This window comes from Perca flavescens, chromosome 19, assembly GCF_004354835.1.
Source record: "Perca flavescens isolate YP-PL-M2 chromosome 19, PFLA_1.0, whole genome shotgun sequence".
NCBI classification, from domain to species: domain Eukaryota; kingdom Metazoa; phylum Chordata; class Actinopteri; order Perciformes; family Percidae; genus Perca; species Perca flavescens.
In genome coordinates, this window is record NC_041349.1 from 19,844,999 (window position 1) to 19,989,177 (window position 144,179).

The 144,179-nt window shown below is 39.9% G+C and overlaps 6 protein-coding genes across 11 annotated transcripts in view; 4 read left to right on the top strand and 2 right to left on the bottom strand.

Moving 5' to 3' along the window:
• mfsd8 (major facilitator superfamily domain containing 8) overlaps positions 1–7,241 on the top strand; it is a 9,925-nt gene extending 2,684 nt beyond the window's left edge. Inside the window, exons 5-12 of the mRNA XM_028564037.1 lie at positions 56–169; positions 320–464; positions 4,470–4,528; positions 4,815–4,923; positions 5,051–5,185; positions 5,278–5,381; positions 5,630–5,856; positions 6,052–7,241. Coding sequence (XP_028419838.1) covers positions 56–169; positions 320–464; positions 4,470–4,528; positions 4,815–4,923; positions 5,051–5,185; positions 5,278–5,381; positions 5,630–5,856; positions 6,052–6,258 — 1,100 coding nt within the window. The 3' untranslated portion in view covers positions 6,259–7,241. The remainder of the gene's footprint in view (positions 1–55; positions 170–319; positions 465–4,469; positions 4,529–4,814; positions 4,924–5,050; positions 5,186–5,277; positions 5,382–5,629; positions 5,857–6,051) is intronic.
• A 684-nt stretch (positions 7,242–7,925) lies between these two features.
• On the top strand, positions 7,926–17,557 carry LOC114545587 (uncharacterized). Of its 2 annotated transcripts, none has more exons than XM_028563969.1 (18): positions 7,926–8,097; positions 8,268–8,290; positions 9,286–9,352; positions 9,468–9,703; positions 9,818–9,898; positions 9,990–10,058; positions 10,163–10,339; positions 10,625–10,792; positions 10,955–11,018; positions 11,190–11,280; positions 11,386–11,527; positions 13,130–13,234; positions 13,525–13,624; positions 13,877–14,114; positions 15,066–15,140; positions 15,249–15,351; positions 15,763–15,878; positions 16,565–17,557. In XM_028563969.1, the coding sequence occupies exons 1-18, from the start codon at positions 8,073–8,075 to the stop codon at positions 16,662–16,664; spliced, it is 1,980 nt and encodes a 659-aa protein (XP_028419770.1). In that variant the 5' UTR covers positions 7,926–8,072; the 3' UTR covers positions 16,665–17,557. The 2 variants fall into 2 exon arrangements, with proteins under 2 accessions (XP_028419770.1, XP_028419771.1); XM_028563970.1 differs by having other exon boundaries at positions 9,990–10,043.
• Positions 17,558–24,308: 6,751 nt separating this feature from the next.
• On the bottom strand, positions 24,309–66,856 carry LOC114545916 (zeta-sarcoglycan). Its single transcript, XM_028564518.1, has 8 exons — positions 66,456–66,856; positions 56,703–56,897; positions 46,816–46,917; positions 36,266–36,353; positions 34,833–34,955; positions 34,170–34,242; positions 25,799–25,922; positions 24,309–25,091 (listed from the first exon to the last, which is right to left on the bottom strand). The coding sequence occupies exons 1-8, from the start codon at positions 66,492–66,494 to the stop codon at positions 24,900–24,902; spliced, it is 936 nt and encodes a 311-aa protein (XP_028420319.1). The 5' UTR covers positions 66,495–66,856; the 3' UTR covers positions 24,309–24,899.
• Positions 66,857–68,114: 1,258 nt separating this feature from the next.
• LOC114545917 (dynactin subunit 6) lies at positions 68,115–72,420 on the top strand. 2 transcript variants are annotated; one of them, XM_028564520.1, is made up of 7 exons: positions 68,115–68,217; positions 69,752–69,816; positions 69,932–70,037; positions 70,127–70,215; positions 70,588–70,635; positions 71,687–71,829; positions 71,946–72,420. In XM_028564520.1, exons 1-7 carry the CDS (start codon positions 68,144–68,146, stop codon positions 72,042–72,044), a joined length of 624 nt encoding a protein of 207 aa, XP_028420321.1. In that variant the 5' UTR covers positions 68,115–68,143; the 3' UTR covers positions 72,045–72,420. The 2 variants fall into 2 exon arrangements, with proteins under 2 accessions (XP_028420321.1, XP_028420322.1); XM_028564521.1 differs by lacking the exon at positions 68,115–68,217 and adding an exon at positions 69,423–69,506.
• An 8,204-nt stretch (positions 72,421–80,624) lies between these two features.
• Positions 80,625–112,996, top strand: LOC114574024 (RNA-binding protein with multiple splicing). Of its 4 annotated transcripts, none has more exons than XR_003695014.1 (8): positions 80,625–81,087; positions 93,837–93,914; positions 94,693–94,731; positions 96,597–96,659; positions 99,408–99,558; positions 104,203–104,272; positions 112,008–112,120; positions 112,543–112,996. XR_003695014.1 is itself a non-coding variant. In XM_028606306.1 (8 exons), the coding sequence occupies exons 1-7, from the start codon at positions 81,025–81,027 to the stop codon at positions 104,263–104,265; spliced, it is 585 nt and encodes a 194-aa protein (XP_028462107.1). In that variant the 5' UTR covers positions 80,625–81,024; the 3' UTR covers positions 104,266–104,272; positions 112,008–112,096. The 4 variants fall into 4 exon arrangements, 2 of the variants coding, with proteins under 2 accessions (XP_028462107.1, XP_028462108.1); XR_003695015.1 differs by having other exon boundaries at positions 104,203–104,266; XM_028606306.1 differs by lacking the exon at positions 112,543–112,996 and adding an exon at positions 101,576–101,703 and having other exon boundaries at positions 112,008–112,096.
• Positions 112,997–120,631: 7,635 nt separating this feature from the next.
• On the bottom strand, positions 120,632–121,937 carry LOC114545899 (fatty acid-binding protein, intestinal). Its single transcript, XM_028564477.1, has 4 exons — positions 121,844–121,937; positions 121,290–121,462; positions 120,820–120,927; positions 120,632–120,701 (listed from the first exon to the last, which is right to left on the bottom strand). Exons 1-4 carry the CDS (start codon positions 121,908–121,910, stop codon positions 120,651–120,653), a joined length of 399 nt encoding a protein of 132 aa, XP_028420278.1. The 5' UTR covers positions 121,911–121,937; the 3' UTR covers positions 120,632–120,650.
• Positions 121,938–144,179: the final 22,242 nt, after the last annotated feature.

Sequence of the window (144,179 nt, forward strand, 5' to 3'; positions counted from 1 at the left end):
TGGATCCATGTCACACAGCTAACTCCTAACATAAGCGTTGGTCATTTTATGGCAGGTAATGTTGCTGTGGTGAGGTCATATGTGGCTGGAGCTACATCTCTGAAGGAGAGGACCAGTGCCATGGCAAACATGAGTGCATGTCAGGCTCTGGGTTTTATCCTAGGACCAGGTAAAGATGGCTGTATTTTTTTCATATTATGTAAACCAGGCCAGAATAGAGAGCGGATATTACCAGGGTAGTGTATGATGGGGAAAAAACAACAAGTAAAAAGTTGTTTGCTTGTTTGTTTTAACATTTGCATATCTTTGTTTATGTTAGCTCTGCAGGCATGCCTATCATTCATTGGTGAGCATGGTGTCACGGTAAAGGTCATAGACCTGCAGCTCAACATGTACACTGCCCCTGCTTTACTGGCTGCAGCTTTTGGTCTCATCAACATCCTGCTGGTTGTTTTGGTGCTGAGGTGAGGCCTTCCCTGCATGTATATTGTTGAAGGAGATAAACAAATTGTGAAAATTCAGAGTTGTAATAAACAGAGTGGGATAGAGCATTCACACAAAAAGAAGCTTTAGAGACAACGTCCCCAACCAAGCCTATTGAAAAATAAAAGAGCTTACTGAAAACAAAAGAAAAGACAAAAAAATAATAAAATGAAAACATAAGCGAGCCGACAACGTCGTGTGTAATATGACTCCATCCATCCATCCATCCATCCATCTTCGTCCGCTTATCCGGTGTCGGGTCGCGGGGGGAGCAGCTCCAGCAGGGGACCCCAAACTTCCCTTTCCCGAGCAACATTAACCAGCTCCGACTGGGGGATCCCGAGGCGTTCCCAGGCCAGGTTGGAGATATAATCCCTCCACCTAGTCCTGGGTCTTCCCCGAGGCCTCCTCCCAGCTGGACGTGCCTGGAACACCTCCCTAGGGAGGCGCCCAGGGGGCATCCTTACCAGATGCCCGAACCACCTCAACTGGCTCCTTTCGACGCAAAGGAGCAGAGCTCCTCACGGATGACTGAGCTTCTCACCCCATCTCTAAGGGAGACTCCACCCTCCTGAGGAAACCCATTTCGCCGCTTGTACCCTGGATCTCGTTCTTTCGGTCATGACCCAGCCTTCATGACCATAGGTGAGGGTAGGAACGAAAACCTGACCGGTAGATCGAGAGCTTTGCCTTCTGGCTCAGCTCTCTTTTAAATCACAACGGTGCGATAGATTGAATGCAATACCGCACCTGCTGCGCCGATTCTCCGACCAATCTCCCGCTCCATTGTCCCCTCACTCGCGAACAAAACCCCAAGGTACTTGAACTCCTTCACTTGGGGTAAGGACTCATTCCCTACCTGGAGAAGGCATTCCATCGGTTTCCTGCTGAGAACCATGGCCTCCGATTTAGAGGTGCTGATCCTCATCCCAACCGCTTCACACTCGGTTGCGAACCGATCCAGTGAGTGCTGAAGGTCGCAGGGCCGATGATGCCATCAGGACCACATCATCTGCAAAGAGCAGCGATGAGATCCCCAGCCCACCAAACTGCAACCCCTCCCCACCCCGACTACGCCTCGATATCCTGTCCATAAATATTACAAACAGGATTGGTGACAAAGCGCAGCCCTGGCGGAGGCCAACCCTCACCTGAAACGAGTCCGACTTACTACCGAGAACCCGGACACAGCTCTCACTTTGGTCATACAGAGATTGGATGGCCCTGGTAGAGACCCCCTCACCCCATACTCCCGCAGCACCTCCCACAGTATCTCCCGGGGACCCGGTCATACGCCTTCTCCAAATCCACAAAACACATGTAGACCGGTTGGGCATACTCCCAGGCTCCCTCCAGGATCCTTGCGAGAGAAGAGCTGGTCCGTTGTTCCACGACCAGGACGGAATCCGCATTGTTCCTCCTCAACCCGAGGTTCGACTATCGGCCGAACCCTCCTTTCCAGCACCTTGGAGTAGACTTTACCAGGGAGGCTGAGAAGTGTGATACCCCTATAATTGGCACACACCCTCTGGTCCCCCTTTTTAAAAAGAGGAACCACCACCCCAGTCTGCGACTCCTTTGGCACCGTCCCAGACTTCCACGCAATGTTGAAGAGGCGTGTCAACCAGGACAACCCCTCCACACCCAGAGCCTTGAGCATTTCTGGACGGATCTCATCAATCCCCGGGGCTTTGCCACTGTGTAGTTGTTTGACTACATCAGTGACTTCCGCCTGTGAAATCGACGACAATCCCCCGTTATCCTCCAGCTCTGCCTCTAACATAGAGGGCGTATTAGTCGGATTCAGGAGTTCCTCAAAGTGCTCCCTCCACCGCCCTATTACCTCCTCAGTGGAGGTCAACAGTGTCCCATCCTTACTGTACACAGCTTGGATGGTTCCCCGCTTCCCCCTCCTGAGGTGGCGAACAGTTTTCCAGAAACACTTTGGTGCCGACCGAAAGTCCTTCTCCATGTCTTCTCCAAACTTCTCCCACACCCGCTGCTTTGCCTCTTTCACGGCAGAGGCTGCAGCCCTTCGGGCCCTTCGGTACCCTGCAACTGCCTCCGGGTCCTCCGAGATAACATATCCCGGAAGGACTCCTTCTTCAGTCGGACGGCTTCCCTGACCACTGGTGTCCACCACGGTGTTCGTGGGTTACCGCCCCTTGAGGCACCTAAGATCCTAAGACCACAGCTCCTCGCCGCAGCTTCAGCAATGGAAACTTTGAACATTGTCCACTCGGGTTCAATGCCCCCAGCCTCCACAGGGATGCACGAAAAAGCTCCGCCCGGAGGTGTGAGTTGAAAGTCTGTCGGACAGGGGCCTCCTCCAGACGCGTTCCCAATTTACCCGCACTACACGTTTGGGCTTACCAGGTCTGTCCAGAGTCTTCCCCACCCCCCTGACCCAACTCACCACCAGATGGTGATCGGTTGACAGCTCTGCCCCTCTCTTCACCCGAGTGTCCAAAACATACGGCCTCAGATCAGATGAAACGATTATGAAATCGATCATTGACCTTCGGCCTAGGGTGCTCTGGTACCAGGTACACTTATGAGCATCCCTATGTTCGAACATGGTGTTCGTTATAGACAATCCATGACTAGCACAGAAGTCCAACAACAAACAACCACTCTGGTTTAGATCAGGGAGGCCGTTCCTCCCAATCACGCCTCCAGGTGTCTCCATCATTGCCCACGTGTGCGTTGAAGTCCCCCAGCAGAACAATGGAGTCCCCACTGGAGCCCCATGCAGGACTCCAGTCAAGGTCTCCAAGACGGCCGAATACTCCGAACTCCTGTTTGGTGCATATGCACAAACAACAGTCAGAGTTTTCCCCCACAACCCGCAGGGCGTGGGGAGGCGACCCTCTCGTCCACCGGGTAAACTCCAACACAGCGGCGCCAGCCGGGGCTTGTGAGTATCCCCACACCCGCCCGGCGCCTCACACCCTGGCAACTCCGGAGAAGAAAAGAGTCCAACCCCTATCCAGGAGTATGGTTCCAGAACCGAGACTGTGCGTAGAGGTAAGCCCCACCAGATCTAACCGGTAGCGCTCCACCTCCCGCACCAGTTCCGGCTCCTTCCCCACAGAGAGGTGACGTTCACGTCCCCAGAGCCAGCGTCTGCCGCCCGGGTCTGGTCCGTCGAGGCCCCTGACCTTCACTGCCACCCATGTGGCATCGCACCCGACCCCAACGGTTCCTCCCACAGGTGGTGGGCCCATGGGCTGGAGAGATGGGAGCCACGTAGCTTGTTCGGGCTGTGCCCGGCCGGGCTCCGTGGCAAACCCGCCACCAGGCGCTCGCCCGGCGAGCCCCGCCGTCTGGGCCTGGCTCCAGGCGGGGGCCCGGGCTCCTCCGGGCAGGGTCACTCCATCTCTACCTTGCTTCTTCATTGGGGTTTTTGAACCATTCTTTGTCTGGCCCCTCACCTGAGACCACTTTGCCTTGGGAGACCCTACCAGGAGCACAAAGCTCCAGACAACACAGCCCTCAGGTTCACAGAGACACACAAACCTCTCCACCACGATAAGGTGATGGTTCACGGAGAAGGTGTAATATGACTGTGTACACTATTGTCACGTTACCCACACTGCGCCGTCGGCTCGCTTATCTTTTCATATTATTTTTCTTTTTTTGGCCTCTCTTGGAAATTCAAGTTGTCTATGATTATATCGTATATATGTTTATGTTTGCATCCTACATAGCCCGACAAATCTATGTCAGACCTGTCATACCTCCCGTTCTTTCTTGTTTAACGACCTGTGTCAGAACCATTGCATTTCATTGAATCCATTTTATCACTGGATTCATCAATATATAGTCTCCTTGTTTTTCTGTAGATTTTGGAATTTGAGCACATCAAATGAAGATCCTCATACTCTTTACTCCGTTTTGCTATGCTTCAGTTTGTGTACAGTATTATGTTTCTTAATGCTAATTTGCTGATTGGCTAAGATGTCTGTTGGGATTCTTGTCGACAGAGAGCACTGTGTTGATGACCACGGAAGACAAATTCGAGCCATTAACTACACATCGGAAGGTATTTCTTGTCCTACATCCTTTTTTTTTTTTTTTTTTTAACCAAATTTTAATTAATGTTGTGATATAGGGTACAAACAAAGAAGAGTTTGTCAGCTGAGGCCTAGTTAAGTGATCTACAGAAGTGATAATAAGGGTAGTGGACAGTTTGTGACATTACCAGGAAAGAGATCATGACACAAGGCAGCCCTAGTCCAGGCCTATGCTATTAATACCTCTTAACAAATATAGAGTCAAGATAAGAAAGTCAATTTTAAGCCTTTATTATCATCTTCCCTTTCCTGTAGAAAGAGATGACATTAGTGAAGAAACTGAGGAGACCATTGATCAGGTAGCAGTCCTGATTTCCAACGTCCTTTTCTTCATCGTCATGTTCATCTTTGCTGTCTTTGAGACGTATGTGTTTCATTTCAGTCAAATTAGAATATAACAAAGACACATATTGCTACTTTACGCCTGCCTCTTTATTCTCTGTTGTATAAGGTTTTCAAACTCTGACTGTATATTTTTGTAAATTTTTCAGAATTGCTACCCCTTTGTCTATGGACATGTTTGCTTGGACAAGGAAAGAAGCTGTGTTATACAATGGCATCATCATCTGCTCTATTGGATTTGAATCCATATTGGTGTTTCTAGTTGTAAAAGTGGCCTCTCAAAGGTACCCTCCCTCATCAATGTATGGATTAGATAAAACTAAATTTCAGCATCAAACATTCTTCTTGATTAACCAAATTAATTATTTCCTTTCAGGGTCGGGGATCGTCCTGTGCTGCTAGCAGGCTTGGTTATTATATTCTGTGGCTTCTTTATTCTGCTTCCATGGGGAAATCATTACCCTAAAATCCAGTGGGCAGGTATGCACTGCTTTAATGGCACAGATTCGTTCTGTTTCCTCTGTTGAGTAATTTATTATGCAGATCAAATGATTTTGGCTCTGTCTGCTTTGTTTTAAATTTAAATAATACTCTTTTGGCCTCTTGGCTTAACAACATTTGAAATGTCCTAGTGTGGGGGCATTAGTATATTGGTGTGCAAGGGTGCTAATTATTGGGGCTGCAAAAATACATTGTTCAGGTCCTGCTTTTGTTTTTTTTAATTACAGACCTCAAAAACAACTCTTTAGTCAGTTGGACATCTAAAGCCACAATTGCCTCCAACAACTCATTGGAGCCAACAGGCTGTCCGTATGAACAGACCTGGTGCCAGTATACTCCTGCCATCCATCTGGCCCAGTACATCTCGTCCGACATTCTCATCGGGGTGGGATACCCAGCCTGCAACGTGATGTCCTACACGCTGTATTCCAAAATCCTCGGACCCAAACCTCAGGTAAGACCACTGGGTAATGGAAGTGTTGGTTTAACTGAAACATTTGAAATGATTAGAGTGCTTTAAACCACTTTCAATGTGCCGACACATTTCTCAAAATGTTGTTTTACTTTGTAACTTAATAAAAATGACTATATTAAAATCATGCATCTTTTGAGAACCCAAAGTGTGGATGTTTACTGTTACTTTCTGCAGGGTGTGTACATGGGCTGGTTGACAGCCTCCGGGAGTGGGGCGCGGACATTGGGCCCAATCTTTGTCTCCCAGGCCTATACCATCCTGGGACCCCGCTGGGCTTTCAGCTTCATCTGTGGTATAGTGGTAGGGGCCATCATCCTCCTCAGCTCCGTTTACCACAGACTCATTGCTTTTTCTGTACGCCACGGAAGGACTATAGAATAACAAGTGAAGAGTCCCACAGGAGAGACTGATGGCAGTTTCCTGCTTTTATTCTCAAAAACTACAATCCTGATTATAATGAAGGCTTTTTGTTGTTGTTACTTACTTTAAAATGTGGTAACTAATGAGCCTTTGGGAGTTTGTGACTCAGGCTTGACATTTAAACTCTAGGACGAAGAGATAAGGCCAGGTTATTTCTTATGACTTGACTAAAGATAGCTGCTTCGCAAGTTACAGTGAAAGGAAGCTAGCACTTTAGCTGGATCAAAGCCTTGTAATGTGACGCATTTTTATTATTTTGTATGACGTTGCCTTGTATGAGGTGGCCGTGGGCCCGTGATATCAAAGTGATTATAGTTTTTAATTACTGAATGCACAAGTTTTATGTAATTGCATTGTTTGTCTCAGAGATGAAATAATTATAACATTTGTAATACTTGCAATGCCTTTGTAAGACTTGAAAAGCTCCTCAGAATGTTTCTTTTACATTAAAGTTATCATTAAATTGAGAAATCTACACGTACTTGGACTGTGCTTACGAGCAACCATGACCTAATCAAGGGTACTTGCTATCAAATTGTTTGATATTTAGTTTGTATCAACAAAAAATTTTCTGACTAGTGAATTATGTTTGATTCACTAGATGTGGCATTCCCTGTACTTCATGTACTGATTGACATATTTTGAAATGGTTATTTTGCTGTTTAAGTGGAGAAAATTAGAGACATCCGTTTTACTGTGCAAGGATTGTTGTCGTGCAAGAAATATAGAAAGAAACCAATATAAGGGGGTACAAATGAAAAGGTTTCCAGTGACATTCCACACTCAACTGTTTCCCTCTAAATGAAGATATTGATCATATTTTCATATTTCTGTTAATGGTTTCACTGGCGGTTGTTTAAAATAACTGGTTGTTGTTTACCAAAAAGTGATGTGGGTACTAACAATTTACTGAGTGATGCATTAAAGAATAATATAATCGTAAATTGTCAGTGTCACTTTATGTTAAATTTGATCAGATATAGTAAAGCAGTTGAGTGAGAAAAGGTGTTTCCACCCCATGTGTGCAGGATGCAACATGATATACCATATAAGACTTTATTGATCCCTATAAAGGAAATTTAAATATTACACCAGCATGAGAGACATGCAAAAAGGTAAGAAACCAGTAAAGCGCTATTCACATGAAATAAAATTATAACAAACAAAACACCTTTTACTTTATATAAAAAACTATCCTTTATGTACTGATACATCATTATCCAATGAGGCATGCAGTAGGAGGTAGTTTTATTTTACCTGAAGTGAAAACCAAATCAATTCAACGTTCAGTTAGGTCCAGAGCAATGTGTGAATGGATGGTTTTAAAAAATCACTTAAGAAATATTACCTTCAAAGAAATTTGAAATATCTAATACCAATTTAGAGAGAGTCTGCTATAGTGATTTTTTTTATATCTTATCTCTTAAAATAGATTTATTCGGAGAGTAATGTCTTTTTTTTTTATTAATTGCGTTAACTGTAAAATTTCAATATGACTTGTATTTGTAGGACCCCAGCTTTTGGGTTATGCTGAAGCTAATTGGGTTCCAAATAAAACAAAATGTTTTACAGCGCGCATGCGTACAAAAAAAAAAAAGAGTTACTTCCGTTCACGTGATACATAAGCAGTTCCCCGCTTGCCGTGCAAACAAAATGCACGCTGCAAAAGTTAGAGGCTGCTAACTTAGCGTTTAATTAATACAACTTTGTGTGTAACGTTAATTAACTCGAATTTACGAGTACATGATGCTGTGGGAGTGCATGTGTTACTAAACATGGACGTATTTAGAGAGGAGACGGGTAAGAAAATGCCTATTTGCCTCTTAACGTTATAAGAAGTTTGCGGCTAACTAACGAGCTAGCTCGCTCGTCCTAGTAACGTTATAAGATACTGATAATCCACTGAATACGGTTGGGTTTATTTAATGCTGGTTCTACGTGATATTACATTGTTTGCTTGTCTCTTTCAGAGTTTACTGACATCCGAGTTGTCGTAAGTATACATTTTAAACTGTCCGTAGCTTTCGGGTAGCGTCCACATGTTAGTTATTATTAGCGATAATATAGCTAACATGAATATGATACTTCTCTCGGCGTGGGGATATGTCCACAATGTAGCAACAGCCGAAGTACATCCTGTAGTTGGAAAGCTAGCTAGTAATGTATGCATCAGACTAAACTTTGATCAGTCTTTCTGACTAATGTCGGGTTGGAGACTCTGAACAGTGCACGTACTCACTTCCTGTGTAGGCACCTATTTATTTATTTTTTACCGTCACTGGTATGCACTCAACGTTACAAATGAGTCTGACGCTCATATTGATCAGTAAACCCTGGGTATTTGCAGTGTGTCCTTGTACATTGGATTTCCATGTCAAACTGCTTGGTTTACCATCATATTTCACCAGAACCCAAAGCTATGGATAGTTCACAGCATCTCACATATGATTACATTCAAAAATCCAATTGTTTAGCTGGGAAAACAATCTTGTACCACTGTGATTGCTTTCTTTCTTGGTCTTGTTATAAACAAAAATATTAGCCTGACTTGTTTACATTCTTTATTGTTTCACTTATTAAGGCTTATAGTGTCTATAGTGTAGCAGTGCAACACCTAACGTTGCTGCTGGTGACCTACTGCGTAGTTAATGACTCCTCTACAGCAACTACTTTAAAGGTTTATTCTTGACTTTTGGAACACAGATTGTGTCACCATGTGTTTACTCTTGTGGCAGTGCAAGGATATGAGCTGGCTGATGTTGACCTAGTGACTCGTCAGCTACCCTTGGGCCAAGGAAAGTGAAACTTAAGGATGCAGTGCTTGAGTCATGTTCAATACTGGCTTTGGGGACTGCCTTGGGAACACACCAACTTTACCGGGATTTAAATGCAGGACAATTCATGTTTTAAGGCTGAATGTCTTCAGCTGATCTGATGTTTGTGAGAAAGTTCATAGAACTGACATTCACATCTATTTCTCCTGTCTAGCAAAGGGTTGTGGATTTGTTTGAGAATCGATCTGGTTTTCAAAGGATAGTAAGACTTGGCCTTGTTGGTAAGAAGATATCACATTACACATCTACTGCACACACAAATCTGTTTCCAGTGTTTTTATTTGTGGAATTGCATTAAACCAGTAATTTAAATGTATGCAACTTTCTATTTCCTAGCGAATATGGAATACGATGATGAGCGAGATGTTACAGACGAGGATGATTATGGAATTGAAAGTTGGGCACATGATCACAACAATTTCCAGGGATTCCCAATGCTCTCTGACTGGATTAGTGAAAGGCTGAACCATACAAGGTCATCCAGCTCTGTTTATCAACCTCCACTGCATTACTACACTTCAACTTGTGACATTCCTCGCCCATCCTCTGTGGAAGTTCAGGCAAAGGAGAGTGTAAGTTCACTTATTTGTCTGTTTTGTCAAATAGATGATTATCTTACGATGTGAAGTGATTCTGCGGAAGTTCAAATGGTTGAAATCAATGCAATGCTTTTGCTACTCCTTCAGGACTCTGAAAGAACAGCCAGATTATTAGAAGAAGTGAAAAAAAGCAAAGAAAAAGCTGAGAAGAAGCGACTTAAGAAACAGGTAAATTCTGCAATCTCCAATAAGTTTCATACTGAGTTAATATCAAATTGTGTAAATTGAACTGCATTATATCATTATTCTTGTTTTGCAGAAACGGAAAGAAAGAAAACGTCTTGAGAAGTTGGAGAAGGAAAAACAGAACCCCGTAAGAAATGAAGAGGTAATGATTAACATGTGCAACATGTTTAAATAGCAAATAGGAGCATCCAACAAATATATAAAGTTGCAAGCTTTAACCGTTGTTTTTTCCCTTCTATTTTACAGGGAAAAGATGATGTACAGCAATCTAAAGCGGGGGAGAGCCAACCAGCTAATGATGAATCCAAAAACAATACAATTTCCCGTGTTAAACAGTTGGCTACAGCAAAAGATACAGACAGCAGTAACAGTAGTGAAGACGAAACCAGTGATGAAGATAGCGACACCAAGAATGACTCTGAGGTACCAAATGCTCATTTTATTGTAATTCACTACAATACGAGTGTTAACACTAAAGCTCCCAGGTATTTTAGGGGTACAATAACCGCCAAGTCTGATGGCCAAGAGTGTCTGTATGCTTTTGTTTGCGCGGATGGGCCATTAACATGTCACAATCTGCACCTCTATAGCGCAGCAAGGACACACATACGCAGCCCCCACACGCCATACACAGCCAGACGGCTTATCTAACAGCTTGAAACCCCGTAATTAATTAATCCTAATTTTTTATTTTATTTTTTTTTAAAGGAACTGGACATGACTAGTACTTTTGTGAATAAAGCTGCTCTAATAGCCAGGCGTAAATTGGAGCAGAAGCCTAGGCCTGAGAGGAGGGAGAAAAAGAAGATCCTGGTCAAAGAAGACCCGAAAACTGTCCCTGACAAACCTAATAAAGACCTGGAGTTTGAAAAGAAGGTGAGTTTTTTTTTTTTTGGCATACAAGTCAGATTCTCAACAGAGATGACGGATGATGTTTGCTATTCCAATGACTACAGATTGAACATATTACTTGGATGTTGCCTTTTTTGTTTTTGGGATACGGTTGCTTATCTCATTTCTCTCTTGCGGTCTGAACAGGATTCTGTCGCCCCTAGCAGCCCCACTAATGTAGATAACTTAAAAATAAGTACTGATCTTGCAGGTAAGTTGTATCAATCTCATGTACAAACTCAGCCGGATGGACTGATCATGATTTGTAGATACATGTTTTTATATGTAAATCAAGTCGTCATGAGATTTTAAATTTAACTGAAGTTCCCCTCTCTCTCTCTCTCTCTTTTTTTTTTTTTTTTTTTTTTTTCTTTCCCTATAGTTATTGGAAATAGGTTTGCAAGTGCTGGAGACTTTAATATGGCTGTGAAGTATTTCACGGATGCAATTAAGTACAACCCTACGGAGTTTAAGTAAGAAAATGTCCCTTTACTCCTTTGAATGTAAATTAGATGATGTTATTTTGCTTACACCATCACTGTTTTTATTCAAAGTTTTAACTGTTATTTTGGTTGCAGGTTGTTTGGAAATCGCTCCTTCTGTTTTGAAAAGATGCAAGAATATGAGAAGGCGCTAACTGATGCGGAGTTGTCTCTCAGCATGTGGCCAGGTTGGGTTAAAGGCCTGTTTAGGAAGGGCAGAGCTTTGGCAGGTCTAAAGGTAAATGGCCTCTAATGAAATCTGCACCACCATTATGTGCCCCATTATAAATGCAGTTAAGTCACTGTTGTTGTCCAGGCCATGGACTTGTCGGGGGAAGACAAATAATATAAATGTATGCAGCATGCAGACCCTTTTACAACAGCAGCACCTAATTTCAAGCAGCATTTAGCGCAGTTATACTCACATTGAACATATACAAAAGTACACTTTTGTAGTAATTATAGCTTAGAAGCTTTTTTTTTTTTTTTTTTTTTTTTCCTCTATAGTGAAACCATGGTATGTATGAAAGTGTTTGTACCCCATACATATGATCCCACTAATACCAATGTTTGTAGCTGTGACTTACATCTAAGTTAAAGTAGGGCTGGGCGATATGGCAAAAAGTATGATCATGATAATTTTTTCCATATTGATCAATATCGATCTTTATCACGACCTATAATCCTAGTATCCTGATAACTGAAGCCTGAAGAAACCAGAGGGTTCATTAGTTAAACTTTGTTTTATTGACATAAAAAATATAAAAATAAAAAAAGAATAACAATGTAACATTTAACTGCAAACATGGCTTGGTTTAGAATATATTTTGTGATAAAAGAATATATTGAATAACATCTAAATGTAAACATTTAACTGTGCAAGCTTGTGCAATGGTCGCAGAAGACGGCACGATTTGATTGTTTTTCAGCCCCGCTAGCGCTGCTAACAGCAGACAGAAGAACCAGTAGGACGTTGGACAAAACTTGTGGGCAGACTAATGTTAACATGGGCCCGCATTTTCAAACTCTTAAGTGGTTGCTAGAATGGTACCTTTTCAAGTGACAGAAAATATTGGTTGTTTCCCGTCTTGGTCAACACCGACCGACGGCATATTTTGCAGACCATGTTAATCTGCGCTTCGTCACTTTTGAGATATCCAAACCACTTCCATTTAATTGACGTCGTGTTACCTTTTTTGGCAACAATTTCCTCAGCTTTGGAGGAAAACGCAAGTTCACTTTCACCGTTGCTTTAGTGCCCATGCCCCCTCAGGCCCTCTCATTTCTTCCATTTTCTTCAACGCCGGTAGCTCAAACAATGCTCTGCGTAGGAAATGGCCGTGTACTTTGACGGGCAAGCCAAAAACTTCTACTATTGATGTTTTTTGGCGGTTGGCAAATAACTTTTGGTGTGCATAACTGCCACCTTCTGAAATGAAATGGAGTTTATTTCTGCTGTGTGATAGGCTGTTAGATCTATCCATAGAGTAAAATATGTCCAAAGTTAATCATCGTTATTGACCTGAATTTTATCGCCCAGCCCTAAGTTAGTCATTTTTTATTAGTGTTTACATTGTTTTGTTTTCCCCCAGTATTTAAGGTTGGATTGACTTTGTGATGATTGTAGCGCTGTTGCAACACCATTGAATTATTTCCAAGTCATTGAGCTGCACAGGGTCATGTTATCTACTCAGGCTTGTTTTGACTAGTGGTTGCTGTAAACCTTAATAACTGGGCTGATTAGTCCAGCAGCATGACGTTCAATGAGCCTGATGCTTGATTCAGTCCTAAGGTAGCGAGTGGTGCAAGCTCATCCTTTTTTTTCCTCTTCTTCCTTCAGAGGTATGAGGAGGCTGCCCAAGCCTTCAGGGAGGTTCTCAAACTGGACAGTTCCTGTGCAGACGCTGCCCAGGAGCTGATGCGGGTGCAGATAACACAACTAATGGTGTGTAGCCGTTAACACCTGTGTTGGTGTATAGTCAGCAGTGGGGAGGTAGCTGGGAAATGGTGTCTAAATATTTCTGTACTCTATGTAATCACATTGATGTTGCTTTTTGAAGAAAAACACCTTATTTTTCAGATCAGTTTTATTAAAATGTATTTAAGACTTACAGTAATTGCATAAAAAAGCAATTTGAGAAAATAACTGAAACCAATAAGTATTGAAGAGTATTGCAGGCAAACTGATAATCATTCATTGAAGGGGTTTTAACCTGGAATTCTGTTTTGTTTCAGGGGTATGGTTTCACTCGGGAGCAGAGCTCAAATGCTTTAATTATTCACGGGACAGTAAATAAGGCACTAGAGGTGCTGTCCAAATTAAACCATCAACCAGGTATCTGTCTGATTTTACTAACCAGGATTAGATTTAATTGCTTCCATGCATCAGAGGAAATGAAGGTCTCCTTGTTTTATTCTAGTTTACCTGTGTGGAGTACACTTCTAAACTCATACTGTAGTTGAGAACACATTACCAGGGTTTATAAGCTTATCGGCAATATGATATTCCCAAATTGTATTGCTTACTTAAAAGTATGTGTGTCTGTTTGTACAATATGCCATTTTAAACACTTATCTTTGTTTTCAGGAGCTATTCAAAATGGCACTCTGCAGCCAGCTCAACTAGCAAATGTGACTGGAGTGTCTCCAGTCCTTTCAGCCAATACTATCCCTGCTCATCCTCCTCACTCCAATGATGCACCAAAAAAGTCATTTCAGAACAAACCTTTAGGCCCAGTCCAGAATATGATGAATGTCCAGAGTCAACCAAAGCCCATTCCAAATCAGGCTACGAAGATCAACAATGAAGCCAATCGCCCACCACAGTGAGTACCGATTCAGTCACACTGCAGTGTTTGAAATGTCGAGGGGTTTCATTATGAATCGCTTAAAACAAAGGCTTAACACACTTGCTACTAATTGCTGTAGAGTTTGATAATTCGGTGGTGTTCTGTTTCATTGATGATTTTTTTTTTTTTAAGTATGGTCCCATCTCAAACTTTGATTTGTTTCCTTAGAATTGAATATACACTGTCCAGTGCACAGCTGTGTGGGATAACCTGTGTGTTGAACATGCTTGGCAAAGACAGACCTACACAATGCAAATCTGTTAATTAATGCTAACTTTCTTGCTCATGGAGTCTTATATTTCAGTCATGAGCTTTGATTTAATGCTGTATAATACTTGTATTATTAATCGTCTGCTGTTTTTATGTGGGGGACGATTACTCATGTGGAGCAGCAACGAGCTGTCTCCTCTTCTCCACTCAACACTGAAACAGAATTGACCCTTTAAGGGGGCCAATTCTCCCTTTTTAAATACAACTATTTAAAGCAAAAGTAGAGAACTTTTCCCGCTTCGGTCCCCCTACAGGTTGGAAGCGGAATTGTCCATTACATTGTCCAGTTCATTCGAACTACAGATCCACTACCCGATCTGGCAAACTTGCATAATGTAATGTAATGGACAATTCCTCTTCCAACCTGTAGGGGGACCAAAGCGGGAAAAGTTCTCTAGTGTTGCTTTAAAACCCCTCCACCCAGGTATTGATTAAGGTTAATTGGATGATCAGTTTTAAGTATTTTACAGACAGTATATTTATGCTATTAGTAAGGCTTTTCCTTAAATTAGACAACATATTCTAAGAGCAGAAAATAATTGAATGCTTTCACACAGCAAACTGTGTTATGAAGATGGTTTGTTAAAATATGACAAATCAGGATCTCTGCTGAGGTTGTCAAGCTCATCATCTTTCACCTTCATTTTCTTTCAACAGAGAGCTATTTCCAGTTTGGGTGGGAAACCTGGTTTACCCAGTAACTGAGTCTGTGATAACCAACACATTTAACAAGTGAGAGAGCTTTGGTTTAATTTTAGTGAGAAACTTAAGATGAAAAATCTGATTATTTCTACAGTTCAAACTTAGTAGTCAGATAGTAAGTGTTGTCTTCTCTTGCAGGGCTGGGGTTGTCCATAGTGTGAAGGTTCTGGTTTACAAACGATGTGCCTTCGTAAACTTTACAAAACAAGAGTATTGTGATGAAGCTATCAGACGCTTCCATGTAAGTACACCCTGAACTCTTAAATTACAACAGGACTACAGACTGACCTACTTAACTTGCACTTCATGGATATTGCAGCAGAATTGGAATGAAAACCTGAATTCATTTTCATTTGGCTGCTTTTTGCAACAAAAATTTCAACTAGGTGTATCCAGATGTTTTCTTGTCAGAAAGTCCAAATCACTTGTTCTGCAAGACTGATGAAACTAGCATTTCTTTTTTTTTAACCAAGCTACAAGCGACTACATTAGTCTTAATTAGCCCTGCTCTTATGAATTTGGTCCCCAAGACAAACAAATTATTGCTGCCTCTCCTACAACGAGGAGAAGGTTTCCGCCAGGACAATCTTCAGCTTTCCTCTAACCTGCTGATATTCATGCTTTTGAAATAATTTTTTGTGATCATCTTCAGGGCCTTGAGCTGAACGGCATGAAGATTGCTGTGAGGTATCCAGACAGGATCCCTCAGGGCATGGGCATTTCCAGATCTGCCCTCAAAGCTGATGACCTGCAAGATGACAATATGCGGTGAGTGCTTTTATATCCCACATTGATTTTAAAGGAATAGTTTGACATTTTGGTATATATGCCATTTGCTTGCTTCTCTGAAGTTAAATGAGATGGCTGGCAACACGTACAACTGTTAGCCTGGCCGTTGGTTACTAATTACCTCCCAATAGCACTCAGAAATTGTTTTTTTCATTTCAAGATTCCCACAGTCAGAAATCTTTGGCTCAGGTTAGCGGCTTCCCTTTGACTCCAGTCTTTATGCTAAGCTAATCACACAAAGGGGGTGTCAATGTTTATTTAACCTCCAGCAAGAAAGTGAATAAGCAATTCTTCCCAAACGATCTATTCCTGTAAATTAACCTCCACTAGTTTTCATTGTGTTCAGAGTAATGATTAACTCTTTATAACAGTTTGTTGCTGCTTATTTCATACTGAACTCAGACCAAGACTGCTTCAAAAAGAGGGTCTCAGTGCAGTGTGAATCTGATCACAGTATTTGTTTAAAATCGCATCAAAATATTCACACCACGAAAACACCGGAGTCTATCCTTTTCAAGCATTTTGGTCCACGCCAGGATTTGACAGACTGCTTTCACATCAGCCCAAACAAGCCTCACTAACAAACAAGACTGCATTCATTTCAGTTGGTTGTTTTTTTTGTACACCTGAGTGTAAATGAGTCCCGTCTCATCATTTGGTTTCAGGCAAAACGAGCACATTGATGGGAGGAATGCAGTTGGAAGCCGAAGACCATTTCGTCCTTACAGACACGTCCCAGACTACAGAGGCAGCAACAACTACTGAAAGGAAACCAGATGCTTATGAACAGGTCTGACTGTCCGGTACAGATTAATCACTGGTATCAACAAATACAGAAACAAATGCTTATTTGGTAGTTGTTTTTTTTTTTTTTTTAAAGTAGGGATTTAAGTATTGGTAAGTGAAAATGATTTGACCTACTGATGAACTTTGACCAAAGGTAAAAACTGTTTATATGAGCTGATGTTTATAGGTAATTACAAAAGCTTCCTGATGCCAAGATTATTAAAACCTGACAAATACATTGGATGTTGACATTCATATTATATTTTAAATGTCAGTATACAGGAAAATCTGTTCATAATTTACATATTTCATTTAAGGTTTAATTTTTAAATAGAAACTGTTTATACAGCAGCCTCCTCCTATATTTACGAGTGCCAAAATAATTATAGGTTAAATTAATGGGAGACTTAATTCCTAAATTATGGTATTAGCATTAGGACCCAGAATCCAGTATGACAGGCTTTAAAAGGAAAGTTAATCTTTTATTTTTAAGGTTCATATAGATGCAGGACTCATGTACTCATTGTGAACTTTACAATGCAGTCTTTAAAACTTATCTAAATGATCTGTAATCAGTATTAAACATCTAAATGACCTGTATTCAGTGTATATATTTTCAGAATTATCTTCATTATTCTCGAATCTATTAATACAAGTTGCACCTTTTATCATGTCTTGCCATATAAAACGTCCTTGTAAATCCTATATAATACAACAGGAATTATTTTGTTGCATACTTAGTTTATGGTTTTATGGTTAATTTAGCTATTCATCAGTGGTTGATCATGGAGTGTCATCTTATTTTATTCAGATGCCTTCATTAATTACAAAGTTTGTTCTTAATTCAAGAATTAAAGATTCTTTCATACAGATTTTCTGTCTCATTATTTAAACATGGTCTTTAACCACTAGGGGGCTCAGACTATAGATACGATGTTGACTCTTGCAGGGTTGCCGCAGGGCTTTAAAAAGTCTCACATTTGCTGAATTGTGTTCTAGGTAATCATGTAACCTACCTCTGCTTATTGAAAAGCTCCCCCAGAGCTTTAGAACGTTTTCCTGTGTTTGATTCCATGGTGTTGTAGTTCTTTCCAACACACAACTTAATCAGCTTTTGTGTTATTAGTGCAAGTCTATTTTGGCTTGTACCACGGACCTAAAACTGATTTTATTCTTCAGCTATGGGGAGCACAAGTTTAGCGATACTTGGTTAAGTCCAGCTGCTAACGTATTTAAAGCCTTTTGGATCAGAGCCAACACTAAAAGAGGTGCTCTGGGTCCTCCGCACGGTGACTAGACACCAGTCCTATATTGCGAATGAGGAAATCAAGGAATTGCTTTAGACATTTCTGGTCTTGACATCTGGCTGTTTTTTTTTGGTGTTGTGATATAGGTCTTAAATTTGACTTTGTGAAACCTGCAGAAACCCAGCTAGATATTGTGTAGTCAATGTTCTTCTTTTAAGTAGTAGGGAGCTTGTGAGGTTACATCGGGGTGGGGAAAGTGAAAAGCAGAGCTTGCCCCTCCCACTGAGTTGCCCTTGAGCAAGGCCCTTAACCACAACTGCTCCCGTTAACATTTTAGTATACAAAATATAGCTGGGGCATGTTGCAGTGGGAATGGACAACTTCTAATTACACATAAGCTATCAGCGTATTGAAGGGAAGATAGTGGGAAATGTTTGGCAAATAAAGCATGACTAATTTAATTGGTCCTATGTGGTAATATACCACATGTCCATTCAAACTGAATTAATAAAAAGGTCTTAATTCTAGATTTTGACACTGGGCTCCTCTACAAAATGATGCTTGGTATTTGAGTGGTGCATGTTTCTAAACAATGAATTATTATGGTCATACATACATACATACATACATACATACAGTGGGTCTGGAGGCTTTTAAGGTCCCTGGGAAGTAAACATTTACACTCTATGTCCATGCAGTAATAAAATTAATTTGAGGTCTACAAGCCAATAGATGGCAGCACAAGCAAAGTATTGGATCTGGAGTGAATGGGCAACTTAGAGTGTCCTCCAAATATGTTTTGCTGTATGAAAAATTATTTTTTACAGCACAACTTTCTGATAGATCAATTAGATAAACATACCATTATGGCACATCAAGATGAAGTTCTGCGCTGCATACAGTGCACTTCTGCAGCACCTGGAACAAAAAGCACAAGCAGTTTGAATACAACTAATCACTATAATTTGATGTACAAGGTTTCTTCAGCTTAATGTGAAACTTAACTAATGAACAGTAGCGCTGGTAAATACTCTGCACGATAGGTTTGTGTACTAATGACATTTTCCTGCAGCTTCAATTTTGATGTTTACTTCATTATGTGGGCGACTATACATAGCCTGCCTCATCTAACAGCACTAAGGCTACCAATGAATGTTTTGCATGAAGGCACATAAGCAGAACATTCCTTGCTTAGATAAATCTAGATAAGCTGCATTCGAAATGGCAGAAATGTTTTGAATGCAGCTGAAAGTTGACTTGTTTGTGCAGCTTTTGATGACGCAACATCAACCATGAGGCAATCTGATGAAAAATAGGACACTGGCATCCAACAACATGGCTACACCTTAAAATGACAAGTCTTCAATAGGGTAAATTCCTCACTAATTAATTAGAGCTCTTCACATGCTAAACATGAAATCAAAGAAGGCTGTATCTTAAGATCATTCTTTCTTTCATAAATGAAACTGTGAATGAAACTGCATGTCAGTTATGAGATGTGAACCTGACCGCATCATGTCAAACGTGTGCCCCAAATCTTAAAACAATTTAAATACATATTTGAGCCCAGGCTTACAATCATCCAGATTGTTTTTAAAAGGATATGCATCTAACTGTATAAATCCAAAATAGCTACAATCTCTGAGGTTTTAAGCATCTGGTGCCTGTTGGACCCAAATTAATGTTTCAACACTCAGAAGTTCAAAAATGGAAGTATTTAGCCAGCAGCTAAAACATTCAACTCCTTAATGTGAACTGATTATGAATATTTCCAAGTTTACTCCACCTTTAACGTGTCATCCTACTGACTTAATATGGGGCTTGTGTATAACTGCTGGTGGAGGGGAGATTTGATGCTACTTTCTACATGCAACTACAGTGTCTTGCATAAGTTTACACACCCATGCTAAAGTTGACTAAAAAGCGGAATAAAAAAACATCTTTTAGAAATTGATCTTAATGCCTTAATTAAAAAAATGAGGAAAAATCCAACCTTTAAGGACACCAATTTTCTTTGTGAATGAATAATGTATCGTAAATAAATAAATGTTCTTCCTTAAAATACAGGGGGCATAACTACACACCCCTATAAATTAAATTCCCATAGAGGCAGGCAGATTTTTATTTTTAAAGGCCTGCAGTTATTTCATGGATCCAGGATACTATGCATCCTGATGAAGTTCCCTTCCCTTAAAATAGCCCCACATCATCACATACCCTTCACCATACCTACAGATTGGTATGGTTTTATTTCAGTTAGCCTAATAGCTGGTTTGATTTGCACTGAGAGATGATCTTATGGAAAGTACCCCATGCCAATTGTGAGATATGGTGAAGGGTATGTGATGATGTGGGGCTATTTTAATTTACTTTTTCGATATTATACTATGACTTTTGGTATAACATACTATATACTATGACATTTCTTTTGATTTTTTTTCCAGAAAAAAATACTGTTATATTTTTACATAATATTAGGACTGAGATTTTTATTGACATATTAAACTGACGTTTTTTTTGTTTTTATGACATACTAATGACTTTTTTCCGATATACTATATTATGAAAATGACACCGCTGGCTAAACTATTTAAAAATGCCGTCTGTCGCTAGCATTGCAGTGATCAGTGATGATTCTTTCCGACCAATCTGTAGCCTGCAGGGTTTCACGTCACCTTCTCGGCTTGCCTCAGCTCGCTTGGAACCTCGACTGAGGAGGTACTAAAAAAAGTACCTGTTAGCAGGTACCAGGTACTTTTTTTTCGTAATGGAAAACCAAAAAAGGCGAGTAGAGTTGAGGCGAGGCTAGTAGGTACCATGTAATGGAAAAGCGCCATTAGTCCCTTTCACCTTGCTGAACTCTGCACTTCTGTGACAGCAATCATACACACGTTCATACTGTAAATATTGAGTGTATTCATACCCCTTACTGTTTATTCAATATTTTATCTGTACCAGTGTTCTGTGAAATGACAATAACATTTTAACAAGATGTATATGTCTAATTTTTTTAAAAATACTGTAGTATGACTTTTATTGACATAAGTATGACTTTAAAAAAAACAAACTTTTCTGACATACTATGACTTTATTTTGACATACTATAATGACGTTTTTCTGACTTTTTTCGTCATATTACACTGACTTTTTTACGACCTATTATACTAGGACTTTTTTTCAACATACTATTATTTGACTTTTTAATGAGTTTTCCCCCATACTATAATATGACTTTTTTCAACATACTATAGTATGGCTTTTTATCACTTTTTCGACATACTATACTATGACTTTTTTCAACATACTATACTCCTCCTAGGCTGTGGAATCTATTAAAAAGCAATTGAAGACTGCTATTTAAGCAGGCTTTTAGTTAGTCGAGGTTTTTTTTTATGGTTGTTATGTTTTCTATTTGTATTTAAATGTTCTTGTATTTAAATTTTTTGTATTGTATTACATTTTATTGTGAAGCACTGTGATTTTTGTCTGTGAAATGTGCTATACAAATAAACTTTACTTACTATGACGTTGACTTTTTTCCACATACTATACTCTGACTTTTTATCTCTGTTTTTGTGACTTCTTTCAAGATAACACCTTTTTTTCCTTTTTTCGACATCCTACACTATGTAGGATGTCTTATTGAAACATACTATAACATGACTTTTTCCGACATACTATACTACCATTTTTTTTCGACATACTATGGCTTTTTTATGACATACTATACTATGACTTTTATCGACATGCTATACTATGGCTTTTTATCACTTTTTTCGACATACTATACTATGGCTTTTTATCACTTTTTTCGACATACTATACTATGACTTTTATCACTTTTTTCAACATACTATACTATGGCTTTTTATCACTTTTTTCGACACTATAGTACGACTTCTTTTCGACACGCTACACTGACTTTTTTCAACATACTATGACTTTTTTCGACATATTATACTAGGACTTTTTTGTTACTTTTTCCGACATTCTATACAGTTTTTATTTTTTCCGACATACTTATACCATATATATGGTATAAAAAAAAACCATCTTTCATAGTGCATCTTTGAAGCATAAAAAATTAAAATAAAAATCACAATGATGCTTAAGAAAAACTCAGTGAGCGGGTAGCGGGAAGGGCAACTAAGCTCTTGTTAGAATGCCATCATGGCTCTTACCAAACTAGCCTGTCTCTGCCACAAGGCGATGACGGAGGATGAGGATGAGGAAGTGGAGTGGAGCGAGGCATTTCACCCCAGCAGGCCTGTTGACACATGGCTGCCTGCCTCACTCTCAGCTGCAGTGCCAAGGTCAGCCAGCCAGTCAGTCAAACTCCACAGTGGAGCGCTGCCTCGGAGGGAAGTGAGAGTTACTAGCAGGTAACAAAATTACATTTTCTTTCAAATTTAGCAAGTGGAGACCAAAACCTTAGAATTGAAACGTTTTTTAATTATAATGTAATAAAAAAAAAAAAAGGTCAATTTAGTAGCTGTTCTAGAGCTTTCGATCATAACACATGATCCTCATCAATATTTATAGTAACTTCTTAGCCATGGTAATGATCATATGAACATTTTTTTAAAGCTCTAGAACAGTTACAAAATAGAACATGTGGTAAGACTCTCAACTGTGGTTTCTAAATTCAAGAATTTAGAATTCATTCAAAATGGAAGTGGTTTAAAATGCTCAGACTACTGGGCAAACTATCTGCTGATGAAGATATTTGATATGCTCGAAAGCCTCAGAACAGCTTCGAAATCGACCTTATTGTGAGATTGTTTTCTCACCTACAGAACTCTCATTTTGTAGTATCAACATCAAGAAAAGGTAGAATAATTACCTATGACGTGAGGAATCCTGTGAACCTTTACCTGAACATTCAAAACAGCGTGTGTATCGGTTTTAACTGGTCTTAATCACAGTTAAACTTTAAGTACAATAGGTGCCACATAAAAACACATGTTTAATTTCAAATAACACAGCTGCTAACATTGTGAAAAAAAACTAAAATATATATTGAGATTATTTAAGACAATGGGCCTCATTCACCAATATCTTCCTAAGTTTTCTCTTAAATATGTTCTTAAGAAGGTTTCTAAGAAAAGTTTACGCCGGATTCATGACGTGTTCTTAAACAGCAGATTTGTTCGCACCTGTGTTCTTAGGATTGATGAATCCCACGTCTTCGTAACTGAAAGCGCGTGCCAGTTGTTTCCAATTAGCATAAGAAAACGCCCCGCAAATTCCCATATAAGGACATGACGCTTCCTGTGCACCTCCTGGGAGACAAGTTGTCGGAGCTTGTCGGAGCCGCGGTGGAGGAACTGAATCTCAGTACTTAAATAAAAATACAAATAACCAGAGACATATTTACTTTAGTAAAAGTAGAAGGTGTCCACAACCACAAACAAGGCCTGGCTTTTAAGAAAAGTTCCTATCCTAACCATGAAACGGAAATATGTTGTTAGAATCGGAATGCGGTTGGTTTTATTCATGGATGTATTTTATTTTCTTTAACCATGCAAGCAAGCAAATAAAGTGTGTGAAGCAGCGCAAATGGGGAGATGTGAAGAGGTCCAGCCAAATAAATAAGATATGAACGCGTCTTACACAGCCCGGAGGAGTAAACGACGCTGTGGAGAGAAATAGATATAGCAACTTTGATTTAAAAACGGGAATAATAAAAAAACAAACGTTTTCACTTTTACCGGGGCTGTATTACCGAGGGTCATTGTCGCTGCGCCCGGGCTCTGCAGCACCAGAGCCGGCTTGGATCAGCGGTGCCCCATATATACAGTATCTACGGCCACCAAACTTTACTGGTGAGACAAACGTGTGGCGGTCAGGAAGACGTTTTGGCAGGGGGAAACTGATCAGAAAATGTAACGGAGTAGAAAGTATAGACAATTGCTGCAAAATGTAACAAAGTCAAATTAAAAGTAGGCTATGCACTATTGAGTCTACTTAAGTAAAGTACAGATACGTGAAAAATGTACTTAAGTACAGTTACGAAGAATTTGTACTTTGTTACATTCTACCACTGTATTTCGGCCCTATAAATAGCGATCAATCACCAAATAACGCAGGATTTAATCAGTTTAATTGCCGATATAAATTGCAGTGTTAGTGTCTTTTTTGAATAATATGATTTTTTATCAACAAATGATCAGAAATACATTACAGTACAATACTATCATTGTAAACGACTGTTGAATTAAATAAAATGCAGTAAGCAATCATTTGGAGCAAATTGTCATCACTCAAATGTGCGTAAGAGTGCTTTTCAGTGTTCGTAGATTTTGTTCTTAGCTAAGAACAAATCCAAGTTAAGAAAACATTAGTGAATGCCAGACTCTGCGTAAGAAGGGTTTAAGAACACATTTCTTCGTAAGAACGGTTGGTGAATGAGGCCGAATATCTGGATTTTTGGGGGGGGAAAACATAACAGAGTTGTGCTTACTTGTCTTTCTAACATCACAACTTTAAAAACCTTTAGCTAGCTCTCTATGATTGCAAAGCCATGTTCCTTATTAGTTGCAATACGAGTTCTTTCAAAGCTAAAGGCACCTGTGTTTTATCTTTTCTCATCTATTCTTTCTGATTCTTGAAAACAGTCAATGCATGTCTGCAACAAACCTAAAGTAGAAAAATAAAGGGTGTGTCCTCTGACTAATATAAGGTAGTGGAAATGTTCCTGTTCGTATGTGATATTCCTAATTTCAGAGAGCTGCTCTGACTGCCATTCCTCAAACACTGTCAGGGGTCCTGACGTCCAACAGACCATCACGGGGACACAGCGGACTCGGATGCTTCTGTACTGATCTGAACTCAGATCAGAGTTCAAGCTCCATCTCCGCTGAGGTGAGTTTCACCATCCGTCAAATGTACCAACAGAGGATTCTCAAACTCAACAGCTCCGGAGCAGATGTTAAAGGGGGCCTCCATCACCAACACTGCTACCAGGTCAGCTCCAGAGGCAGATGTTGCTCATGGCCTGGCAGGTGGAGCTGGTCTCTGCAGGAGAGAGGTAGATCTTGCCACTGGGGCAGACACACACCTCGTACACAGCCTGCTCCTGGGAGGCCTGATTGGGTGACGCTGTGTAGACGCCCAGCGGGAGACTACCCAGCTGAATGGTGTTGGCATCTAAAAGTATCTGGGAGAAAAACATCAGAGACATGCTGGAAGTCATTCAAATAGCCAGAGGTGCCCTGAAGTGATGCATTACCAACTCAAACTGATAAGATCTGGTGAGTTAGGATAAGAAGTGAATAAAAATCTCAATCTCTCTATTAAATATTTTTTATTTGGAACACACAATTGCCAATTTTTTAGCCATGCTTGGGACGTTAGTCGGTCCAGTTTGGTGCAGACTTGAATGTCTTAACAACTACGGAATGGATTCTTGTTCAGACATGAAATCTCGTTCAGACATGCATGTCGCCTTTAGGATGAATTGTAATAACTTTAAGCGCTTGACCTTTTACCTAGCACAGGTTAAATTTGATAATGCGTATTCTCATCAGCCTCAATTGAACTATTTACTTACTGCTAATTAGCAAATGTTAGCATGCTAACACTAAACTAAGATGGTGAACATGGTAAATATTATACCTGCTAAACATCAGCCTGTTAGCATGCTGAAATTAGGATTTAATTGAAAGCAGCACTGTGTCCAAGAACAGCCTCACAGAGCTAGCATGGTTGTAAAGCCTTATTTGAATTACAGAATTTGTAAATTGTCCATTATTCCACAATTGCACACTTATTCCACATAGAACAGAACATATGTCCCATCTCACATCGACATAAAATAAAAAAAAGGAACTTTTCACTCCGAGCATAACTTCTAATCTTCCTCACCTCTCCTTCTGTGGACTCCAGCTGTAGATCCTTTCGACCACTGACCTTTAGCGGCCCCTTGGGAGCGCTGACTTCCACCCCTCTGGGAGCCTCCATGGTCAGGGTCCGTGTTGGAGACTCAAGCCTGAAAAGAAAAAAAATTGCTTGGAAATTTAGTGTATGAACCAACAATTATTTCTGTTTATACATAGGATGTTTGCAGTACTAAAACTTTGCCTTTCAGTGTGATTTAATAGCGGAGGATACAAGATGTTTTCAAGGTTAAATTTAATGTTATTCAGCTCCTAGTTTAGGAATATCCCTGTGGAATTACTTGTTTGGGGAAGGATGATGGAATTCAAATTGTAGCATTTGTTTCATAACAGACCCAAGGCAGCGAGGCATTTAGAAATGTCTCATTTGAAAAAACAAACCAGCTTATTGATATTTCTAGTTTGACTCTTGCTGCACAAATATATTTTAGTTGGTAGTAATACCAACCACTTCTCCACCTGTGGAAAATTAAAGCTGCTGTTAATGTTTAAGTAGCTTTTCTCATTCTAATCCAGTATGGCTCCTAAACCGCCCATAACTGTATGAGCTGATTTTGACCTTAGGCAACACTGAGGGTAATGCAATTTGCATTTACTTCCTGTGGACTATTTGTTTAAACAGTGAAAGTGCAAGAGTCAATCAATGTGGAATTTGTTTTCATAACTCATAACCGTTTTAAATTGATTTTCTTGCTCCATCCTCCCCAAATCTGTTTTCAATGAATTTTAAATGGAAGACTTTAAGGAGCCGCCTTGAAATCGTTTAAATCTCCATACCCTCTGAAAGTGACACACATTTTGGATTATGCGCTATTGGAATTTTGGGGGGAAGCAGCAAATTAATTTCATCTGCATTTGAAAAGCCTCTTTGACTTTAAATCAGCTTTCAGTAGATACAGTTTGGAGAGGATCATTGAAATGTGCCTTTGACCTGGGACTGTTTGTGCCATAGACCTGTAGAAATAAAGATAGATGTCTGCTTTGTGATTGTTTTACTATTCCACTGCTCATTTTTTTTCTCTCTGTCCAACCTAAAAGCAGATATTTTTTGTATCAACTTATTCTGTTTTCACAATGCATTTGATCATTTATTGGGGATAAGTGAGAAGAAATGAATTGTAAAAAATAAACCGTCAATATATATATAACTTTACAATTATTTAAAAAAAATCCTCAGTCCATCTCCCGTAGCAACATAACATACCATTTCTTCTCCCGAACCCCAGCCGTTCATTAGCGAATCACAAGAATCCGAGTCCGAGTGCTCCATAAGCTGGTATGTTTCAATAATTATTTCTCAAGCATCCACTGATTATCCATGGCTTGGATAGACGAGTCATTTAAAAACCCATTTAAAAACACTTTGCACTGAGCTGTGCAGTAAGAACTTCGTGATATGTGATGCGTGTGTGATATTTTCACTCCATTCAAAGCAATTCTGTCATCACACGCACGTAGATGCACACAGAGCTCGGGCAATCCTGCCAGAAGACAAAGTGCTCAATTTTCAAGAGTGCTTGTTTCAGACACTGTCCATAATAAAACATTAAATTAAATTAAAAATGTCTCTTGGGTTTTATAACCATCTCAGACTACTTCCATTTTCATGTTTTTCAGAAAGATTATGGTCTAGTTTCTGAGGCTCCAATAGCAGTATGAGGTCTAATTTCATATTACTGCTGACTTGTAAACATTACTATTAAAGATAATGTTAAATGTACACTACCGGTCAAAAGTTTTAGAACACCCCAATTTTTCCAAGTTTTTATTGAAATTCATGCAGTTCAATGTCTTACTGTACTCTGAAATGAAAGAATAGAACAAATGAACAATTTAAGGTAAAAAAAAGAAATCATGGAATTAATTTATAAACCAAAATGTATTCTACATTTTTGACTCATCAAAGTAGCCCCCTTTGGCAGATATAACAGCTGAACACACTCGTGGCATTCTTTCTACAGTGGAAATCAAATATTCTTCGGAAAGTTCTTCCCAACTCTGTTGCAGAAGTTCCCGTAAATGTGTGGCACTTGTAGGTTGCTTTGCTTTCACTTTTTTGTCCAGTTCATCCCAAACCAGCTAAATGGGGTTAAAGTCTGGTGACTGTGCTGGCCACTCCATGTTTTTAAGCTTACCATCTTGTTCTTCAAAATGTGGTAGCTGTTAAGTGTTATCCATTAAGACATTGAAATTAACTAAGAGGCTTTAAGATTAATAAATTAAGCTATATTCAGTTTGTGTGCAGACACTTTCAGATCATTAGACTGACTGGTCAGGCTATCAGTTAAAGAAAGCTCCATCCTCATCAGTAACAAGGAGCTCTTTGTACTCAGAATATATCAGGGCTTCTGGCTCTATCCAGAAAACTCTAAAAGCCCTTACTACAGATAACCTATACCTATTTCAGTCATAACGGCTGTTTACGACAGAACAGCTTTTCTTACTGCGATTAGGATGACCTTTACATCCACAAAAAGATCACTGGGTCGTGGAGCTATGGAAGAAAGAGCTGCACAGGACCAAATGTGCTGATGGCCATAGCTGAAGTCATAGTGGTTTAAATACTGCATTATCTACTCTGTTAGCTGGGAGATTCCAAAGGTGAAAGTCAAGTGTATTGACTCAAACCTTTGAAATTGTGATACAGATCAGGTAGTTTACCACCAATGATCTTACAGGCCACTTTACATAGGTTAATTGCATCACATAGTTAGAGATTTGACATAGCTCGAACAGTGTATAGCAAGGACAGATGTAGTTTATTTATACTGACAGATGGAGTAGGACTATAAATAAGCCTTCCTCCCAAACCAAATTATTTCCACTGTATCTGTATGTAATGTTCTGCTGTCCAAACATTTCTCACATGGCCAAATAAAAAAGTCAAAACTAGCAGAAAAAGAATACACTCCTGCTGCACTACATCTCAATCCAAACAAATTGGAGGTAGAAAAGTCTGACCAAGAAGAGTGATTCTGTTCTGCCTTTATCTTCCCAATGAACCTGTCACTCCTGTGTGGTGGACACAGCTACTGCAGACACTGTCCTGAAAGCTGCTCGCATCATCTAGAGAGGGGTTCGCGGCTGGCCGCACTGCAAACACACTTTAAACCTGGAGTGGGGGAGAGCTCTAGTAGGAGAGACTTGTGGAGAAAATGAAATGTTAAAATGTTTTCCTATACATTCTATTCCCTAATACACTTTATAAAATACTATAAACACTCAAATTCAAATAGTATTTTGATAGTACCTTTGTTAGTGTATATAGTGTTATTATAGAACCTTTTATTTTTGTTTTTCATGCTTAATTTTTAGGGCTGTCCTCAACTAAAGAAAATCTTAGTCGACTAACACTCATCTATTAGTTGATTTTATAATAATAATGTTCTCTGATGCTGGGCCTAAAATGTACCATGGGATGTCTGCACTGTAAGGAAGCAGAGAGCCTTCAAATCCTAACTGGTCTGCCTTTGCTTCATAATGTCAGACTTGTCCCAGTACCGATTGTCATGTACTTTTTAAGCAGCAACTTGCAGAAAACGTTGTTTTTGACACGACTGAAACCTGAAGGCTTTTCGTGGCATTGATCAGATGTCCATCTACCAACTGTCCTCCATACACGTCAATAGAAAAGACAAAAGTCTCTCTGAATGGGATAAACTAGATGACAGAAGTATCACAGGGAAATGTTCAGTGACACAAGAAAAATATCCCAGCATTTATCACACAGCTTCCCTGCCTATTCAGATGTATTTGGGACAGAAGTGCATCAGGAATCAGAGCATCATCCTCCAGACAGAGAGACAAAATGATCTCATTATGTAATTGACAGAAATATTTTCATATTTAAGCCTATAATTTCTGGTTGGAAGCTGCTACTATTATCAGACTGAGTGGGAAGCTAGGTGGGGAGTCAAAACATGAATCATCAGAGCCAAATTTCCTGCAATTGACCATCTTAATTTCTGTCCTCGTACTCAGCACCAGAGGGTATTTTGAGAGTAAAACCGAACTACAGAGGTCACTGTCAGGTGAAGGAGCTGATCAGAGCCTGACAAGAGCTATGACTAAAAGGTAATGAAGCTGTGAGCTGAGAGTAGGACATGACAAACTGACAGATCTTTTTTGCAGGACTATATCCATTTTATAACTGCACTGCCCTTGCAGTTAACATCAAGGCCTCAAGACTTGATAGCTCCTCAGCAAAAGTGCAATTATTCACAAGTCACTATACACAAACGGGTCTCCTACTTTTTTGGGAGTACAGTCAACAAAGAGGATGAACTTCGTAGTAAAGAAAACAAAGTGAATCGCATCAAATCAATCAAACTAATCAACTGTTAAGCTTCTGCACTGCTGCCTCTGCATTATAATAATACATTTATTTATTTTAAATAGCGCTTTAAAAAAAGGTACTCAAAGGCACTTTACAAGGTCAACGAAAAAACACACAAAAAAAACTAACTGATCGGTAACAGGATCAGTTTATTAAAATATTTTATAACAATTACAAGATTCACACTGCACTAAAGCCAGTGGCGGATCTATACAATTTTACATGGGGTGGCAAAGGGGTAGCGAGAGATCTTGGCAGGGTGGCAGGGGAAGACGGTACATGGGAACCCCCATATGTAAACGCACTGCTGTGCCCCGCAACACCCTGCTACGCCCTGAACTGCTACAACTATTATTTCTAGTCATAGTTCCATTATCTTTATTGTTACTACCGTTCATCATACCAACTGTTATAATAATTATGAATCATAATTCTCTGTGTCCCAACCGGCAACAGCAGATGGCTGCCCACCAAGAGCCAAGAGAATAATGCAAAAGCATCACTTTACATCTTGTGTTTACCAGAGATGTGCTTATAAGTTACTTGGAAATAAGTAATTTGACATTAAGAAATCTTAGTTGACTAAGACCAAATCAACTGATTAGTCGAATAATCAACTAAGAGGGGACAGCCCTATTAATTTGGTGTATAGTTAATGTCATAATGTATATGATATTGTAGTTTTTTTAAAGTTACTAATCTATACTATGCATCTATTCTTGTGCATATACTACTGTGACATCTGCATACATTTCCCCGCGCAGGATCAATTAAGTTTATCTTTTCTTATGTAGTGCATAAGTTTTTACTAATTGTAAATAAAAACTCAGACGACAGTTAACAGCACAGTAAGAACAAGAAAGTTTTACAATAATTTACATAACAGTACCTCAATAGTAATACTGTATGCTTATTGAACATCATGTATGCATCTACTAGAAGAAAACAAGCAGAAATGACAAAATACATTACAAAGTCCAAAAACGAGAAAAGATTTTGCCATACACCAAAACTCTGCTTTAGACCCACTTTAAGAATTATTCTGAAATGAATGTGAACACAAATACAGAAGGCTAATGTCATTTTGTAACTCAAATTTATTTTTAGACCTTAATGCGTGTTTGACCAGCACCTGACTGAATTATATTGCTGTGCAGAGGACTTCTGGTTTTCCCAATGTGTCTGTGAGTCCCTCTATCATTCAGTTGTTTAGTGCAAAAGGATCTAGTGGCAATATAAACCTGTACATCACCTTCAATACACCATAATCGATTGCAACTACAAGAAAAGACAGGATAAAATCCTGTACACTTTTTGACAATGAAGTGGACAAGGATACTTTAAAACATTTTGTAAATAAATGCCAATGGAATTATAATACACAGTATATTCAGTTATTCAGAAGCAGCATGATGATGACAAATGAAGACAAACTTGAGTGTCAGCGCACACAGATAAAGCGCTCAGGGAGAAGAACAGGTGCTTCAAAGAAAAGGAAGATCTCAGGTGGATTTCTTTGATTTTGTCTCTGCTTTGTTTTTCTCCCAGATTACTGTTGGCTTGCAAAGAAATAAAACCCTTCACAAAGAGAAATATTTCTTTAAAGAAGAAAAGAAGGGCAACGTGGATGTGAGCCAAGTAGCATCTTTATCAGGTGAGTGGGTTTGTGGTGGTAAGATGGGTAAAATATGGCTGGAAAATCCCAGAGCCACTTACATAAACAACACAATAAAAGATGCACATTCCATTTTTAGCACAGATGTTGGAGTTTTAGAAGAAACCTCCAGGTTTGCTTCACAATAAGCATAATCAGAGTCTTGAATCAGCTGTGCTGAGTGCAATATAGCAATGTGGAATAGAGAAAAAATGCCAAAGAGTGTGGTAACATGGTGTGACAATGTCTAAGAATTTTTATTTTAGTAAAAGTAAGTCTTTTCAGTTACTGCCACCCTAATTATACAGCATGATGTCATCATATCAGGTGATGAATTAGATTTACACGTGTAATCAATCAACAGGCTATTCTGGCTCATAATTTAATGTCTGGCTTCATAATGAAAAAGTGCCTGCTTTGGTGACATTAAAAAGGACCAAGTGCAGGGAGAATAGGTTGTCACAGATGGTGCTAATTTTCTGGTCCAAGATGGTGACTGGATCTTTATGTCAAATCATATTAAATAGGAACATAGATTAATTTGCTGGCAGAGTTACGGTTTTGTGCTCTCCATATGGAAGTGAAAGCACTGGTCTAACTGGCAGTGAAAGCATGACCGTTCAACTGTCATTGGTTTTCTTAATTGGTTTCTTACTATAAGTGATATTTATTTTTTAAAGTTTAACTTTGATTATTGCTTATTTAGTCAAGAATATTGAATCTCATAGAGAAATACTTTGAACCAAGTTTTCAGGGACTTTAAACTGTAGCCTGCTTTACATTTTTAAAATGAGAAACTAAATTCTGAAAGTGAAAGTCTGAAAAGCCAGGAAACATAACTATGCAGTGTGGTTTTGGTGACTGATTAAACTGAACAAGATTGGGGTGGTTACATATTTTAGCTTTTGGTAAAAATTGTGTGCATTTTTTTGCATGTAATCTAGATTTATTTTTAGAAATCTAGATTACATATAACCTTTGTTTCAACAACATTTTAATGAGTGTTTATCAATATGTGGCAGGTTCTTTCTGTAAACACTGCACAAAAGCAGTTAAAAGGTAAACTCCTTTACAATAACAATAGTGAACAGGTTTACTGATGTGCCAGTGTAGTAACGTCTGCTTGTTTACTTTGCTCACAGGCCAATTAGTCTTTAAACAGACGCTAAGAATAAGAAGAAATAACATCACAAAAATGTTGTTAGGCTTGAATTCATGTAAATAATAACCCACATGATTCTGTTTTCTACATTTGGCGTTTAATACGACTGTATGACTAAATATAAAAGGTTCTTTGACATTGTGTTTAAAAAACAAATTAAGTTTAGATAAAAGAACATTTATTTAAAGCCCTGACAGAACAGTTTGTAAATCTGCTTGTTTGGAAATATTTCAGTAATTTGCTAGTGAAGGAAGCCAGTCATATTGAAATAGCCCGAAGAAAGATTTTTAAAAATGCAGTATGTATTAAATTAAACCACACAAACAGAATCAAACTTTGGCAATGCATAAATAACATATCTTTTGAGCAAATGTGGATTTAAATAAAAGAAAATCGGAATCCTATTGAAGCAAACATCATGTTGACGCTTTTGTGTGTTAACTGTCTCCTGTACGGTTTCCTCTCGTTAAGACTTTATTGCAGATGGTCACCCCTGAGCGGAGCCTGTGTGCGTGCGTGCGCGCGTGTGTGTGTGTGTGTGTGTGTGTGTGTGTGTGTGTGTGTGTGTGTGTGTGTGTGTGTGTGTGTGTGTGTGTTTAAAGTGAACCTCATCAGTATTCCTCTCACTCTGGAGGAATTAGATGCCAGAACACTGCTTTTTCTGCCAACTTTGATCCCAGCCCTCCGTTCAGGACCAGTAAGGTGGACAACAAACCACACTCGTTATAGCTCGTTAATGGACCGACACAGGGCTCAGAGCCTCAGGCGGAGTGCAGTGGGGATCACATGCTCGGGAGTGTACGAGTCTAATATGCATCTCAACCTTACCAACTTTCTCTCCATGCTCTCCCGATGCTTTAATCAATTCCTGACTGCGATAGAGAATAACTAACAAATTAGCTCACCCCTCGGCTGTGAAATTTAAATAATGGTCAAATCTAGTTTTAAATTTGTGTGATAATGAGCAGACCAATAAATGCTTGAGTTTACAAGATTGTGCTTGAAAATAATGATCCTGGTGAATAATGGTTCCTGCCACATTTTCCTTCTTTTTTTGGCAAAGGCACTGACTTTGAAATGCCATGGAACATTTATCATCATTATTTAAATATTTTATTTAAACAGGATGTGAACATGTGACATTAAAGTTTAATGACTTTTTGTTAAGTCAATGAATATGAACTTACTTCAGTTCTTCAGAAGCTCTCGCCTGGATCAGGGGAGTTTCTACTGAATGTCCAAACACGGCGCCTTCCGAGCCTAGAAAAACACATACTTTCATAATTCATAAAATGACAGCCAAGGATGTGTTTACTTAGGCTTGGTATCAAAACTCAATGCTTGGCACGGACTGAAATGTGTCTATAGCACAGTATCAGAAATTGTCTTAGGGTGCTTTCACACCTAATTTGTTTGGTTCAAACAAACTGGAACATTTGGTTTGGTTTGTTTAATCTGGTGTAAAAGCTGTCAATCAAACCCTGGTACGGACCAAAATACAGAGATTGAGACCCTTTTCCCACTTCCAAGCGGGCTCTGGTTTCCTTTGTAGTGTGAAAGCAAAAAGGACCAGCCACAGGATTTTGTGATAGTAGATATTTGACCAATTTTAGACTGGTTTTAATTTCTGCAAAGTTCTTGTACAGCTACGCATTTGACTTATGTTAAGTACAAATACATTTTGTATAAACTGATGGCTATAGAGCTCAAAGTTAAATACCAAAAACCAAAACTCAGGTATGGTAGAGGTACTAGTATGGAAAAACCCAGCCCTAATGTTTGTTCATTTCGGACAGATTTACATTTCTCAGACATCAGAAAATTATATATTGAGAGTAAAGCACAATTACCTGTGACCGTGAACTTTTCTGTTGTCATTATGACCTCCTCCTCATTTGCAGTGAACAGCAGTCTGCCTCCATCTTTACTTCGAACCTCTAGCCTCTGGCACTGGGCCTCCACGGCATCAGGTCCTGCAGAGAGAGACACATCCATCAACACAAAACCAATACTTTAAAAACACTGTTGATTATACTTAAGTAAGGTGCTGGAAATAAAACCGTATGACTCGGACTTCAAACTATTGGTATTTGTTCAGCCCTACTGCATTGTTCAATATTTTATAAACACTTCCAGGACAAAACATATATTTTATAACGGAAATGCATTAAAGAACAGATTTCCACCTAAAAAGTTTTATAATCTGCAATGCTAACAATAATGTTCTTTTTGTAAATGGCTCTGTCGAATAAAGGTTGTCTCATGGCTTTGCAAATCAGCTTTGGGAAACTATGTTTGGGCATGTAACACTATTAGCAAACTGAAATACTGTGTAGAGTGCTTGCTCTGCAAATGAAAGGCGCCTAACAAAGCTGGATCAGCCATGCTTTTACAATGGATGGAGACAAATCAGTAATCTGTTCCGCTGGTGAGGAATATCAAATCCTGTACTCCAGACTTTGGTGTTTTTCCAGATGTGCATACAGAATCTTTTAATGTTTGCCTTTCTCACTCTCTCCTCTTCTCTTCCATTAATCCATGGGCTGCGACGGCTGGGGAATTTAATTATTCTCGCCAAGTTTCATCTCATTTCAGACAAAATGCACTTTCTACAAAAGCCGGCACTAATTTTCTGAGGAAGGTCAAGCGTGACCAAAAAGTGTCATATCACCAGTCTTGTCAAATCAGCATCAACTCTAAACTTATGTTGGCTAAGTCAATAGCTATTAATGTTAATAAGCAGGTCATTTGCTTTCCAGTGGTCATTAATCATGTTAATGACTTTGGTAATTTGGACTGACTGATGGTTGAACTTGATAATAAGAAGAATCCATTGCCCTTTCAATAAGTGCATCAAAGATTAGTGTCTGGAAGAATACTACAGAGGATCTTTCTAAAGGCACAGAGACGATTAAAGAAAATTTAAAGATGAATTGTTTCACTAATCTTGATCAAAGTCATTAATAAAATAAGAGTGATCAGGCAATTTACAGTGAGGGCTGCATTAATCTAAGATCACTTTTTAATAAGTTGTACATCGAGAGATAAATAAAGGCTGAACCTAAGTGTAAATGAACACCTAACCAAGACAATTACGTGATTCTTTCAACATTGGAGAGCACAAAGGCAAAAAAAAAAAAAAACATATTACAACTACCGTCAGGCCACACCCCAGACAGTGATGTCACAGCAGGCGTTTCCAATCAGCTGCCAAAGGAAAGTGCCGATCTTAAAAAAAAGGCTTCCAAATGAAGTGCTACAGTAGTCAGAACTGAACACTCACCCAGTGTGAGCTGACCAGTCAGCTGGCCTTGGTTGTTTCTGGCATTCAGCGTTACATTTTTTTCTGACCCCAAGACCAACAAGCTGTCCTAGGGGAAGCGTGAATGGGGAAGGAGAGAGAGACCGAGAGAGGGAATAAGAGAAAAGAGAAAAGTAATATGTTATATTAGGATCTTAAATATTACATTGGGATCCCTTTAGCAGGAGGGACAAGTCCAACAGACAAGCCAACAGTTAAACCAGATATCTAACGAGGTAGTTTTTTAAGTAGTTGCATTCATACAACGACATACAAGAATTATCCTTTAAATCCCCATTCGCAGTAGCTATTAGAGAAAGTCACTGCTGTGTGAGTGTAACTGCATCAATACAAAGCAGGTTGTAATGTACTTTTTTTTCACTGCAGACATAGTGGCCCAATCCTAATGTCCCCCCCTAAGGCCTTAAGCCCTGAACCCTCACAGACTTGAAGCGTAACTCTCGCCAAAATGCAACCTAGGGTCTTTTTGTCAATGTACCCGAGTCAAACTTTCGTTTAAAAGCATAACTAGGACGGAAGCGCAACTTTTAAGATTGACCGTATATAATGGCCTTCTGAATGGGAGTGCTAGGGGTACTACTATGATTGCATAAAAATCGCTATTTTTAAAACAATAAGAAGGCTAGACACAACATGAAACTTTTGCTCCAAGTATCACCAGCTCTACACATGAACTTGAGCATTAAGAACATTGTTTGTGTACCCAGACACTTTTTGACTGGTAAGATGGTGGCGAGCGGAAAAAACAACTGCTAAAGTGAGTTGTTCAAAACCTCTTTTTAGTAAACTGTGTACACAATGTTCTCAATGCTCAAGTTGCTCAGTAACTGTGAAAATGAAGCTACTGAAAGTATTGCTTCTTGATCTTGATCTTAGGTTGCACTTGAGAGGTACATCTGCTTGACCTAACATTACATTGTGTTCTTGCTTTCTTGTAGATTGTGCGATTGAGTATAAAGGCCATTTTATGGTCGTGCATCGAATCGACGGCATACCCCCGCAGATCCCTCTGCGTCTACGCCAGACCCTACGCCATAGCCTGACGTGTAACTACACGTCACAGTGACGCAAGTCGCTCGGCGGTGGCTTGGTAGCTTTGCATTCCACCCCCCGACTCATTTTCTGGTTCTCCTTCTCCATAAACATGAAATCAAGGAGAGGGTTAACTTTTCCTGCTACAGATTTGGTCAGAAAACACAGGGGAGACTATTTGTTTCTCACTATGGGCGTTTCCCAATCTGTGTTCTTCTATTGACTTGTGTTCGTGTGTCCCTGTGAAACGTCATCTCGTGTTGCCAAAGTACTGTCCCAATACACAAGTTCGCATTTCGCCAAGAACGGTTAAAATTCCCGGATGTATTCTTGACACGCCCATTTACCGAGGATACATCGGTTGGTAACTTGTACGAACTTCGCAGCACCTGTATCCCTACATTCATTTCGGCATTCAGTGATGGTTGGATTTCCAGTACATAGACAGCCCAAAAACGTCACTAAATTCACTTCTGAGAACATTTTAGGTTAACTGTCTTTTCGGAGTTAAACTCAACACGCGCACGCGCACGCGCACACACACACACACACACACACACACACACACACACACACACACACACACTCTAATTTACATCTCCCTGGGCATATACAGTGCACTACAATAATATAGAAATGATAATTCCACATAACGCTAATAGGAACACAGAGAACACACCAGTGCATATGCCTATTTATTTGTTTAATTTAAACTTACTTAAACTTATATGCTAATAATAGTAGGGATCGCGTTCCACTCTTTTGAATAAATAAGGGGTGTTTGAGCTAAACCATAAACAATAAAATTAAAGCTCAATTGGCTTAATTTTTCAATATTATTGCAATAGTTGTAGCATTATGAGGTTGTCTTGTCCGGAGATTGTTTTAATACAAAGTGGTTATATTGTTGTGGTTTTTATTTCTAGCTGGTATTTTGGAGCCTTGCAGGTAGCCTTGCTGGGGGTGTTGAGCAATAACAGGAAGAACGCATCGTCTCAAACTGTTAATAGCGTTTTCTGTGCTAGTGAACTTGCGAGTTAATTCTTCCAAGAACAACCAGCAAGAACGTTCTCCCCAAGAACACAAGTCCGTAGTTTGCATTCTTGGTATTGAGAAACGCCCTATGACTCTAGAGTCAATACTCGCTTGCCGTCACTCTCTCACTTCTCCCTCGCTCTATGACCCATTCCCCACACACACACACCGGCTCGATGCACACACCAGCGCACAAGTATAAACATCAGGCCACTTGCGTAGGCTATGGCAAAAGCTCTGCGTGGAGCCTCTGCAGAACCATAAAACAAGGAGAGCAACAGGAATATGGTTATAGCTCCATGGTATGAGCAGGTTCTTGGGAACAAAATCTGAATCACGGATGTGATGGCGATCTAACTTAATTGTGTTAATTATTATTATTTATTAATAATTATTACGATGATTTTCACACCAGAAAGTGAAAATTCAGTGGAAACTCATTTGCACATTCTTGTGACATAGTAACAATTCACACTCTTGGCTTCAAAACCCGACAGTATGTTACGGTTTTTCTCAGTAGCTTTGGCGCATTTCTCGAATGAATTTGCAAACCAGTAAGTCCATTTCTCAAAACAATTATTAAAAGTTACCCTGTATATTCAAAATATTAGTCCATTCCTCAAAAGTAAATCTTTATGTCAATGAACATCAGAATATAGAGTCATTGTGTCATTGTTCACAATGAAGAGCCTTAGTTTTGTCATAAAGCTTAGTCGTGTTGTCAATATAAAATTGTACTCTTTAGGTATTTTCTGATGTACACTATGGCTACATTTCTTATGACAATGATTGAAAATACACAACGCTGCACTTTTTCTGTATGGAATTCATACATTTCAAAAGTACAAAGTCACACATTCCATTTATGCTTTTATTTTAGGTTTTTCAACAAATTAAAGTGTCAGAAAGAAAAACACAAAACCATTTTATTGCAAAAAGAAAAAAATTACTAGGTCAACAAAGAAAAGATTACCACAGGAAACGCTTCTTTCTGTACAATCACAATGGTATGGGGTCCTGGCGTTCCAGTCTGTCGGGCTAACACAATCCCCTTCATTAGTGGAAGTCAAGATTTACCTGAGAGCAATTACTGTAATCAATTCTGAACAAATTCACAACAACAATCTGTAAGAACAATTGGAATGTACTGGATGGAAAACTTGCTTTACCAATTTTGACAATGAGTTCAACCATTTTGCTTTTGAAGACATAGTTAATGAACTTATGCCTATAGATGTTTTGGGGGGGATAAGACAATTCAACAGACATCCAGTATATTCTATTATGAGCAACATGACATAAGCAATTGATCATGTAAAAAACAGCAGACAATTTTACATTATCAATTGCATGCATGTACAAAAGCAATTGCAATTTGACCAAAACAATGATAAATTGCTTTTATCTTGTGCACAAGTGACTAGATAATGTGAAGGTTAAACAAGCAGTTTTAAGCATGTCAATTGTGATCTGAGAAATGTACCAAAGCAACTGAGAAAAACTGTAAAGCAACAATTGTGGGCAGCCATAACAAGCTGTTAACACTACATTGACTAACTCTTACTTTTTAAAGTTAATATGAAAAACGTATAAATAATTGCCTATTAACACATCCAGCAGATACAGTGCAACATTAGCATTCATTTGGAGTTGTGTCTCTGCTTTTTGCTTGGTTTTGGGTCATAGAACTTCATAGCTGGTAATTGCTCATCTATGTTCACCACATTGTCTGTCTGGTATTTTGTGCTGGAATGGTAGCGTACACAGTATCAGAGTGTTTTTTTACTGAAAACAGCTGCCAGCTGCATACAAAAGAGACACTGACAAAAGCAGTAAGAGTGAAACGAACAGTTACGTTCTGAGGGGCACAGCAGAGTCATTTGACCCATTGTTAATGTACATTTTTATATTATGAAAGCTAATTATGAATTATAAGTGCAGCTTTAACACAGTTCATTGAAGAGAATGTACTGCAAACCATGCTGCATCTCATTTGTGGCAATAGCTTCCTCCATTTTGGGCTCTTTTTTTCCCTCCATGGCCAGCACTGTCAAGACAATTTGCATTTGTCAGAGTGCAGTAACGTTGACCTCTGCAGGAAAGCAACAAACTATTTTGCTTTGCCTCCACAAGCAAATCCACTGATGGCTCAAAGCGTGGATGATTTGAACTCCCAACCCCATTATATCTCCTAATGTTCAGTTATTACCAAATAGGTTTGATTAACTTCATGCTCTCCCAAAAGACTCGTCAAATTGTTGCAGATTATTTGAAGTTTGTGTGGTGTGTAACTTTGGAAAGGGCATTCAGTTCATTTTCATTCCCTGCTTGCTCCTTCCCAATATAAATGCACATCATGAACAGAAGTTCTCCAGGAAGCACAGCATCATGAAGAAATTTGAGTTCTTGATTTGAAGCATCCTTTTAAAGAGTTTCTACTGGAGGTCTTAAACGGTTTCCTGAGGGGCCATGGCTGAGAAGCTCTTGCTCTGAACACTTTGGGATCACATAAAAGGCTTTTTAGTTACTGCGCTTGTTGAGGAAGGTCAAGTGCAAATCAGAGTGAATGCACATAAATGGAGCCTATTGTTGCAGGTGCAGTGGGCCCCGTCAGACTGAAAAATTACCATGGCTGCTGTACGGCAAAGGATGCTTGCCTGCATACAATGAATAACATCACAGCTAAAAGCAAGAGCATGGCTTCGTTGAAATGGTTTCAAACAAGGCAACCTCATATGTTGGTACTACCTTCCTGTAAGCGAGTGAGTGTAAAATAAAATACAAACCTTTAAAGCATAGATGAAGAGCACTGCTCAGGATTTAAATGTAATCCTAACCAAATATTTGCATAAATATGTTAGAATTTTAATTATTTTTGATTGTTGTGCTAGAAGCTAATTTGCATTCTGAGCTGAAGTAAATATAATGAAAACGAATTTGTCACAAGTTGAAAAGACACGCTTATTATGTCTTCATTTTCCTCATCCAAATAACAAATATTGCAGGCAAGCTCTTCCATGCAGGGTAGAGGCTGTTTTGGAACATGTTTGCAGGCATACTTAATATTTTACATATTAAAAAGGCCCTTGTATAATTCAATGTAATACTGTTAGCCAAACTAAATTGGTTCTAGCAAGCTTGGTTTGAAGGATGTTCAAATCTCTGAGGCACTGCTGCTGTTGCAGTTTGCTCCAAAAAGCTATTGATTTTAAACTGGGAGTTAAACATGAGGATGACTTTAGCCCTCATCTGCAGACTTGAATTCAGAACTGGTGCTTACAATCATCTTTGTCACGCATCTCCAATGTAAGTAGGGAAGACTCTGTGAGGGAAAAGTTTCACTCCAATAATGATACACCTGCATCTGATGCTATTTATAGATCAGTCAGCGTCCCCAGAGACGATAAGGAGAGCCAACACAGACTCTCCTCAACAGTAGAGATTTGATTTGCTGTATCTGGGCACTGTGTTGCCTCGTACCATAATGTTTCTCAGACTGTGGAGGAGAGTTTAATTCAAAGCAAAGATGCAATTTCAGAGTTTATCTTGATTTTAATTTGAAATAATAGTGCAAAACTTGAGAATAAGATGAATACAATTGTTGGCTCCATTAAGATTTGCATTAATTTTATACTAAAAGGGCATGTATTTATTTATTTTTTATATAGCAACAGATTATAACTGCTCATATGTCAGACATTTGTCAAATTTGACCTCTGCAGTGCAGTCACTAATGGGGAAAAAGTCAGCAACGTTACAAGAAGCCCTAGCTGGAGAGAGTCACAGAATTATCAAGACCCAGATGTGCAGAAGTTGTATCTACTGCATTTCCTTGGCCTTCTGCCTGCCTTCATGTCTACCTGCTGTTTGCATCAGTGACCTTTAACCATGTGCAAAAGCCAAGACTGCAGGCTAAACACCGCAGCAGCTTATTTTCTTTCTCTACATTCAAGCAGAGAGGAGGAACGAGTGAAATCAGCACCTGTAGTTCTTAACATAAATAAAATACTTAATAATTTCTTTCATTTAACTATTAACTAAAACAGAGGCATAGTCTGTGTGGATTCACAATTGATACACTTGTCGATCTGTTAAAAAAATACTATACTATAAAAAGTTTGTAGTAACATATCCAGTTGGATAAAGACCCAAGATGTACATTTCCTAGTGTCTAAAGCTAATAATTTTACTGTAAACAGAAATAATCATGTTTTTTTTGGCTGCAACAGCCACAGTAAAGGTTCAGACAACATATTTGTCTTTGAACAAGCATTACTTGATCCACCATGTTTGAGCAGGCATTTCTTAACCGTTTCACTTTCTTCACACAGAAACTTCAAACAATTGCTTTCATAAACACTTGAAATCATGAATGTATGGCAACAGTGACATCGATTTCAAAAAGTATGAAATTACAGCCGCTTTCTTGATTTCAGACGGGTGAAATGTCAAGCGTCGGACTGATTTCACATGCCTGAAATCATAGTAGTATTGTGGCTTTCACGTGCAGTTGGAGCCGTTGTGTGGCCACTTTACGCTTGAAATTTCAGGTGTAAACTGGATTTCAAACATTTTATATTATGGTCGTCCTGTCAAATCTTTTTTATGGCTCATATTGGCTTCTTTTTGCCATAAGAATTAATGTGCCATCTGTAAAAGCTGAGAGATTAATTAATTAATTAATTGATAGATAGATAAGAGACATGCATAGGGGAAGCCCTCAGGGTGAGAAAAATAATATACAAATTATTCCATCCACCCATCTGCCCGTCGGATTTGACAGACAGCACAGGTATAACTGAAAGCTGCTGCAAAAAGGTTGCACATATTAAAACAATTGCCTGGGTTCACAAACTGTGGCGCACAGCAGGCATGAAATGTGAAGCGTCAACACTAAAGGCTGATTTATATACACAATGCCATAGTGAGGATTTATACTTGTGAACTGGTGTGTGCGCGTCGTTCTAGCATATCTCTTTTCTAGCAGAGCTGGTATGTAGTGTGTGTGCGTGTGTGCATGGGGAGAGTGTGGTAAAGCGAGTGAAAGAGGGATCGGGATCAGCTCCGGAGCAAGTGTCGACTCCAGTGGTGGAGACATAGCAAGTATCAAAAACTGTCCAGTACTGAAAACTGACAGTGGATTCTTGGTTACATATGTAATCAAGTTACTTATTCTTTGATGAGAATAATAAAATCTTAATTTTGCTCATTAAAGCAAAATTTACATATCCAGAAGATATGGAGTAACATTAGCATTCAGTTGTGTTTCTGGTCGCTTGACAATTGATATGTCTAATATTCACTATGGTTTTAAGTCTGTTTTAGTCGCCTCCAACTCCAAGGGAAACATCTGGCTCTTTACTATAGCTGCTAAATGCTCAATTATGTTCACCAGCTAGTCGAACTTTGTCTGTCTGCTGTTCAGTGCTGGGTATGTAGCATACCGGGGGTTTTGTAGAGATTTTTTGCCTGAAAACAGCTGCCTGCTGCTAAAAACAAAGCTGATGAGGACGGTGACATTAATGAAAGCAGTAAAGTTATGGGTCGTAAAACCAAAACAATGAGCTGAAAGATGCTAAAACTCTGTAGAGTTTAGAACTGCAGAGTTGGGTGATAATCCTTTGTGGGTTTGTCACAACAAGCGACCACTTTCACATACAAGTAGTTGTTTGAGCCATTGTTAATGTAACATTTTTGATTAGGGCAGCTTGATGCATCAATATCAAGTACTGTTTTGTTATCAGTAACAAAACTCAACTGTTTTATTGCCACTGATATAGAAAAATATCAAGCAATACTTAGTCATAAATACAATAAAAATTTGCTAAGAATCACACATTTGGAAACAGAAAAAGATAACATGTTTAAATTACACTTTCATGGCTTGACTTGCTTTGTTGTTGTTTACATTTTTAGATATTAATAGTCTGTGTATTTGTTGACATGGGTGGCAAACTGCTGCATAATTGTAGCCATATTATAAAGTTGTACTGAATTGAAGTATTGCCAAATATCAGTGCAAAATTGGTATGTAATACAGAATATGACTGCAAATGGCGTGTAAAAGTATCTGCAAAACATATTTGTTGTACTATAGGCATTGCTTTTTTTTTTTTTTTTTTTTTTTGGCAGGGAGTGCAAACAACATCAATTGTTTGTGCAAAGTTACCAGCTCTCATTTCACAACATGCTACCAAGAGCGCTGATTCAAGGGGCTACTTAGCCTGTGATTTACTGCCAGCATCAGAGTTCCTGCCAAAACACAGAGGGAGCCATTTCCACTTGGTATTCACAGATTATTAGGGATGCACCGGAATGAAAATTTTTGGCCAAAGTCGAATAAAATTAAAAACTTGGCTGAAGCCAAATAATCGAATGAGGTTTTTCCATTTTTTCATCACAGCATAAATTGTCTAAATGTGCTTTTTACTATTTTGTCTTGCTTTACAAAGAAAATTAAATTACAAAACTACATTTAAAATATTTATTTAACATTGAAAATGTTTTAACATTCCAGCAGATATAACAACAAAGCACAATATAACTTAAAATAAATAAATTAGTAACAAAAATGTTTGGCCATCTTTGAGGCCCTCTTCTTGAATAGACTATATTAGGCATAATACTGTCTGCAGAAACGGAATGCTAGTCTGTATGCTTACAACAAAAAATGCATTAAAAAGTGGATGGACCCACCACAACAAATGAATAACCGTCCTAGACATAAGCCTAATTCTTCAGGAAAAGTGGCAGATCCTTCTTTACGAAAAGTAGCTTCTCTGCTTTCTTATATGAAAGTTGGTTCCTCGTTACAAGAGTAGCATAAGTTAGAGCAAGAATGGCTTTAACTGTTGTTAATACTGCTGCTTCCCGACCACGGTCTGGGCGATGACATGACCACTGTCGGAGCAGGCAAGTACCTAGGATCGGAATCGTTGCCTTTTTTGAAAGTTTTGACAGTGCTTCCACACTGCCAACATGTTTGCTGCATTTATAAAGCATGCACGCCTCTCTACGCTGGTTGCTATTTGATCACGTTAATAAAAACTCAGTTGTTCGGCCGATTTCTTTTGCTATTTTCGGCCGAATAATTTTGGTGGCCGAACATTTGGTGGATCCCTACAGATTATGGCTTCAGTCATTGCTGAAGATTCAAAGCACTGATTGATCGAGGAGAAGTAAAAGCTACTTTGAGCTCAGCCTGTAAACATATAATAAAAAAAATACAACTATATTTAACTTCTGTGGTGCACTACTACAGCGTTCACTGCTGTCTGTGGTAATGGGTTATTGATCAGTGGTGGTTATCTGACTGAAGAACAGCACTGCGCACTGTGGTGTAAATTCATTGGATAACCATAATCCTCGCTCTCTAGCAGTGCTTGACATATTTCCTCAGGTAAGAAATATCGAGTAACCCACAGAGATTTTTGTCCTGCAAATATCTCTGGTGCCAGTAGATAAGGGGGCCACTGCACAGCCTGTCTGTAAAACAAGACCGTAAAAATGTCTGCAGGTGGTAGTGCACCGGGGAATGAAATATTGGCTTTGTCCAATGTTCAGTTGGGCGTCTGCTATGGCCTTGAGGTGTTTGCTTTTGCTAAGTGCGCAACTATTATATTTAAATCAGCATTTAGCTCCAACCAGAAGATCAAAGAGCAAGAGTGGGCAATTCCAAGTTGTTTCTCAATCTGCTGTAGCAAATTGTACCCACTATCGAGCGACTTCCTCTAACGATGTCCCTCAAAAATCAAATTTACATGGAACCCCAGCTTCCAGTGCTTGAAATTGCTTTCTGTACCATGCCTAATCACTGAAAAAGGGGATGATCCAACGGAGCGTTTGTGATTTGTGTGGGAGAAGGAAATTTGGATCAACTTTGCACTAGAGCTATGTTGGTTAATCTACTAAACATCAAAGAGGAGAAAAGGGGAGGGAGAAAGTGGAAGAGGGGAATTTATCGCGTGGGCTTGATTGGAAATCCAGCGGGGTGGGACTCTGGTCTCTCTGTAATAGTTTGTAATCTCCTGTAGGGTTGTATCTGGCCTGAGAGGAGCTGAGAGGCAGCCTATTACCCATCTCCTGCCGATGGGAGGCCCAGATAGTGCACTGTTGGAGGGTGACAGGAAATCAGGAGAGGAGCACAGGACAAATAGAGAAAGAGTGTAATCTCTCTTATCCAGGCACAAATAGAAGGTAACATCAAAGTATCATCAAGTCAGAGCTCAGAAGGAAGCTGGCCTTTGTTGCTAATGATTAAATTGATCATAACTTCTTCAACATTGTGAGATCAATACCAGCTCGTCTGCAGCTTTGGAGAGATCTTTCCATGCAAGAGATTTTCACATGCCTTTCAGTCGAGTTAGTTATTCCTAGTTTATCAGTGCTACTAAGTAGTATTGATGAAGTTGAAGTTGTTGAGAAGAGCTAAGGGAGCAACTTACCCTTCTGGACTGGATCTCATTCACATAGAGAGGCAGGAGAAACTCAGATATTCCGTCCAGACGAATCCCGTCTTGCTTCAGCTGAAGGTTTCCCATTCCATCCTGAAACATGATCATGATCGTCAGTGATGTAGTAATGAGCAGTGCCGATTTTCTTGATTTGATTTAAACGATTATAGCTCCTCAAATGCATGAAATATTGAATCCCGCTGTCACGGAACTGCATTAGGAAGAGCAGGAGCGGCTGCGTGCCAGACGGGCAAGTGGAAAGGCAGCAGTGTTGAGTGACAGGTAAGAAGTAGGACATGACATCGAGGTGACAATGCCAGGGACGCTCGGTGGTGTCAGGGTGACAGGCTGCATGCAGTGGGAGGCTGACTGAGGAGAACCAGGCTAATGTGGCAGCTGTGGATGTGAATGTTGAGAAGATTCATGAGAATCAGATTTATGCTCATGCATATTTACATTAGTTGGCTTAGCACTGATGTTTACATTATTATATATATTTATTTATATAAGTTTATTTCATCCATTAAAACAAATAAACATCTTAATGCAAACGCCAAATTTCAAGTCCTTTTAATGATTATCATTATTAGCGCTGGTGGTTGTAGTTTTAGTTGTATTTCTTAAGTATGTTTTTCCGAGTGAAAGCACTCTAAAAGCAGTGAGCATATAAAGAAAGTACTAAATGTAGAAATGCACTGATTTGATCTACCAGGTAGATATCAGGGCCGATGCTAACCTTATAAAGCTGAACAGGTATCAGCCAGACATGATCAATCCATGGTAAATACAGTTTTCTCGTCAATGTCATTATAAAACTCAGTGTTTTCACAATCCGTTGCAGTAATTCAGTCACAGCAGGCTGCAGACTACATTTTGTGCTACTACATCAACCCCCGGGCCTCGTGATCCCAGTGAGATTTTAATTTTGGGAAAAGAGAGCAAGGATTTCAGATCAGTACTTGGTATTAGCAAATACCTTGAGTTGAAAAGTTAAAAAGAAAAGGTGGATTGGTACATCCTGAACATTATGCATCAAAAACCTGACTAAATTACCCCACAGAAGCCAGCCTTAAAAGATAGGTTTTAGTTCCTTAACAACACATTTCTGAATGCAGGCTGTAGTTTTAGATTTTCTGACTCACGTATATTTGCTATAGGCTATTGGTTTGCATTAATTTCTTTGCATGTGAAAATTAGTTAGCTGGCTGTGAAAGTTGTGTATCCATCAAGTCTGTGTTGATTTTTGTATTAAGGATTTCTTGCAGCCTGTTAATTGCAGTTAAAGTGTGTATTGATTTTAAAAGTCTGCAGTGAATTACCTCAAATAATTACAAAGTAAATTTTGCAAAAGATTAATGCTGGCTTCATGTTCACTGTGATGAATTCCACAACTCAAGCAAGTTGTAGGAGTCTGCTACTTTATTTTCATATTGCAAAGAATAATAGAAGGCAATGGATGCCTGGACAGCAAAAATAAATCCACATTTGTAAAACACAGCAGCATGGTATGAAAAAATGGTTAGTTGGGATTAGGGGTGCACCGATCCAATATTAGGATCGGACATCGCCCCGATATTGGAAAAAAATAGCTGGATCGGGATCGGAAAAATTAACAGATCAGATTAGTTTTTTGTTTTTTTTCCTCCGTCGCAGTACCGGGACCCATGTTAACTGTGTACCCTTCTCACTCATGGTAGTAACTTTTAAAAACCCACAATTAATAACTAGAGAAGAAAGTTAGCTAGAGGATGAAGAAAGACCGGAGATACACAAGAACAACGTATGCTCAAGAGAGGAGCCATCTGTTTTTTCCCGAAGTTTTTTGTTTCTAAAAGATCAGACATAATTTAGCCATGTTGTTGCCCGTCGCTCTAACGTTACCTTGCTAACGTTAAAGACATGTCACTTCAAGCATGCAGCGGAGCAACATTGTGAACGCAATCCACCTACGGTCCCGCTATAGACCGTTGAGAAAGACGGGTTCAGAGCAATGATTAAAACACTGGATTTAAGATGTCTTGCCTCGCAGAAATACGTCCGCCAACCTGCTAACATTATTCAAACAGCAAAGGAGGCTGACAGTGGAGCTATGTTCAGTCGCCCACTTTTTTACAACAACCTAACTTACCTGTGGCCAAGGTAGTGTTTATATAACTATCTAGCTTACAACTATTTTGTTTTGAAAGGGAAACAATGTTAAAGTTGTTTGTATGTGTAGGCTATTCATTTGATTTGAGTTTATTTTACTACTTTGCAGTTTGCACAATAAAAATAGTTTAGCTTCTAAACTGTTTCATGGATTCTCCTTCATATAAAGTTATTGTAAAAATGTCGGGGAGCCAAACCCTTAGTAATCAAAGCTTTTAGTAATCATGATGACATTAACATGTTTTTGTGATATTCTATGTACTCCTGACAGTAGAATAAGCCATTATAAACCTATATAAAAGGTGGCCCATTATTTAAATTTATTTTAAGAAGTTTGATTACATTATATTTTTATATTTGAATTGTTTTTTAAATAACAAATAAGAATTCAATACATTACATTATGTTATTTTGTCTTAGTTAGGAAAGTAATGTTTAGTTAGGAAAGTCTGGTGCCTTTAGTCTCTTCCACATGGTGGAAGAAAGTATAAGGTATACAGTTTATTATTAATTCAACAACGGTATTGGGTATCAACAGATACACAAAGCCCTGGCATCGGTATCGGGACTGAAAAAGTCGGATCGGTGCATCCCTAGTTGGGATAAGCGAAATGAGGTAAATTGGCCAAGACCACAGTAATAAACAGTAATAAAGTTTTCTCTAAATTATTTTAGTCCGGAAACCTGGTCACTCAGGTAGGTGTTTTTGGCTCTCTAATTCGTGAACCATGTCAATAGATTTCTTTTTTCACAGCAGACTTTTTGCCTCGTCATAGCAAAAAAAGCACAGGTTCAATTGATAACATTAAAAACAAGTGCCTTACATTTAGGTAAGCAACATAATCCAGCATTACATCACTTCCAGCTAATATCGCATTGCCACTTGCCAGACCTATCTCCACAGTGCTGTGGAGTAAGGTCTGGCTACACCACAAGCTATGTTTCCATCGCCCCGTTTTTATCCGAATTAAGCGATATCGAATGAAAAATGCCTTATGGAAACAGTAAAATCCAATAGAATTTCATGAATATCGACTCAAAGAAAATACGCTCTGTCTCATCGGATTTTCTCTTGATCGATATACGGCTTATGCGATAAACGCTGATGGAAACGTTATTTGCCGAATAAATAATGAATTGCGATTAAGTTTTAGGTCATTTTATGGTTGCAACCCGCAATAAAACGAAGAAGATTCAGTTCATTTCATCCCAGTATTTCCGCTCTGTTTGCAAAACAAAAACAGATGTAAGTGGACAAACGAGGAGACAAGATACTTTTTTAATTTACCAGAAAAATATAACAACTATTTTAGACAGCAAAAATCTAAGAAACGCCATCATTTATCAGGAGCTCGTGAAGGAAATGACCAACAAAGGTTACGACAGGGACATTCTAAAACGCTAACGTGAAAAAGCTTAACGTGGAACTCCACAGTGGCAAAGCCCCGGGGATTGATGAGATCCGCCCAGAAATGCTCAAGGCTCTGGGTGTGGAGGGGCTGTCCTGGTTGACACGCCTCTTCAACATTGCGTGGAAGTCTGGGACGGTGCCAAAGGAGTGGCAGACTGGGGTGGTGGTTCCCCTTTTTAAAAAGGGGGACCAGAGGGTGTGTGCCAATTATAGGGGTATCACACTTCTCAGCCTCCCTGGTAAAGTCTACTCCAAGGTGCTGGAAAGGAGGGTTCGGCCGATAGTCGAACCTCGGGTTGAGGAGGAACAATGCGGATTCCGTCCTGGTCGTGGAACAACGGACCAGCTCTTCACTCTCGCAAGGATGCTGGAGGGAGCCTGGGAGTATGCCCAACCAGGTGAGGGTTGGCCTCCGCCAGGGCTGCGCTTTGTCACCAATCCTGTTTGTAATATTTATGGACAGGATATCGAGGCGTAATCGGGGTGGGGAGGGGTTGCAGTTTGGTGGGCTGGGGATCTCATCGCTGCTCTTTGCAGATGATGTGGTCCTGATGGCATCATCGGCCTGCGACCTTCAGCACTCACTGGATCGGTTCGCAACAGAGTGTGAAGCGGTTGGGATGAGGATCAGCACCTCTAAATCTGAGGCTATGGTTCTCAGCAGGAAACCGATGGAATGCCTTCTCCAGGTAGGGAATGAGTCCTTACCCCAAGTGAAGGAGTTCAAGTACCTTGGGGTTTTGTTCGCGAGTGAGGGGACAATGGAGCGGGAGATTGGTCGGAGAATCGGCGCAGCGGGTGCGGTATTGCATTCAATCTATCGCACCGTTGTGACAAAAAGAGAGCTGAGCCAGAAGGCAAAGCTCTCGATCTACCGGTCAGTTTTCGTTCCTACCCTCACCTATGGTCATGAAGGCTGGGTCATGACCGAAAGAACGAGATCCAGGGTACAAGCGGCCGAAATGGGTTTCCTCAGGAGGGTGGCTGGCGTTTCCCTTAGAGATAGGGTGAGAAGCTCAGTCATCCGTGAGGAGCTCGGAGTAGAGCCGCTGCTCCTTTGCGTCGAAAGGAGCCAGTTGAGGTGGTTCGGGCATCTTGTAAGGATGCCCCCTCGGCGCCTCCCTAGGGAGGTGTTCCAGGCACGTCCAGCTGGGAGGAGGCCTCGGGGAAGACCCAGGACTAGGTGGAGGGATTATATCTCCAACCTGGCCTGGGAACGCCTCGGGATCCCCAGTCGGAGCTGGTTAATGTTGCTCGGGAAAGGGAAGTTTGGGGTCCCCTGCTGGAGCTGCTCCCCCCGCGACTCGACACCGGATAAGCGGACGAAGATGGATGGATGGTGGTTTAATGTATCTAAACAACGATCAAACATCACCAGATGTATCATGGTCATATCTTGTCATGAACACTTAAGCCTGTCAAAAAAACTAAATCGAAATCCAACGATTATAGAAGTTATCTCACGTTAAGGTTTTCTTCATCAGTGGCCGTATGGCGAGGAAAAAGCTTAACGTGATTTAACGTACCAAAACAATGATCAATAATTTCTTCAGTTTCAATAGGGCCTTCGCCGCTGTCGGCGCTCGGGCCCTAATTATCACCAAAAAAATCCTCTTCTATATTGCTCATCATAACCACTTAAAAACGGTCAAATCTAACCCAATGTCCAAATATTATGGACGTTATCTGACACATTAACGTGAGATAACTTCTATAATCGTTGGATTTCGGTTTAGTTTTTTTGACAGGCTTAAGTGTTCATGACAAGATATGACCATGATACATCTGGTGATGATTGATAGTTATTAGTGCATAAGCCTAGGCGATATTAAACCACGTTAAGCTTTTTCACGTTAAGCATTTTAGAATGTCCCTTACGACAAGCCGTGGGACGTCCTGCGGAGTAAATGGAAGGCGCTCAAACAGCGATCACGGCTCAAAAAAGAGAGTTGTCTCGCAGCGGTGCCAGAGGGAAAATATAAGGCAAGTTCCACCTTTTTGATGAGCTGGATCAGATCCTTAGCCAAAGTCCCATCGGAGCTTATAGCTTGGCTTCTAATATTAACAACAACAACAACTGTCTAGCAAAACTTTGTTCGCAAAAGTTCGCTTGAATCTTGTGCGATTCAGTGCATAAATGAATGGAAACACCTTAAAATGTCTCAAATCAATTCGATATACCAATTTAATCGCAAAACAGCATGTGACGTCATTACACACAGGTTTTTATTCGCTTTAAAGCAGTTTGATGGAAACACACTTTCACCAGCTTTATTCGCATGAGTTTTTTTTTACCGAATTTCAAATAATTCGATTGAAAAGTGGATGGAAACTTAGCTACAGATACATTTTGGAATAAGAGGAAAAAAGGTTCCATTTCACAATTGTCTCGGCGGCGGCGTTGCCTCTGTAAAATAGTCACAGGAAGGAACTTGTTTTGGTGGAACATTTGCACCCCGCAAAAGAAAATGACACATACAATATTGAAAGTAGTTAACTGTTCACACAAGCTATTTAAATTAGCTGAACACATGGTTAAATGTAATTTGCTCTACCAGTGTATCGCCATGTGTACTTCATCCATAGCAAATTCCATCAATCGCTCTCAAAACGTCCAGTCCAACAGTAAATGCCGTAAACATAGTCTTTGTAAATCATTCACCATAAGAACCAAGCAGACCTGCCTTATTGCATGATTCAAATTTCCATCAAAACTAGCCATTTTCAGCATGTTAGTTGGAGGTTGTGCTTGTTGTGAAGGAGCAATGCCGGCTTGTCAGGCTTATCCTGGCAATGTACTTCCGCTGATCCAAACTACTTCCAGCAAACTTCAGGGAAAACAATGACGGCAAAACAGCATCACAGATCTATTTTATCCGAATATTCTCTGGCTCAGCAAAAAAACACTGAATCTGTCAGCACGTTAGTGTGTCGTTAAATATCAAGCCTGTTTGTAATCAACGTTTCAACAAACTTTTGCAGCTAAGATAACAGAGACTCGACTCTCCTGATGCTAGCGCACAACGGCATGACGCTGCAAAATGAATATAGGTGAAACAAAATGGATATTTGGCGTTATTTTTTATTATTTTGGCCTGGCCCGTAGGGAAACACTGCCATCCTAACTTTTTAACAATTCCGCCTTTCAGCTTGTCCTGTTTTAGTCTGCTTTTCTCTCAATACGTAACAGCCTATTGGCTTACATTTAAGATTGATCCCTTTTGTCCTGTTCCAACAAGAAATGCATCCCATTTACAAAATATTAAATTGCAAAAACTGTATACAATGAAGCCTGAGTCTGCAACTTCACTGCATATTTTTCACCTCACATTTATATTATTCAGGACCTGATTTGGTTGTAGACAGTTCCGTAAAAACTAGACAAGGTTATGCCTTGCCACACCACAATGAGCAAAGTGAAGTTTGACAGCAGCTTTGTGAGGATGTGAGTGAACAGATGGGCCCTGAGAGGGATGTGTTGAAAGAGTCCATAGTGCTAGCAGCACTTTGGATGGAGATAGTGAATTATAGACGGCGAGGAGAGCTCCATCATACATGGTTGAGAGCCAGGATTGGGGACAGACAGGAGGAAAGAGTCAGGAGCACAGGAGGTGGGTGGGGAGTGTGGAGTTATTTGTACTGTATGTCAGTGGGAGATTTGAATAGAAAAATGTAGAAAAATGTAGAGCCAAAGACTCACTCAAGGTCACTCTGTTGGTCTTAACAATCAGACAGAAGTTGTTTTTGTGAATGACGTGGATCTTGTCACGGTCGAGATGTAAGCTACATTTTGATCCAGTGCAGAGAATGAAGTGTCAAAGATGGAGCAGAAAAGACATAACTTAACAACCCAAATGTGCTGGATTACTCAGACGAAGTGAAGAAGTCAAGAATGAATCAGTCTTGTTGTGTGCTTGTGAAATTGTATTCTTTCACAAAAACAGGAAATGGTAATCGATGGGATGTGTTGGATTCAAGAATTAGCAGTGGATTTAAGAATTAGCAGTAGAGTCTGCATTTAAGCACATTAACAAGTATTTCATGTTTATTAATGTGGTCACTGTTACTTTGTTATCTCAAAGCCATAGGAACACATTTCCATTCACTTTGGAGGACATAAACACATTTTGGATTTGTATCTTGATCTGTATCCATCGTAGATTTTTTTAGCCAAAATAAATTAAACAGACTGATTTAAAGTGGCTTTTAAAACATAAAAGTTCAGTTTATTAGTTATGTGGAATACTACTTAGCCTGTAAGACAGTTGTGTGCAGTAATGTCTTTTGTGGCTCCGAAGGAGCTTTCTAAAGTCTGAGAAGATAACCCAGGAGACTACTTGGACTTGGAGACTTATGCAGATAGCAATGTCGGCAGAATGAGGAAGAACAATAAAAACTACTCTTGAGGGTTCATGCATTATTCCAAAGTGGTTAGCCCAAGTGCTAACCTTGTAATCACACCGGATAAATAGTTTGTAGTGTTACGCATTTGTAGCAGTTCGTTACCAAGTGAAACCATTAAAAATCAAAACCAATGAAAAAATTCCTTTCACCAAGCAGATATCAAAGTGAACCGTTTTTCCCACTCAGCTACTCATAATTACAATTTAAATTATATGGTGTGGTGCAGCAATTTACCTATGTACCATCTTCTGCATAAGCATAACATGCACCTATAAGATGAAAGTTCAGGGAACTTGCTCTCATAGGTTTTGAGAAGAACTTTTTTTTACTGTTAACACAGTAGCCGTCATCAGGTTTCATGTGTGATGTTTCAGATAGGTGATCATGTACCCGCCTTGCCAGAAATGGTGAGATGGTAACATTTGGTGTTGTCTGGCAACTTTTTCTGGACAGAGTAACAACAGTGACAACTTTAAAACTAGGAAAAAAAATGCTCTCATGCCAGGACGTACAGTAGCCACTTAAATCTGACTATAATACCAATACGCTGCGGTGCAGTTTGGCACGTGTTTTCTTACTAAGCTGCTTGAGTTCTGAGAGATCGGGAGCAGCGAAGTACATTTTCTGGAGCGACACCAACAGCACTGATAAGGTCTTTTACTCATGACACAGATTGATGGAGGCGAAGAAGTAGAGGAGTGATGGCATAGTCAGGGGACGCATCTGTCACAGAGGGGGGATGCTGCCATCGCGGGTTTGTTGAAAAGATGCTCAATTGTTTGCATTGTCCCTGGAAATGTCACAGGAGCAATATATGCTTGTTTGGTGTGGCCGGTCCTGCTGCCAAGTCTTTTCTAATTCTCTATCAAATCCAAATGACACAAAGCACACAACATGAGAGATGGCGCCTGTAACACATTTCAAATGGGCCTGCATGAATAAATAATTTCACTCATGCTTTGTATTAAGGTCAAAATAAAGAAAAAAACAGAGAGAGAGAGAGAGAGAGAGAGAGAGAGAGAGAGAGAGGAAAACCCTATACTTGATCTCCATGCAGTCAAATTAGTGTTAGTTGACAAACCTTTCCTTAACCTTTAAGACAGTAAACCAACCAGTATTGAGACTAAATGCTGTACATTTTCTGTAATTTTGCCATATTGTATCATTGTGTTTGTATTTGAAATCCATGTTATATTTTCTGAGAACACAATATATCACTATTTTTGGTAACATTTCATTTGATATTAAGTCTTGCTGTGCACTGTAATTACCGTTTATTTTTCTGACCTTAAAACATATCTCCAAATTGCAAGTCTTTTGGTTATATTCTAATAAATGGTATGTAAGTGAAGTCTTGCTATAAGCCTTTTTCTTGCAAGTCTATAACACAACACTGTTATTTTAACAGTGCATTAGTGAAATTCGCCTAGGCTTATGAACTAATATATGCTAATATTACAAATAAAAATATTGCAGTGCAAATCCGCCATCATAATAGCAATGCGCCAAGGTACAAACGCGCCTGGCTTTTAAAGGGAATGGGAGATGTCACTCTGATTGGTTTATTGCATGTTACGCCCAAAACACACATATGAATTAATGAAGACACTAAGTACAACCCTTTTAAACCATGAGCACGGACCATTTTTTTCGCCATCAAACTAGCAAAAGTGGATTTGGACACGCCCTAAACGCACCTGCGCCATGCGCTTAGATCGTTAAAATAGGCCCCTAGTTGTCAAGAACATAAGTGTAAAGTTCATAAACTGGGTACAGCTGGAACAACTGTAGTGTCACATCAATTCATAATAAACAGCAGCTATTGTAAAGTTAATCCGTCATGAACATGTTGCATATTATTTGTTTGTAACTAACAGACTCCGCTTTATTTTGGACAATGCTGTGCTGTACTCACCACTGAGAAATGCATGACCTTTATGATCCAGACAGTGAGGGCCAGGTTAACTATCATGGTGACCAGTACCAGGAGCAGAAAGAAGTAGAGGCATCTTTTTCTCCAGCCGTACAGACCCACTGGGTACACGGCATCACAGCCTGGTCGCTGGAGATGCACAGACTGGGATGAGAGCATAAACTGCTCCTGGGTAATCTGGAAAACAAACGCACACACAAATGTTAAGGTTAGCTGGCTGTCAATAATATATTCGCTTAGAAGCAATCACATGTCATCAGTGGTTATTACCTTGCAAACACTGCTAAAATTACTCTGGGCTAAGGCAAGGCTGGGTAGTCTTACAATTTTTTTTAAAGTGGTGACATAAATGAAAGCTGGGGTATTACTACAGCATGAAACATCCACGCTTAGTTAAATGGAGTGAGAAGGGGATATTTCGATCTGTAATACACTAGGAACTGATTTATTATAAATCTTCATAAGGGTTGCAGATTTATTTTGGGAAAATTACTATTTTCTATTGTTTGCAACTTTTGCAACGACATACCTGGGTACACCGGCCCTACACACTAGAAATTGAACCAGTAGGAGGGTAATTTATCAAGCTCTGTGCCTAAAAGACAAGGTCATTGGGGTGACTTTATTTTATTAAGAGATTGCAAATCAGAGTGCCCAATCTAAAGAAAATAACAAATGGTGGTGTGTTTTTATTTGTCAGGAAAAGGGAATCATCAGCCAAGATTCATTGATTACAAGTTAGCGATTAGTTGTGGGAATAACTGGCCCAGAAGTGGAAAAGGTTTAGACTTCTCTGTTATGTCAATAAAGAGAAATATGCAGCAAAGTCTAGATGCTAATCAACTAATTACAGCGCTTAATGTAAATTACAGTCCTGAAAAGCAAGGCCCTTGACATTTCTGCACTTTACAATGAAAATTGTATGGATTTAATAACCTGTCACAGCTTTGTTTTCCATGCTAATTACTTGCTGACATTTTGTCAAACTGGATCCCTGTGTGTTTACAACGAAAGCACCGTGAGTGACAGCTTCCTGCAGCTGACCGGTTTACCACTCCCCTCTCGCTGAGATCTTTATAATATTACTACCCATCAACCTTTCACAGGAATACATTTCACATGCCACGGGCACTGAGCAGGCTTTATGGAGCTATGTCCAGCAAAAGATGTGAAACTGATGGAGACGGTTGCCACAGGCAGTCAGTCAATGACTTAGAGGTGCTCTGAGCGATGTTGGGTGACGTTACTTCTTGTTGACGCTCAAAGTATTTTCAAACAAAACAAAGACTAACTCCCTCCTCCCTCCTCCTCATCCCGTTCCCTCCCTTCTGTGCTTCAGCGCACTATTCCCCCCCACCTCTAAAAAAAATCCTTCTTGTCCGTTATTGGCTGAACACTGGAACACGGTTTGTGTATGTTTGCATGGTCCAGGTTGGACCACTTTGTTTTTGTTGGCGTGTGTGGACCCTAGTCTACAGAGACCATGTTTTTTTTGTTTTTTTTTACAGTGTGTTTAGGGGACCGGCAGCTGAGGAGATGTTTGCTGTATGTGACAAAAAAAAATGTTAGCCTAAAAACGCGTGACATCGCTTAGAGTACCTTTAAGTAAAGGACATCTCTAAAGCTCAGTCTTCATCAAATTTCACATTATGAACAAATTACAGGCGGTTTGTTTTTTTCAACTCAGTAGAAATGCAACAGGAGGTGGATTATGAGAAAATAGGGTCAATGTGGTGCCAGAGATATGCTCCCCACTCTGGTTGAGTAACTAAGTGCCTGCCCGCCAATGAGAAGCTGCTACATGCAAGCTCTGATCTGAGATCAGAGAGGATGTTGTCTGTCAAGTGCCTTCGTCCAGCCGAGCACACGCAGTAGCTGTTCTCTAGCCAACTGTGACCGCGGGCTGACAGTGTGAAACTCCTCATCACAGTGTGCGAGGCTGTTCAGCTGTTGTTGGGATGAATTCATACTGGGGCTGCCTGCCCATGGATAATGAATAGAGCAAAGCGCCTCCTGGTAAAAATCAAGATAAAATGCCCAGCAGTGGCAGCAGAAGGTTTTATTTTTTTAAAGTTCCTCATACTTCCAAGGAGCAACTATTTATCATGCCAGTATAAATTGCTTTAATTGCATGAAACACACATCTATCACTGACACACCTGTGCACAGTTTTCCCCGTGGGACCCCAGAATTGGAAAGTATGCATAACTCAAGTCAGAATCTATGCCCCACATGCTTTATTTACACTCTGCATGTCATTAGCAAATGACACTGATGGCAGGTATCATTAGATTGTAGGTTTTCTTGACAGGCTCTCATTAACTGTGGTAGAGCAAGCAAAGACAATTTAGCTCAGCAAGATAAAGACTTTTCCAAGAGAAACTAAATTACTTGATTCAGTTTAAAATATTAGCAGAAACTGTATCCTTTGCTCTTCTTTACCTTATCAGTTAAGATAGAGTAGTTGCAGCTTACAGAAAGAGCAATGCTACAGAAAGCGTCTGTTTTAATATATCTTACAATGGGGAGGCCAGACATTGGGTTTTGTAAAACAGTGTGAGCATCAGGCAGCGTGTGGTGTATTGGCTGGTAAAACAGCTGGTACCAGAAATAGGCATACGTCCTTCAGGCATGTTCAGGAAATCATAGGAACACCTACATTTTCAGACATTCATCAAATGCAGAAGCCTTTACCTTGTGGCTGCAACTCACAATTTTTTTTTATTATTGATTTTTCTGCTGATTACATTCTTGATTTATGCATTAAATGGTCAGAGGAATGCCACCACAAAATCCTAAAACACAAAGTCACATCCAATGTTTTGTTTAGCCCAGACAACAGTCCAAAATGTATAACAATTTAATGAACTATAATGTTAGGACCAAGAAAAGCAGCAAATCTCACATTTGAGAAGCTAGAACCAGCCACTGTTTGCTTGACAATTTACTCAAACAATCAGTCAATTATCATAATAGATGCCAATACATTTTCTGTTGATTGATTAACATTGATTACACAACTAATACGTGCAGCTGTACTTTACCTAGATCCCTCTAGAGCTGAAACAATAAGTCTATTAATCTGTTTTGACAATTGAATGCCTGTTTGTCTTTTCATTTCACAGGCAAAACAGTCAAATACTCTCTAGCACCAGACTGTCCAATGTGATGATTTGCTGCCATATGTGAAAACTGAATATCTTTGGGTTTTGCATTGTTGGTTGGACAAGCTATTTGAATACTTGTCTTGGATTCTGGGAAATTGTTTCTTATGATTTTCTGACATTTGATACAAATGGTTATTAATGTTTTCAAGAAAATAACTAGCAGATTAATTGATAATGGAAACAATTACAACGATCACTGACAACTCAAAGCATGACAATCAAAATTCCACATTTGCAACATATAACAAGTTTTGGTCAAGCAGTTTACTGGCCTTCTTGTAAGAAATTGCAGTCATTTAAAATGTAACAAAGTCCTTTATATAGTGTGTGTGTGTGTGTGTGTGTGTGTGTGTGTGTGTGTGTGTGTGTGTGTGTGTGTGTGTACTGAAGCCTATATTTCCAAATATTTCCCATAATTGATACAGTTCAATGGAGGGGCATTGATTGGACACTCTCTAAACCAGAACAATAACAACACAGGGTAATGCACTTGAAACATGGCATCTAATAAGAGTCTTCTTCCACAGCCATCCCACTGGCTCACAACTTAACATCTTTAAGGAACCGTTTCTATTTGGAAGAACAGTTTAGTTCACTTCTGCCAGCAGTGGCAGATGTCTCACAAATGGATGTTACGACTTTGCAGCAAATACAAATGACCCACGTTGCTGACCTAGAAATGTCAATGATTCCAATTTAACCAGCGATACAGCTGAGGGACGAGAGCATTATGATAGGTGCTTACACAAAGGCTGAATATAAACTCAATGCAGATTATTGCCTACTGATGTTGCTTGTCAATTTTCCGCTGGCTGCTTTTTTTTGTTTCTGCCTTTTGTCTGCGGTGTTCAGACTCTGCTACATTCAGGAAGTGTCTTTTTCAAGAGCAGATACAATAAAAAGGGGAGTTCAAATATATCTGACTGCTTGAATTTGTTGATGAAAACCATGTGTAGGTGGCCGGGTTGGTCAGTGGGTAGAGCAGGCGCACATATACTGAGAGGCTTATGCCTTGACGCAGAGGTCCAGGGTTCGAGTCCGACCTGTGACGATTTCCTGCATGTCTTCCCCCTCTCTCTCTCTCTCCTTTCTCACCTAGCTGTCCTATCCATTAAAGGCAGAAAAGCCCATAAAAATAATCTTTGACCATGTGTAGTAATATATAGTAATATTGAGGAGGTGATGCATCGTGATATTGAATCGATAGGAATCGTTGATAGGATAATCGTAATTGAATTAAATCGTGACACCAGTGAAGATTCACACCCCTATTTGAGACATCCCTACACTTAACTGGAGGCTCAGAACAACACTTAAAACAACACTTAAAATAACACAGAGAAAAAACGGTTTAAAAAAACATCTTTTAGCCTATAGTCATGACCCTGCTGGACAGATTCAGTCTATTTTCAATCCACTGTTGCTAGGGGAAACTTCAGCACTTGTAATTTCTATGGCAACCCACTGTTCCCAACACTAGTGGATCCTGTGATTTCTTTGCAGGAGTTTTAATGCATACATTACCCTGGTCGAGGCGTGCCTCCTAAAGCTCGGTTATTCACAGAGCAAATGGAGGAGTGCATAGTGGCCGTCATTTCAGCACGCCGGTCACAGCTGACTTTCACAAACACGCTTGGACTGGACTGATCGAGATGTCCAACTGCAGCGGGTGTGAGAACCAATTTGGACTTTTTAGAAACAAAGTATTAATTACAAAGCTCGCTGTGCAGGCATGTCACACTATGTTGAATCCCATTTATTAGTTCATGTCAGCTTTAACATGTCTGACAATTAACACTGTAAATGAAAAAGCATATTGTTAGGCAACAGAGTGACTGAAAAATGTGCATGCACATAGTGGGTATGACCACTCCAAAACTGTATGATTAATAATTTTTGCCCTTTTACTGTGGCAACTACAGAATCAGTCCCGGTAATAGAAAAAAAATTAAATAAATAACTAAAATGCAACTGTCTGGGTCTGTTTAATATATCTTACCGACCTTCATTTACTGAAATAACAATTTTTAATAAACTGTCAGAATCCCATATTAGACTGATGATAGTTACAACAACCAATGACATCTCAAACCAGACTTTCAACCAGACTCTTACTAATTTCAACAAACAAATGCAGAAATAAGCCAATACGAGGAAGGAAATACGTTGCACTAGTGTATTTAAAAACATGTAAGTTATCATGATATTAATTTGTCCAGCTGAGTGGTTCTCAACCTCAGGGTGCTCCATTAGCATCTTACAAAAAATGATCTCCTCATTAATATTGCTAAAAAATAAACATCAGTCACAACAACACAATTTAATACTTCTTCGCACACACACACACACACACCAAACAGTGAATTAGATTTCCACTGTTTCTTACCCTGCCTGCCTTTCTTGAGCCAAAAGAAGCCTTGAACACAATTAAAAGTAGAGGTCGACCGATTAAAAATCGCCGATTAATCGGCCGATTTTTGGCATTTTTTTTACATAATTGGCATCGGCCAATATCCCAGTATATCAAGCCGATTAATAGGCAGGCGCATCTGCAGGCTGCCTAGTGTTAAAAACATGAATAGGCGACATTTTTTACAGCGCACTCAGACCACCTGCCTCCAGCCCCTCCCCTCGTGAATTCTTGCGCTGTGTGTCTCGCACAGTCACTTCAGGCTCCGACGCTACCGTTAGTAGTAGCTAGCATATTGCTGGTGTTCTTGCCTTGGGATTAACTGTACTAATAAAACCGTACAAAACACTGCGGCCACACCGCTGTGGAAGCTCCCCGAATGTCATTTATCAAAGCCTGGTTGTTAGCCCTGTGCGTGGCAGTCTCATCCACTCCTATAACGGAGCTAACTGGAGCTAACCGCTAACGGAGCTAACCGCTAACGGAGCTAATCGTTGCTAACAGAGGCTTCAGTTCTCCGTGCCTGTATCCATTAACTGCATCTATGGACTCGAGCATGAATAAAACCCTTAATTTTATTAAATTGGCTGGACGAGTTTTAAATTACAACTCAGAGTTTTGATCCTAATGAGTGCAACAGGACATGTAACAGTAGGATCCCCAAAACACAGATACAACACTTCAACAAATGAACAATGATCTAACGAACAAGAATTGACTTTAGATAACCCTAGTCTGATTTGATTCAACAGGAGTTAGGAGGAAATAGTGTTGAGATTAATAATAACATGTCACTTTCTGTGAAGATGTGCAGATTTGTATTCTCAGAAGTTTAATAAATGCTGCTAAGTGCACTAAAACTTTATTTTTTCATTTACAAATTTATTTGACAGTTTATTTTCTTCTTACCTGTTTCGTTTATTTAATATATTTTTCATATATTATTTATACAATATACAGTATGTTTTTAAATTATACATTTTTAATTGAACTATACAAATGTAGATTGGTGAAGTGTTCAATAAATGTTTTTGTTGAGAAATTCTGTGTATATTAGTGTTACATTTTATCTTTCAAATAGAGGTTTAAAAACAAGCACATATCGGCCAAAAAAAAATCGGCAGCATTTATCGGCCATCGGCTGACCTTGATTTCTATATCGGTCGACTTCTAATTAAAAGCAGTGTTTACTCCTGCCTAATGACTAATATTGTGTATTTAGTAAGTTGATTTTCTTTTTAAAACACGGTCTTATATCTTGTAACATACTGTATAGTTTAGGACTTTCCAAGAAGGAATGAAGCTGTTCGAAAGCAATATGTTAAAGTACTGTTATTTTCTTCAAACACTCGTGATGTAAAGTTATAGTGTTTTGCACACTAGTGGCTGAAGCTAAGCTTAAATAATGTAAATGATACTGTTGACAACAATCGCACAGTTAGAAGTCTGGGACAAAGAATAATTCAGTGCTCAAACTTCCCATCACAAAGAGTCTAAAAGAACGCTTTTCTTTCCACGCAGACAACCAAGATGAGAATTTGTTTCCAGTCCAACATTTATTCTGAGTGCCTGCAATCCTCATCCAAAAAGGCTGGTTAGGGGTCATCACAAACAGATGGATCTATAATCTACTCGGATGGTTTACCACCTCCAGCCCTGATTACATGTAGTTTCTACTAATAGAACCTGAACACCGACGCAGTAACTTGCTTCTCTGAGGTACAATAAGCTATAAAAAACTGCTACTTCTGCAGATCATGCGCCGCGCTGGAAAAGTCCTTGTGGATTGGTTGCACGACCATATTTATCTTTGTATATGCTACTTCATCTATTCCCTTTAAGTTTGTGCTGAGATCTGACAGTGTCACTTTCTTTTTAGCTCGGGGGGTGGGTGGGTGGGAGGGGTAGTCCTCAGAGCTTTGACAACAGACTTTACAACTGGATCCACGCAAAGCCAGCAATTACCCAGCAGTCCCCTACCCACTGCCAGCACGCCTCATCTTCACCAATTAGCGTCTAGGGTGATATTCTCCATGCTGTTTTGCTCAAACAGGGACATGCTGCAGAGGCAGCAAAATGCAGCTGAGAATCCCCTAATGAAAGAAAATGAGACGTTATTAATGCTCGATAGTGTTAATCAGCGGATCGGCTAGCACTCTCTCACTCAACAATGCCACAGGAGTCCCACAGGGCTGCCTCAGCTGGAAGTAGGAAAACATTTGAGATACACTAATGACAGTAAAGCTTGTATTCATCCACCCTGCGCATGATCACTGCACAGTCGCTGAGGCAGCAACAGGGAAAAGGGATGGACACAATCATGCTGCAAGTCTGTCATACAGTATCAAAGCACCTATTCATTTCAGTTCTGTGGGCTTTTTAGTTTGACAGAAAGCCCAATCAAAGAGACCGAGAAGCCTGAATACACGGCTGCAACTGAGAAAACCAATTATACTTCTCAAATGTGCAACTCAAAGCATTGTTGTAACCATTTCACATTTTAGAGAGACAAGCAAGCATGCGAGTAAGGGTGCTGCTGTCATAAGTCGCTCCACTTGGATGTGAAATCCAATTTTTGTGGCTCCATCATCTCTGGTGGTGTTACAATAGCAGTGGAGCTCATCAATGGCTTCATTTTCTGCAGTGTTCTTGCCCTTTATGGATGGCAGAAGACTTGCTTCAGCTAAAAGCAACAAAAGGTAACCCTACTGTAAGTATAAGAGCTGCATGGACCAAAGATCTCCTATAGGTCCGGCACAAGGAAAGGTCACAGCTGTTCAATCAGAGCACACACCCAGCAAGACTGAACATCACAGACTGTTTGAAGAGGAGTTTTCAGAGAGGATTTCCTTTTGTTGTTATATGCAGCTCTGCTTTTCATAACACTTTCATGAAAAATATTTCTACTTGGCAACACAACATTGTTGTCACCTCTGACCTTGTGGTGCTGGTTTTGTTAAGTCTGTAAATGTTTGCAGCTCTGTCCGTTCCTTACTCAGTGTGGATGATGGCTCTGGCATGGGGAGAAGACGACCAACTGCTGATGTTAACGGACACTTCTCCACAGCACACACTAGCTTTACTTGCTAATCCCTAGCAAATCCTTGAAGAGAGCAACGGGGGCCATTTTGGACAGCACCCTATAGGCAACATTTGGATTCATCAGTGGAGCGCAGAGGGAGGGAAGTGCTAGACTAAACGGCACATTATCAACAAAAGTAATGCCTCAAAGCATTCTAAACAAAGCATCTGTTTTAATTAGAGAAGGAAGTGGATCCTTTAAAATCCCCTTCCAATTAAAAAAAAAAAAAAAAAAAAAAAAGGCAGAAACATGACAAATTAGCTGAAAGACAAACTTGCCGACAGTCACTAAATGGGAAGTGCTGGATCAGCTCTTAGCCAGTGTGAGCAGGAGTGATTTCTTGACTGATAAGCGTGACTTAACCACTAAACCCCTAGCTCTGTGTGTGTGTGTGTGTGTGTGTGTGTGTGTGTGTGTGTGTGTGTGTGTGTGTGTGTGTGTGTGTGGATGAAATTGAGTGCACATCCAAACCGTAGCTCTGCTTGTATGAGTTTCTGACACCGAGCTGCTTTTTGCACTGCAGCACGGAGACAACATGCCCATACTGTACCCAGAGGTTACTGCCTCCCCTGCTAGACTGGAATGATAATGAGAAACCATGCAGGCAGAATATTCATAGGCTGTCACATTACTGTGATTCTTAAAGAGGAGACTGCAATGCGAGGTCTAGTGCAAGAGGGAGATACGGTAGCCTATGTAAAGATCTCCAGGCAGGTGAGTGGTCATTAATCATCATGTCGCTCCCTGGAGAGAGATGCAACCACTGCAACACTACTACAGACAGTTTACATTCACCTTTCATTAGCTGGGATTTTGAATGGAACAATTGAACCACCTGTTGCAGAGAGGATTAGTGAGAAACTTGAGTTTGGACTGCTGAATAAAACAAGACGGCATCTAGATAAATAATGCATGACTAGTTACATCAAGTAGCCCCCTGTCCTGTAAAGCAAGGTTAATAAAACTCACTTCCCTGCTGCATAATGTGACGTCCGTGTCAAACTATTCCCCGTTATTCCACCGATAAACTTGACTGTTTCGGTTAGCATGCACTTTTCCCACCATTGTTAGCTTACCTTCAGCGTCTCTATGTCGAGAGTAGCCGACTGCTCCATGTTACAGTCTTATTTGTCACAGTTACATATTTTCCACAAAGTTGAAACAAGCTCAGTACACGAAATATAGCCCCAGTGCGCGAGCTAGCTGCGCTTCTTCTCTCCCATTCGGAAAAAAAATTACAGTTATCCAGCGCGTTAAACAAGTCATAGTTGTTTTATCTACATATTAACAGTACTTTCAATATATTTTAAGCTGTATTACGGACCGTGACTAGTGTTCAAACAAGCTACAGCCTAATTAAGACACGCAGGTTCAGGTGCTTCCGTCTGCGGCTCACTTTTCGTTCAAGGAGCCGATGAGACGATTCGCTCTCCTTCAAAACCCAACCACTGTCAAGTCAGACGGGATGAGGATGATACTTCCGGTAATTAATTTCAAAATAAAAGTCATGAAGGTGAGCATACACATGCATCTCTGATCTCTGGCATATTATTTTTTCTGGGATGTTATTGTTTTGTACACCCACACCCTCTTTAGTTATTATCTTTTTATTTATTTTGTTCGTGTGTTCTGTAACCCCAGTATTACTATGTTATATAATATATAAAAATAAAAATAAAATAAAAATGTAAAACAAAGTACAGCCTATCAGTAACAAAATGTAGCCTACTCAGGTTGACTTGTCCCCCAGTGTTATAGTAAGATAATACTTACTTACTTACTTACGTACTTACTTATTTATTATTGATAGATTCATATGTAAGAGGCATTTTAATGTTGTCCCCAATCAGCTACAAAAAATACCTAAAAAAGTACCTCAGCAATGTGTTTCAGACATGAAGGAGTCCTGTAGGACTTTTTTTTATAAAGGGTAGTTTAATCTATAATGATGTGTCATAATTTATAAACTGATCATTATTTATGCATAGCCTGTACTATAAAACCTTAATGTGAAACGTAACTACAACAGCTATCAGATAAAGGAAGGCAAGTAACAGTACAATATCTTCTATTGAAGTGTAGTGGAGTAGAAGTATGCTACTTTAGACTACTAATAAGTAAATAATGAAAAATACTCAAGTTAAGTGCATACAAATACTGTAGAACTGTACTTAAGTCCAGCAATTGAGTAAATGTACTTGGTAACTTTACACCACTGGGAAAATACCTTTTTCACATTCAGTTAAACACAATGAATACATATGTTTAATACAAGACTATGCCCTAAATGTGCCCTAAACTTACAGTTCAGATATCCATACCTATTTAACAAGAGGAGCCAGTACGGGGCAGATGACTTTATCTTTGCCAAAATCTAATAACTTGAAAAAAAATTTCATTTATAGAGCAAGTTCTATGTGGAATAAAATTCCAAGTAACATTCGTTTTATTACAGGAAAGGTATATTTTAAAAAGAAAGTCAAATCTTATCTTCATTTAAATTACTTATCATGACGTTTCTGATTGTGTGGTGAAAAAATGTTTGATTTTCGTCTATTTTAATGTGATCTACCTTAATGTTAGCCATGTAATATATTGTAATATATAACTTTGTTTTCAAGATATTTCTTTATTCTGTTTGTTATTGTTTTCATTTTATTTTAATTGTAATTTTTCTTCTTGTTATCTAGTTTTGTAAGCAGATATTGTTGTATATATTTTCTTTGTTTACAGGAAGACTAGCAGGTCGTCTAGGCGTAAGCTAATGGGGATCCTTATAATAAATACAAATACAAATACAAATGTCAACTTGAAAAGACCACATTATAACCATAAATGGTAGGCAAATGGGTGTTTTGTTGTTGTCATACGTAGCAAAGTATATATTTTATTATGAAAACAAGGTGTTGTTCAATTTCCTGTTTTATTATATTGAACTCTGCTTGACTTGACACAATTCAAATCCCATTTACAGTAGGAGGGAATGCATTGGTTAAAGGAACTATTTAAAACAGAATTAGCCAGAATCAGCGGCCACAATCAGTTGCATTAGAGGTCACTCTTAATATCACATCAGAAGAAAAACTTTCTCTAACAGACTCTTATTCACTAGGCGTTTTAAAGCCATATAGCCTACGGGTTCATTTGACCATCACGAAAATAACTTATATTTTCTAATTAAGCTACCACCAAAAGAGTAGAGGCGGATATTAAAGGGGTATGATTTTCCTCCCAAAGCACACTAAATGTAACTGTTTATCATACAGCGCAATCTATTCCCATCCTTTTTTATTTGATGCACTCTGCAGGAGACATGGTGACACTGCAATATCAACAGAAAATAAACTAAAATAGCTCATTACAGAATACAGAATACAAGAAAAAATCCTAGCATAGGTTACTCGATAAATATAAGACATATAGAATATCTATAGAATACACGATATAAAGCATATACTAAAATACACTATAAATATACTAAACTACTACAACACTAGAACATAGGAGAACATACTATATACATTAGGCAAGTGTGCATATTTGCTGAAGAAAGATGTTATTTTGATCATGTTCATAGCCACTGCTAATGCTTGCTCTTGAGGGAATTACTGTAATTGTTGGGGTTTTGGAATTTATAGATTGTGGTCTAGACCTACTCTATCTGTAAAGTGTCTCGAGATAACTTTTGTTATGATTTGATACTATAAATAAAATTGAATTGAATTGAATTGAACTATATCAAAAACATGAACGGATGTTATAGTCTTTTTTTCAAACTGCATTTTCCATTCATATTCTGAACATGATCAAAATACTTTTCTGCAGAAAGTTATTTTGATCATGTTCATAGTTTATGAAAATTAATAATGACATATATGCCCTATAATGCAAAAAAGATCAATATTAACCAGATTGTGTGGACAGATTATAGTTTTCTTTTCAACATATTAACAAATGTCCGTTGCAGTATCCTTAAAAACAATACGAACAGTAGATGGCAGCAAGTTACTCAGACAAAAGTAATCAACCCTGAGCTCCAACTCGGAACTCGTTCTAATCAACTACCGATACATTTTATTCATCGTCGCAAGGATGTCTGACGCAAAGCAAATCATGGCACAGAAAAGGTAGATAAATACATTTAAACGGCGTTAACCTTTTATATTATGAGTTAACTTTAGCTTTTAGGAAATCAAAATGTCGTTTCATTTCATAATAATCCTGCAAAATCACCGATGGCGACACCCTTATATAGCCTAGGTCGCGAATTGCATCTGACAGGTTTGCATGATCAGCTATCTAACTGTTTATTCTGCCTGTGCTGCAGGCTTTGCATATACAGTATTTTCATATTATCTCTGTGTTCTCGCAGTGCTAAAATTGCAGCTGGAGCAGTTGTGTGTGTTGAAAGCGAAATAAGAGGAGATGTGACCATTGGTGAGAATTTGCTTTTAACGTCCCTATAAGCGCCATTTTTCTCATTGCTTATCCAGCAGCAGTATTCTCTAATAAGACAGCACTTTGGATTCTTTCTTCTTTTTTTTTTTTACAGGTGCTAGAACAGTTGTCCACCCCAAAGCACGGATCATAGCAGAGGCAGGGCCCATTATCATTGGAGAAGGTAATCTGATAGAGGAGCAGGCACTTATTATTAACAGGTAGGCAGGCTACAATGTTTATTACAACATCATTTTCCTATTTTGTCATCACTGTTGACCCTTATCTTATCTGTGTGTTTTGTCTGTAGTTATCCAGAGAATATAATGCCAGACACAGAGGGAGTGGAGCCAAAAACCATGACAATTGGGACCAATAATGTGTTTGAAGTTGGATGTGGTATCCTTTGCAATGCAACTAACAATATGGGCATCTGATTGCAGTAGAGCCAGTCTGAAAAATTGGCAAATATTAGCAGATATTATTGCAGATATTTCTGTTAGCCAAGAACAAGAAATGTATCCACAGAACACAAAAGATGTGTTTGAGGTCATTTAGAAACAGTGTTGCAAATATAGTTTGTCCACCAGAGAGCACTAGCAAGTCTATTTTAGCAATTTTAAATGTCCTACTCAGTATATATCTTGGTCACAATTCTTAAATGTAATAATCCTCATATAAACATCACAGTGGGTTTATCAGGCTATAGTTTACAGTGACTATTCAATGTTTTAAATTCATAGGTTCAAATCCTTAATGATTCTGCTACAGTCTCTCAAGCCTTAAAAATTGGAGACAACAATGTGATTGAGTCTAAAGGTAAGTACTGTAATCACTTACTGTATTCCTATTAGGAGTGTGCAACCTGGATAAAATCTTCTATTATGGTATAATTTTAAATCACAGTATTATCAATATATATCATTATATAGTAGAAGACTTTCTGGACAGTCAAACCGTTAATTGATAAAATACCCACAACACAATGAGGGTACGTCATCACATTTTTGATTTGATTTGATTTATTAGACAGTAACAGAAATAAATGCATAACAAGATGCCATCACAGTGACATTGTACATTTATCAGAACTATCAAGGATAACACAAGAAAGTTACAAACTTATTTCCATTGTGGTCCTTGTTGTAGTCTGATAAAATGTCCAGGCAAGCTACAGCTGACTAAAAGGTACCTCGTGTACACTCAACCACATCCAAATACAAAATAAATACAAATATACACACTGTCATAATATTCATTTAAGACTACATAAAAGATTGAATCTAATTCGCATTTAACAACCATTCATCACATGCTCGATTAAAATAACGATCTGACTGGCTTAACTTAATCTCAACTGGGAGTTTGTTCCATTTCATTTTATGTACAAAAAAGTATTTTGCCCAGAACAAGTCTTAAATCTACATGGAACTATGTCTGTGGCACTACTTCTAGTTGAGTAGCTATGAGAATTTCTAATAAGCTTAAAGTAATCTTTAAAATACCTTGGCTCATTCTTATACAAAATCTTTCTTGTTCATCTTAGTTTCAACTCTCTCACCCTGTTTTCAACTATAGTTGAGATTTAAAATCAACCTGACTAATTTATTCTGTGCCGTTTGATTGATGCAAAAATGACAATATTGCCACAAAGCAGTTCTGCTCATTGATTTGTAACAGTGCACACAATGGTCTAAATGACCAAGAGATATTAATATAGGTCTATAGGATAGATACCACAGTATGGCAAAATTGATAAATGTATAGGCTATGTCTCACAGTGAATATAATCATATTGCCCAATCCTAACTCCCATATCCCTTTAGTGTATTTTTCTAAAGTGCATCTTTCTGCCAATAACAAATCCCAGCTGATCTTGGGAGGAACGTGATCCTGACCAGTGGATGCATCATCGGCGCATGCTGCCAGGTCAACACGTGTGAGGTCGTGCCAGAGAACACAGTTGTGTACGGTTCAAACTGCATCCGCCGTGTGCAGAGTGAAAAGCCACAGGTCAGTCTCCGTCAATGCCTGTTTATGCCTGCGAGTCACAAAGTTCCGTTGGCTTGTGTGCAGATTTGTGTAACCGGGGAGTTTTTTATTTTTTTATTTATTTTTTTATCTTGCAGCCTCAGACTCTGCAGCTCGACTTCCTCATGAAGATTCTGCCCAACTATCACCACCTGAAGAAGACGGTCAAAGGAAACAGCACCCCTGTGAGAAACTAAGATGGAGCTGGAGAGGGATTGTACCAAAGCATCTGAACACACTGACTCAATTCTCTCAACTTGCACTTGTCTTTTACTTTTTTACTTTAGTGTTGTTCCTCGGTGTCTAGTAGAATACCTCTGGAACTGAAAATGACCATCACACACTGTACATTTCTTCCTGCATATGAGAAATGTCATCATTCTTCAACACGTGACCATTTCTGGTTTTGCACTTTTGCTTTTAGATCAATGTTAAGACTATTTAGGATATATTTTGGACCGAAAATGTAAATATTCGGTGCCAATTTTATGTTAATCAATGATACTCATATATATTTATAATTGTTCCAATAAAGATACAAACACATTGCAATAAAGATTGCATTCAAGTATTCCCCTAAGTGTTGGTTTTATATTTCCTATATTTTTTTTTACCACAAGGAGGGACTATTGAGCAACTGTTTGTTCACCCTCTGTGCTGTCAGCTCTGAAGGCTTTGTTTCATCAAGTGATACAAAAAATCCAAATCAAATAGCGTTTATTAATAATACAACTAAAATATATATATATATGTACTATCATGTCTGTTGTGCTAAAATCAAGTTTATAGGCTACAAATAGTCACTACAAATGGCCGACATTAGTGACTGTGACTGTAAGTGGATGTATCATTTAAAAAGTGCATTTAGCAAAAATGATGCCTTAAATGATAACTCTGGGTGTGGTAAACCTCATCTTGGATTCGGTGGTTGCCAGTCCTGTGCCCTCACACTAGGGGCTGCCAAATTGGTGCCGAGGGGTGCAGTGGGAATTCCAAACAGAGCCTGGTTTATTGACATTAACACAGGTGTGGTTGCAACTTGCATTTCTACTGCAGCATGGGCCCAGATAATGCCTGGTGCACCCCCCCCCCTTCTCTCTCCCTCCTCCTCATGTCTGAGCCCCATGAGTGGTGCTCCCATCTGTGCCACAGCCTCATGGATATGGGTGTGGAAGGATGTGTGTGGTGGAGAGCCGGTAGCAGGTCACTGCCTAACGCACCTGGCATAAAAAGAAAGTTCAGATGTTACATTTTACAGTTGTCTCCTTTTAACTTCTTGCGGCTGTAAAACAAGCTGAAGGCCACTGCTCTTGGTCTTCAGAGTTTAAAGGCTTTGTGTCGTGCTCAGTGGGCAGGGCGCTGCACACTACAGCAGTTCCCTGTAGGAGGCCCGCAGCTGGTGTCGCATGCTGCCAATACTCATTTGAACATGTCACGGTGGAGTCCCACGAGGAGTCCACATCAACCAGGGGCTAATTATTTCAGCAGTGTAGTGCAGCCGGGGCCACGTCTAGGCTCCTTTCCGTTCTCACTTCTTCTGTTTTTTTTCCCCCCCACGACCATCATTTTTATTTTGGGGTGTTGCCAAAGCGTCAGTTTACTTTAATATGACAAGGAAGACAGATGCTGGGCACAGTTGCACGGATGTGCAGAGTGACAAGGGCCTCATGGGGGGCAAGTGTGGTCTTTTAATCTGCAGTGGGTTTTTAGAGAGGCAAAATGGCTCTGATAATAGCAACTCATGGCAGGAATTTGAGAGGAAGTTCAAATGTTGTTCTATATTTGGACGCAGTTATTTATACCTCTCCCTTACTGTACTGTTATGAAACTGAATTATCCAGCATCCACTCGCTTGTTTAAGGAGACTTTTGTACATCGCAGTGGTATTTGCTTTTCTTTTCATAGGATTATCTCATGTCAATATTTGGCCTTTGCTACAATAAGCAGCATTCTCTGAAGAGTCAATAATATCTTATCATTAACAAAGAGAGAAGCATGAGATTTTAGTTTGGAACACAGCACACGATACTGAGCAAGTTGCTGTAACAATGGTAGTCAAACACAGGTAAACTTGTGTTTCTCCATCATACAGAGACATATGAAACTATGAATATGTATTTAAAAAAAAAGGGGGGGATAATATCAGTTTGATACACTGTTATGGTCTGTGTTTCCAGCAGCACATGCAGTTCAAGTCTGGGTGTAGTCCACCGCAGTCAGTCATGGTCAAACAGGCCACCAGTTGGTTTGAGAGGATAAAGGCTTTCTGACAGCTGACCTTTGCCTCCAGGTCCACTCCACCTTTAAAAAGTGAAATGTGACCTATAGGCTGCAGTGATTCCCATTGCAATCCCACAGAAATAATTAATTCCATCACAACAGGGACCCTGAAACACTGGATGTCATGCCTTTTTAGCCACAGAAACAGCATGGCTCCGTGGATGGCAGTGGCAGTCGGTTGGTGCACCACTTTGGCTTAGACTGAAATACCTCAGCAACTGTTAGATGGATTGCCATGAAAATTGATACATATGTTCATATTCCCCACAGAATGAACTCTAATGACTTTGGTGATCCCGTGACTTTTCCTCCGATGTCACCATGAGGTTCACATTTGTGATATTGAGCAGGGGTGGAAGAACAGTATTAAGTAAGAATGTAAGTATCGAAATAAAATTATGCCAAATCCTCTTTCATGGTGTCATATACACATACATATGTAAGGCTGGCATGGATGCACAGATATGTTTGCATATGTACTATATATGTACATAGATTTACATGCTCAATGCACTACAGTATTTGTAGTTACTTTACTGCAAAACAACATATCATAAAAACTAATAACATACCGGTACTAACATAAAATCGTGACCTCACAAAAACTTGACATGACAAAAACAAGATGTCGTAAAAAGTGAAAAGTTACGAATCAGAATAAGATTAGTAATTCTGATTAAAAGTATGCAAAGGCCAATACACAAAGTTCTGCAGATCAAAGCAAACTTCAGAAAGCAAATTAACTATTATTTTGCACACACACACACACACACACACACACACACACACACACACGTTCAATAAAGATTAAAGGCAGTTGGAAAGAGCTCAGGGTTTTAGTTTAACCTTTTATTGTTTCCACTGCACAACAAAAGGTAATATATAACTTACGTTTTATACGTACTTCCCTTTGACCTGCTTTAAGACATTTTAGGACCACTCAACAGCATTCAAAGGAAACATTATAGTCCATTACATAGACCTGTGTCAACATTTAGGAATTCAAGCCGAGGAGACATACTTAGCGTGGTCTCTGCTCTCTACTGAACCCTTCCTCTGCCCGTCGAACCATGAAAGCTTATAGTACAGTCTGACACAGACTTGAGCCTATTAGTCAAACCAACATTTTTTCCAGACACCTGCCTCATCAATTTGGACTTTTTTGAAATATTAACCTCACCTTTTTCACTTTTTCCCTTCTACTTTTCCAGCTAACAAAGACACCCCTAACAAAAAGACACTTATTTGTTAGGCGACCCGCTGTTGAGGGATTATATTCTGGCAGAGGCTTGCATTTCTTCCTGTGGGTGGTTGGTGATTCACAGTAAGCGGATCGAAACCAACATAAACATAAAGACTTGGGCATTATCTCTCAGTGATAAAACAGGGAAGCTTTACTAACTAAACTAAGTAAAGGTTTCTGTTTTTTTTTAGCGTGGCTAAACTTTGATTTATGGACCAAATACCTGCAAAAATAATTACATTCCAATCTGCTTTAGCTGCACTTTGTGTTCAAATTTTAGCAAGTTAAAAAACATTATACCTGCTAGGCATCAGCATTGTGGCTGCCTGATCCGTACGGGAAACCCAATCCGTTCTATGCATGTGCAAAGATGGTTGAGGTTAGGCACTGACCTTGAATGGTTAGGGTCAGGATAGTCTCGCATTGCCAGACCTTCCTTCACAGCGCTGCGGAGGAGAGTCTGGCTAGTCCACAGCATTCCGGGATGGGAGAAAAACGTGCTCTGGTTTATTAGCATTTCTTTAAACCAATCACAATCGTCATGGATGGCACTAGGCGCCGCACGGAGCTCCGGCGCCGCTGCAAAATAGCCTCTGGAAGGAACTTGTTTTGATGGAACGTGTGTACGTTCAAAAGTTGTTTTAGTCGTGCAACAGAAAACTCCGATTGGACAGACTAGATTTCTGGATAGAGATCTGAAGAGCAGTTAACCATAGTCCTCATAAATCCACCGGAGTTTAAAATTCCAACACAAAGAAAGAAAGAAGTCCATAAGGTGGAATTTCCAACAGCAACAGAGCAATCCTGGATGCGGAAGGTCGTGGATTTAGACTAGGGTCAGGGTAGCCCATTGGTCAGGAAATAGGTTAAAAACCAATCAGGTTTCCACTACAGATTGTATAGTGACAAGCATGTGAGCATTGTCATTTTAGGAATGTAAGCATGCTGACGTTAGCATTTAGCTCACAGCCCCACAGAGTATACTCTAAGAGCTACTAACGTGGCTGTTTAGTCTTTTTGGAAAGGAAAGAGAACAACCTGGACAAGATTTTTATGTCACACAGAAGTTGAGTAAACAGAGCTTTGGTTGTAAAGAAGCCACTGAAAAAGACTGAGCAAACTAAAACAAAGCACCAAGCCTCTCCTGGCCAATTAAAGTCGGTCAATCTGACCACAAATTGCTCATTGGTGATCTTAGCGGAAGATCAAGGGCCACTAAGAATAAGGGAGGAACAGTGTGTATCAGTAACTCAAAGGAATGGAATGGCCTGGCTTTAAGCCAAATGAGAGCCACTTACCCCACATCACTCAAAAGGGTGAAGTGTGTTGCTCTGCCAAAGCCAGAGCTGCTGTCAGGTCTACAGCCAGGCCTGCTTGTTTTTACAGATGACCTCTAGATGGATCGCAACATTGTTCTCCCTCTGTTTTTTTTTCTTTTTGGTTGTTGTGGAGGAAGTTAGTAACCATGAAAAGCAGTGATGAGGAGTTTGCTTTGATACTGAGTTGCAGGAATGCAAAGAGAGTGAAAGGGGATAGAGGCAAGACATCTATGAGTCATTTGACTGCCGACTGAGCGGATTTCAAGAACCGCAGGTGCCCTCCCTCAGGAATCCACCACTGGTCAATACATCGGCATTGTGTCGAGATAGATTCTCGTTTTGATGCTCATATCAGGCTGGCCTTTCAGTTATGAGTCAGTGATCCAGAAGATAATATCGTCTGATTTGTGTCTCAATCCTGCCTTGTGTCAGCAAAGGTTCATGAAATATAGTTTAAATGTTTGTTATCGGGGCAACAAGAGATCTGTTAAAGCAATAGTTTTACATTTTGGGTAATAGGCTTATTTGCTTTCTTGCTGAGAGATAGAGTTCAGTTCAGTTCAGTCACTTTATTATCCCAAATGGGAAACTTGATATGCAGTCAGGAGTGAAAGATAAAAAAAGAAAAACATTCAAGCAAAATACAAATAGAGGCAACAATACAAGACATGAGTACAAAAAAAGGTTTCCTGTATGCAATACACACAAGACAATGTATCACCACTGGAACAATCTCTAAAAACAAAACAAAAAAGTACTACATTACATGTGCAAATTAAGCTGAGTTATTGCACATGGGGCAAAGGAGTTTTTACTCCTATTGGTCTTGAACCGAGGTACTCTAAATCTGCGACCTGAGGGGAGTATTACAAACTCAGAGTGAAGGGGGGGTTTGTGCAGTCTAATATAGACCGGGCCTTGCGAAGTACCTACTGGTCAGGTCTTCTAGATGAGAAGATTGATACCACTTTCTGCCATTACGATTATGCTAAATGTGGACCTATAACCAGCAGCCAGTTAGCTTAGTTTAACATAAAGACTGGAAAGAGGAGAAACAGCAAGCCTGAATCTGTCCATAAGTAAACAAAAAAAAAATTATATTATATTTCATCTTAGGACCTGACATCCATGACAGCAGCTATTCTGTTTGAATGGAGATAATACCAACGTAACACCGGCTTCTACACTTCTACAGAGAGTGTTGCATTATGGGTTGTTTATGGCTAAACATTGCCAGGCTAAGCTAGCAAGCGCTTGAAAGTCTGTTTAGAATGTGTTAGAGTTGGTCACACGATAAAATCTGGGTGGGGAAAGTGAAAGAGCAGCGCTCGTCCCTCCCTCATTACCACCACTGAGGTGCCCTTGAGCAAGACCCTTACCCTCCAAACGCTCCAGTGGAGCTGCTCAGTGACTGTACTTGCATCTTTTTAAACTAGCTGTCTCTTGATAACACAAAGATATCTTCATGTTAAGGCTGGGCCGTGTCAAAGCTTGCTGACATGTTACCCAGGACACCGTGACCGTCTCCTAGCTGCTCCTCTTTCTCCTTCCCCCCCTCTGTGTGTGTGTCTGTGTGTTTTTTTGTCGGGGGTGGAGGGGGGGGCACCCTCCCTCTCTGAGCATCAGACCACACAGATCAGCCCTGAGACCTGTCAAACACAGCTGGGACATCTCCCCTCTCTCCCCCCCCGACTCCTATCCTCTCCTCCTCCTTCCTACCTCTCCTCCCCCTCCTTGCTCCCCAGACTCCGGCAGGAAGCTTTGATACAGGGGTGCTGAGCAGCAAGGGGAACATTTCCATTTTTATCTGCTTCTAAGACTCCAAGACCCTCCTCCCTCTCTCCTCATCCCCAACTGCTTCTCATCAGCATAAAATCTGCCATGTCCCTTCTTCATTCGGTATGCTTCAGATGCAGTGTAATTGATATAGACATGATCTGAGAGGGGAAAGAGCAGAAACGTCTACGACCGATTCGCGATGACTGTTTTTCCTTCTTTTGTTGCTTTTGAGGTGCAAGTTCAGCAAAAATGACTCTCTCTGTTTTCTGCACTGGCTGTCATACATTTGAGCGTCTGTCCTGTGCAATAAATGTCATGCAACATATAGTCAAAGTCTCCACTACCGAGCTACTGTCAGCTCTTGAACTTTTCATCACGGAATACAAAGTAAAGCAGTTGCTCAAAATAAATGTTTTGAAATTAGGGAAGCATTCAAGGCTGCGTTGTCACCTGATCGCTGCTTTTAAGACTGTTTTTCACCCTGCACTGTAGACAATAATAGGTGTGCCAGTAAAGTTTGAGTGTTTGCTCAGCTCCACTGTTGTTGAGACATCACTTCCATAGCTCCAGGGTATGGCTGTTTCCCCACTTAAGGTCATAAATCAGCTAGTCTTGGGTGAGCTCACATGGATAAGTGCAACTTGTTATCATATACAAAATCTTGAGCAATGTAAGGTGTTGCCTCCAGTACCTCTTCACATGCACAACGTGCCATGGCCATTGTAAATCTAGACAGAAATAGGATGTATCAGGGATGTGGGAGGAGAAATATTTGCCTGAAACCAGAAAACTGCTCAGGGGCTTTGAAATGATAAACCAATAGCCACGTGAAAATGTATTAAACAGTCAGGTTGATAATTGTCTACTGCTCGGTACGTCTTTACAGATGATGCATTATGCTGAGGGATACATTTCAAGGAGTTGAGGCAGAGAAAGAAAGATAAAATACTCCTGAGTGTGAAGGGTATAGTAAGACATCTCGTGACACCAGATTTATGACCGAAACTGACGGTATGTAATGCAGCTTTGAGGTTAAAAGTTAAACAGGCAACAGGTTAGTCAAAATAGTAACAACCATTTGATTCAAATAACAACCAAATACATATGTAAGTTAAACTGCGTGGTGAAATACTTTCCAAAACAAAGACATCTGGATTGCTCCTGGGAAAGTACAGTGGTAAAATACACACATTTAAACAATGCAAACAATGTTTCTAAGCAGGTTTTATTGCTTCTATAATTTGACTAATTTATCAGCCACATCATCATTAGACTAATAATGTATGAAAGGCAGTGTAACCTCACAATATATGTTAGGTAATGTATTTTTCTTCTATGCTTACCATGTATAAAAACAAGAATCCCAAGCTGCTTTCCATGCAATTTGTGGATTTTTAGCAACCTGGGGGCAGTTTAAATTCAACAATTAAAAAAAAAAAAATAATTCACATGGGGTAAGTGTGTTATTGGTTGATCCCAATATGTGTAGACTTAGGCTATTTATCATCAAACTAAAATGTTTTGGCCATGGACCACATCAGGTGCCTATTGACCGGAAGTAACTTGGAGTTAACCTTGGAGTTTGCAGGAATCCATATTAAATTGTATTAAAATGTTACAACTTTTAGGCCAACAAAATGAAGAAATAAAGGTTTCATTATATGCTATGTCCGCCAGAATTGTATTCCTGACAGTGTCGAAATATAAAACATATAAAATATAAAAAACAATCCACATAATAATAGGGGTTAGGAAAAGTTTTATTTCGGTGTCTGATTAGACTTTTTTTTGTCTAGGGTTGACTTGTGGGACTCATGATCTAGGTATTCCTAAAATCCTCGCTACAGCCCTGAGCTGACTTTAGACTACTACATTATACGTAGCCTATGTATAGCTATAAAGCAGCCAAATAATAATAATAAAAAAAGCATAGGCTATAAGCCACAATAGACACCACACTGTAGGCTAATAATGTTACAGGAATGTTGCAGTGCCTAAAATAACATCCAGCTGGTCTTAAAAGGCAATCGGTGATTGGCACTGAATTTCCACTGTAGCTCTTTCAACACTTGATAAAACTTGATGAAGCCCAGAGACGGTGCATCCCACCCGTTACCCCACCCTAATCCCCTCCCTCCCTCCCTCCCTCCCGCGGAGATGGGGAGAGAAGTTTGCCTGCGGCGCAGTCCAGTGAACGTTTAGCGTGTTTCATTTAGGGAACAGCAACAAGAGCCTGCAGAGAAGCTTTTCAAGGACTGTTGAGGAATATCTGACTGACACAGAAACACCACTCTCCAAGTTGACTTTTTTTTTTTTTTTGCTCTTTTGAAAGAAAAAAACAAAACAATAGCTATACCTTTACTTATCATTGATGTCGCCAAACTAGTGGGAAGCTCGGGTCAGTAGGACAGCGGCCGCACGCGGACTGTTGTCTGTCGGAGGGTGCTTTTTAAATTTAGGTTCCCGGAGAAGAAGAACAGAGCGAAACAGAAGGGGGGGGGAAAAGAAGAAGAATAAGACAGTCCAAGAGAAGGCGATAAAAGAGTCTGACTCAGAATGAATAACAACAAGATCGAGAAAGAAAACGAGCAGAGTGAATTCACCAACCACGAAGAGGAGGTACGTATCCGCACGCGAGCACCTGAAATTAAGTGAAATTAAAACCGCAGGTATACCTGCGGTTTTAATTTCAATAGGTCGCTCCATGACCCATGACGGCATCTTAATATGAAGCGATTCATGCTAATGCTATTAGCATGTTTTTAACCACCATCGCCTTCTTTGTCACCTACACTATCACTATCATATTCTTATGATGTTCCGGCTGTTTAACGTGTAACATACTGTCTCGTGGAGCATTTTCTGTGCTGTAAACAGAGTTTTTGCCTTGTCAAAGTTGAAAGTGTTACGGTTATATTATTAGACCTACTGCATGGTGCTCTCGTCAAATTTAGCTATTATCCGGTTGTCCTAAAGGGAGTATAATTTGTTAATGTGCACCTGTCCTTCTTTAGATATAGACTATAGCATATTTTATTGCTCTTCCTTTTAATTTCTGTAACCTACCTCATACTGTAGCCATGTCTTTTTGTTATTACTATTATTATTATTATTATTATTATTATACCCTACGTACCCACAAAAAGGTAAGGAACAAGGCAGGGCTTGATCATTGATGAATCCCTAATAAGTAGTTCTGAATAACTCCGGACTATATAATGATAAGTTACCTGACAACAGACTAAAGTGTTGCCAGTTCTGGCTTTACTGTACCATGAAGCCAGACTTCACACAACACTGAAAAGCAGCAGTAAAGGGAATTCAAAGCCAGGGAGCGAATTAGTTTTCACTGAAGCTGAGGGAGCAATTGAAGTTCAAACAACTGCTGCTGCAACATGTACGCAATAACTCTTTGTAACCCAGACCCACTGCATTACAGCCAAGCAAGAGTGGCCTCTCGACCTAAGACGACTTAATTACATCTTAACACACCAGAATGATATTGTTTGTGAAAAGAAAGGTGAAGTAATCCATTTAGTTTCTGGTAAAAAACAAATATGTATTTTTGTCTCTAACATGCTGGATAATAACCCAGTTCCTTCCTCTTCTTCTTCTCTGTAAACATTGCACAATCTGGATCCATAATATCTCCTTCTCGGTAAATAAGTTTGTAGTGGTGCTCTTTGCATGGGGTGATTTTCTTTGGCATGGAAGTATCTCCGTTCAGACGACAGACTTGTTATTTCAGAGCTCCACGCATCCGCAGCCAAGTGATGTAAGAAAGGTATATCAGATTATATCAGATATATCTCTTGGAGCAATTTGATTAAGGCTCAGTGTACTGTTCGTCATTTTGTAACTGAATAGCTAAACGTACCCAGCCTGATGTAATACCATATTTGGTCCACTGTTGAGGTTACTATGGATGCAGGGAGTTACTGTAGCACCACACCGGTGAGGTACAGAGTAGAAAACTGACTTCTTGGAAACCCGACGGAGAGTTTTGGTTATTTCACCTTGTGACCTTATGTACTCAATACTATAGAAGTCTTTCAGAGCCTGTATATGTACTAGCAAATTACTCTAGGGCTGCAACCAATGGTTATTGTCAACATAGAATTGATAAACATTTTAATCTATAAAAGGTTAACAAATATGCCGGTCACAAGTTCTCAGATCAACACTACCAAATGCAAAGATATTAAATTTAAAGTCCTATAAAACAAAGAAAAGCAGCAAATCCTCACATATCAGAAGCTGCGACCAGCCTAATAAATTACTTTGTTGAAATTTGTGTTTTTCGGTTGATCGCTCATTCGACAAAACGTTTCAGCACTACACGCCACAGCTCAACATCTTGGCTTCAACTTGAAGAGGGATGTTGCTTATCATTTCAACCAAAGAGGACAAAACATTATAAGAACATGATTTGATTTATTTTCAATTATCAGCTCATACATTGCTTATTATAGCAACTGACAGCTTTGTTTTAGAGCTGAAACAATTATTCCGTTAATCGATTAGTAATTTGGTAATCTGTTTTAGCATTTAATTAATTGAGTGATCTTGAAAAGAATTGGAAGATAAATCGGCAATAATCATTAAAGCTGAATTGTTAGTTGCTCTTGCTCTGCTTTATTTGATAATCCCACTAAAGTAATAAGTAATTCTGTGAGGTCCGTCTGCAGAAGGACCAGACGAGAGACATCTCTTGCATTGTGTAAAAGGCAGACAGAGAGACCGTGAGAGTAATGGCTAGAGGAATCTAATGGTTGTGGAAAGGTTTGGAAGCCGTCCAGACTTGCAGGGACTTAAATTTACTCTGGCAAATTAACGTAAGGTTAGACAGCACCACTTTATCTTTGGTGTAATGATGTGTGTTGCATGCAGGGGAGCTGCAAGTTCTGGGGATACTGTACCAAACACACACACACACACACAAGCAGGTGTGGAAACATACAGTTACACACACACACACACACACACACACACTTTTGCAGGCATGCGTTCATATTCACACAAAAACACAAAAAAGACTAAGAATAATGTGACTAATTTCTGAGTATGACTTGCACTTTTAGCCCCATGATTCATAAAGATTAGAGTTAATTATTTCTGGTCACAGAAGTAGGGTTGATTATAAGCTTTATGGATGATCAAGTGACTAATTTGACATTTTCATTCAACTGTTGTGTTTAAGTCTTAACACTTGTCCCATCCCGAGCTTATGTGCGCAAACATGCACAAAAGCACTGAATGTAAAATGCCAAACAGCTTTGTGCTTAACAACACTAAAGTAACCATAAAATATGACTTTATGAGAGCCAAATTTTAACAGGCATTGCTGGTATGACTCTCACATGCTAAAAAACATCCCCCCCCCCCTTGCACAGTGTAGTATGTGACTCAATGGATCACTGATTCGCACCAGTAAAGTGCCATAGCGAGCTTGGCTTCTCATGCCTGCTTCATTGCTCAACCTCACACACCATCATCACTGTACACCAAAGCTTGACGATGCTTAATGTTTATCTTCTGTGGACCAGTGCTCGCCAAACATGGTAATGTTGCAGACAAGGTATGCAGGTTTCAGCCCTGGCAGCATCTAATCTTGTGAGCTGGTTTGATAAGCTTTATTATCAGGTGTTCTGGATGCTTTCACATACTGTGGCACTCAACGGACACTAGTGTAGTCGAGGTGACATACCGTCTCCTACTTGGTGAATGTCAAAAGCTATGTTTCCCCCAGCTGTGGTTTCCAGGCCTTGTATGGACAAGAGACCTGGCGGTAGGGCTGCACGATATGAGGAAAATATCTGATTGTGATTATTTTGACTGATATTGCGATTGCAATATGATTCACAATATTGAAGTGAATGATCATGTTTGTATCATTATTCTCATTTTCATTGACCAATATTAAATCTTAAAAAAAGGGGATCTGTACCAAACAAAGATGTTTTCTTTAGTCTGTAGGATAGGATTTGTAGGCCGGGACGTCTCCGCAGCACCACAATACTTTATTTCAGAATGGTTTTTATTTTTTATTATTAGAATTATTTTGCCTTTAACAAATATTGCGCCCCTCTGCGTTTTGGATATTGCACTAGTCCATATCATGATTTTGATAAAATTGCAATGAATTGTTCAGCCCTACCTGGAGGTAGTTCAGAGTAGTTTTGATTTTCTAAAAAAAAATGAGATGGTTTTAACAGAACAATTGCATGTCTTTTTGTGAATGTTTTGTTCATTCTGTGAAAAAAGTGAAGGGGAGTTTATTTTTAATGACTGAGGTGACAAATGCCAGACGTGTTCTTGTTATCAGGAAGGTAACGTATCATGACAGAGCGCGTGCAGTGAAGGAACAGGCCCAGTCCAGCAAAAGTGAATCCTATCAAGCCTTGATTTACTTGTTTTAGTGCCGAAATGATTAGTTGGTTTGATCAATTAGCCAATTAGCTGGTTGACATACAATTTATGGGCGTTTGTTAACTATATAGATAGTGATATGATCATTTATTGGTCATTTTTAAGCCATACCAAACATTCCCCAGTTCCAACTTCTATTTTCTGCTATTATTTTTTTCCTGTTTATATATAGTTAAAATCTTCGGCTATATCGGCAATATTTATTAGTTTCAGCCCACATTTTAATTATCAATTGCTCATTTAGGTCATTCATCAAGCAAAGAGTGCCAAAGCCTTGGTCCTTCCAGCAGTGTTGTAGTACTCGAGAGAGCTCTTGGTCTCAAAGTCTGGTCTTGGTCTTGACTCGTTCTCAAAGTCTGGTCTTGTCTCGATACACTCTGGTCTTGGTGATGACTTGGTCTCGGCCACAACGCTGCCTTCCAGGTTCAACAACAGACAGATGTCTGTATTGAAAATAATCATTTACTTTTTTGTCAGATTATTTTCAGGCCTATTTTAAAGTAAAGTACAGGTTGTGAGTACATGGAATGCGTCATAGCTAACCAAGTCACATGACTAAGCTTAACCTTTAACCTCCTTGCTGTCAATTTCCCTTTGAGCTAACTGGTGTTTATTTAAGACCTGCCCAGCCTCCTCAGCCTTGCATGTCCACTGTTAAACCGCACCTGATTTTTGACAAATGAGCGAACACAGAGTATCTACCCTTTTTATTGTTTCCTCTGCAGGATGAAACTACTTTTATTTATTTTATTTTTTTTACATAAAACCATACTCCTAATCAAAGCTGTCTTTCCTGGATGTAACAGTCAAACAGAGCAGGGGTTTGAACCTCGAAAGGTATCTGTTGATTCTAGTTCCTGGCTGACCATAAACATGTAAGTGGATCTTTACAAGCGCCCAAAGAGAAACAGAATATCACTCAAGCAGAGTTCAGCAAATGCGCCGAATCTCCCTGGGGTGTAATTGGATTGTTCTTGGCCTGCTTTGGGTATCCACCGGGTCCTCTTCAAATAGCAGGTCATGTGGCCAGCGTGACCTTTTCCATGAAGAGATGTAGGTGGGGAGCCGTGCTGCTGGAGAAGCGCGGTGAGGCTGAGGGAGACCTCGCCGGTCTGTAGCACAGTGGTGTGGGCATGTGTGTGGTCCGTACTTGTGCATGTATCTATGTGAAAAGGGCACGCAGATATGTTAACGCTCTGTGACATGAAACGATATCAGAGGGGGAGGGGGCTCAGAGGGTAAAGTGACCACGATAGGGCAACAGGGGAAACATACAAAGAATCTCAAGGATTGTTGACGACAATATAAGCCGAGATTTAATGTAGATTACGACTATAAAGTAAAATGACGTAGTAAAAAAACAACAGATATACCATTTTATATATCCAGTAGAAAGAGGCTCACACAAACGGTTAAACCCTGCTCCATCTAGCCGTCTGATAGGTAGGAGTTTATTTATAAAAGCGCGGAGGGAATTGTCATCTTATCTTAGCCGTTTGTCAGCTGTGCGACAAGAGGTATTTGAAAAGACAACAACAAGGCTTAGCGTCAGGAACGCCTGGCAAAGGATCCTGCTAAACTGATGTGAGAAGAAAAGGAAAAGATAAAAGGTTAAAGAATTGTACTAGATGTTTAAATATATATCTACAGCTATATATAAACTATTTTAACTGACCGAGAATGAGGAGTGACATTTTTTTTATATGGTGATGCTTTTCCTTAAAAGGCCTTAATTGTCAACTTTGAATTTGCTTTGTAATTAATGATACACTACAGGAAGGAGGTGTGAAAGAAAGAGGTTGTGAGCTTGCGCCTAGAAAGCGTCAGCCATCTTGTCTTGCTTTGTCATACTGTATTAATGTAACTTTTTCTGTCACCTACACTTAATATTGCTTACTCACAAGCTCTGATTATCCACCTTACAGTTTATAATGTCTCTTCTCTGAAGCCTTCTTTTATGCTCTGCACACTTTTTCAATCAATAATTCATCTAATTTATTTTCTCTAAACCCACCATCCACCCTCCCCTTTCTCTCCTGCTCCCTTTCTACACTTTTATCTCCCTTCTCCTCCGTTTCCTTTCCTTCCTTCCTTTCTTTCATCCATCCCACCCTTTTTCTTCCCCCTCTTTATCTTGTTCTCTAGCCGTTTCCTCCCTCTTTCCCTCCCTCCCTCTACCCTGTTACTGTTTATAATTTGCCACTCTACTTCTCCCCTTTCCTACCACTCCCTTCTTTTTCATCCTGCTCTCTCTCTCTCTCTCTCTCTCTCTCTCTCTCTCTCTCTCTCTCTCGCCCAGTTTAGTTCCAGTACAAAAACATCTTATCCCTTATCGCCCCATATGTTGAAAGCGTGACCCTGAGATCTCTGAACAGAAGGACCATTTATGGTCATGTGAAGAGCCCTAAAGACAGGGGCGAGCCAGGCAGAACGGTAACAAGGACAACTTGAAAAGTTGGTGGATAGGCTTCGATGGATAGGGGGGGATTATAATGGGTATTAAGTATTGTCTGACATTTTACAGACAATGATTATCAGCAAAGTAATAGATGATGAAAATAATAATTTGTTGCTGCCCTAGATTGGCTACCCTCACTATGCAAAACCAGTCTAGTAATACAGCTTGTTTTCCCTCAGAAGCATTCAAGTAATTAACCTTTAACCCTGTAAGGCCCAAGTATATCAAAAGTTAGCTTGCTAGCTGCAAATGGTTGTATTGAATTGAGCAACTTCATTTTATTTTTTATGAATGCAACTTAAAGAAATGGCTTGGTGTCACCAGGGTTAAAAAAAAACAACCTAAAGATGGTTACTTTAAGTGCCATCACTGATAAACAAAAAGGAACAGCTGGACTATTGCATAAAGGGAACACATTAGGCTTACATTTCTTCATGGAGACAGAGTATCTACTGTTGTTTTTGTCTCCACTTGCACCGGACACTTTAACCCTCTGCCCACCCAACCTCAAAACCAAACAGTTTAAGGGCAGGCAGCAACAAAGGGAGTCGAGGAAAGGCAAACGTGGACGATTAGTTCAAGTTAAGGAGCGCTTTGGAATGTTAAGTCCATTCGTGGAGACGCATCAGATAAGAGAGAGAGGAAGCAAACAGCAAACTAGTATGAAAGATTTTGATGAACTCCAAGCTGACAGCCGAGGAGTCAAACTGATGTGTAGCTGACAATCTGTGAACGAGCTTCTCTCTCTCTTCCACACACGTCATCAAAGTGACACCTTAAGGCCTTCTCGCTGAGGTAAAAAATTGTTGATACGAAAAGAAAGAGAACATATGTGTCATTAAGACATGAGTATTCTTTTCCAGGTTAGGTTTTAAAACGAGGGAAACTGTTATGGAGAGGGGAAGAAAAAAGCACGAGAAGGAAAACGCAAGTGGGCGCTTACTTGCTTTTCCTAGGTAATTTGTTTTAAAAGTCTTTTTAAAGGTTAACCTGTTGGAACATTTACAGGCCCTTACTGAGCTGTAACTGTTGGTCGAAAGCACTTGTGAGAGTAAGAGGGAGAGAGAGAGAGAAACAAACAAAGAAACTCTCCTCTCAGAGTTTAGTCGTGACTTTTGGAGTGTGCTCAACCTCACAGTTGACCCCTGACCCACACAATAACCCGTGCCTAACCCGTGACCTCTGACCCCAAATGTGAAACTTGACCCGTTGAACCCTGCCGATTAACAGACCAACAGAGTCATCCATTTATGGTCGTTTGACACCTCTCGGGCCTGCAGTCTCTCACTCTTCAGTCTTCACGTTCTCTGTCATGGAAGATGAAGGGGAACAAATCTTGTGAGGATCATGGAGCGCGATGTCAACACAGAGCAGAGACAACTTGCATAGCAAAAGAGTTTGGGAGTCTGTCAGTTGGACTGTTTTTTAATATTGCAGCGCTCAACTGATGCAAGAAAACTCAACTTGCCCTGAGCTCACGCTGGCTCATGGTTGACTTTGATTTTAGCTCGGTCACAGCAAACCAAGACTTGTGTTTGTTTGGAGTTGAAAGCATCTAGTGTGGGTTTGCAATGAAAGATTTTTATCTAAGCTTTGATTTCAAATGCAGGTAATGGCAGTATTGTTGCATGCACACATGCTACAATAGGCTACTGTACCCTCTCTTCTAAGGCTTCAAGGTTAGAGCGTTGTCCTGCCACATCTGGCTCAAAGGACCTGTATCTATTAACTTGGCTGTCAAACACACACTCACACACACGTACACACACAGGGAGGGGGAAAGAAACACATAGTAATCATCTCACATCGCACCAAGGTCGTGTTCCTCATTTCAGCCAGAATGAACGGTCAAAAAAGCACTCAATTAAAGTCGGAGCAAATATCTGAGAAAGTCACACAGTGCGGCAGAGTGTAATGAGGCATTTCAGGCAATAGGTGTAACACATTTTATAAGTCCACAACGCAAGCTGAATAGAAATGACCGTGAATAAGTTGGTAGGCCATTTAATTAGACAAATCCAAGCAGCTTTTTATAATGGCTGACCAATTGCATTCTGTGGTGGGGGAACATTTTTAAGTGGTGTCAGTTTTGGTTTTGTTAATTAAAGCTTTATTACGTTTGACAGTGAAAATGTGGTTTGGTGGAAGGTCAGAATTTATTAGTAAAGCCAGAAAAAAACATAATTGGGCTAAATGCATCATCGTTTTTAATTTTGTTCCTTTGGCTCATTTAAAGGATATTTTGGTTTATTGTAACTTGGATCTTTTATTTTTTATTTTTTTTCTAGGTTTGGCCACTGGTTAGCCAACCTTATTTGAAACAAAGGGGAACAGTAAAATTATTACGCAAATTGTTCGTTGTAAACATCCAGACCAACTTCCTGGTACAAATTTGACCTACTGTACTCGTCGTTGAGGGTTTGTTGCACTTTGGTTTTATTTTCAGATGAAGTGGTTTGAATAACCTGGCTAAACCGTTGGCTTGTTCACTACCTGTCTGAGTGATTGGGTTTCTTGCCCTGTTGGACTTTGTTTTAGCACTATCCTTGTGCCCCCAGTAGGGCAGAAACGATTAGTTGATGATTGGATTTGTTGATTGACAGGATATTCAACTATTTTCATAATTGATTAATTGTTCCAGTAATTTTCAAGCAAAAATGTCAACCGTTCTCTGGTCCCAGCTTCTCCAGTGTGAGTATTTGCTGCTTTACGGAGTCATATACTATAGTAGACCAAAAAAAACAAGGACTTTGATAATGTCACCTGGGAAAGTTCCCAGATTTCAGAAATGACTTTCTTAAGTATCACAACCCTTATCACAACAGATAGAAACAAAAACTATCTTAAAACAAGATCTAAGTTATATGTTAAGATGATACTTCACAGACCCCTCACCCTCCTTCTCCAGCCTTAGGGTGGAACCAGCAAACCTTTTAAGGTGCAATGATAGAGTATCAATAAGGTGATGACCTCATCTGGGGCTTCTGAAGTCAAGGATCTCTGATTAGAGGTGCATTGATCCCCTGGGACTTGCTGCAGAAGTGGCCATAATAGGATGTGATGTTTTTGGCCTGGGGCTGCTGTACTCCGCTAAGGCGTTGCCAGGGAACTGCACTGGTACGCCGGCTGTGAAGTACTCAGCTGGCTTGTGGTAGGTGAGGCTGCTGTTTTTGATCGAAGCCTGCCTTCGTGTTGGTGTGTGTGTGCACGCCATAAATGGTCAATGATTCAAAGGCCCATACCAGGCCACTCAGCACTATGAAAATGTAGGTATGTGACTCACGAGGAACCAATAAAACAATGCTTCTAAAACTCAATAAAACAGCTGCTTTATCTTTGCCTTTTACAAATCTGCAGAATTTGCTCAACCCCTGGCTTGACCTCCAGTGTAGGGAACTACATCATGAAACTTTGATATTTCACTTTACCTGTGGCTGCGCGTTTACAACGCCTTTTCGAGCTAGTCTCGAAGCCACATAAATTAAGACTGATACTGTAATCAACAGCAGATGTCTGCAGGAGACGGCTGTTGACACGTTTGTCTGTGAATCATCGCATATCATGTGCAGTCAACTCCACACCGGACACACGGCGAACCGATCATATATCACAACAGCTGACGTCAGGAAGTCTTAGGAATGAGGTTCGACCCAGCCAAGAATGTCCCATTGTTCTGAGTGTGTATTGTTGTGTGTGTTTGTCTTAGCTCATGCAGCATATCCAGCTCTCAAGGGTCTATTGGCCTCATGACCGAAGCCAGGAGTTAAATCAAAGATGGGATCTTGCATAACTTGGCAAATGAGTTAGATGACGAGATTTTCTTAACATGTGTGCCAACCTTCTGTTTAAGGTACAATGCTGCAGTCTACGTGATTATCATGTACTGTAATCTTATTTGAAAATTCATATATATATTTTATATGAATATGTTTCCGAAGTTTTGACTTTGGCATCCTTTTGTGGCCATGTGCTGCTTTAACGAGATGTTCACTGAAACCGAAAACAAATAAAATGGAAACAAAACCAGTCCATAATAGAAGTTTTTAGTTTTGGCACTACTTCTGTTTCTACTCTACTTTTTACCACCCCACTATTAGTTTTATCAGAGACTGTCCTTGCTCGTGTCTGATAGATACCATCCTGTTCTGACTCTTTGTGTCTATGTAACCCCATAGAAGGAGCCCCTCTAAAAGAGTTTATTTAAACAGAGCCCAGTGACGACCCTGCAGGGTTCAGCTCGACTCAGATAAGATAAGATGAGATAAGAGCAAAGGTGAGAAAGTCGCCGAGGTGAGATATTTTGGCAGGATGGCCGGTTTGGCACTCGCCAACTATTGCTCCCCCAGTTGCTAAGCTCCTTTGTTTGTGTGTTGCTCTGCCTTTGGCATCAGTGGAGCGTATCAGGTTACATGTGGGAATGAGGTGTAGTGTTAGTTCAGCAGTTCCTTTGTCCCCGGAGTGGTGAATCTACTAGCTAATGAATGTGGGAGCTACACTGTGTAATTGCATACCTACAGTTTTATTCTAAATTCGGCCCTAAATAGAATCTGAATGTTGAATAAATAATTTGATTACACATCCAAATCTACTATCACATTGTTGATATGGTATGGTGGAGTTGTGGGAAGTCGATTTGATGCACACAGTCTATTGTTTGATTTTGATTTCTCACCAAAGCAGTTATTTTCTTGTACGAAGCCAACTTCAATTGGATGATAACTCCAAGTATGAGGTGTAACTAGTGCCCGTTGATTTAATGGAATTGTCCAAAAAAAAGTATTGTCTTGGTAACACGTTATTGGAAAAAGGGAGGATTTTTTTTTTCCATTTGTTTCGTAAAGCTTAAGAGAGGTTAAATGCACACGCTGTGTTAATAGAAGACACATTTTGGCGTTTACAGTTAGAAATACCTGTGTTAACTCTCTCCTGTACTTCCCCGTTATTAAGGACAGACACATCTACAATTACATGTAACAAGTAGAATTTTCCTGTTTATTTGCGTCAAAATGTAACCAGATCTGCATTTGTGAGCTGTGACAGGACCTCTCAACACCTGTGTCTTGTAGTGCTGCTATGTCTGTGTTTACTAAATGTTGCCATTGGTGCTAATGTGTCTGCATATACAGTATGTTGAAAGAACTACTGGTGTTCACACAAGCCTTTTTAGACATGGCCACTTCAGCCAATTTACAGAGTCAAACAGTGTCAGTGTCCGGAAGTACCCACAGTATTGCAACCCCATTCTAAAGAACGTTTTACCACTTGCCATTTAAAATATCACTTCTTAAAGGAATAGGAACAGGGATTTATTGATTTTTCAGTCTTCTGCTAAGCTAAGCTAACTGGCTGCTGACCCCAGCTTCATATTGAATGTACATTTATTGTCACAGTTTTTTTTCTTATAATAGTAAAAGCCTTTACTACGTTTACCTTAACTGTCTAACAATATTTCTTAAACCATCAGTTTAATTCTCTATCTTACAAATAACATTCTGTATTTAACACCTCTGCTGTTCTAATTCGACAGTTCTGTTTGACATGTGAGTGGCAGGCCTTAATGAAATGGGTTGCTCAACTGCATTTACATTTTGGTGAGCAGTAAATGTGTAGTGTGTTCTCTAGTACATACTCGCCATAGTTTCCAAAACGATATTTCAGGATTATCCCTTTTCTAAGCACATACAATATGACAGATGAGTTCACCACCCCGGCTCAGCCAGTATCAACAGTATCACTTACTTACAGTCTACCTTTTTCCATCTTTCAGGACTTCAGGACTGACTTTGAGGTTGTCAAGTGTTGGCTTTAGAGATTTGTTTTGAAAATAGTAATAAAAGGACACATTTGCACAGATAAAATTGAGGTGTTACCATTTTAAAATGTTCTTTTTGACAAACCTAAACTTGAACTGCAGTCCACCCAGAACGATTGTACCACATTCATTTTCTTCTTCTCTATCAACGCACATTATAACAAGTTACTTAGCTTGAAAGCCCATTTTGAGTCACTCTCCTGTTACTCCCTGTGTGGTTTTCCACCTTCTCTGACTCAGTACCAGCTGCAACACTTAAATTTTCCTTTGCTAACATATATATTGTAATTCCCCAGCAATGCCAGCTCAAGTTGAAAAGTTCAAATGTAAAACAGAGGCTAGAGCTGTTGAGGAAGGATTGCCATAAAACACAGCAGGCTGTAGATTACACAGGAGAATACAATACACTTGTTGTGTGTGTGTGTGTGTGTGTGTGTGTGTGTGTGTGTGTGTGTGTGTGTGTGTGTGTGTGTGTGTGTGTGTGTGTGGAGCTTAAAGACATCTCTATCATTATTTGAAAAGTCTATCATTTAGTGAAAGAATTATTTAACTCATGTTCAGTGTCCTTTTCCCCATTACCTCATCTGTTACTGCCAGGTATGCAAGGTATCTATTTATAGCTAGTGGAGGTTAATGAAAAATACATGATCTCTTTCTTGTCTTCCTCAGGTACGAACACTATTTGTCAGTGGGCTACCACTGGATATTAAGCCGCGGGAGCTCTATCTCCTGTTCAGACCATTTAAGGTATGTTTGTATGTTTTAAATGGATGGGCTACAGCTATTCTTAGAAGCTTTTCTTTCCAGCAGTCAATGGGACCTCCATTAATGGTGATGAAATAAACGGCAATGGAAACTCTCCCGCAAGGTTCAAGTGTGTGTGTTCCTAAAGCTGAGGTTCAATCACATCTTGATCGTGTGTGTGTGTGTGTGTGTGTGTGTGTGTGTGTGTGAGTGTGTGTGAGTGTGTGTGAGTGTGTGTGAGTGTTGTGAGTGTGTGTGAGTGTGTGTGAGTGTGTGTGTGTGTGTGTGTGTGTGTGTGTGTGTGGTGGAAAAATGGCTCGCTGCCTGCAATACAAAAACAAAGCTGTTCACTTCACCTCAGAAACTTCACTTTGTCACAGGCCCTAGAGTTTAGTTCAGGTGACTGCATGTAGATGTTGCAAGCTTTTTGGACCGTCACCCTAGAATGATGCACTTGAATGGCTCAGCTGCAACACATTTAAAGTGAATAATGACACAATTGCTATGCATCTAATCCCTTTCTTGGATAATGCTCATTATATGTACTCTGAGTAAACTGTTTATATCATTAGCATCGAAAGCAGTAAATCTCGATTAAAGACACAACAATCGGTCCATGTGGTCTTCATAAGAGGTCTTTGACTTGACTAATGTTTTTAGTAAATGCAAGCGTTATGCAATATTTTGGCAGAAATGGATATGTATACTCAGCAAATTAAAGCATTTGTCACTGTGAAGAGACACCTTTTCACATTTCTGACATTTTCTTTCTTTGTTTCAGGGCTATGAAGGCTCCTTGATAAAACTCACTTCTAAACAGGTATGCTATAGGCAGCACTGAGGGCTGCGTCTCTATACAATGAAACTGATGAATGAAAACATCAGTCTTTTATCATGCTGTTACGGCTCGCATTACCCAATTTCTCGCTCATCAACACCTTCAACTTTTTTGTCTCTTCTTTGTCCTATTTCTTCCCCCTCTCTGTGTTCATGGCTTGTTGACTATGAAGGATTAGCACCCTTTGTCAGGAAGTACCTGGAAATGGGGGGGAGAGAGAGGAAAAAAGTGTTGCACCAACTTGCCTTTGGCAGTCGGATAGTATGCTTGTAGTCGCAGACATTCAACTCCGGTGGGATGTGCGGGGATGAGACGGGAAAAGAATTTTGAGGTGTCAAAGCGAGCGTTTTGACAAGAGCAGTACTGACGGTTGAGTTTTGCCTCCAGGGGCGCAGGACTGAAAATGAGCTCAGCTGACAGGTGTCCACATCCAGATTTAAGCAATTTAGCCTCATGTCCGTGTACTTATTACCACGTCACGCTGTTTCCCATAAAGACATGACATGCTCGTTAGAAGGGTTTAGGGTAATTTAGATTTGTGCTGAGTATAATACCTCTTACACTAAGAACAAAGGAAAGCTTTTTTTTCCGGTGGGGGAATTTGCATGGTTTGGGATTTTCCTTTTTTGTTTCATTGTGGTTGCATGCTGTCAAAAACTTTTTCAAAGGCAATTAGCAGCTATTCAAACATCGTATATATAAAGGCATGTAGGTCCAGGTTATCTCTGTTATCAGTAAGGGTTGTTGTGATACTAATAATGCGTTGTGTTGTGTCTAGTATAACGAGTATTTTTGCTAAAAAATGACAAATTTTTTTGGTTTAAGTGACTTCCCCCCCCCCCACCCCAACTAATGGTAATGATGATGGTGGCACAAATCAATCGTCCTTCCAGTCCAAGAACACACAGCCATCTCCATATATAGCAAGAGCCAGATCACAGACCCTTTTCTATTTATATTCCTGTTACGCTTCCTCCTTCTGACGTCTTCACTTAGTCCTTTCTTTTTTCATCTTTCTTTTCCCTTCTCCTCCTCTTTCTCTACTTGTTCAAAACTCCCATAACCCAAGACTGCTTTTCCAGATCACACGCAGCAGTGCGACCCCATGGGAGCAACATGTTTAGAGATTTTGTTTTCTCCCCACCTCCTCTCAACATCGCCATGCACACACACATACACCGCAAAAAGTGCATTCTTTGTTGACAACTGCAACAGCGGTTAGAAATCTGACAACGAAACCTGCACTTTTACTATTGCGGGCACAGGCTCTAGAGTGATTTAACCAGAATACAAAACAAGCACTGCGTGGAATGGATATATTGCATGGTTTTTGATTGACAGGTCTGTTCAGGGAGGTCTTAAAAACTATTTCTACCTCTCACTTTCTTTCATTTTTAATCTCACCTTTAACCTCTAAATTTTAATTCTCAAGACCCCCGTACCCCCATTTCTCTACTTTTTTCTCTCTCTATCTCTTCTCCTTTTTCAGCTTTCACCCCCCTCTCTGCCTCTCTCACACACACTCTTAACATGCACTTTCTTGCTCTGACATTGCCCGTATTTGGGCATAGGGGAGCTGAATGATGAACTCTCCTTGTGCAGTGTAAGTGTCCAGCCTCCATTTCTCTCTTCCCCCCCCCCCACCTCGCTCACTCTCTCTCTCTCTGTCGCCGCGGTTTTATAAACAGGGCAAGAGAAAGAGGCAGAGGGGGGTTGGGAATAATATCAAAAAAAAGAAATCTTACAAAAAAGAAAAACATGTCTATGTCACTCAGACAGAAATGCAGACTCAGTTTTCTGCCTTAAACCATGTTTCTTCCTTTTGTTCTGTCTTCTTGTCTCCCCAGCCAGTGGGGTTTGTCAGCTTTGACAGCCGATCAGAAGCGGAGGCTGCTAAGAATGCCTTGAACGTAAGTGTCATGCCCTCTTCGTGCTCCTCTCAAGCACCAGCTCGGCACTAGTATATCTTGTGATGACTTAGAATCGCATCTCTCTGCCTTCTGTGCAAATGCATTTGATATCAAGGAAATCCAGACATTCCTGCATTTCCTATCACATGCTAAAAGACAGAAAAAGGTAGTGCTGGTAGACATGCTGTTGTTGCTCTGAATTTGTGTCTAAATGTTTGGGTTTGAGTAAATAAAGCCTTTTTTCTTAAAGCTTTGCCATGGATCCTGCAAGGTCAGGAGGAACATTAGCTCTTCTTCTACATATAAATAGCAGATATTGATCTAGGGTTTAATTTTAATCTCACTTATTTCAGAATGTAGCTCAGTAGAAAGCCTTGATGAGGCAGAATATGAAACAGAGCCCATCCTCACAGGGTTTTATTCAGCTCACTTGAAACAAAGTAGACAGTAATGAATACCAGTTCTCACCCAGCTTTATTTTCCCATTGTTTTCTTTTTGAAGGTGTCTAGATATACACCACCCCTTCTAATGCTTCTTAAGTTTTTGTTGATGCCTTTGTCACAGAAAAAGATCAGTTTTACCATCCTCCTAAAGTTGGACCGTGACAACGCGAGTGGAGTCTGTCAACTTTCAGATGTTACCATATTGGTGCGCATCAAAGGCAGAGCAGAGAGTGGAAGAAAGGATAGAAATTATTTTATTATGAGCCAACAATAGTCTGACTGTTTCCATAGAATCACACAGTGGGACTGAGAAATGAACAGTGCTCTTGTTTTTCGGGGAAAGCTGCGTTCCCCGGGGTCATATGGAGATAAGCCAGATTTTGCAAACATCTATCTGCATATTGAAATATGGGCAAGACAGAGAAAACCGAGGGAAGGAAGGGGATTTGTTTCCTGTCATAGCAGAACAGAAATCTTTTAAAATAACACTTGATTCTCGCACCATTATATCAATTATAATCATCACCAAACAATCCATACAGAAGTGCAAAGAAGGAAAAAAAAACATTTTAAGGTAGAGATTCAACACCGTACAAACTGAGATGTGCTCAGGCCTCATTATATCCATGTCCTATCCTTATTATACCTCTGTAGCCTCAACTGGCAGAAGCTGCGAGCGCACTGAGCCAAGGCAATCCTAGTTAATTCCCTCCCCTTCATGAGAAGAGTCATCCCTCGCTTGTTTCAGCTCAGCGTTGCCCGAGCCTGCAGGGACGAGTCGAGAAAACCATCCTTCCAGCTCTTTAGCTGCAGAGAACTTTGCTCTTGACTGCTTTTTGATCTCCCCTTCTGTTTTTTTTTATGTATCTTTAACAGACAATCAAATGAAGTTAATTAGAGGGTGGTTATAGTTGCTGGTGACATTTGGCCTTGTTGCTCCCAACAAACAAATAGCCACTTTGTTTTTTTTTGGGATGAAGAAGACCTTGGTTTAAGTCACATAACAATTTTTTTTCTTTAGGCAAAAGTAATTGAGAAGAAAAAATGATTTGGACTATTGCACGTGTGAAGATCAAACTGTAAGAAGACAAAAAAAACGGCTTGTTTTAAGCACTGGTATATCAGAAGACTTTTAGCATTAGCATCTCAAGAATTTGCCAGAATATTTGGCTCCCTGTAAGCGGTGATGCTTGCAATATGTCATGGTGAATGGCGGATTTGATGTCATGATATTAAGTTACAGTTACGGTTCAGTAGGGAGCATAGCAAGGCCCTGGTGGCTTGTCTGACCGTGGTGTAAATGACATCAGCGCTTGCCAGGTCTGTGTCATCAGGTTATGATTTTCAATTGTGGGTGTCACCCGTCATCACGTGCGTCCAACCAGAATAACACTCTAATCCACAGTGAGCCCTTTACAACAGCAGGCTTCAGAGTCTAAGCAACTGGAATGTCCCCTAAACCGCTGAGATTTCGGCAGTAAATTCAGTCATGAAATACAAAAAAATGAAAAGTATACAAAGTGACAATTCCAGATATCAGCCAGGTCCCACTTGGCATCTATCAACACACAGCACGGCTGATAATGAAGTGGAAGATGCATGCATGATAACTACTATATCTCCTCCATGGTCTAAATAAGTCTGCTTCATCACTACTTTGAGGCACAAAGCAGCAACTCTATCAATTGCTCTCCCTTATTTATAACATCACCAATTCATTTTATTATATAACTGTAATATAATTTGTCAGGTTGTTTAAGGCACACTTGCTAAAGCAAATTATTACTGCCACTAATGTGTGACATCATTAAGAGCCATCATGTGGTAAGCCCTGATCTTAGTCAACAAAGACACCTCCCACGGTGTTGCCTTTTAAGCGACATTCCAGGAAAACGATAAGAACTCTATAAACAACTTGTCTGTGTTCATCATATGTTTACTGGGAACAATATGTTGTAAAAGGAAATGAGTTAATACTCAAAGTTGATCAGCACATAAAACAATTGAATCATGCAGAAATCTTCAAACATATGAACTGGTATACACAGTGTTTTACATTGATTACATTTAAATCATGGATATCTGCAAATAATGTATCACGATTATACGATGATTAATGCATGTTAAACGATGACACACATCTTTAAAACAAAATGTATATAAAAAAACAATGCAATGCTGATCGAGTCCTGATGATATTTGAGCTTTTTGATCAATTAGTCCAACGGTTCTGTTGTAAGAGCATGGATAAAAGCTTGCTAAGAAACAATATATTTGCTGACACATCTTTCCGTTTGATCTCAGGGGGTCCGGTTTGATCCAGAGATCCCCCAGACCCTTCGGTTGGAGTTCGCCAAGGCCAACACCAAGATGGCCAAGAACAAGCTGGTTGGCACCCCCAACCCCCTTCCCTCCCAGCAGAGCCCCGGGCCACAGTTCATTAGCAGAGACCCATGTGAGTACTTTGACCATTTGTCGTCTTACTCTTTGTCTGTGTTGCTGCTTCCTTTGGCCATTAATTGCTCTTGTTTGAGGTAACTAGACAGCTGTTTCCCTTTTAAGGATTATTTGTCATGAGTAGAGCAGTTGTGCATCAGCTGTGACTATACATGATAAATGGAGATTCACTTGGCTGCTAATCACTAATAAGTCTCTTTTAATGGTGTTGTGTTTGTGCTTTGTTGAAACATTGTTTTCATGTGGAAACAGGTTAATGGCATTTCACTTAGTAATCTGTAACCAAAAGTTGCTCCTCCCCAACTCTTCAAGTAAAATGTTTCACCAAAATCAGATTCTGTGCCATGATTGGGCAACTTGAGCAGAGTCCTCCACCTAAACAACACATGCCCCCTGCTAGATTAATGATTCATAAACAGTTCATGCTCTAATTATTTGGACTGAAGGCCTTTGAGTATCAGGCATGTATGAAATCTGCTAATGCAGCTCTGTACTTTTTTTTCCCCATTTAGTCAAATATTTGTCTGAGAGGCTTAAGGATTTTGCAAGAATCAGCCATTGATAGTTGAACATAGGCCAGCTGTGGTTGTACATTCTTCCTAAATGACCAAACCGCTCTTATCTTGGATCTTTTTTTGCCAGAGAAAGGGTGTGTACTCGGTGGGGCCTCAGTGGAAAATGGAAGGAAACGATTAATGAAACCATGACGTAATCATTAGGAGAGAAATTGCTGTCGTTTCCTGATAAGAGATGTTTAAATCAGCCAGTTTTCTCATGATGAACAGTGATTAACACTTAGCGGGAGACACCGAGAGCACTGGGAAAATGCTCCTTAACATTGTACGGCTATCTGATGGTTCTCCAATGAGCTGCTGTTTTGTTCTGCTTCTGCATTTGTATGTGTACACTTACTCTGTACCACTCTGCACTGTCACCTATCTCTTCACTCATGCACTATGCTCTTTTTTTCACTGTCACTTTATAGTCGACTCAATGAGTAGATCATCAAATCTGGGATGGTTTCCTCTCATTTTATTCTGAATTAAATCAGCTTTTCTAATTTGAGTAGTTTGGTAATCCCTGCCCCCTTAGTGACTGTTGCGACGCCTGTTAAGCTTTCCATTTTCACACGGGACATAAGCAGTTCACAATAAAAACATACAGACATATTTACCTGTCAGAGCCGTAGCTAAATAGCTAATCGATCTAATGTTAGTTTCATGAGTTGGATGAAAACGGCATCTCCGGCTGACTAAGTAATGCTTCCAGTTGGCTCATTTTAAAAAGAAAGAATATGCACTTGATGCAACATAGCTTAATGCAAGATATTTTGCTAAGTACTGAGGCTGAAGTTACATGTCTTAGGCAAAAAAGTCTTCATCAGTTCATGTACCATTTAGAAGACTTGTAGTTTAACGCTAACTTAAGAAACAGCGTTGTTCTTGTATTGCAGTGTAGAGCTAGATAGTCCTAGCATTTTAAGTATGATAATAATACAATGTAAGCTCAGGCGTTTTCGTTCTGTTTTCACTTAAAGTTACAAGAGAAAAGGCTTTCAGCATGAAGAATAACCAATATGTTTGTGGACGGCCATGCTAACGATTGTAGCTTAGTTTTGATCCGATAAACACACAGTTTAATCTGTTTCACACACTTTCGCTCTTGTGTTTTGGAAATGTTTTTAAAAAAACGCACCATCCTCCAAACTCGATAATAATCTGCCAAGTACTATCACTCTCCCTACAGCCCAATGCCCACCGCTTTGGCATGTTGAGAAATCCGAGGCTTGACAGGCCTGCCATGCCTAGTTATGGTTGCTAAGCAATGATTGGACATCGCTGTTTAAGGGTTTTGCAAACGGTCCGTTGGTTTAAAACAAATGAAATGTGAGGAAGCTACTTCAGATACTCACCTGCGGTGCACCTCCACCCCCCCCCCCCCCTCCACCCTGTAGCCACCCACCCATCCACTGGCCACTCTCCTCACTCCACTCCTCCTTCTTCTTCTTTCCACAGATGAGCTCACAATGCCCGCTCTATATCCCAGCAGCCCAGACGTGTGGGCATCATACCCGCTGTACCCGGCGGAGCTGTCGCCGGCCCTCCCACCCGCTTTCACCTACCCCTCCTCGCTCCACGCTCAGGTAACCTGCAAACCCATCCCCTCCTCCCCCACCATTACCACCGTCACCACCTAGACCACTGGCCCTCGCCTCTTCCTGAGCCCACCGCACAAAAACCTGCTGCCGTCAGCCCTGAAATCCCTCTCTGCTCCATCCCACAGACGCACACACCACACAGTCTGAGCACACACCACACTGTCATTTGCTGATTTACTGATCTATTGATTACCTCTCTGTCGCTACTGCTACTGCTATGGGTCAAACATGTATTGTTTTGAAGTCAATGGGGTAGTTTGGATTTGGCAGAATTGTGCTATTTTTCTTACCTTCAGGCAAACCAATGTAGACTTGCCTGTGTAATGTGCTATAACAATCACATTATAGCTTAAAACTGCCATTTCTAAAATACTGATAGTCATGATAGCCACGTTCATCTGATATGAATGTGCTCCATAAAAGCAGGAAGTGGATCCGGAATTTGATACATCAAATTTGTTTATTGATAGTGAAATAATTGACTTTATAAATATTTAATTTACAGGGTGTAGTCCATTTTTGCAGACATGTAATGCTGTTTTACCCTTCTCTTGAGATGAACTGCTATCTGATCCCATTAACTTCCAGGAATCGAACTAAACTAAACTAATAATCACTGCTCACCAAGAAAGGCATCCATGGGTGTGACTGACTTTTGAGTGTTCTAAGTAGGAACAAAAGAGCGATCCCAATAATTCAAAATGGCACATGTTTCTACAGTAGAAGTTGAATGACCAATTAATGCTGATTGCAGCCAGTCACTAGCTCTCTGACTCTCACTCTTACCATGTCACTTTATTTATCCCAATTAGAGGCATCATCCGTACAACTGAAAGCTTCAGTGGTTTGCATCATCATTTGACCATCTCCTACTTCATTATTAAATCCCTCCTTTTCAACCAACCATGATCCAGTTTATTGAGGCCTTCTAATCTGCACAGCTCCACTGTGAGTTCACATAAGAGTTCATTATTGATCTCTTGAAATTCTTCTCATGGAGCCTGTTTGTTGCTGGCTGACGCTAATATGATCTCAGTATTAGACGTACTGTTTCTGAATTCTTGTTTGTTGATTTGGTTTTTAAAGCTTGCAATGATTTCTCCGTACATACATGTTACAGTATCTGGGTTATTCCATGTCTTTTATCTCTGCTAGAGAGTCTATAGATTATATTACCATACATAATACAGATACCAAGGTTATTTAAGTATAAAGGCCCCTAGCAAAGATACTAAAGCTAAAACTCGGATGATGTCAGAATTTAAAATGAGTGCGAGATGAATCTGCCTAGCTGGCATTTTTTTCACATGTGAGCACACACTGACACAAAGAGAATCTGGCTTTGAGATTTCATTAGGGGGTTATGGGTAATGTTAGCATCTCACAACCCCTTTCTGCCCTTGAATAGATGCTGATGTGAGACATAAAAATATGTATATTGACAGGTCTTACGACGCACACAAAAGACTAAATGATCAAATCTATTTTATGTTAACATGAGTTAACAACTTTTTTTTGCCGGGAGTTAGATGAGAACATTTATACCACTCTCATTCATGTTTTTATAGTGAATACGCAGCCCCAGCCAGCAGCTAAGGCTTCATTCGGACTAGATCAGTCTTCCTGGCGATTCGCCGCAGGGTTGTGCGACGGTCACTTAAATGGCCCATTTGTGTGACGTCCTGTTGTGTTCTTTAACCCCCAATGTAGCACAAGTAGACTTTATATTTCACAATTATTGTTTTCCGTCAGATCGTTTATAGATCTCACCTTTTCCGACCGCACTTGAAGGCAGCGTCATTTCACGGAGAAAGAGAGAAAAGAGACGGAGCGACTGTGCTTTGTGCTGGATCTTGTTACAGGAAACAGTCAGCTGTTACACAAACTCCTGGGCAGTTAAGTGCTTGTGTTTCGTTTTATACCCTCATAGTGTTTTAAAACGTTCTAATGGCAGCGATCGAGGCAGTGATGTTTACTGTTTACTGTACAGGACTCAGCCTCATAACGCACCGCCATTTCTGATCGGCGGTTACATGATTGGCCTCCGCAGCGTGACGTCAGTTTTTTTTCCCGCTCCCCCGTGGCCCCCACTGCCAAAATGAAAAAATAAAAAGGAATACTTGCGTTTTCGCCGGACCTTCTGAGAAATGCCAGAGTGTATGTGAACCCGGCCTAAAGATTGAAAACGGGGTGGGGGATCAGATCAGGTAGCCTTCCTTGAGTCCTGTCATCACACTGAGGTTGGCAAGCAACCAGCAGAGACTCCAGGATGTCACTGCACACGGCCAAGAAAGCAAATAAGTGTATTTCTCAAAATTTGAAACTATTCCTTTAGATGGCTTTATTCCTTGAGGTTACAGGATTTTAGTACAGCAAAAGTACTCAATAAATTGAATATTACATGTATGAATTGTATATAAACATATATTTGTATGCATGTATTTGTACGTGTGTGTTAATGTATGTGTGATTACGTATGTTTAGATTCGCTGGCTCCCACCTGCAGATGGAACTCCTCAGGGATGGAAGTCCAGGCAGTTCTGCTGAAGTATGTGTGAGTAGCATCACACACACACACACACACACACACACACACACACACACACACACACACGGGTCTACATGGGTGTACATTGTGCCTTGCTGTGAAAAACCTTTAGTAAATGTTATGACACTTGGTTTAAACAGACGCTGAGATATTCCTAAACATATGCCGGGAATATCACAGGGTGTTACTCCATGCACATGGCGTGTTCGTCAAATGAGCAACCCTTTTTTTTTTCCTCAAACCTCACATGGAAAACCTCCATTCAGCTAGCTGCCAAACTAACTAACTAATTAGTCCTATTTCTGCCAGTTGACTTCAAATACAGACATGAAACACAAAACAAATGAGCCTTTTAGAAGTAAATGTGGAAGTGTGTAAAGCCCAGTAGGTAGCCCATTCCTCGCACATCATCATACGACATAAAAGATGGGGAAAGGGAACTCCATTCTTTTCCCAACTTAGGTCATAGGGTACAGAAGGTCGACTTTTCCCATTGATGTGATGCTTGATCTCAGGCATCAAAGGCTGCAAGTCAAACAGAATATACAACAAGCTCTGATGCCGACGTTTTAATAACGCGGACGGAGTAGAGCTCAGCAAATATGACTAAAATGCTAATATCAGCTGCTTTGAAAGGTAATGTTATTATAACCAGTGTTGAAAGTCATTCAGTACATTCACTCAAGCACTGTGCTTGAGTACAGATTTGAGATACTTGTATTTCTATTTTATACTCAACTACAACTTAAAATTCAAAGGTACTTTTTACATTTATTTATGTGTACAACTTTTAAGTCCAAAACAAATTCCCTAAGGGAGACACTGAAGTATATTGTATGGTACTACATTTATTTGACAGCTGTAGTTTTGTAGATACATTTTGGTTCTACGTCTGCATACACAACATTGACATGCTATCACCTTATGATGTTGTGATGAATGTGGCCGCAGACACAGAGCAACATTAGCATTCATTTGGAGTTGTGTTTCAGGTGAACTGACCATTGTAGGTCCAGTCTTCTCTCTCCTTTTAGCTCTGTTTTAGTCTTAACTCTTGAAAGTAATATATTGCTGTTTAGCTGCTAATAGTTAGCTAGTTACTAACTCTATTTACCATTTGGTGCCTGGCACGTAGCATACAGTCAGGTTATCAGAGCGTTTTTCGCTGCAAAAAGCCGCTTGCTATGTCTAGAAACAATGTTTAAAGAAAGCAGTGCGAGTGAACCAAAAACAGTAAATTTGCAGGCCGTTAAACCAAAAACAACGAGCTGGAAGATGCTAAAATGCTCTGCAGAGCTGAGGGGTGATAATTCTCTCTGGGTTCATCACTACAAGCGACCCCTTTCACATTATATGTAATTTCATTAGTTCAGCTTTAGTCTGAAGTACTTTGATTTCAGAACTATTCATTGTTTGTACATTAAGATTATACATACTGAGTAGGTTTAGTGGAGGATCAGATGTTATTCTTATTGCTTCCACAGATCTGCCTACTACTGGAAGACACTTGATATCTATTGCACTTGTATGTGAAGCACCGTTTATTACTGTGCACACGCTCTAACATAGTCATAAAAACACTGAATATTGTCGTATAATTACATTGGTACTGTACAGCAGATATTAGGGCATGTTTGTCATTTTGTCAAAGCCTGGCAGGATGAAATATATTTTTTAATTTAAGAACTTATTTTTGCATTATGAAAAAGTACACAGTGGAGAATTGTAAATACAGAAAGAGACGGAGGATGTGATGCACCAAAAGGTCGTAAATGTGGAATATGCACCATGAACTGCTGTGGTATCTGAGTACTGCCGGAAGGGCTGTTTTTATGAGTCTCTATTAAAAAAAAAAAAAAAAAAAAAAAGGATTAGCATGGGGCTAAAATAAATGGGGCTTTATTTAAAAATAAATTGCAGGTGAATTAATTATAGTGGAACTGCAGTGGAACAGTACACCGAGCAGTTGGATTCTAATAAGTGCTGAGATAAGTACATGAGTCAATTGTAACCGTGCATGAGCTACACAGGCCTCGCTCTCTGGTTCAGACCAACTAAACGCTGTTGTGCTCGTAGAAAAACAAAACCACAAAGCACAACAAATCCCGTGTGTGTGTGTGTGTGTGCGTATGCGTGTGCGTGTGCGTGTGCACTCGGCGCCAGTCACACTGTCACCAGTAACCTCCCTCCAACGCATTGGGACAGGAAGAAACATGTTCTCCCGACCCCTTAGGGAGTGAGTGGGGAGTGGGTGGGTAGCATGGAGGCTACCATTCATCAAGCTGTTGATTGGTGCTAGTCCTGAACTGTCCTCTTCTAACCCTGCATCATAGCTGACTTATGTATTTCCAAAGGCTGATACATACTGCGTGAGAAAAGAAGCAGTTGGAGTAATTTGATGTTTTGGGGGATTTTGTCTCCGTCAGGGGGGTAAAGGAGGAAGGGAGTGGAGGAGGGAGGGGTTTTGAGGAAGTAATTACTCCTGTATCAAACCAGGAGGAAGTCGTTTGGCTGGTCAGGCTGCCCCAGTGGATATTAGCCCATCAATGAAACAACAACATCCATCTCAGTGAAGGGTGAAGTGCAGCTGAGACATCAATTCGGAATATTGTGATAATTACAGGGCACTGCATCAGATATACACATATGCAACACACTCAAATCATGTAGTGTGTACATGCCCAATCATAAGGCCTCTCACAGGCAAACGCAAAACAGCATGCACGCAAACAAAACCGTTCAGGTCATCCAAATGTCAAATAACAAGAAGAGAAAAGTCTTACATCTTCTGGTGTCTTTTTATGCTTTCAATATAGTTTCTGTTTTAGTTGTCCATGTTATGATATATCGGTCATTGAGGTGAAGGGAATTTTGTTGGTGGTAGTCCTAACATTGAACACTTACACATAGTAAGTAAGTCTTCATGTTACTCCGAAACGCAGTTTTCTCTGGAACTACGTTTTCTAAAGAAAATTGTCCACAATGACGTCAGAGTTATCCAGAATAACATGGGCACTCTTTCTGGAAAGAGATGTTGTTGAACGTTTTAGATTTAGTCATTTTTAATGTGAGCACCACAAACCAATTCCATTCATCTCAATTGTATTGTGGTGGAGACAGAAATCTCACAGACAGAAATATAGATATAGAGATATCTTATAACCTGAACAAATTCATCCAAAACTATCTATATGACTAAATATCACTAGAGGTAAGTGAGAAAATATGATAAAAAAAAGATCTATTCATTTAGATATAGAACAGGTGAGAAACAAGGAATATTCCTACTTAGGATATTAAATATATCAATGTGTATCACTTTCCAAAACACTTCCAAAAACTTCTTGGTATTCCTCAACCATGCCATAATATGTATCAACAAAATTATTGGAGCATAGTTCACACTGAACAACAACATCTAAAGGCAAGATGAACCTGTAATTCAAGCGATTGGTCCACATTTGGTTATATTTCCAGTATCCATCAGCATGTTCATTTAATGTAAATTACTTTGCATGCGAGCATGACATAAAAGTCTGCAGTGTAGTGGTGGTTGTAGCTTAATCACACTGGGAAACATATGTCCAAAAAAAGTATGTTTGTATAGTAAAATCTATGCAACTCAGGGTACACTGTATTTGTATGGTAACCATAATTAAAAAAGAAATGCTGGTCATTTCCTACTAAAAGCCAACTGTCAGGGTTACGTTAGCCTTGCTGCTCAGTTTGTCCCTGACATTTTGCAGCCTTGCAAACAAACAGCTTGTGTTTTTTTTGTTTTGTTTTTTGAACCTTCCTTTCTGTTCAGTGGATACAGTCAAGTTAGAAACAGTCACTTGGTGTCTTTATGCGGTCTTTGACGTGGGTGTTACTTATTTGTGCAATGCAGTCCGCTAGGCATTGTGCTTGGGAAACACTTGAAACCATTTTAACTGCAAGACAACAAGAATAAACTTGAACTGAGGTTACAGAGATAAGCTGTCTGTGTTGCACCACTGTTGTACAATCCGTCTGCTATTGATGGGTCATGTGTTCTTTCAAAAAGAGGCTGCCTTTCTGAATTGCAACTCATGCTGAAGGCATCTGGTGACAGCAAACCTTCACAATGGGAATTCAAAGTAGCTTCCAGCGCCACGGTTCTGGGAGGCTTGTGGTTGTCTCGGGCATCTGACGGACGGGGACCGGTCACGGTCCGAGTATGTGGCTTTCCTAATCAACTGGCATCCTGCCTGTCAAAGAGAGTGCAATTTTGAAATGTTCATTTACAGCAGTGTCGCTTCATGGCAGTTTAAACAGGTAGTTAGCCACTGCGGACGCTTTAAAAAACATATTACAATGTAAGTTTTTGTTATTGTAATAGAGCTAGAGGCTTGGGCTAGTCATTCATGTTGAATGTTTTTGAAGCAGAATTATATTTGACATTCATGCTCTGGCACGGAGCTAGATCCAAAAACAACCTAATAGTGGACATTAATGCCTAGTGAACTGGAGGGAAAGGTAATCCGGATTTTCCATCTGACAAGACATGGTGGGGGAGTGTAGTGAGTGTGAATCATGCACACTTTTGTGTGTGTGTGTGTGTGTGTGTGTGTGTGTGTGTGTGTGTGTGTGTGTGTGTGTGTGTGTGTGTGTGTGTGTGTGTGTGTGTGTGCGTGCGCCTGCCTGCCTGCCCTGAGGAGCTTTTTGGCCAATAGCCCGACAAAACCAATGGTTCCTGTGCAATGCTGGACTAACTCCCACTGGAGAGCTGAGGGCCAGCTGGGGCCCCCTTCTAATAAGACTCTATTCCTTAACCCCCCCACTGACATATCACACACACACACACACACACACACACACACACACACACACAGAGTATAGCTACACTGTGGCCTTGTCCCTGCACCGGGTCTCAGGAGCTAGATACATGTCAGCAGCTGCATTCATCACCACCCCAGCTCCAGCAGCTATTGCTGGTATGTGAGAAACACAGCCAGGGCCTAAAGGCTTTTCTCCGGATTAAAGGGGTTTCAGACAGGGCTCTTCTTCATGGTCGTGCTGCACAGGTAGAAATCTTAAAGGACCGTATGAGTGTTTGGTAACTTGGCTGATAATATCAACCTTACAAATGTATCTATCGGGCTCCTCTTTGACAAGATTAAATGCAAACTTGATTTGAATTTAAGAGTGTGCAAATCAATTCTCATAGCATACAGTGATGCCAGATTGGGTGCAAAAATAACATCCAATGGTCTAAAACAGCGTGGTCCTTTTTAAACATGGTGGAGAGCTAGAGCAAAGCACTATGACATTTTTTTGTATACATTTCAACCAGTCTTCTCTCTCGTCACTTGCAGCACGAGATCAATGATCACTGATAACAAAGATGGGAACATTTGCTGCACGAAGCCTAGCTGAAAAAAAGAAAGAAACCGAAAACAGTGCACACATTCAAGAGAAACCGAGTCGCCTCCCACATTCTCAAACACTACTTGTTTACTTATCTTACATTACGCGCCTGGGCCGAGTTACTGGATGTAACACATTAAGCTCGCAAATCACTAAACCTTTCCCTAATCCGCACAGACATGTTCAATGATCAACCCAATCTTTAACCTTGGTGTCTCAGCCAGAACAAATAGGGTGGCCCTGGAAGTATGCGTCTCATCAGCTTAGCCAAGCGGCTGTATAACACATCGATTCCCTCTTCCTTGATTGAACGCGCAACAGGGCATTAGCTAGGCCAGCCGTACCCCTTCCAAAACGCACTGTTCTCTGAACGGAGAACAGTTCTCAACCCCGTCTCCCTTCTTTCCCTGCAACAGTCTGTCTCCCTCTTTCTGTCTCTTAAGGTCATGTTTGGTTTACTAATTGTTTATTGTTCCAAAGAGTCTTCCCCCCTCTGAACCCGAGTTTCCACGGTCTCCAAGACATGTCTATTTTTGGTGATACATCTGGGGGTTGGTCAGGGGTCAGAGTGTTGACCTTTCTCTTCGGTCTGCTGGTGGGGCGGGTAGTGGAGTTGTGGTGGAAAGGAATCATGGGAGATACGGTTGTTAAGCAGAGGTTCAACACAAGCATTTAAGACTATTGTCAGCTGACATCCTGTGTTTCACATTTGGACTTTTAGCTTGAAGGACTTTGCAAAAGATAGAAAAACTGTCTTTTGCAAGGGTTAGTCGGCTGATTTTACACGTTGTAACCAGTTTACTGGTTAGTGTGTGTGCTAAACATCCTTGGAAAACAGTTTTGTAATGTCTTCTGTGGCTCTGGAGGAGCTTTGTTGAGTCTGAGAAAATGACTTTAGAGACACCGCTCTCGGCGTGGGCTTGAAGGCTACACTTTTAGAGAGAGCCTGCATTACAAACCGGGGGGTGTGAAGTTTAAAAAGTGTGTCTGTTTGCCAGATAGAGAGCATCAAATGAAAGCTTGAGTTGCATTATGGGAAGTGTAGGATAGGATCCAGTGTTTTTGAAACTTAACCCATTTTAGGGACTCAAAATCATGATATTTCTGCCTCTGCTCCGTTGATTTTCTTTCTCTCTCTCTTTTAAGTCCCCCAACATTAAAGGTGCTCTGAGCAATGTTGGATGATGTTACTTCTTTTTGACGTTCAAAGTATTTTCAAACAAAACGAGGCTAGCTCGCCCCTCCCTCCTCCTCATCCCGTCCCCTCTCCCTCCCTTCCGTGCTTCCGCGTACTAACCCCCACCCCCAAATCCTTCTTGTCGGTTATTGGCTGGAACGTTTATGTTTTGTGGTGCAGGTTGGTAGCCTGACAAGCCAGACCCACATCAAGATGTTGGGTCTGGGAACTCACCATTGACGGAGCTCAATCTGAGGGGTGGGATAAACGGTTGTCTTTGAAATTCCCTCTGCACGCAATAGGATAGCGCTACAACCAGTATAGAGCAACGAAGAAGGTAGCAGAGCTAGTTGATAGATTAAACTTTTGCCGTATCCGGTCGGCAAAACTCCGAACACATCTTCTTTTTTTAAGAATGATTTCAGTGCCGTTCTTCATTCTTTTCTCAAAGAAAAGCTTAACTCCAAGTCTTCCAGAAGACTGCTGTTCCCAGCAGCAGCAGCCATAAGCCCGCCCACCGACTCTATACATGATGTGATTGGCCTGACCAGAGTTTGTTTTTTCCAGCTCGCAAGTCAAGACCCCCCTGGCTGCAAATTAAATTTGCTGCCGCTACGGTGCGTCTAGATTTCTGGGCTAACAGGTTGGCGCAGCTTGTTTTTGTTGCTGTTTGTGGAGCCTGGGCTGTCTACAGAGACCGCGTTTTTTTACAGTGTGTTCAGGGGACAGGCAGCTCGCGTATGGTGAGGAGGTGTTTGCTGTATGTGACAAATGTTGTAGCCTAAAAAAACCACGTGACATCGCTTAGAGCACCTTTTTAAGGAAGTGCAAAAATGTTAAATTGATGGAGTATCCCTTTTAAAGCTCAGCTTAGCTCCATACACAGCTGTATTTTGCCATAGCAGTCATGAAGAAGAAGGATTTGGCAAAGTTGGCAAAGGTTGCAGTGTATTACCTGTCTTTTTAATTCATTTATATCTTTAAAAAACAAAAAAACAAACACACACAAAACACCCACACGTGAATATATAGTGGTTGGAAGCAATAACAGAAATGTTAAACAATCCATGTTGATTCAACACCTTAAACAGCCTCAACAAAAACACCCCACCCGCAGTCAGGATGCTGTTGCAGCTTGTTCACTTCAGTAAAACTCTGCCTCCTGTGCGTCCTCAGGTTCTTGATGTGTGATGGTGGCCGTGGCCAGCTGTGACGGGCGTTGCCTCTCGTGTCCAATTAGAAACCAGGAGGACTGACCTGACTCTGGCTCTTGGAGCAGCGTACCGTCGGTGAGTTATTGGCTCGGACTTCATGACCATTGATCCCAACAGGCGAGAACAAAAGGTGTAAATCTCACCTCGCCTCTCCCTTCTGGCACAGTGTCCGATTTTGAAAGTGTAGATGAAAGCTCAGGCTTTTGTGTGGTATTGCACTGCCAAAGACATCGCAGCAGCACCAAGCCATATTGACAGCATGTGTGTGTGTGTGTGTGTGTGTGGTCCTGGCGTCATGAAGGCCAGTGCCGAAAAATTGAGGAGCAAGCAAGAAACATGTTTTGTGTGGAGTATCTACCTTTTATGGGTGTGTGACTGTGTTTGTGTCGTGCAACAGTTCCACACGATCCCCTGTGTTTTCATTAGTGTACAAGGTTTGTGTGCGGTGACCATGGCAACCTCACCCCTTTTCTTGTCTCTCGCTCTCTCTCTCTTAGGCAGCAGCAGCCTCATGGGCCTCAGGACATTCTAGACCCCAGCCTCCATCACACATCGAGCCCACCCTCCCCAAAGTCCTTCCAACTCTTTTTTTTTTATACTGTTACATACTCAAAATTTACCGGCAGCGCTTTGGCTACACCTCCTCTGACACCTCAATGAAAGGTACCGGGCATGCATGACAAAGGCTCACACACCCTTTGTTTACCAGTTGACTGCGTCGCCCGTGTTAACGTTAGCAGGGCTCTTGCTGTGCATTCTGTATATGCAAGTGTACCAAAGGAGTGTACATTTTATGCAGCCACTTTGCAAGGCCAGACGTATGGAAGTGTGGCTAAAGCGCTGCTGGGTAATATTATAATACGACTATAATTATTACTATACTGTATATCATTCATATTAATGTTATTATGATTATTAAATACATGTTGAAGCATGACTTTGCAAAAAAAGAAAAGAAAAACAAAACCCAATGCTGTACATTTTTAGATATTTTAAAGAAATACAAAAAAGTATTTTTGTAATCAAGACAATGTTTGAAATGGTTCTGTTTGATAGGTTCATGTCGTGCTTAAGTGTGTGAGGAACTTTCATACTTGTATTATTTTGCCCTTCCTGTTTTGTGCCATTATAACATGGTAAGTCGCCCTGCTATACCAAAGCAGTCCTGTGGGTTTTTCTCTTGTCTTTTCTACATACTGTGTGGATTTTTAGGTTTGCTCATGTGTGTCTTTTTGTGGTGTCTTTACCTGATGAGGCAAACATATTAGTTCTTTGTCTGATGTGCTTTGGTTCAACTAAGCAGTCAATGTTAACTCTTGAGTGATCCAGCTCATAATTTATCAGTTAGAGGTAGCCAGACTTGTTACAAGAGACATTGACAGGAATAAGCCGTCACTGGTGAAGGTAGTGACCCCAGAGACTGAAAAACATGGCAAACTGAGCCCTGCTATAATTAGGAATTTCATTCATTGTGTAGCAGGAGACAGCAGCACAGTATAGAGAAACAAAAGACCAAAGGCATTTTTTTTTTTACACTGGAGAGCTATCTAGGCTAGTGGAATAATTCCATTTTTGACTGCTTTGTAGTCTTCAGTCTGATTTCTTATGAAGTATGATGTTATTTTTGCTGCATGTCTCTTTTGGTGTCACTCTAAAGAGCAACTCTGCATCTGAAAGGACATTCACTTTAAGCAATTTGTCTTTTTGTGTCTATTTTTAGGGAGCCAACGTGATTCAACCTGCTTTTGTAAATGTTGAATTTACATAGTGATGATTGGAGTGTTAAAAAAAAAAATAATAATCTTTTTGTAATCTTGTGTATTCTGGGCCTGCAATAACTTCTTTGCTGTTTGACATATCTTCAAGTGATCATATTCCTGTGACATTTTGACGCCAAAATTCTCATTCATGTCGCATTCTTACAAAGATAAACAGTGATTCTTGTACTTCTTCTGATAAGGCCAAGTCACATTTCAGCGATGTGATCAAAAACTGAAATACTGTAAGAAAAACAATCTTTAGCCCAGGTGTGTACAATCATATTGGAGTGGTTGAGTCATATAGTCAGTGTTTTTGATGAATATTAATAATAATATGCACACTATGTCAACCGATATTCTGGAGCAGTTTTTGCTTTTACAGACATTTTTTAAGCCAAGTGTGGCACCAAATTTATTAGAACAAGTATTTATAAGGGGTGTGTGTGTGTGCGTGTGTTTTTATGGGTATTATGTTTTTAAAGTTCATAAAAGCCCATCATATAATTAATTGTAAGTATTATTGTAAGTTTAATTGTATATTCATTTGGTAATTTTCTAGAGCTTCTTATTGTGTTTGTATCTGATATATGAATACTGTTTTACCTACATAATTCACTGTGAAATCCAGAGAAATACCTTTTGAACGAATGGATCTTTTTGTCTTTTGCCAGCAGTACGGTACAGAAGTTCCTGGAAATGAATATGATGACCCCTCCCTTTGTCAATGAGAACTATTCCTTTCTCGTTTCAGTATACCATGTGCGTACCTGTGTGTTCTGTGCATGTTCACGGCATGTGTGTGTTCTTCTTTTCTTTTTCTTAATGCATACAGTACTGTTGATATTTATGTACTTTAGCCGCTGTAAGGAGAAACTGTATTTCAGTGAATTGCAGATGGTTTGTTTGTTTGAAACCAAAAAAAAGGTGATCAAAATGAGAAGTTTTTATGAAAATGTTAAATGAAGACATTTCAGGCCGTCTGCCATTAAAGATTGACGTCATCCCTGCTGTCCTGATTACATTTTTTCATCTAAGTTTATGTATTTTCTTTTTTTAAACCAAGCAAACCTTGTATTGTAGTATTGAGCCCCAAAACTGCACAAAAGAATTATCACAGCAATAAGCCAAAAACACCAATGATTATATCATCAAATCTGTTACATAGATACTCAAAAGTAACTAAAAAGAGTAAAAAGAAATACCAGTATAAAATGTTATACTTTACCTTTTAAAAGTGTGTGTGTCTGTGTGTCTGTCTCCATACTTGAAGAGGATCCCTACTAGAAGTTGCACTTTTTCCCACAAAGAGCTCAATTTCCTCTTCCTTTCTCTCACACTTGTCATTGGCTAACACCTCCCCCACAATCCCAGGAGGCCATCAAAACAATGTGGGATCCTATAAAGTGGTTTGTGTAGCAGGGGAGCTGGAGACCTCTCACTGCCCTCTATAAGAATAGCCCACCTAACCCAGGGGCTGGCTACCCCTGAGACAGAGGCCACAACCAATTTAGTTTCTCTCTTCGCTGTCTCCTCTCTCTTCGGTCTGCTCAGTCACACCAGGTGACACACACTCGTCCATGCATGTAAGGGGTTACACACAGGGTGTCAGAGTGGAGTAAAGTGGGGGATAAAAGTGCCTCTGTGTGCATGCGTGAGGGCAAGGGGACATAGTCATCTGGGTGCATGCATACGTCCAATTGGCAACACTTTGTAATGGTGTTACTCCCTTTGACAAGTCCATTAAAGAGGTGTTTCTGTCCCCTTTCACTCATCCTCTTCCAGCTGCAGCATGCCAGACAAATGTCCTTGCTGAAATGTTTTTATTTACTTGCCACCGTACCATCAAAACTACAGTTAAATTAAATATCTTCTACTTATCCACTTTGGATGTTCAGGTCTGTATTTTGTTTTTATTTCCCTATCGCTGCAGTAAAACATTGACCACAGGTTACTCTAATAGGCAACCATGGTGTGCTATCTAACACCTCGTTTACACACAGTACGGGATGAGTGTGTAGATTCACAGTGTGTCCATGATCCATTTAACGCTCTAGTTCCCAATGAAGCAATGTCTTCTTGTGACCTCATCGTCAGAAGTCTATGCAATATGTTTATGACTTGTAAGCTGTTTAACCAATAATTTATCCTTTTTAAATTCTTTTCAACTATTCATAAATAACCTAGAGAATAGTCAGAAAACAGGATGTCAACAGCCATGCTACTGTTGCAGTTATGTAAGGCTGTACTTACTGTAAGTACAGTTGCGCTATGAGCTGAATGCCAGTGTCAGCATGCTAATTACATGCTCACAATGACAATGCTAACATGCTGCTGTTTAGCACATACAGGTATGTTTGCCATAGTGTCGTTGGTTTAGTGGGTTAGCATGCTAGCATTTAGCTGATTACCACCAAACACAGAGTACATCTGAGGCTAATGGGAATGTCAATAATTGTGCAGGTATTTGGTCACAAACCAAAGTAGAACAAGTTGAAATGTTGGCCTGATTATGGCACTAGATGAAAAGTCAGGAGATCACCAAAGTGACTACAAATCATTCGGTTGAGAACAAATTTATCTTGTTAAAAAGCTTTCCATTTCCATGCTCTGGTTGTTTTGCATGTGAAACATTTGTACATCTAGATTATCTAATATTATAAAGACATTGTAATACCAGTTTTTTTTAAGTTGCAAGAGGAGGAAGTGACATCAGTTAACAATCTGACTTTTTTTTTCTTAAATTTGATGTATAATTATGAATTCATCATCATCATACTTGTTAACATAATAACACTTCCAAATTCCCACGGTTGGTAAAAGTCACATCTGAGCATGTGCTGTGGCATGAATCCTAAATAATTCCCAAGTCTCGAGGCATTTGAAAAGGCTCAGGCATAAAGTATCCAGCACTGACTGACTGGTGACTCATCATTCAGCAGCCTGCATCTGTCTGCAAAGGTCTGCACAGTCATTGTCTAAACAGTGACTGGCCAAAAGGGGGTTGTGTTTTCTTTGAAAGATTGCCCAACCAACTGCGCTGTTGGTGTCTTTTGTGAAGGTTACTCCTTCAGATAAGCTGGCTTCAGAGTCAGTGAATTTGATTTCACAGTGGGGGGGTGAGGACTGTTTTCTTTTTGCACTGTCCTCTCTTCGTTCTCCTTATCCTCACTCTCAGTCTTTTCTCTGTCCACCTCTCACTATTTTTCCTCCTCCTCTCTCATCTTTCATCTCCCTTGGGTGGGCCCCTGCTCCCACAGTCTCACAGCAATCAAAACACTGAAGGCTAACTTTCCCACTACTTTCCTGTTTCTTACTGAAAACAGTACTTAATTGGAATCAAATAGTAGACTGAAGCAACATGGAAATGTTGCTTCAGTCTACTATTTGATTCCAATAAGGTACATAGAGATGTTATGTTATGAATTTGAGTTGAGATCCAATAATTATGTAGGTGTGTGTGTCTGCCCATACACATAGGGTGTGTGTGTGTGTGTGTGTGTGTGTGTTCCCATTAACTTTATTGTGTATAGTCTCATATACATGTGACAAAAACATCTAAAAAAGGGTGTGTGTCATGTGATAACTTGACTGAGGATGACATCATAGAACAACCAAGGCCCTTTCTCTCAGAAAATAAACAGCTCCACAGCGCTTCCCAATGGTTTTGAAAACACATTACAAGATTCATCTACAGTACGTGACATTGTTCCCATAATCAGTGCTGGAAGAAGTATTCAGATCCTTTAATTCAGTGAAAGTATCAATTCTACAATGTAAAACACTTAAACAAGTGTATATACCAGGTATATTCCGTTTAAACTATAGTAATTATTAATCTGTTTGATATGTAGTGGAATGGCATAAAATGGAAATAACGTAAACAAAAGTAGCTCAAATTTGTACTTGAGGGTACGTCTACTTGCCCATGAGTCATCATGACTGATTAAAAGATTTTCTATAAGACATGTTTATGAAACCTAGTTTAGACAAAATGCATTTTTAGATATGGTATTTGTCAAATTCTGAGCAATATCAGATGATGAGGATTTTGTTTATCATCATTATAGACCAAATGTACTGTATGTATGTGGATTGGGCTTACACGGGCTGAATGGGCTGAACACACCTGTACTAAGTGTAACACTGGACACAACAATCTTATTAAAAGTATTGCTAATTTAGAAATGGAAAGCATGAAAGTCACTTTAGACTGCAGATCCAAACACAAATAAAAGGAGGCCCACCAACCTCTTTTTCCTTGCACAAAAATCTGCAGGCTCCCAGCCCTCGAGCCTCACAGTATCTGAGCGGTCTCAGAGGACTTCACCCCCCATGGTGGATTCAGGGCCAAACCGGTGTTCAAAGCAGCCCTGCCTCGGCCAGATTAGCCTTGTGCGCGGTGGGTTTATACCTTCATGAAAGAGGGTGTCACTCAGGGCTCAGTGGGGGGCTGAGATCGATTGATGCTCAGACTGTCCAGGTTTAGATGGATGTCTGTAGGGATGATAATAACTTTACTCTTTATTAGTTATTGACTGTGCTTGGGTAAGATTTTCTGATCTATTTTTAAATTTTGCATTGGTTTTCATGAATCCAGCAAAAAAATACACAAGTAGTGATTCGAAATTGTCATTTATCTTATCTTATATTGGAATCATAAAGTGATGGTATAATTATAACAAAATGATGTTGTCTAGATTAATCATTTCAAGCTCCAATTCTGGCTTAAAAGTTAACAAAAGATATTCTTAAAGGTTTTTTATGTAACATTTTTTTAAAGACATTGGTCTGTTGCATTACACTGAAAACCAATTCTCTATTAGAATGAATTATCTATAATATATATTGATTATGGAGGATATTCTAAAACATATTGTCATTGTGATTTCAACCCTATTAATTTCTGCCAGAAAAAAAGATGAGGAAAAGTTAGACATGATAAAAATCTCAATGTTGAGTCATACTTATGACTTTTTATCCTGTAATTTTGTCTTAGTACATTATTCATTTCATCTTTTTTTTTTTCTCTTCCTAGTAGAAATAGGCTTCCATAATATTTCCCAATCCAGACAAACAGCCTAAAAGATAGTTGCCCACATCTATAATCAGCACTAGCCAAAACTATTAAGGAGCACTCAGTGAAGACCCATTATTACTCCAAACCCTGGTATCTCAAGATTTAGCCATGCAGCAAAGTCTCTCCATCAAGCAGTATCTTTATGTATTTGTCGTCCTAAAACTTCTTGGTACTAGTCCAAAAGTTACATTTTAAATTATATTTTGTAACTTTCATGCTGTGCTGAAGTATCTACAGTAGTGGTTCAACTCAAAAGTAAAAGTAGGCACAGGTTGCCCTCTTGTGTTCAGAGAGGCTCACTGCATATATATACACTTACTTTCCTCATCATGTGAGGAAACCTCATTTCCCTGGTGTGTTTTTCTGTTCATCTGTTCAGACCCACTGCTGAGGATAGCACCCAAAGGCCAGCACATGACAGCACAAGACCCTGCTGTCATCATGTGAGCGGCTGCAGTCATGCTATGTAGGAGAGACTTTAAAGCAGAGTCTGAAATGCTGAGGTAATGTGACATTTCCTCAGAATCCAAGACAGCGATTATTTTTGTAGACTTTTGGAGCAACAGGCTCTCATAATTCATTCATTCATTAAAACTTAAAAAAAGACCAATACACCAATACTTAAGTGACACATGACAACTGCTTTATTGTTACAGACTATATAATATATAAGAACCATTAGTGCAAATTAACCAATATACGTCATGTTGTGGTGGATCATTATTGTGCTGCCTTCCATCAGAATGATGCAGACCGGTGTGTGACTAAATGCTGTTGTTTTGATGCAGCTAACAGCAAGGTGAAGTTTAAGTAAACTGCGCTCCATCTCTACTGTTGGTGACATTTAAAGTGTAAGTCCTCCCAAATTACAAAAAAACAGTGTCTCACTCACCACATTTTGAGGTATTCATGTTTAAGACTTATGCTTATTACCATGGAGGTTGAAGAGTTTTCATTGGCATTGCTCAAACCATTGAAAATGACATTATAAAACAGTAGCATATTACCAGAAACAATGGACCCGTTACCTTGGATAATCCATTAACACATGAGCAGCTTACATTGGAACTACGTTGTACCAATGAAGTAGTCCCTCTGAAAACTGTTCATGTTCTGTGGATTATCATGAGTAACTGGGACATTGTTTCTGATGGGTTTGAATTTGTTTTAAGGGAGAATTACAAACGGAATTCCATTCCCCATTTTTTGTAGAAGAGTGGAAATATAAATCTCAGCGACAAATATCTCGAAATCTGGACAAAGAAAAAAAAAAAAAGCTATCTGCAAGGCTAGATGCCACAATAGTCCTAAACATTTCTGGGACACTGGTTGCTGAGATTTTTTCTAAGGCACATTACACTGACATGGTGATGGATGTTTAGTTGGTTTGGACTCTGTATTGGCTTCTTGTGTTGTTTACAGTACCCGTTATACTGTCTTTCAGCTGTCGTCCTCTCTCAAACTGAAATTTTCAGTGAATTATCGTATTTTGTTGCACCTGCCTTTAATTAAAATTTAGGTATATTTTGAACCCATTTTACCAGTTTATTTGACTGTTAAACACCTTTTAAGGTTTCAGCACATTTTACATTTACAGTGCAATGCTGTGGTCAACTATACTTTTAAAAATCTTTTTGTAAAAGTGCTTTTTGGAGGTATATGATGTAGAATATACTTGACTTTGTCATGTCTTATTGTTAGAAAAATAAAAACAGATCTACATTGTGTGATCTATATAAAAAATAAAATGTGAACTTCAGACTCCAGGTTACTGCTTCTTGAAAAACCTCTTAGCATCCACTCCCTCATAGTTGTAACTCTGCCCGTGGGGGGTGAAAAAAAGAGAGAGGTGATTTAGTCTATGCATAGACAATTATGGAAAGAAAACAAATGAACATATTGCATATTATTGATGAAATACATGTGGGCCCCCTGACCTGTATGAGCTCTCCTCCCACCAGAGCTCTGGTGGTGGTCAGGACCTTGCTGTTGTCTTTCCTGGTGAATTTGCCTTTCAGCATGTCACCCTCCATCTCCCACGTACCCTGGTTGAAAATATGCACTTGGTGATAGATGCTCTCCTTATGTTGTGTTAAATTTATGTATATATTGAGTTTGTATGTTTTTTTTTTCATATTCAGTTAACCCTCATTCCAGCAACTATATTGCTGAATATCCTATCAGCTGCTATCACTACATATCCACTGTAGAGTAATTATTAACTGGAACCTTTCCATTGGCTTTAGTTGGCTTGTTTTGCACTTTCCCCTTTGGCGAATAATCTACTGTATCAATCTTTAAAAAAGAACTCATATTTGCCTAAAGCAAACCATTCCATGTTGCAGTGAAATGATGAATCAGCACCTGGACCAGCTGCTGTTGGTTTAATAATGTCTGAAGCACTCACTGAGACTTCAGTGCCATCGGCCAGGCTGTAGTCGAACAGGACGCCCAGGGTGAAGTCGATCTCTTTGGTGCAGAAGGTGCTGGACTCTTTGATGTGAAACTTGTCCCCGGTCTGCTCGATGGTGAGCTTCAGGTTGTCGTGCTCTGCCAGCTTTCGCTTCAAGACATTAACACCTTAAACAGAAAAGAATTGAGACATGTATTATGTACTGAATGCAAATTCGTAAATAGGCAATTTATCTGCACTCAGACTCTGCTTGTAGTTGAAGCTTTCACTAGTCTGCTTTCCAAGTGTGTCCAAGTCCAAAGAAAAAGCTTAATTTAGCTACTGCTATTATTGTGGGTAGCACCTTCTGCTTATCAACACCTCACTGCATTGTCTAATAACCCACACAGCAATGTCAAACTATATGGAAACAAATAATACAGTTACATGCATTGCTCTCATAAACTAGATCAGAAGGCCAGCCACAGCAGAAAAACAGAGCTGAAGTACAACATGACTTCAGTGACCTGATCAGTGTTATCTATACACACAGGCTCTCACACACTCACCCATTTGCTCCATGAACTTGACATAGTTATCGCTGCGGTCAACCTTCCAGGTTCCGTTGAACGTCATGGCTGCAGGCTCGCTGTGGGTTGAAGGCAGCTGGTGATGAAGCACTAGCAGACCGTGGGATTGTGAATGCCCATTGGCCTCCATTTATATACCCCCCTCCCTTCTCCCTATCACCCCCACCCTCCCTGAGCTGGCATGGAATATGCTCTTCTTTATCTCACTGATTATCTGTCTGCTGATGTGGCCATTTAAAGACTGTGTCAAATGTAGGGCGAGTCCTGCACGACTTCGAGGATACACTAATAAATAACTGGAGGGCAACTTCTCTCACTGAGTCTGGCACAGTTAAACACTGTCATACTGTTCTGCAGGAGAGAAAAAAAAAAGAGTGGGCCATTTGTATGGCTGCCAATGGCAGCCAGTCAACTGAACCCCTTTCTGTTCCTCAATCTTTTCTCTGTCGCCCTGTTTGTGCCTGGCATGAAAATGAGCCGTAAAGGACTTTCTATTTGACGCTGACAACTTGAGCTGGCATGCTTACAAAGAATAGTGGCTCAGCAGAAAGAAATAGTAAGACTGGAAACTTTACATTTGTCTAGAATAGAAAATTGGACTATAACAGCGTGTTTGCAAATTTGTAACACCTTAAACATTTTAAACATTTTGATTGGGTCTGTGTGGGTATGCAAATCAACTAGCAGACTCTTGAAATGTGCTTATGTTTGATCCATATATCTGGGAACCTCAAGCCTGCATTCATTTTTGTTAGTTACCTTATTGTTGCATGGATATATAGTTTAATCACAAATGTTTTTTTTTATTTTGACAAAACCATCCCATCCTAAGGTCTGCTTTTTCTGGAGCTTTCAACCATACTATCATATGGTCTGGTATCAGTGGAAAGAGTTTGCTCAGTAGTCATGGAGATGGATCTGTTGACATGCAATCTCAGAAGCTATTCTAATTTCAACTTCAACACTTCAACACTTCTTGAAGCAATAGTTTGACATTTTGGGAAATACACACATATACAAATGAGCAGATTGATACAATTCTCATGTGTGTACAGAAATATGAAGCTGGAGCCAGCAGTTGGTTAGCTTAGCTTAGCATGAATACTGGAAACAGTGAGAAACAGCTAGTCCCATGGCACGAGAGCGAAGAGTCTGGGAGTATTTCCCAATATTCCTTTAAGCATGAAAGCTCATTCTTGGCCTGAGCATGCTCAGTCTTCTGATGAAGACCATGTGGTTAAAAGTCTGGGAAAAGCTAGTAAGTAGACCTTGAGTTAGGGAAGTTTTTTCAAATGACTACTTCCAAGATCAAGACTAGATTTTCATTTTGTACAGAAATATGGAAACAAATGGATGCCTGGAAAGGTAGACAATAGACCTTTTTCATGGCAGACATGTTGACATGTCATAGTAGGAAAAAAAACATTAATGATGGCTGCATTTCACTTAGGAGAGGTCCTGGTATTGTGCATGCTGACTCACTGAAATAGCTTACTGGGACACTTGAGGGAATTGAGCCATTGTTAAGGTCATCAGTTTCAGCTGTGCTTTTCCTATGACAAGTCAAATTCATAGGTGTGTTTTGGACCTAACACGCAATAAACCAATCAGAGTGTCATCTCCCATTCCCTTTAAAAGCCAGGCGCGTTTGTACCTTGGCACATTGCTATTATGATGGCGGATTTGCACTGTCATGTTTTTATTTGTAATCTTTTGCATGTTTGTGTGCTGCTGCGCTTCCCTGTGTGTGTGTGTGTGTAACAAACATAGTGTGTGTGTGCTGTGCATAAGCTAAGGCGCATTTTATAAAATTGCTGTTAAAATAACAATGAAATGCTGCGCTATTGACTTTAGACCAGGTTTTTGTTGGTCAATGGTGCGATCACTTTCCGCTGCCTCAAGATAGCAATACGCCAAGAATGCACCTGAACACACCTCCCTGTAAGACCAGCACGCCCATGGGCGCAAAGATGGGCGCAGGTGCATTTGCTATTTGGGAAATTAACAACTGCGTCTAGCAGAGACACTTGCGTCAGGCTTTGCGCTGCGCCGGGTGCAAGATAGGGACCTGTATGTGTGTTTGAGTGCTACAGTACAGGACATTGCCTGACTGTCATGTCTTGTGTATCTCTCAGCGGGTCAAACTGAGGGACAGACGTCTCCAGGACAGATGGTGGACAAGCCCATTCACCCTGTCCACATTCCCCACAGGGAGAAAGATTTCCAAGGGATGCTGGAGTACAAGGAGGATGAGCTCAAACTGGTCAAGAACCTCATCCTTGGTAAGAGCTAATTATGAAGAGTAAGTAAAAAAAATCTATTAACTTTAAAGAGATTATTTAAGGTCCTTCTATGGCTGCATTTTGACAAACTAACTTGGAAATGTTCTACTTTTTAAGATAACTTTACAATGTCTCAATCCCATTGGAGATGGTTGTGGACTTCAGGAAGAACCCAGCCTCACCTGCCCCCATCACCCTCTGTGGCTCCACAATTGACACTGTGGAGTCTTTCCGCTTCCTGGGAACTATCATCTCCTAAAACGTCAAGTGAGAGCTGAACATCAGCTCCATTGTCAAGAAAGCAGAACAGAGGATGTACTTCCTGCGGCAGCTGAAGAAATTCAACCTGCCAAAGACAATGATGGTGCACTTCTACACAGCACATCTACACATCATTGAGTCCATCCTCACATCCTCCATCACCATCTGGTATGCTGCTGCCACTGCCAAGGACAAGGGCAGACTGCAGCGTGTCATTCGGTCTGCAGAGAAGGTGATTGGCTTCAATCTGCCGCCGCTCCAGGACCTATACGCCACCAGGACTCTTATGCGTGCTGGAAAGATTGTAGCTGACCCCTCCCACCCCGGCCACAAACTCTTTGAGCCACTCCCCTTTGGCAGGAGGCTGAGGTCCATCAGGACCAAAACCACACGCCACATAAACCGTTTTTTCCCCTCCGCCACTAGCCTTACCAACAAGGCCCGGAACCCACCCTGACTCTCTCCACACCCCACCTCTGGCTCTACATGCCACTGTACCTACTCTGCTGTAGCATTCCTTTTTACTACTGTTTAACTTATTTTATTGTTTATTTACATTTATTTTATCGTTATTAATACATACTGTGTGTATATGTTTATACTTATATTGTTAATATTCGTTTATATTTGAGAATGTGTGACATGCACCAACAACACCATGACAAATTCCTTGTATGTGCAAAAAACGTACTTGGCTGATTCTGATTTCTCAATGAAAAGTACAAGGTTGTTTTAAAAATAAATCATAACACAGTTTCTACAGTCTGAAGTCTAAAATCCATCAGTACAAAATGACTCTTTGTAAGACTGCAGAAACTTCTCTTCTAATGTCCATCACTGAACTCATTCCTCCTCTTGTCTCTCCAGAGCTGGAGCCTCAAGGTGTAGCCGTGAATCTGATCCCAGGTCTGCCAGCCTACATCCTGTTCATGTGTCTGAGACATGCAGACTACGTCAACGATGACCAGAAGGTCTGCACCCTGCTCACCTCAACCATCAACAGTATTAAGAACATCCTCAAGGTGTGTGTGTGTGTGTGTGTGTGTGTGTGTGTGTGTGTGTGTGTGTGTGTGTGTGTGTGTGTGTGTGTGTGTGTGTGTGTGTGTGTAAAGTTTTCAGGTAAGTGCAGAGATATGTTGTAATTTGGCCCAACTGAACCTTTAAATTATGCTTTTCAGCAGTTCGGAAGATGTTTGACTTGAAGAGGGTCTGATACAGTTACAGTATGACTCCAATTTGTTCTCCCTCTTCCTGTCAGAAACGAGGAGACGACTTTGAGGCGGTCTCCTTCTGGCTGTCTAACACCTCCCGCTTCTTACACTGTCTGAAACAATACAGCGGCGACGAGGTGAGACTGACACAATGCATATCACCATAGAAACTGTGTCACTCAAATATGTACACATTCATAAATAGGGTTTGTTAGACATCTGGGTAATTTAGTTAATGTGATTGTGTTTTTCTTGGGAAATAAAAATCTACCAACCGTTGGACAGAACATTTAAACACAACAGTAAAGTTTGAATTAACTGGAGATTGTTTTTTTTGTATTATTTAAAAAAAAAAATCACCATTGTCTTCATTGCTTATGGTGTTACTAGTGATATAAAGTAGAAAAGCTGACATTCATATACAATATCAAAGTGTTTTACTAGAGTTGTTGGACATAAAGAGACAGATTAGTTCCTATACATGTCTTTAGTCTATTTATTTTTTGTAACCCTGTGTCTGCCTGTGTCCGTGTGTCATGAAGCACAACACACAGAGGCAGAATGAACACACTCTGTCCAACTTTGACCTGGCAGAGTACAGACAGGTGATCAGTGACCTGGCAATCCAGATCTACCAGCAGCTGATCAATGCAAAGCACTCAAAACTGCAATTTTGTTCTGCAAATTAAATTTGATTGCATATTAATTATTTGCCACAGTTGGAATTGAAAGACTTTCTACGACACAATCGTCACAAGAGAAATAATAAAAAAAATAAAAATAAAAAAAATATATATATATATATTTATATTATTTTGACTGTATGTCTCCCCCGATTGCCTGCGCGCTTCTCCTGACTATACGGTAATTTATCTAGTGTGCGACAGAAAGTCGCGTAGTTATGACGCAATCGTTAGCCTATTTTTACAAAAACGTCTGCTACATACGTGAGATAGATTTAGAAATAAACAATGGACAAATAGAGTCTTTAAACGCTTCAGATGTAAAGTTATTCACTGTCAAAGTGACGGCAAAATGAATGGCAGTCAATGAAATGCTATCAGGAGGTGATGGCTTGTTAGCCTATGGACCTCCCCATAGGAGGTACGTTTTTCTGATGCTCGCTTACCCCCTTGGTTAGATCAGCTGAGAGGCAGACGTTTCCCAGCATGCCCTGGGTCCGCCTGGGTTTTGCAGTCGGTGAAAAGCAAGGGGGTAAGCTTCACTTCAGAACTCGAACCTCCAATGGCGCCATTTTGTTGCTACAAAGGTATCACCTCTTGTTAGCATTCCACTGACCGCCATTTTTTTTTTTTTCCTTGACAGCGAATAACTTTACATCTGAAAGCGTTTAAAGACTCTGTTTGTCCATTGTTTATTTATAAAGAAACGACAATGTATAAAAAGGCTCCATTACCTTGTACCTCACGTTATGGCTCCATAGCAGGCGTTTTGTAAAAAAAAAAAGCTAACGATTGTGTCATAACAAAAATGACTTACTGTCGCACAGTAGAGGAATTACCGTATAGTACAGGAGAAAACTTCATGGCAGTTTCGACACATTAGCTGTTTAGGTTTAATTACTAAAGTTAACTAGCATGTTAGCTAGCAATAATTAGCCTGTGCTTATGTTATCTCCTTACATATACCTCGCTCTCCGTCTCTGTAAGATTGAAATGATTGAGATTTCTCTTGGCACAGCTACCAGAAGACTTACAACTTTCAGACACGTTGCTCACGCCACATTTACGTTGTCTCTGTCAGTTGGAGGCTGCGCAGTAAAGCAAGAGATCACCGGAAAAGTGCTTCTAATAGCCTTCACTGGTCTCCGTCCAGAGCAACGGGGTCTATTGGTCCATTATATATATGTCAATGGTGAAAAGCCACTGCGCTGCATGCATTGACATATATACAATGGACCAATAGACCCCGTTGCTCTGGACGGAGACCAGTGTGAGACCGTGTCTGAAAGTTGTAAGTCTTCTGGTAGCTGTGACAAGAGAAATCTCAATCATTTCCAATCTTACAGAGACGGAGAGTGTAGGTATATGTAAGGAGATAACATAGGCACAGGCTAATTATTGCTAACTAACATGCTAGTTAACATTAGTAATTAAACCTAAACAGCTAATGTAAGTCGAAACTGCCTGCAAGCTTCTCCTGTACTATACGGTAATTCCTCTACTGTGCGACAGTAAGTCACTTGGTTATGACACAATCGTTAGCTTATTTTTACAAAAACGTCTGCTACGGAGCTATAACGTGAGGTACAAGGTAATGGAGCCTTTTATACATTGTCGTGTTTCTTTATAAATAAACAATGGACAAATAGAGTCTTTAAACGCTTCAGATGTAAAGTTATTTGCAGTCAAGTGACGTAAAAAAAAAATGGCGGTCAGTGGAATGCTAACAAGAGGTGATCGCTTCGTAGCAACAAAATGGCGCCATCGGAGGTTCGCGTTCTGAAGCGAAGCTTACCCCCTTGGCTGCATGCCTGCGTCTCAAACCTGCGGCCGCCTTGATCTCGTGAGGTTATCGTTGCCCACGTGTGCATGACGTCAGAGCAAGTCGGGATCAAGTCAGACACAAATCTAACCGGCAAGCATTGGGCGGCGATCGCCGGTGATCGATTCTGCGCAAACCTGGCTCATCTCAAACGAGCCTAAAATGTCTGCTGGGAAAAAGGTCCATACATCCAAACAAATGTTTGTTTTGATGAAATGAGATACAATTACAACACTGACATTGTCTGTTAAAGTACCAATGTAGTTGTCATTCGGCCTGTGTCTTTGGACAATAGGGCACTGTAGTTGCATTCCTGAGAGGAAAAGCTGTGTACTCGGAGCTGGACTGTTGGATTATGGACACTGAGAGAATACTGAATACATTGTTTACGCCTCACAAAGTCTTTCAGTCACCACAAGACTCCACTTCCATTTTATATAACAGCTTTAGCAGACGAGCAGTTTGGGGATGACACAGGTAAATCTGATATGTAATTGAACAGGACATATACACAGCATTTAATGAGCTTTCAATGTTTGGTAACGTAGACATAGAAATAATAGTCATGATGTTCTGGGTGGCACTACAATATAAATGGGTAACCATTGAAATTGTTTAGTTAGGTTGTCCCTAGGAGGCTTCTTTAATTTGACTACAGTTGTCGGAATGACAATAACATACAATTACCTAACATAAATGGGATGTTTTGCAATGTATCTCAGAGTGTAAATGTCATTAAAAAAGTAATGATAGTGTATGATTACAGCTGTGTCTCCCAACCCATAATCCCTTTTACTGCTTTCAATAAAGACAGTTTGTACTTTGACTCTTTATAGAGCTCACCAGGTACAATTTGTACTATAGACTGTGATCAAGTGATACCATAATGAGATTAAGACAGACAAACATTTATCGACAGAAAAACCACACCCTGCCCTCCCATCCTCAACCACCTCCACCATGTTGATTATGATGATGTGCATGATGTGCAGCCTGTAGGGAATTATCTCTGTGTCTCTGGAGCCAGTGTTACACTTTGATGTCAAACTTTCATGTGACTCTAATTTTACTAATGACTAGGTTTTTTAATATAATTAGTTCAATGATCCTTTTTTTCCATATTGCTGTGCCCCAGGGGTCTCTCTACTCACCACATCTGGCACTTTTTCAGTGTACATTAGGGTTTCATGTCTTCATTCATAGTAGTAAGTAAAACAACCCCATGGGAAACATCATATATATATATATATATATATATGTGTGTGTGTGTGTGTGTGTGTGTGTGTGTGTGTGTGTGTGTGTGTGTGTGTGTGTGTGTATATATATATATATCAGTACAAAATGTATTTGATAATAAATTTATCATTTGAAGCCTGTGAGAACTAGAATGTATGTCACTGTAACATTGAATATTCATGACTAAATAAGCTTTTATTTATTCAGTTAAACTGTTTGTGTAATCGGCCTCTCCGGGACTGTGTGGGTGTGGTTTCAATCCCATTACTGTCATTAGATTTTGAGTCACATATTGCTGCACTCTGTCTTCTGTCCACAGAGGGACATCCAGCTGAGCCCCACTCACCTCAAAACAGTGAAGAAAAGTTACGAAAAGTAAGAACAAACCCACAAATAAAGCAATCTATCGTGAGAAATAACCAAAATAGTTCAAGAATATTTTGTATGTCCATGAAGGACTCTATTGCTCATAAAAAGGAACAGATTGAGAAAGAAGGTTTTCAGGACCTTTGAGTCATTCTTTAAGCAAAAACACAACACATTTGAGCTTCATATCAGTGTAAGATGAATATTATTTGTTGATCAGACAAAACAAGTAATTTATAGACGTCCCCTTGGGTTCTGGGAAATAGTGCATAATCCAGACAATTACACAATTAATCTTGATGTTACTGCAGTTTAAAATAAACATATTAACCATATTTTCCCAGAATGAACAGGATTTCTGTAAAGACATATTAACCTCACAGCTGACAATCTCTCTTGATTGTTTTCGTGACTTGATTGTTTTCGACACTATTCACACAGAATGGCACAAGCACATATTTTATAACATTCTAAAATTGACATTTAAATGGATAAAAGGAAAAAATATATAACCAAATGAGAAGAACAAAATACCAAAAAAAGATGAAAGAGAAAGAAAGTTTTTTCTAATATTGTCCCATTACTATAATTTGTTTTAGTCTTCAGCCATAGCATACATGCAAACACTCTGAGCTGACATTGTTATTGATAATCAAACCTTTGATGATGTGACATACGGCAGACATGTCTCTGCTGCTGTGACAGAAACTCTTCAGTGATGTAGTACTCCATCTAGTGGACCACTGAAGCAGCTGCTGGGTCCACTTTACTTACTTGTGTGCAAACTGATGGGGATGATAATGTTCATACTGTTAAAACTGCTAAATGAAATGTTGAGATCTGGGTTAAACCTTTCAGGAGTTGCAGTTTTTGGACTTAAGTTATGTTGAGTAAAGTGAAACAGTAATAGGCTTTTTCATCTTAAGTATCACAGGTTTGCCAATAAATAAAAGCAGTCTCATAAGCAAAAAGATATTTTTTTCTAATAACAACAATAACTTAATCTTAAATTTCTATCAGCTTTGGCTGGAATTTGATAGTGATTTCCAAAACCTAGCATTGACTGCAGCATCTGATTGGAGTCCAGAAACGCCCCAGATGCATACATACTGTAAAGGAAAAACACAATCATGTCCTAAATATATCCCTGCTGCCTCTGGAGAGTATGTGAAAGTCAATATTATTGAGACTCAGCAATGAGGCAATATTTGAATTTCAAATGAGCCTTAGAGAGTAGAGAAAGCTAGCATTCAGCACCCTGACACGAGTGTACATGAATAGTGAAGAAGTGAGCACACGACACAGCGTTGACAAATAGCTGGCGCATTATGCTGAATGAGAAACACTGTTTCAGAGAGGGGAAATGGGATAATTGATCCAAATTAGGAAAGAGTGACCTAAAGCACTTTGTGAGTGCCAGTGTAAGGCAGAATGTGAATGGTGTTAATACATCTTCTCAAATGAAGTTTCAGTACTGCGTGTATAATGTGATGATTTATGCAGTCAAATGAAGGAATGTGTGCAGGTCCATTTGGTTGAGAGCTTCAACCTTTGGAAGAATACCACAATAATAAGAGTAAAATGATTTCAATTCAGCAGGAGATACTTTCTTGTAAGGTCTTTTCTGCATAGTTTGGTGGTTTGAATCTTTTACAGAATTCCATATACAAATTCTACCTTTTAAGATCGTGAAATAATATAAAAACAAATCCTGGTCTTAATTGTTGGCTTTCTTCTTGGTAATAGCTTTCCCCTTATCTCCCTCATTCACCCTTCCATATTTATTTTCCTGCATCGACGATGAGTCCCAGCTCTGAGAGCGGGATTACACGTCTTTCTTGGTCTACATCCTAGAGCCTCTGCTGGGACTGGAGGCGCCACCCACCACAGGACCTCAGCTGCTCCGGGGCTACCAGCATGGCTCCTATGTGGGTTTATAAATGATCCGGGACCAGGCGCCATGCAGTGCCACCCCCCGAGCAGACCCACAAAACACCCCTGGTAGGTACTCACAGCATTAAATGCTACTGTTACACCACACAACTGCTATTCCCTGTTTGAAATGAACTGTAAACTACAGTGATCCTGAAGCATCAGCTAATTATTACAATGAGTTCGCTACGGAGCAGAGTTTTAGAGCAACAAAATGAGAGCTAAGATGGCCATTTTCCAACATGAGCTTTCTAAATAAATACAGCAAATACCAGTATTACATTGTTCAGTTGGAGGATACCAACTGACCTTATCATATAAGATCATATAGTAGAATCCTGTTCTACTATCTGTTCACTACTAACTAATCTGTTCACTTACATTTTCTCATTGCATTCATATAAGAATTGATATGAATTAAATTTAGTCTGCCCTGACAAGCGTATTCTCATCAAAAAGTTTGCAAAAAGTAGTTGACCTGTCTGTATTTCTGTATTTAAATGGCCCTTTAAGATGGCAGAAGTCATATTGTACCACAAAAGAAGGTCCTTGGAGTTCAGCAATGAATGTAAAACATGAATCTATAATTCCAACACTCCAGCTTGATTGAAGAGATGTTAATTACATCTCATCTCCCTCGGCTGATTTTAATTTGCACTCAGTGCATTTGACCCAATTTAGTTTTAATGAAGTTGGCATTTTCAGTAAAGTTCAGTCGACAACTGTTTCGACAGAGACGACTTTCTGGTTCCCATTGCGAGGCCGACACTTCCACTAATGTATCAGACGTTTAACTGTATGATAAATGGATTGTTTCAGTGCAGCTGACAGTCATCAATGCTTTTGTGCGTCTAATGACAACTTAACACCTTCTCTTCCTCAGCAGATGTCCACGTATTAGTGACTTAACCCAACATATGGGCAAACAAGCAGAGGCCTGTTCATAATGTGTGTGACTGTGGTGCAAACCTTCAACCCAGGTCGTTAAAGTGCTCAATTGTCATCAATAGCCACAAGTTCTCAAATCCATCCACAATTACTCTTCCACAGGGTGTAAGGTGACTGTCCTCCAGCATCCTGTAAGTAATATTCTGTGACAAACGTCCTCATTCTCACAACTTTTTCTAATACCCTCGTAGCACTTCCCACCTAATCTTGACGTTTCCTCTCCTCCACTCGGTCGCCGAGGGTTTTGTGCTAAGAGGACAAACTCTAAGCTCTTAATTGCAGGTGGTGTGTGTATACGCTTTTCCCAATCCCAAACCCTTTTGTTCGCAGCGCTGTGAGAGAAACAAAGGCTCCTTTTTTTTTTACTCCCTGCCTTGACTCTCAGAAGCAGTGTTGGGACGAAGAAAGGATTAAGCCAACATTTCTCATGACCTCTGAGGCCTGGGGTTGGAGGGGAATCTTGCATTGGGCTTACAATATGCAACCTGGCAGAGGTGTATGTGTGTTGTGTGTGTGTGTGTGTGTGTGTGTGTGTGTGTGTGTGTGTGTGTGTGTGTGTGTGTGTGTGTGTGTGTCCAAATTGGTGAATAATTTAAAAAGAAACTACAGCACGATGACAAACTATATATCTGAAAATTCTTTCTATTCAATAGAATGTTCTCATTCAAAGCCTATTAGTGTAATATTCAGACATTCCCTCAAAACACTAATCAAGTGCTAATATAATTCTGGATGGTGCTGCTCCAAAAAATCTCTCCCGCTGCGACTGAATGAGTCATAAAGCATGGAGCAGGCTGCTACAGTTAACTGTTGTTGTTCATTTGTTCCCCATTACAGAAGCTCCATTTTGGCTAATTAGTCTTGACAGTAACTTTTCCCTGCGGTGTTGATTAGATCTAATTAATGACTGCAGGCAAGATGGAGGACTGGTGCCCTGAAGGAGCCATTTTCATACATCTCTGGGTAATTAAAGTTTTCCTTTTTCTTTGCCACAAAGACAAAACTATTGTTTTTTGTGTTCTTTTTGTTATCAATAGTCTGTCAATAATCTACATTTGCTGGCATCTTTTTGAGCATTTAAGGATGTCAGCAGAAGTCTATTGATTTGTGATATCGAGTTGGGCCTTTGAGCAAAGCGCTGTTTCCCTAACTTTACCTAAATGCATGAATATGAAGCAGGCTTTACTGGGGGGGAAAAGCAAACACAAGCAAACCTTCTCTGAGTTAATCAAGTTTAAATGGAAATTGAAACTACAAGGTTATATTGATGTGATATTACCTTGTAAGACAACAGGAAGTTTCTTTGGACATTTTGCCAGTAAGCTCTCTTGGCCTTTCTCCAACATTGCATCATGCAATCATAATCTTTCCGTAGTAAGTCATCCAACGCTGCCTGTCACCTCCCATCGGTCCTGTGGAGTAGAGAGCTTGAGGGGATTAGATCTCAGGCGAATGTCTCATAGGAAAACACCGTGCAACTATGCATGTTGCAGGGGAGCAGATCGTCAGGACAATCTGATTAACAGTGTGAAAACGTTTCTTATCTGTGATGACTTGAAACCTCCATACAAAGGCAGCAACAGCCCCAGAGAGAGAGAAAGGAGATGAGATGATTAAGGTAGAGATGGATTCGTCACGTATGTACATCTGCCAACATCTGCCAACATGTCACAGCAACCATTTTTTGGCTTTTGGTGGCCAAACTCATCACAAACTGGGATAGGTTAAGGCTGCATGAATTACATTTTGATATCAACAATGGTAGAATGAGCCTGTGTAATGTAAGAGGGGTCACTCATAGTGATGAACCCACAAAGGATTATCACCCAGCTCCATGGTTCCTCTTGTAGCTCTATGAAGCATTTTCAACATCTTCTTGCTTATAGTTTTGGATTTTCAGTAACATGTGAAACAGCTATGCTGGTACAAGCCATAACCCAGAGCAGAGTACAGTATTTTCACCAGCACCTTGGCCAATATAGCTATCCACGACATGCATAATCAGTGTAATGACATGGTTGGGAAGATATATGGGGGTTTCCGGTGAGCGTCTGGAGATACGCTGGAGTATGATCACGGACTTTCCTGCTTCCATCACCACCTGCTCGCAGAAATCCAAATAATTACCTGCGTGCTAATGTGGGTGGTTGTCCTTATCTGCAGCCAATCGCAATGAAGCATAATGGAATAGCTGCCATTGCTCATGGCATTGCTCATTTCCTTCATGAGTGGGAAAGGGAGCTCATTAAAGAGATGAATTCATTTGGCTTGGTTGTGTGGTGAAAACTTACTACATTAATGCTGAAAACAATCTTGTGTTTAATTAATTAATTAATAACCAGTTGTATAATACATTTAATTTCAAAACATTGAATGTCTGTGGCCACCTATAACACTCTATTTCGTGCAGATGTTCTCTTGATTGGCACAATGATAAGTTAACAGAACAGTCCCAAAGGACAGTCTGGGGTACTGAAATTGGATGGGACCATCCTGTAATTGATTAGCTAGCAGCCAAGGGAGAGGATGTTCCCACTTTTGAAAAACAATCTATGTGGGCACGCACAATTGGTTAAATCATAGGGTGAGGTGCGGAGGAAGGAACATTTAAATTAGTAAAATATTTCATCATCCAATACACCGTGACCAAATCAGAGTACACTGACCTGACTAGAGTAAACTGACCTGTCTGGATGAACTGATATGAACAAAGGAGTGACAGTGTGAGGGGCAATGAGACTATATAACATGTAGCTGTGACCAGTTTTTTAGTCTTGTCTCTGCAGAGACAAACTCAGAACTATAAGGTTTACCTCTTCTTCGGCTGATCTTTCTGGCACATGATCGTTGAGCTCTCCACTACAGTTGCTAAAGCAGACAGAAGCGGTATTGAATATTTTTTATTTGCTCTACTTCCAGGCAGCCTGTTGCATCACCTCTCTTCCTCATTGCTTCCTTTCGTGTTTTTAAAATTGTACATACTTCACACATTTGTGAACCTGAGATACTTCACTATTCGTTCAAATAAAAACTGGTCATGGGTACTGTAGTATGTATACTGCTTGCCTGCTTGGCTTATATTATCTTCATTTTATTACAAAAAATGTATTTATGAATGTGAATTTATCATTGTACTATTTTTCATTGCATTGAATGCCAACAAGGACAATAAACCATCCATTGCTAACTGTATAGGTTGGTTTTGTTGGGAAAGTGTAGCATGAATCCATCACTATAGGCTTGTTGACAGAACAGAAGTAGTAGTTAGTAATGGTCTGTACATTTCTCTATCTGTCTGACTCATTTTGCCTGGCAAGTGCTGATTTTAAGAGATTATGATTCATTGCAACACAGCCAAGAGAGGGGTTTTCATGGTAATGTTGGTATGTCTGTTGGTCCACCACTTTGGTCCAGATTAAATAACAACTATTAGATGGATTGCCATGAAATGTAGCGCAGATATTCCTGGTTCTCAGAGGATGAATCCTATTGACTTTCGTGATCCCATGACCTTTCCTCTATCACCCCCACAATGTTATAGATAGATATGTGGTTTTAAGTAAAATGTCTCAACAACTGTTTGATGAATTGCCATGAAATTAAGTACAGACATTCATGTCCCCCTGAAGGATGAATTGTAATGACTTTGGTGATCCCTTAATTTTTTGTTGTGTCACCATGAGGTCAACATGGTTTATGACCAAATATACTTGCAAAACTAATAACAGTCCCATCAACTTCAGCTACATTATGTATGCTATTTATCAAATGTAAGCATGCCGAACTACGATAATGAACATGGTAAACATGATATCTAATTAACATCAGCCTGTTAGCATTATCACTGTGAACATGTTGCCATGCTAGGGTTAGCATTTTACATTAAGCATTGCCTCACAGAACCGCTGGAATAGCTGTAGAATCTTAGGCTGTGTCTCAATTGTGCACTTACACTTGCTATTTTGAGTACATCGTGTGTTTCACACTGACAAAGTATGCCCAAATGCAGTGCACTACGAGTGCCTGCATGCTGCAACGGTCAAAATATTGAGTGTGAAACGCTGGACACTACTCAATCTCAACGGTTGCCATCTTTGCTATGGAGCTGAAGCAACATATTTTCAAACTTGTGAAAACATACCACTATACTGTAGTCAGATAGTGAGAAAAAAAGCCTGTATACAGTCTATTTTGACAGGCGACAATAGGTGGCGGTAATGCCCTGCCCGACATTAAAAAGAAATGAAAGAGAAAGAAAAGAATTTCTGGTCAGTACATAACGGCCGTGCGTGATTTGAGACAATAAAACCCTATTGAAATTTCCCACTGCACAAGTGTACACAGTGTACTAAATATAAGTGTACTCACGGATGTATACAAATTGAGACACAGCATAAGGCTTGTTCCTCCTTGTTTCAAGGTAAAATACCTTAAATATTGCACTAATAATCATATAATTAATGGATATTTTGATTGTGTGAGCAAAAGTGTGAACGCTCACAGGAAACTGTATCCTTGGTTTGGAAGACTGATAGGACAGAACCGACTGGCTTGCTCAGCCCTGGCAGCTCTGGTCCATCCTGCTCTAGTGGTATCTCTCTCCTCCCACCACTCTTAATGCCCAGCATAACAGACATACAACCGGCCAGGACTCCCGGGGTTTCAACAATGCAGACCCTCCCTCAAACACAGGGGAAACATTTGGGGATTACGACGTACGAGTCAATCACCTAGAAAATAGAGCCCATGAATAGATGCCCAGACCAATGTCACTTAGGCACAGAGGGCTGACCAAAGAGCACAGTCAGGTGGAAGGAATACATGCATGCTGGGGGTTGAGAGTGTGAATTAAAACTCCCCCACGGATAGAAAATGTGGAACAAACATTCTCACGTTTTCAGATCTGCACACAATTGTGGCCAAACTGGCATCAATTGTTGCTCAGATATGCAAGAGCAAAAAATAAATAAAAAAAATATAAAGTGGTGGTGATGTGCTTGTTATTATTCTCATATGCCACGGCATCATTTTGATGCAGAAAATGATGAAATTTAGTCTACACACACTATTAAGGCTGATGAGTCTACTTACGCAATTACTCACATAAAGTTTTATCTGCCATCGTTATTCTTGTGGCTGTGAATTATTCATGACATTGGGATCTCTAGAGCATGTGTCTCCTGCAAACTCAAAATCACATTTTCGAATTTGTACACTTACTGCCAAGTCATGACACATATTGAGATGGATAGCAATTACTGTTCATCAGTGTTCAGCAGAATTTATTCAGAAGATGATTGAGGGCACTGAGGACATGAATGCTTAGAGCGCAATGCTTAAATATTATATTGAACTACATAGAATATTTAATATGGAGCTGCAGTTTGAGCAGTAAAGTGTAATAATGATTGAATGTTTAAGTACATGTGGATTTCTATTATATTAGAGATTAGCACTGTTTTATTGTTGTTATCACTCTACTGACACTCCTATACACTACTTAAACTGGGGAATGTTCTGCATTCTGACTCGCACACTTCACTGCAGCCCATTTAATAAACAATCATGTGCATGGCAAAATCTGATTACATGAGGCAGTTTACTCCTAAACCTTTGGAATTTCACAATGAGATCGTGAACATGGCATGTTGGAGTTCCTCACTTTTATATACAACAAACGTCTGTGCTAAGAATTCATTTTGGGATTAACATGATGCGCCAAAAACAACTTTCATTTAAGGTTCACACAACATTCTGGCATTCTGTCCAAACAGAGAGTGATTAATGGATTCAATGCAATCAAATGCAAAATGACTCAGTATCATGTTGTATGCTGCAAGCTCCCCCTTGGAAAAAGCTATTTTTGTCTACTTTGTATAAACAGCATGTATACATGCTGGAATGTTTTATAAGCGGATAATTTGTGTTTTTAATTTGATAATGTGTCTACTGTATGTTGCTTACCTAAAACAGACATGCCATGTAAAACACAATAGTGTGTGCATGTACTACAATACATTTTGTTATACTGATTTGCAATCAACATTATTTCCCAATTATTTTAATGTTCAGACATCTTCCTAAAATTATTTACATTATATTGCTGTCCTTTTTTCAGACACAGGACATGACACTTTAAAGGCATTTTGAATGTGAAATTTGATTTAATGTATTTATATTTATGCACACATTGTTATTTGATTGACTATCCTGACTTTCAATGACACAATTCTTTTGGGAGTGCTGTTCACTCAAAGTACCACAAAAAGGTCCTTGTTTTAAGAATTTCACACCTTATTAACTTAAGCTTGTTCATTGTAGTTGTACTTGGATCAAAGAGCGATCGTATTGCACACAGTCAGGTAAATCCACCTGTGGACAGAGAACAAAAAAACGACTGTTGTCACTCTATTCTTAGCAAGGCATTTAAGGCGGGATCACATTTTCTTGCTTTGCAGATGTCAGAATCAAGCAGAATCCCAGTTCAATTAAATACTTTATGTAAATATTTGGGGCATTGTGCCATATATAGTACATTATATTGTAACTCAGAGCAGTCTACCTTGTAAATGGGCAGTATGTGCAAATTTTTTGTCCCACTTAATGATGTTTCAGTTACTGTGTGCATTTTTTTGCAGAAAATATACAAAATCACAAGTCATCTAATAAATAATTCCCAAATGTTGGGTTTTAAATTTTTTTACTATGCAAATATGATCATTTAAATTTACCAGGATTTCGAAATCTGAAACTAAAAGCAAAAACCGGTATAAAGCAGCAAAAACATTGTAAGAGGTGAAAGTTTAACACTCTAATGAAAGGTATCACAGTATGGAAAAGTAAGGAACACAAATAGCACTTAACAGCAATATGCTATTACCTGAAAATTCACCTGCGTTCTTCTCAGTGGGCACCCTTTAACAAATAGTTTTTTCCCCTAACAAAATCACACTTTGATGTTTTTCCCTGTTTTGTTTAGGCTTTTGTTGCTGGTGGACAGCCCATCTTTATTCTGTGCTAGCAGGGCTTCAGAAGCATTTCAAACCACTATTTTCATGGTTTAAAGCTTTCATCTCATTTGCTGGTTGAGGAAGTGGCATGCTGCTGTGGAGTGATGTGTTGTTTTGTTGTAAGGGGCAGCCTCAGCTTGCCTCCCCCATCGGGGGGTTAAAGCACCCTGCTTGGTATAGGAAACCAGACCGGCCTTAATAAGACAAAGGGATTCAGGCATTGATTTGACAAAATAGGATTTGGAATTAGATGTTGCAGCACAAGCAAATCATAGCTGGGGTAAAAACAATTCATCCATCGGGGGTGGTCATCCCTTAGAGGACTCCTGTACCCCCTGCCTACCTGAGAGGATCAAAGCCATGTCTTCAAGGAAAGGGAGAACCATTTGTCAAATTTCAGGGTGAAAACCTAAAACCTCCTATTCGGCAGGAAAAGAGGAAACATGCATTAGCTTATTAGCTTAACAGGCTAAAGGTTAATTACAATAATTCTACCCAGTCAGTGGTATTAGATAGGTTGGTATTTGATAATGTAAACTGTAGAACAGATGACAAATGTGTAGTGTGAAAAAAAGAGAAAACTTAATTCAATTTTTTTCTTCAGAGCTTTTAACCAGATCTCACAATCTTTCTCAGCAGAAAATTTGAGAATATTCCATCCACTGATGAAGACTGTGAGATGTATTTGAAAGCTCTGAAATAAAAACTAAAAAGTGCACCTTGAGTTTAGTTCTCTTTTGTGTTAAGTTATTATCTCAAAGGATGAATCTTAACATTCAACATGTAAAATCATGTGGTCGTGTCTTCACAACTTTTCTTACAAATCATTTTCACCTACCCTCACCCTCAGGTATTCATAGAAGTAGCTACTTAAAAGGTGATGAACCGAGGCCTGCCATTAAAACAAACACTAGTAAAGAAACACAAAAACAAAAGCCACTATGAAGTTAATCACTTGTCAAAGGGCTCATTATTGTAGGAGTGGGACAGGCCTGACAAGAATCAAACAAAAGCAACACAGCGGAGGCACTTTAGTTTCAATGAGCCACTCTGCTGGTGCTGGGGTGACATCAGAGGTCCTCTAAGCTGTCCTTTGTATCCTTTCCTCGTATGCCTCGTCTCTGGGGCCGTCCCCCTTGTTCTCACCAGCAGGTTGTTTTCTCGTCCTCTCATTAAGCCCTGAACCCAAAATTAGAAGCCCTCCAAACACCACATCTGACCGTGTTGTGACCTTGCATCATGGTTTGGAAAAGACAAGGGCATGTTTTTGGGGACAAGTATGCAACCTTGTCTTCTAAAGAAATATGGTATATATAGTCATAAATGGCTTGTCAAATAAAATACCTTTTGGAGGAAACATAATTGCTACATTGATTCTGTCTGTTATGCTCTTAAACGGCATAGGAGTCATAAGGAGGAGGTTGGGGTGGATAGTGGACGCACAAAGGGCAGGAGTTTGACCCTGAAGACAAGGTCTCCTAACCTGACTCCGCCAGATGGATCGCTTCGCATTTGCTCGGCATATCCATCTGGGAACTTTCCGTTGGAGAACTTTTTGAAAGGGGTGAAAATACTGGTTAGCTGATTGGATGAAGCATCTGTCTATCACCTATGTTGGTGATAGACGGGCCAAATCACCCAATCAGATCCACGAAGCGTATGAAAATACAACCACAAGCCCGCCCCTGCTGCTGCAGGCAAAGCATAGCTCGTTAGCTCAGCAAGCAGGCAACATGTCGGTAAAGGATATTTGCCGTTTGTGTAACGAGAATTTAGGAGTAAAAGGCCCCATTTCAGGTTCCCGGACCGCTGTCTGAAAATACTGGTTAGCTGATTGGATAAACCATCTGTCTATCACCACCTAACCCGCCTCAAAACCAACGCTGATTGGCCCGGTCGTTTGGCTAACGGCTACAAATTTTCTCTATCTCAAGATGCCAGACTGATCTGCGAGTGGAAAACTGGAGCTCGCGAGATCAGGACGGTCTCACGAGGCTAAAGGTCTCCTGCCTGTGGTTAGATTTAGGTTACTTAATTACTTTGGTTAAGGTTTAGGATAGTTGGCACTCTGGTTAAATATTGAAAAAGTAAACACATATTTTATATATTAAAACTAAACTATGATCTTACCCTAACTTTTACTAAGTTCTTTGAGTGGCCTGAACCAGGCAGCCTCCTTAAAAAAGCAGCCTAATAGGTCGTCTGTGCAAGCAATTTAATACCACCCATTTTTATGTTTGTTGTAAGGTGGCAACCTCTAGTGGCCAAAGTAATTATGACAGGAGCAAAGGAAGAAGTCAGGGGGCGTAGTATTAAAAGTGACGAAGTTAATAGGAGGCCGGGTTGGATGGACGGATGTATCGGTTACAAACAGGACATTTTACCCAGGACAGCTGCTGTTTGTGTCCTTACGTGTACGTACATCACTTAAATTACGTGCCATACTTAACTTACGTCACATATGCAAGTTACATACGTAACTTAACTTACGTAACAAACATACTTATTTTAACCCAAACCGTGATCTTTTCCTAAACCTAACTAACCAATTAGTTTTGATTCAATTCACAACGTTAAACACCTGTTTAAAACTGTGACTGTTTCACAACATGCACCTGTTGCTGGTACTCAACAGTCATTTATGTCATTTTGAGAGTCAGTGGCAGACAACTTCATTTAGGTGTGAGGAGGTGTTGCCCTAAACAACCACTAAACATTAAACATGGCAAGAGTAGACATTTTAGAAAAAGAAATTGTATATATTGTAAGTCAATGTTTTGCAGAAACACTGGTGGTAATTTGCCTCGAGGCTGAATCCTTCCCGTTAAGTACTGAAGATCCTCACCAACCTCATGTCAACAGTGATGACTCCTTTGTGTCGCTGGTGTTTAGGATTTTTGTAAGCACTTATATCTTACACCTTGCTAAATTTACACCGAATAACACAGGTTTACTCCTAAGATTAAAATACCATTTACTGAATTTGACTAAGCAATGCAGGCTCTACTTTATAGACATTATGATCTAATAAACCTGCCTTTTTTCATAGCTTTCTAAACCGTTTTATAACTTTAAATAAGTTGAACTACTTTCTCACACTTCTTACCCAATCTTACCCAAAATGTGAACAATGGCAACGATAAGGTGTGTTTGCAATCAGATAAATTCCCTAAAGCCTGTGAACTTAAGGTTGCAGTTCTTAGAATCTAAAGCCTGCATTGATGTTTGGACTCCAGTTGTACAATTATACAACATCTAAACTGATAAAAGATCCCATTTATCTTGTGTTTTGTAGATGCGAAGGAGTAAGATCTTCAAAAAGTTTCCCAAAGATTCAGAGAGTCCCCCATTTGGAAATGTTTTTGAAAATGGAGCTTTGTTCACACCTGTGGTCAGCACTTTATTTTGTATTTTTCCTCTATCTGAGTTTAATCTGCATGCAGCCAGCATTTTGCAGTCTATAGTTCTGAATAGACTGTAGTGTGTATTGTTATCTGTTCTTCTGTCTCTGTACCTGACTGACTGTGGTTCCGCAGTGGCTTTGAACCATATCCAGGTGTCAGTCCATGTAGATGCATGTTGCTGGGGTTTGGTGCCAACAGTACTAAATGTGAAGGAAACTAATCTCACTCAAAATCACCTTTATTTAATGCTGTTGCCATATACAGTAATGCAAAATTGAATTTAGTTTGAATATCACAAGTAATGATGCATTGTTCTGAACTGTTCTACATCAGTTGTCAGTTTGACCACACTTATTAACATGTATTATTACAGTAAATGAATGAAAGTGTTAATTTCCCACTGATCCTCTGCATAACCCCAACAATCAACTTATCAGTGCAACAAAAACAAAAATGGCTGCCACTTTCTTTAGACAGTTCAGTCAAGAAATGTGATCACAAAGAATCATGAATGTCTAAATGCTTCAAAGCTCTCCTACTGGCAGGAATATAATGTACATACTGTAGGGAAATAGTGAATCAGTAATTTTTTTTGTGGGCTTTTTTAATTCAAAAGTCATTAAATATATGTGTATATATATTGAGTCTTAAATTTTACCTGTTGTAGTAAAATGTTGTAAATAAAATATGTATGAGGGATTTCTTGGCTCTTTTCAAACCCCCCATAAAACTCCCTACAAACAGCCAAGGACCAAGGTGTAGTGTTGTTTTTGCAATTGAAAAAATAGTGTCCTCAACAGTAGCTATGGTAACAAACACTAAACCAAAAATCTGCAAACACAATAATAACTTGAAAAAGAATGGAAACACTTGCGAATTATGGATATGCTGCATCGACTCCTGCTTCTGCTCCTGTTTTGGTTAGTAAGTGTACGTGTTTGTTGCCTAACGTTCATCAGGACACAATGTGGGACACAAAGTGGCGGCAGCTCTTTCCATCCCTATTCAATCTTCAAACTCTTCCAGCCAACTGTTAAAACAGGTTGGAGTTCTTATCTTCCAATTAATAAGAATGCAAAACATTTTACAAATCTAATTTTCCTTGCAGGTAACACATCTATTTTGTCTCCTAGTATACACAGTCCAGGGCATTTAGGACC

What these genes read in the sequence shown, in the direction of transcription:
- LOC114545587 (XM_028563969.1), top strand. Translation starts at nt 8,073, where the DNA reads ATGGACGTATTTAGAGAGGAGACGG. An exon ending in TGCAGATAACACAACTAATG is followed by an intron (nt 13,235 to 13,524) that starts GTGTGTAGCCGT and finishes GTTTTGTTTCAG; the next exon opens with GGGTATGGTTTCACTCGGGA. An exon ending in AAGCTATCAGACGCTTCCAT is followed by an intron (nt 15,352 to 15,762) that starts GTAAGTACACCC and finishes GATCATCTTCAG; the next exon opens with GGCCTTGAGCTGAACGGCAT.
- LOC114545916 (XM_028564518.1), bottom strand. Translation starts at nt 66,494, where the DNA reads ATGGAGCAGTCGGCTACTCTCGACATAGAGACGCTGAAG. An exon ending in ATGAGATCCAGTCCAGAAGG is followed by an intron (nt 36,354 to 46,815) that starts GTAAGTTGCTCC and finishes CGCTTCCCCTAG; the next exon opens with GACAGCTTGTTGGTCTTGGG. An exon ending in GACTGGTCAGCTCACACTGG is followed by an intron (nt 34,956 to 36,265) that starts GTGAGTGTTCAG and finishes CTCTCTCTGCAG; the next exon opens with GACCTGATGCCGTGGAGGCC.
- LOC114545917 (XM_028564520.1), top strand. Translation starts at nt 68,144, where the DNA reads ATGGGGATCCTTATAATAAATACAAATACAAATACAAATGTCAACTTG. An exon ending in CAGGCACTTATTATTAACAG is followed by an intron (nt 70,038 to 70,126) that starts GTAGGCAGGCTA and finishes TTTTGTCTGTAG; the next exon opens with TTATCCAGAGAATATAATGC. An exon ending in TGTGTTTGAAGTTGGATGTG is followed by an intron (nt 70,216 to 70,587) that starts GTATCCTTTGCA and finishes ATTCTGCTACAG; the next exon opens with TCTCTCAAGCCTTAAAAATT.
- LOC114574024 (XM_028606306.1), top strand. Translation starts at nt 81,025, where the DNA reads ATGAATAACAACAAGATCGAGAAAGAAAACGAGCAGAGTGAATTCACC. An exon ending in TCACCAACCACGAAGAGGAG is followed by an intron (nt 81,088 to 93,836) that starts GTACGTATCCGC and finishes TGTCTTCCTCAG; the next exon opens with GTACGAACACTATTTGTCAG. An exon ending in TCCTGTTCAGACCATTTAAG is followed by an intron (nt 93,915 to 94,692) that starts GTATGTTTGTAT and finishes TCTTTGTTTCAG; the next exon opens with GGCTATGAAGGCTCCTTGAT.
- LOC114545899 (XM_028564477.1), bottom strand. Translation starts at nt 121,910, where the DNA reads ATGACGTTCAACGGAACCTGGAAGGTTGACCGCAGCGATAACTATGTC. An exon ending in CAAGTTCATGGAGCAAATGG is followed by an intron (nt 121,463 to 121,843) that starts GTGAGTGTGTGA and finishes TTTCTGTTTAAG; the next exon opens with GTGTTAATGTCTTGAAGCGA. An exon ending in TGGGAGGAGAGCTCATACAG is followed by an intron (nt 120,702 to 120,819) that starts GTCAGGGGGCCC and finishes CCCCACGGGCAG; the next exon opens with AGTTACAACTATGAGGGAGT.